General features: G+C 55.0%; 36 protein-coding genes across 36 annotated transcripts; 18 read left to right on the top strand and 18 right to left on the bottom strand.

Annotated features, from left to right (window-relative positions):
• Positions 1-1,271: 1,271 nt before the first annotated feature.
• BZA05DRAFT_184614 (uncharacterized protein) lies at positions 1,272-2,824 on the top strand. The gene has a single exon (XM_051479342.1). The coding sequence runs from the start codon at positions 1,513-1,515 to the stop codon at positions 2,710-2,712; it is 1,200 nt and encodes a 399-aa protein (XP_051335467.1). The 5' UTR covers positions 1,272-1,512; the 3' UTR covers positions 2,713-2,824.
• A 3,500-nt stretch (positions 2,825-6,324) lies between these two features.
• BZA05DRAFT_184584 (uncharacterized protein) lies at positions 6,325-7,044 on the top strand. Its single transcript, XM_051479341.1, has one exon. It carries the CDS (start codon positions 6,466-6,468, stop codon positions 6,973-6,975), a length of 510 nt encoding a protein of 169 aa, XP_051335466.1. The 5' UTR covers positions 6,325-6,465; the 3' UTR covers positions 6,976-7,044.
• A 3,253-nt stretch (positions 7,045-10,297) lies between these two features.
• Positions 10,298-11,825, bottom strand: BZA05DRAFT_422196 (uncharacterized protein; the record flags this gene model as incomplete). Its single annotated transcript, XM_051485779.1, has 5 exons — positions 10,298-10,383; positions 10,921-10,982; positions 11,034-11,074; positions 11,379-11,469; positions 11,773-11,825. 5 exons carry the CDS (start codon positions 11,823-11,825, stop codon positions 10,298-10,300), a joined length of 333 nt encoding a protein of 110 aa, XP_051335465.1.
• Positions 11,793-12,366, bottom strand: BZA05DRAFT_411009 (uncharacterized protein). Its single transcript, XM_051484960.1, has one exon. It carries the CDS (start codon positions 12,039-12,041, stop codon positions 11,868-11,870), a length of 174 nt encoding a protein of 57 aa, XP_051335464.1. The 5' UTR covers positions 12,042-12,366; the 3' UTR covers positions 11,793-11,867.
• A 3,936-nt stretch (positions 12,367-16,302) lies between these two features.
• On the bottom strand, positions 16,303-16,817 carry BZA05DRAFT_411006 (uncharacterized protein). Its single transcript, XM_051484959.1, has one exon. It carries the CDS (start codon positions 16,795-16,797, stop codon positions 16,525-16,527), a length of 273 nt encoding a protein of 90 aa, XP_051335463.1. The 5' UTR covers positions 16,798-16,817; the 3' UTR covers positions 16,303-16,524.
• Positions 16,818-19,868: 3,051 nt separating this feature from the next.
• On the top strand, positions 19,869-20,738 carry BZA05DRAFT_184433 (uncharacterized protein). The gene has a single exon (XM_051479340.1). The coding sequence runs from the start codon at positions 20,011-20,013 to the stop codon at positions 20,596-20,598; it is 588 nt and encodes a 195-aa protein (XP_051335462.1). The 5' UTR covers positions 19,869-20,010; the 3' UTR covers positions 20,599-20,738.
• On the bottom strand, positions 20,642-21,527 carry BZA05DRAFT_411000 (uncharacterized protein). Its single transcript, XM_051484958.1, has one exon. The coding sequence runs from the start codon at positions 21,429-21,431 to the stop codon at positions 20,775-20,777; it is 657 nt and encodes a 218-aa protein (XP_051335461.1). The 5' UTR covers positions 21,432-21,527; the 3' UTR covers positions 20,642-20,774.
• A 5,172-nt stretch (positions 21,528-26,699) lies between these two features.
• BZA05DRAFT_410990 (uncharacterized protein) lies at positions 26,700-27,297 on the bottom strand. Its single transcript, XM_051484956.1, has one exon. It carries the CDS (start codon positions 27,099-27,101, stop codon positions 26,727-26,729), a length of 375 nt encoding a protein of 124 aa, XP_051335460.1. The 5' UTR covers positions 27,102-27,297; the 3' UTR covers positions 26,700-26,726.
• Positions 27,298-27,586: 289 nt separating this feature from the next.
• On the top strand, positions 27,587-28,588 carry BZA05DRAFT_184388 (uncharacterized protein). The gene has a single exon (XM_051479338.1). The coding sequence runs from the start codon at positions 27,728-27,730 to the stop codon at positions 28,244-28,246; it is 519 nt and encodes a 172-aa protein (XP_051335459.1). The 5' UTR covers positions 27,587-27,727; the 3' UTR covers positions 28,247-28,588.
• BZA05DRAFT_410987 (uncharacterized protein) lies at positions 28,194-29,172 on the bottom strand. Its single transcript, XM_051484955.1, has one exon. The coding sequence runs from the start codon at positions 28,876-28,878 to the stop codon at positions 28,645-28,647; it is 234 nt and encodes a 77-aa protein (XP_051335458.1). The 5' UTR covers positions 28,879-29,172; the 3' UTR covers positions 28,194-28,644.
• A 1,403-nt stretch (positions 29,173-30,575) lies between these two features.
• On the top strand, positions 30,576-33,070 carry BZA05DRAFT_184330 (putative phosphatase regulatory subunit-domain-containing protein). Its single transcript, XM_051479337.1, has 2 exons — positions 30,576-32,569; positions 32,631-33,070. Exons 1-2 carry the CDS (start codon positions 30,692-30,694, stop codon positions 32,940-32,942), a joined length of 2,190 nt encoding a protein of 729 aa, XP_051335457.1. The 5' UTR covers positions 30,576-30,691; the 3' UTR covers positions 32,943-33,070.
• A 5,754-nt stretch (positions 33,071-38,824) lies between these two features.
• BZA05DRAFT_410982 (uncharacterized protein) lies at positions 38,825-39,342 on the top strand. The gene has a single exon (XM_051484954.1). The coding sequence runs from the start codon at positions 38,949-38,951 to the stop codon at positions 39,180-39,182; it is 234 nt and encodes a 77-aa protein (XP_051335456.1). The 5' UTR covers positions 38,825-38,948; the 3' UTR covers positions 39,183-39,342.
• Positions 39,343-47,679: 8,337 nt separating this feature from the next.
• BZA05DRAFT_427429 (t-SNARE) lies at positions 47,680-48,875 on the bottom strand (the record flags this gene model as incomplete). Its single annotated transcript, XM_051486058.1, has 4 exons — positions 47,680-47,874; positions 47,924-48,243; positions 48,304-48,788; positions 48,853-48,875. The coding sequence occupies 4 exons, from the start codon at positions 48,873-48,875 to the stop codon at positions 47,680-47,682; spliced, it is 1,023 nt and encodes a 340-aa protein (XP_051335455.1).
• A 152-nt stretch (positions 48,876-49,027) lies between these two features.
• On the top strand, positions 49,028-50,129 carry BZA05DRAFT_184130 (signal recognition particle receptor beta subunit-domain-containing protein). The gene has a single exon (XM_051479336.1). The coding sequence runs from the start codon at positions 49,181-49,183 to the stop codon at positions 50,015-50,017; it is 837 nt and encodes a 278-aa protein (XP_051335454.1). The 5' UTR covers positions 49,028-49,180; the 3' UTR covers positions 50,018-50,129.
• A 5-nt stretch (positions 50,130-50,134) lies between these two features.
• BZA05DRAFT_410964 (uncharacterized protein) lies at positions 50,135-51,996 on the bottom strand. The gene has a single exon (XM_051484953.1). The coding sequence runs from the start codon at positions 51,865-51,867 to the stop codon at positions 50,209-50,211; it is 1,659 nt and encodes a 552-aa protein (XP_051335453.1). The 5' UTR covers positions 51,868-51,996; the 3' UTR covers positions 50,135-50,208.
• A 305-nt stretch (positions 51,997-52,301) lies between these two features.
• On the bottom strand, positions 52,302-54,166 carry BZA05DRAFT_427427 (autophagy protein Apg17-domain-containing protein; the record flags this gene model as incomplete). The annotated part of the gene is made up of 4 exons (XM_051486057.1): positions 52,302-52,492; positions 52,543-53,194; positions 53,275-53,640; positions 53,918-54,166. The coding sequence occupies 4 exons, from the start codon at positions 54,164-54,166 to the stop codon at positions 52,302-52,304; spliced, it is 1,458 nt and encodes a 485-aa protein (XP_051335452.1).
• Positions 54,167-56,163: 1,997 nt separating this feature from the next.
• Positions 56,164-58,881, top strand: BZA05DRAFT_184107 (WD40-repeat-containing domain protein). Its single transcript, XM_051479335.1, has 2 exons — positions 56,164-56,888; positions 56,975-58,881. The coding sequence occupies exons 1-2, from the start codon at positions 56,388-56,390 to the stop codon at positions 58,685-58,687; spliced, it is 2,214 nt and encodes a 737-aa protein (XP_051335451.1). The 5' UTR covers positions 56,164-56,387; the 3' UTR covers positions 58,688-58,881.
• A 1,243-nt stretch (positions 58,882-60,124) lies between these two features.
• Positions 60,125-60,976, bottom strand: BZA05DRAFT_448797 (mitochondrial carrier protein-like protein; the record flags this gene model as incomplete). Its single annotated transcript, XM_051487290.1, has 1 exon — positions 60,125-60,976. One exon carries the CDS (start codon positions 60,974-60,976, stop codon positions 60,125-60,127), a length of 852 nt encoding a protein of 283 aa, XP_051335450.1.
• A 292-nt stretch (positions 60,977-61,268) lies between these two features.
• On the bottom strand, positions 61,269-62,788 carry BZA05DRAFT_410954 (uncharacterized protein). Its single transcript, XM_051484952.1, has one exon. It carries the CDS (start codon positions 62,565-62,567, stop codon positions 61,416-61,418), a length of 1,152 nt encoding a protein of 383 aa, XP_051335449.1. The 5' UTR covers positions 62,568-62,788; the 3' UTR covers positions 61,269-61,415.
• Positions 62,789-63,298: 510 nt separating this feature from the next.
• On the bottom strand, positions 63,299-65,064 carry BZA05DRAFT_343840 (uncharacterized protein; the record flags this gene model as incomplete). The annotated part of the gene is made up of 4 exons (XM_051481097.1): positions 63,299-63,544; positions 63,604-64,273; positions 64,324-64,826; positions 64,888-65,064. Coding segments are annotated over 4 exons (1,596 nt in total), but the record flags the coding sequence as incomplete, so codon positions are not given.
• Positions 65,065-65,892: 828 nt separating this feature from the next.
• Positions 65,893-66,463, top strand: BZA05DRAFT_422188 (uncharacterized protein; the record flags this gene model as incomplete). The annotated part of the gene is made up of 2 exons (XM_051485778.1): positions 65,893-65,901; positions 65,951-66,463. 2 exons carry the CDS (start codon positions 65,893-65,895, stop codon positions 66,461-66,463), a joined length of 522 nt encoding a protein of 173 aa, XP_051335447.1.
• A 201-nt stretch (positions 66,464-66,664) lies between these two features.
• BZA05DRAFT_410950 (uncharacterized protein) lies at positions 66,665-67,528 on the bottom strand. Its single transcript, XM_051484951.1, has 3 exons — positions 67,358-67,528; positions 67,191-67,273; positions 66,665-67,130 (listed from the first exon to the last, which is right to left on the bottom strand). The coding sequence occupies exons 1-3, from the start codon at positions 67,430-67,432 to the stop codon at positions 66,788-66,790; spliced, it is 501 nt and encodes a 166-aa protein (XP_051335446.1). The 5' UTR covers positions 67,433-67,528; the 3' UTR covers positions 66,665-66,787.
• A 22-nt stretch (positions 67,529-67,550) lies between these two features.
• On the top strand, positions 67,551-70,648 carry BZA05DRAFT_410947 (uncharacterized protein). The gene is made up of 5 exons (XM_051484950.1): positions 67,551-68,002; positions 68,067-68,224; positions 68,279-68,404; positions 68,457-70,334; positions 70,395-70,648. The coding sequence occupies exons 1-5, from the start codon at positions 67,727-67,729 to the stop codon at positions 70,459-70,461; spliced, it is 2,505 nt and encodes an 834-aa protein (XP_051335445.1). The 5' UTR covers positions 67,551-67,726; the 3' UTR covers positions 70,462-70,648.
• Positions 70,649-70,791: 143 nt separating this feature from the next.
• Positions 70,792-73,160, top strand: BZA05DRAFT_379412 (LrgB-like family-domain-containing protein). The gene is made up of 4 exons (XM_051481884.1): positions 70,792-71,000; positions 71,053-71,283; positions 71,342-71,453; positions 71,523-73,160. Exons 1-4 carry the CDS (start codon positions 70,938-70,940, stop codon positions 72,743-72,745), a joined length of 1,629 nt encoding a protein of 542 aa, XP_051335444.1. The 5' UTR covers positions 70,792-70,937; the 3' UTR covers positions 72,746-73,160.
• Positions 73,161-74,320: 1,160 nt separating this feature from the next.
• BZA05DRAFT_184027 (G protein-coupled glucose receptor regulating Gpa2-domain-containing protein) lies at positions 74,321-75,825 on the bottom strand. The gene is made up of 3 exons (XM_051479334.1): positions 75,178-75,825; positions 75,056-75,119; positions 74,321-74,978 (listed from the first exon to the last, which is right to left on the bottom strand). Exons 1-3 carry the CDS (start codon positions 75,724-75,726, stop codon positions 74,431-74,433), a joined length of 1,161 nt encoding a protein of 386 aa, XP_051335443.1. The 5' UTR covers positions 75,727-75,825; the 3' UTR covers positions 74,321-74,430.
• Positions 75,826-84,549: 8,724 nt separating this feature from the next.
• On the top strand, positions 84,550-85,214 carry BZA05DRAFT_183960 (uncharacterized protein). Its single transcript, XM_051479333.1, has one exon. It carries the CDS (start codon positions 84,719-84,721, stop codon positions 85,139-85,141), a length of 423 nt encoding a protein of 140 aa, XP_051335442.1. The 5' UTR covers positions 84,550-84,718; the 3' UTR covers positions 85,142-85,214.
• A 626-nt stretch (positions 85,215-85,840) lies between these two features.
• BZA05DRAFT_410926 (putative palmitoyltransferase) lies at positions 85,841-88,304 on the bottom strand. Its single transcript, XM_051484949.1, has 4 exons — positions 87,941-88,304; positions 86,999-87,881; positions 86,663-86,927; positions 85,841-86,615 (listed from the first exon to the last, which is right to left on the bottom strand). Exons 1-4 carry the CDS (start codon positions 88,193-88,195, stop codon positions 85,859-85,861), a joined length of 2,160 nt encoding a protein of 719 aa, XP_051335441.1. The 5' UTR covers positions 88,196-88,304; the 3' UTR covers positions 85,841-85,858.
• A 522-nt stretch (positions 88,305-88,826) lies between these two features.
• Positions 88,827-91,010, bottom strand: BZA05DRAFT_410923 (peptidase M24, structural domain-containing protein). Its single transcript, XM_051484948.1, has 5 exons — positions 90,572-91,010; positions 90,241-90,429; positions 90,003-90,120; positions 89,273-89,937; positions 88,827-89,220 (listed from the first exon to the last, which is right to left on the bottom strand). The coding sequence occupies exons 1-5, from the start codon at positions 90,612-90,614 to the stop codon at positions 89,048-89,050; spliced, it is 1,188 nt and encodes a 395-aa protein (XP_051335440.1). The 5' UTR covers positions 90,615-91,010; the 3' UTR covers positions 88,827-89,047.
• Positions 91,011-91,446: 436 nt separating this feature from the next.
• BZA05DRAFT_448787 (peptidase family M1-domain-containing protein) lies at positions 91,447-93,685 on the top strand (the record flags this gene model as incomplete). Its single annotated transcript, XM_051487289.1, has 8 exons — positions 91,447-91,755; positions 91,811-91,895; positions 91,976-92,525; positions 92,581-92,590; positions 92,644-92,662; positions 92,723-92,973; positions 93,032-93,603; positions 93,655-93,685. 8 exons carry the CDS (start codon positions 91,447-91,449, stop codon positions 93,683-93,685), a joined length of 1,827 nt encoding a protein of 608 aa, XP_051335439.1.
• Positions 93,686-94,660: 975 nt separating this feature from the next.
• Positions 94,661-95,476, top strand: BZA05DRAFT_343883 (uncharacterized protein; the record flags this gene model as incomplete). Its single annotated transcript, XM_051481100.1, has 2 exons — positions 94,661-95,180; positions 95,229-95,476. The coding sequence occupies 2 exons, from the start codon at positions 94,661-94,663 to the stop codon at positions 95,474-95,476; spliced, it is 768 nt and encodes a 255-aa protein (XP_051335438.1).
• Positions 95,477-101,415: 5,939 nt separating this feature from the next.
• Positions 101,416-108,511, top strand: BZA05DRAFT_343911 (uncharacterized protein; the record flags this gene model as incomplete). Its single annotated transcript, XM_051481102.1, has 12 exons — positions 101,416-101,895; positions 101,956-101,980; positions 102,096-102,501; positions 102,573-102,747; positions 102,796-102,868; positions 102,941-102,998; positions 103,160-103,601; positions 103,656-104,354; positions 104,466-105,967; positions 106,166-106,850; positions 106,904-108,190; positions 108,251-108,511. The coding sequence occupies 12 exons, from the start codon at positions 101,416-101,418 to the stop codon at positions 108,509-108,511; spliced, it is 6,093 nt and encodes a 2,030-aa protein (XP_051335437.1).
• A 518-nt stretch (positions 108,512-109,029) lies between these two features.
• On the top strand, positions 109,030-110,507 carry BZA05DRAFT_448784 (uncharacterized protein; the record flags this gene model as incomplete). The annotated part of the gene is made up of 2 exons (XM_051487288.1): positions 109,030-110,161; positions 110,230-110,507. The coding sequence occupies 2 exons, from the start codon at positions 109,030-109,032 to the stop codon at positions 110,505-110,507; spliced, it is 1,410 nt and encodes a 469-aa protein (XP_051335436.1).
• Positions 110,508-110,934: 427 nt separating this feature from the next.
• On the bottom strand, positions 110,935-113,178 carry BZA05DRAFT_431889 (ATP-dependent RNA helicase dbp9). The gene is made up of 4 exons (XM_051486204.1): positions 112,895-113,178; positions 112,752-112,828; positions 112,188-112,675; positions 110,935-112,136 (listed from the first exon to the last, which is right to left on the bottom strand). The coding sequence occupies exons 1-4, from the start codon at positions 113,097-113,099 to the stop codon at positions 111,035-111,037; spliced, it is 1,872 nt and encodes a 623-aa protein (XP_051335435.1). The 5' UTR covers positions 113,100-113,178; the 3' UTR covers positions 110,935-111,034.
• Positions 113,179-116,536: 3,358 nt separating this feature from the next.
• BZA05DRAFT_477224 (uncharacterized protein) lies at positions 116,537-117,167 on the top strand. The gene is made up of 2 exons (XM_051488296.1): positions 116,537-116,576; positions 116,632-117,167. Exon 2 carries the CDS (start codon positions 116,656-116,658, stop codon positions 117,076-117,078), a length of 423 nt encoding a protein of 140 aa, XP_051335434.1. The 5' UTR covers positions 116,537-116,576; positions 116,632-116,655; the 3' UTR covers positions 117,079-117,167.
• Positions 117,168-118,690: 1,523 nt separating this feature from the next.
• Positions 118,691-120,998, bottom strand: BZA05DRAFT_448781 (gamma-glutamyltranspeptidase-domain-containing protein; the record flags this gene model as incomplete). The annotated part of the gene is made up of 4 exons (XM_051487287.1): positions 118,691-120,075; positions 120,130-120,279; positions 120,328-120,462; positions 120,692-120,998. The coding sequence occupies 4 exons, from the start codon at positions 120,996-120,998 to the stop codon at positions 118,691-118,693; spliced, it is 1,977 nt and encodes a 658-aa protein (XP_051335433.1).
• Positions 120,999-123,746: 2,748 nt separating this feature from the next.
• On the top strand, positions 123,747-125,061 carry BZA05DRAFT_461508 (uncharacterized protein; the record flags this gene model as incomplete). Its single annotated transcript, XM_051487681.1, has 3 exons — positions 123,747-124,049; positions 124,135-124,599; positions 124,800-125,061. The coding sequence occupies exons 1-3, from the start codon at positions 123,889-123,891 to the stop codon at positions 125,059-125,061; spliced, it is 888 nt and encodes a 295-aa protein (XP_051335432.1). The 5' UTR covers positions 123,747-123,888.
• Positions 125,062-130,759: the final 5,698 nt, after the last annotated feature.

The following is a 130,759-nucleotide window of genomic DNA, read 5'->3' as shown; positions in this document are numbered from 1 at the left end:
TAGCAATCGAAGTTGGACGCTGCGCTCGACTACCTACTCTAGAGTAGCCAACTATCGCGCTCACGGATCAGCTTAGCCATCCGGCCAGGCCAGGCCGCTTCCGGGCAGGATCGGAGGTGTCTACGGTGCCACTCAGCGAACATCTCGACGCCTCCCACCACAAGTACTTGAGCGAGTATATTGTCAGGGTCCAGATCGTTGTGTTTTTTTTGTGGTTGTGGGCTGCTAACCAACTTATTGTGGGCCGAAGCAAGTTTCCGTTTCCGCTGGCCTCGATACGATCATACAGCCTGAGTTGAGCGAGCTCGAAGCAACTCTGTCTCGAAGCGACGCCGCCGCCGAGTGGTGTCGCACCAGGTGCTGAATCGAAAGATGCACCACATTCTCCCTTCCCTGCTACGTAAGAGTAATGCTGCGACTCCTTGTGGTGGTGGTGATGGTGGCGTGTACAAAAAACGAATTCCTGTCTTACCAGCCCGCCCCCCCTCTCTCTTTCTCTCGCTCTCCCCCCGATTCGGGTTTTTCGAAATTATTATCGCAGTCGAGTTTGACATTTCCCAGTCCATTTGGGAATATTATTGATATTATTGAGTTCATGGCCGACAGACGATCCAGGGTCCGATCGACACAGCCGATCACTCAACTTCCAGGGCTTTTCGAGCTCACACAACACACAACACACACGTTCATCTCACCGCCCTAGATCGGCAGGTTTTGGGGGCGGGACGCTGGTACGTAGGATCGCCTGCTGGTCCGTCGACGATCTCCCAGAGCCAAGGGAATCAGAGTGGCCCGAGTCCGGCTTTTTCTGCGCCGCCATGTCACCGACCGCATCTATGTAAGGGTCGACGTTCAGGGTGTGTGCCGAAGTCGGCGGCGCCGGCTGGAGAGTGGAAAGTCGATCAAGAAAGAAAAAAACAATGCGTGCCAATGGATACCGGCAGACTGGGCTGGAAAGTGCAATGTCCAAGCTGGTGGTCGACGGCGGTGGGCGGTCGGTGGGCGGTGGGCGCGTCATGGCGGTCGTCATGGCTGACTATCGCTATCGGGATCTACGGCAACAGCAGAAAGCTCAGGAATAGAGTATGTATAATACCTATTCCGCATGCATACGGACCTCCGAGGTTTACGCTTTCATGTCTTACAAGAGTGGATCCCGACGACGCCTTCCTTATCCCTCGATTTCTTGCCACGATTTTTTTGACTTTTTTAGGTATGTGCAAAGCCGGTTAGCACGACATCCGCATTGATGCGCACATGGTCATGGAATCTCACTCAAAAATCAGCCGTTTCCCGTCAAGCGTTCCTCCCCGCTGATCTCCCGTTCGTCCTGCGCGATCAACGAGCTCATCTATGAACTAACCTTCAAGCAGGTTTTTGTTCGTTGCACCAGTTCTGACCGGATCTGTCGCTTAACCTCGATCGGGATCGAGTGGCCGTTGAGACTCGACCGTCGCTCCGGCTCGGCGTTGTACGTAAAAAGTGGCTTTACGCTCCTTACCCCGGCCTACGATGGATGTGTTGTCACGCACTGCTGGTCACTCGACGGAGAACGGACACGGACACGAATTGCGGATCGTCACGGAAATCGATTGTACTCCTCCGGAAGCAGTAGCGGACTGTACCGGTTTGGTTTGGTTTGATCCGGTCACGATCGATCTGTCCCTATGGTATCCCGTTCCGTCCACGGACGCCCGTCCTGCGAGCGATAGACGACAGACGACATCGATCTCCTCAAAAGCGGCAATGTTTTTCGATCCCGTCGTCAGGCATGCAAAGGCGGCGGCGAATTGGGCAACGTCCGTAGGAATCGATGCGAACGGAACGGACAATCCGACAAGCATCCCACTCATCCCATCCGTCCATCCATCAATCCATCCAGTTCGGAGTCCACCGCATCACCGCCTCCCACTCGACGCATCACTCCATCCCATCCCCACACGCATGCATACATGCACCCATTCCTTTTCGCTCAGCCCTCCGCGCCTCATTCCGGCCCCCGGCCCGCCCCTTCCCAGCTGTCCAGCCTTCTTCCCTTCACCCCATGTCACCAGTCCGCCAACCCCACCCGTCCCAAAAAAAACACCGATCTTCCCCGTTCCCACCGGAGTCGACCACCGCCAGACCAGGAAAGGAATCCGTGTCCACGATGGCACAAGACGGGGGCTTCTGAGTCGGGGGATTCCGGGCGCAGAACGGCCGAGTGAGTCTCCGTGTGCAGGGTCAGGATATCTTTCCATCATGTCATGTGGGGGAGGGGTGGCGGCGGCGGCATCTATCGGAACGGTCGGAACATATCGGCATGGTGGCGGGTCCGGACCAGGCTGGGCTGGGTTGTGGGTTGTGTGTGGGTGGGCTGATATCCGGCAGCGATTTTCACAGCGATCCTGCTTCTCTCTCAGGAACGTTTTGCGCGAGAGGAAGAGAGAAGAAAGAAACATTTCAAACCGGGCGATGAACCACTGGTATTCTTATAGGCACACCCTCGGTCCCTCCCATTTCAGCTCTATACCCCCTTTCCCTCCGTCCCTCCGTCGCTCCGTCCGCGGGCCCAACGTCATTACAGCCCTCGAAGACCTTTTGAGGGTTTCGGTCCTGGCGAGGGGAATCGAGGATTCCTATAGACATCGCGGGATCGGGGAGAGTGATCGAGTAGATGGCCCACCTCCACCACCCACCACCGTCTTTTTCCCGAGATGTGATGTGATGTGATGAGATGAGCACTGCCTGCTGGCCTCACCGCATAAAATGAAAAGTGATGAAATGAAACGAAACGGCACATGGTGCTGTGCTGTGCCTCCCGGCGCTAGAAGAACACGTGAATTTCCGCTCCGTCCATCGCGAGCGAGCGAGCGAGTATTCATCTCCGTAAAGCTCGAGCCGTTCTCATCGTCAAGCCGAATCGCAAGTACTCTACTCTACTTTACTGCTGCTGTATGACACTCCCATTTGGCTTCAACTTCCACTTCGTTTACCGCCCCATCGACAGAGCGAGATCTTATTTCCCCGCCCCCGTGTCGTATCACATCACATCACATCTCGTCTTTTCGCGGAGCCGGATACTTCTCCACACCCCCAGACATACACCGCCCCAGACATATATCCATACATCCATACAGCCAAACAGCCGTACAGCCATACATCCGCCCTGCCCTATGTTTGGTAGGTAGTGTAAGTACCGTAGTGGATGTATCGGCAATTCACCAGCGATATCACGCAAGCACCTACACGGCAGCTGAGTGGTCAAGCGGGCAAGTGGGCAAGTGGGCCAGTCTCTACTTCATGTATGTATGATACATATATCGGAGTAGTGGGTAGGTCTCAGACTCTCGGTCAGTCAGGAGGAAGGAGGGGCTGCAAACGAAACTGAACGAAATTGAACGGAACGGAAAACGACAACGAAAACGAAAAGGAAAGAAGAAAGCGCAAGAAAGCGGAAGAGAAAAAAAGAGAAAAAAAAAACAGTACGTGCGTACGTATCTGGTGGATGGAGGGATGCGTGGAGGAGGGGATGGGGGAGGGATGCGTGGATGGGGGAAGCATGATACTCTATATCCCTCCCACCTGGGCGGCAGTGCGGTGTGAGCAGAGATAACAGCAAACGACTGGATCTGCTAGATACTAGAGTAGCTACTAGTCATCCATCGCCAGTCATCATTCGCCAGTTACTCCGGGGACGGGGGCGAGCTAAGACCAGCCCCACGGGGAGCCGGAGTGCAGAGTGCGGAGTGCGGAGTGCGGAGGGATGAGCATCGAGTGACTGCAGTGGCGGATGCGGTGGCTGCGTGGTGCTGCTGGTGATGCGAGAACAGATACCGGTATATACCGGTACTCGTGTCGTATGTAAGCTGCAAGCGTGCTGGGGGTGGAATATCTAGTATCTACATACATGGTGGTATGTAGTGGTCTACATAGGTACATCCGTCCGTCCACTTTCTAGACTCTACTGTCTAATGTCACTGGCGCACCACCGCCGCCGAAAATAGTAGTGCGCCCTACATACACATACACACATGCTTCATACACTCACATACACATACACACATACATAACTACATGACTACATACCTACATAAAATTGGTACATAGGTACATACAGAAGTATCTATGCACAGGTCCTCCATATCCTCCATATCCTCCATATCCTCCATATCCTCAACAACAGTAGTTTCAACCCGTAGTTACAAGTTTCACCTGTCAGACTCAGCACTCCGCTCCGGTAGCACCCGAGAATCAAGATAGCGGTGGCGGGCCTAGAGTTACATAGATATCTACATATAGTAGTACTCTACTCAATGTAGAGTATTGTACTCTGTCCGGCCAGCCAGCCGGCCGGTGGTTCTCATTCGCTCTCCCGTTCGCTCGTTCGCGCAACGAAAAGAAAGCAAAGAAAAGAAAACAAGCAAGCACGCCAGCAACGAGTCATCGTCGTCGGCGTCGTCAAAGTATGTAGACTGAGGCTTCGACCCGTAGTGCTCGTCCAAGAATCGCGATAGAGATAGCGCTGCGCTGCCGCGATACGGCGCTGGCGTTTGGTTGGTACTATTTCAACCAGATACGTACTCGCACACGGTGAAAGGGAGGGGACGATTGATTAGCGCAGGGATTCGATTCTGTGCATAGCTGCTAGTACTAATAGTATCTAGTATGTGCATACGGTGAGATGATATCGACAGGTGATCATAAGATATCACCCGCTCGGATCAGGGTCAGGGCTGGGATGCGGTGTCAGCTGTGGTTTGTATGTACAACACGCCGCACGCCGCAGGCGGGTGGGAGGTTGGTTGGGTGGTGGCTGGACGGCGAAGTTCCCTTTCTTTCTCTACACTCCGTTGTGGTGGTGGTGGTGGTGATGCCATGCGCCATTCATGATTCGATTCGATTAATAATACAACCGGTAATACATAAAACAATACCAAGAATTGATGTCGTGATATCGAATGTCGAATATCGGAAGTCTATATTATTATTTTGCGCGTGATCGAATGTGTGTAGATATCGCCCGAAGCGATGATGAGGATGATGATGATGAGCTGAGCAGGTGCGAGCATGCAATGCAATCTACTCTATTCGGCGCAAATCCACTTCCCCCTCTATCTACCATACCCAGGCAGATGCCAGATATTTCGACCGCGCGCGCGATTACATGCCCGCCGCCGCGGCCGAGCGAGCGAGGGAAACGAACGCAACAAATGCAACAAATGCAAGAACGAACGAAGGAAGGAACAACGAACCAATAACGGATATCTCCTCCCTGCTCTATCATAGCAGTTAGAGAGTTAGAGTGTACAGCGCGCCGATAGCAACTTCAAATAAATGATTTCCAGTTTTTTTTTTCCTTCTTTCTTTCTTTCTTTTTGTTTTGTTTTCTTTTCCTTCCGTTCACGGCAGCTTCGCTTTTCTTTTCCTGCGACGGAACGGCGGCGCATCCTTATCATTGGCCCGCTTGTTTCGTTTCGCTGACAGGATCTGGATATTGCGTCCACACCACCACCACCGTCACCACCACCTCCACCTCCATATCCACCATAATCACCGCGCACATGCAAAGAAACCAAACGGAATAAATCCCCAGACGGACGCCATAGATAGATAGATAGATAAGTATATCCATCCAGTCAGTCAGTCAGCCAGCCAGCCAGCCTACTAGGTATAGGTATCGCCATCTGATACGAGTGGCAGGCGATATCATGAAATCATGATGGCCAGACCGGGCCTCCGGGGGGCCTGGGGGATGATGGACACTGCATCCGTGGTTGGTTACCAGAGCCGTCCATCCATCCATCCATCCATCGCGGAGAGACGTGAAGAGCTGCGAGCTGCGTCTTTCGGTTTCCCCGCACTGCTGCTGCTGCTGCACTCCTCACGGTTCTGTGCTGGACCGGGGGTCAGGGGGCGGGGCGGGGGATGGAGATGGTTGACGCACATGTGTACGGTACACTATACATACGCCTCCTTGATAGGTACGTCTACGTCCTCGGACACGAGCAAAACGCATGGCACGGCATGGCATGGCCGGCATGGCATGGCGCTGCAGCATGTACAGTACATGCGTACATACATATGTACGTACGTTTTTTTGCTTTGCGGGGCACGGCGGGGCGGGGGGCGGGTGGAGGGGCCTGCGGGACGCGGTGGGAAGAGAAGAGGTATCGCACTTCCTCCCACACCCACCGTGATGGGTGGATTGGCTGGTTTGAATGGATGAGTGGGTGGATGATGCTTCTGGTCCTCCCTGCAGGACTGGCAGGACTGGCAGGCAGGACTGGCTGTCCACTCATTCATCCCACCCCGTCCTCGTCCCCCTCCCTCTCCTCACTCGTGGTTCGCGAAGCAGGATGCAATATGTACACTGTACTATGTACAGCGCAGCGTAAAATAGTATCTGTAGAAAGGTGAAGATGAATGCTCATCGTCATCGCGCTGCACGCAGTACGCATATAGCACGTCGCTGGCTGGCGAAAGATGAATCCTGATTCCGGGGACGAATCCAGACGTGCGGGAATGATCGAGAAGACTTTTGCCCTGCTGCTAAGCCCAAGCCCAAGCCCAAGCCACCCGCCGACCCCCCGGCCGCGTTGGGAGGGCGAGCTTCCGCTCCCGGTCTCGGTCCTGGTCCTGGTCGTGGTCCTGGTCGTGGTCCTGGTCGTGGTCCTGATCGCTTCGCGCTGCTTCCTGCTTCCTGCCTCTGCCTGCGGTCCCGGCGTGTTCTCAGGGTCGGTCGGCCGATACCTACATACCTATCGCAAACCGGAAACAGCAACGGAAACGGAAATGGAAACATGGAGAAACGGCCGGATCTCGACACACGCCCACTCACACCACACTCACACACCCACACACGCCCACTCACACATATGCAAGCACGCAACTCGCATGCAACACACTCGCAACACACTCGCAACACGTAAGCGCACCCAGGAGCCTGTACGGGGGCCTAGGGGCTGCGGTGGGCGGTGGGCGGTGGAGAGATAGACAATGCCATGTATGCAAGTATGCATGGTACATAATGGATAGCGAAATCAACCCTGTCTCTGCCGCCCAGTCAGCCCCGTCATTCATTCAGTCGCCTATCTTGCTTTCCTCTGCCCGCCCTGCCCTGCCCTGCCCTGCCCTGCCCTGCCCTGCCCTGCTTTGGGGGCGGGGGCGGGGGCGGGGCGGGGCGGGGCGGGCAGAATCCAGATGGACGCTCGGACTCGAGATCTCCCGGGAGTAGCGTCAGGAGACGGGTACCTAGAGCAGAGCTGTCGTCGTGACAGACAGATAGACATATCTTGATTCTTGCCCAAGCGGCATGTACATATCATACACGATGGACATGCAGCCAGCAGCAGTGGTTCCATGCGTGCACGCATCAGTCACCCCTCCTCCCTCGCCAGCCCCCCGCCAGCCCCAGCCGTAGTCAGAGGAACCGCGACGATAAAGCGCCCTCGATGGCGGGGTAAGAATCTGGAGGTGGTGATAATGGTGATGGTGCACCGGGGGGGCATAGTATCTCCGTATTTGCAAAGCGGCGGATAAGGAATGGACCGCTCGGTGTGTATGTACATATGGGATATGTACATACTCCATAGTATGTAACGATTAGCAAGCCAACCAACTAGCGGTGGAGTCGAGTAGAGTACCTACCATACCTACCACTTGGGTACGCGTTCGGCTGTGCTCACCTCTGTTTGCAACTCTGCAGCGGCAGCAGACGCTGTAGATAGATTATCATGTAGATATGTAGTTATCGGGTATCTTGAAACATCCCACCCACCCACCCACCCGCCCACCGTAGAGTAGAGTACGGTACCATTGTCTCGACTTGAGGCCCAATATACCAATATACCAATATACTCAATCTCCCACCCCGGCGGACGGAGTAGGTAGGTAGGTAGGAGGAACCCTCTTCGGCGCCGCCGGCGACAGACAGACGAAGGGTGAGAAACCAGCTGCACGCCATCCATTCATCCCCCAGACCCCGTATGCACGCCATCCATCCATCCATCCATCCATCCCAGCGCAAACAGAACAGAACCGAAACGGAAATGGCAATAGCAATACCTAGCAATAGCAATGACAATGGTGATTCGAGCCTGCCCCGCCGCGTCCAGAACAAAAGTAATAAATCAATTAAAAAAAAACACCGCAAACAGGTAGCGTCCACCAGAAGTTTGAAGTCTGAAGTACCTAGCAAAGTTAGTAAGTAGCAATACTTCCAATGCCACACTGATCTCCTGCAGGGACCAGACCACGACACGAACGGACGGGGGACTTTCCTGATCCACCAGTACCCGCTTTCTTTTGCGCGCGCGCGCGCCCTTCCCTTCCCTCCCTCCCCATCCACCCACCCGCCCGCCCCCCCCAGGGCTCCCAGGGCCCCCAGAACAAGGCCCAGCCCAGCCGTTCCCTTCCCAGAATGCAGATATCGAATGCAGGGAGGATTAGACGAGCTGGCAGAGATTTTCACTTTTCCGCCACAGCGCTCCCTAGCAGAGTAGCGAAGCAAGTAGCTAGCTAGCAGCCGTTCCGTTCGTCCCGTTTTCTGACAGCGCCTCTTCGCAGTGCAGTCCGGGGGGGCGTTTTTTTGTGGTCTGTTTGGTGGTTAGCACAGAATTAAGCGAGTGATCTCCGGTGAACTCACATGTCAGGTCATGTCTCCACCACCACCACCACCACCACCACTATCACCATCCCGGCACCACCAGTTCGCACCAGTTCGCAGTTCGCAGTTCGCACGCACACCCCTTATCGTAGAGTACATGCAGCGCGCTAGGTATTCCACAGATCTAGAGTACATATTATATGTACATACATACTCTACAGAGGTGTCAAATCTCCACCCCCCATCCCTCCCTCCCTCGCAACCGCTCCGCCTCGCCCCACCGGTTGCCGGTCAGAACGGGGGAGATGAATATATTGCACCCGTAATGTACTCTCTTCCTTAGGTAGAGTAGAGTAGGTAAGGCCGAGCCCCACTCCGAATTCCCGTTTCGTTCGTGCCTGCATCCGAGGAGGAGGAGGAGGGGAGCGCCGTCCGCATTATTGTTTAATTATCTCTGTATTCATGTAGGTACCTACCGCAACAAAAGCTGGCGCGGGCGCCGAGAGGGGGTGGGGGGGGAGCGGAGTGAGAAAAAATATTTTTGTTGATATCTTTTGTGGCGTTTGTAATGATAGCGAGGAAAAACATCGAAAAAAAACATGTGATTGTGTTTCGTTTCGGATAGGGGACGGGATCTTTTGCGGGGAACGGGAAGATGAAGAGGAGAGAGAAATCGCAGAGTGCAGAGATTCGAGAGAGAAACGAGAAACGAATGGGAAGCTGTGGGGCTGCATCCGGGCGAACCATGGCCACTCATCAGCGTATGTAGGTGTGTATGTAGAGTACGGATGGTAAATCCGTTCCTTTGTGCGTCCAGACTCCAGGGTCACCTACATACCAACCACGGCGCGCCCGCGGTCGTATTGGTACCTTCTTATATGCAGAGAACTCTAAGATGCGAAACCTATCATAGGCAAATCCCATGACACGAGCGAGCGACCATCCGTGCATACAGATGATGGATGTGCACCTCGGAACCATCCAAGCCCCCCAGCCTCCAGCCCCATCCCAGCCCTGTCTCTCGCAGCACAGACCACGATGACAGTGGCGCACGGACGTGGAGAGGGCAAATCGTGACATCACTGTATCACAACGCAACATCATGCTCTGTGCACGTGCCCGCCAGCCATACCGTAACTCTCCGCATCACCACCAGCCCCATGTTCCGGGGACTTTTTTCCTTTCTTTCCTTTTTTGCGTGTTGGGTACGTGATGGGTTGTTTGCACGAACGTACGAACGCTCAGACCTTCCCCCATCACCAAACCCACCCCCCTCCCTTCCCTGTCCTGTCCTGCTGCTTGCCGAAACCCAGATCTGAAGACGACTCGACCATGGCCACGAAAATGAGACATGTTGCACGCATCTGAGACCTCACCAACCCGTATCCCCCTCCCACGCCCCCAGGTGCTCCCCCACATGCGCTCGACGCGGCAATGGCGGTGGAGGTGGGGGAGGGGGTGAGGGGGTGAGGGGAGGGGGCCTGCTTCGTCGTCACCTGACCCGTACCTGGAAGTGAACGCTGGTACGGTACATGGTGAGGTACGTCGAGTGGCACAAGGCGCAAGACGGAGGAGATCACCATGCTGCCGCATGCTGCCCCTGCCCCGTCTTCTTCATTCTGTTCGGTTCCTCCACTAAGAGCAGACTCTCAAGAGGCTTGGGTGGGTTCCGATTCACCGCTCTCGCGCGCGGGGTCGACTGGTCACTGGTCAGTTGCGGATCTCGAATTCGAACTTCTGCGCGTTCCTGGCGACAAAGCAAAAGCTCCCCTCACCCCTCTCATCCTTGTGTGTAACTGCGGAGGGTAATAAAAAAATAAAAAAAAAATAACCCATATCCCCGAGCTGAAAAAAGGAAAGAAAATGTAAGCGTCAGTGACCCTTTTTGTTTTTTCGCTTCGCACGGGGATGAGGGGAGAGACGAACAAACGAAACGAAACGAAACGAAATGCCAATGGATTCGGATGACTGCGGTGCGATACTAGAGCACGGCGGGGTATAGCCTAGGAATGCGATGGATGAAGAAGATGGGCACGCGGCCCATGACCAGTGTCCATCGCACTCCCGCCGCGGGGGCGGAAAAAGAAGCAGCGCCGGAGGAGAAATAGCGATGGGATCAAGTGAAGGGGGGCACGCGAGAGGTACAGGAATGGGAAAAGACGTCTCCCATTCCTACGCCGCGGCCACTACCACCGCCAAAAGCAAAGAGCTGCGAATCCGTGTGTAACTGAAAACCCCACACTTCACTGCTGGTGCCTTGCTCCCCTTCCCCTTCAGGTGATCTCAGCTCCGCGGTGACGATGCTCCATGAAGTTGGTACGTACTGTACGTACCGCCCCGCGGGGCCGGCGACTGCTGACTGCTGAACTGCTGACTTCCGCTGCTGCTGCTCGCCCTGTGGAGATTTTAGTGGAAAGGATGCAAGTTAGAAGGAGCAAGTACGTACGTACCGAATTTCCGATGACCGAAACCCCACGGCGTATGAAACTGTGTGGGATGTCCACGTCCGTCTAAGGCCTGGCCCAACAAAAAAAGATGGCCCCCGACTGATAGGCAACATCAGCTCCTCAACATCAACGTCTCGACGTCCCGTTCGTTCGTGTTCGAGATGGTTCGGACAGCCGGGCGGACAGACAGAAAGACAGACAGATGGACAGACAGCCAGACGTCGGTAGAAGGAGAAAAGGTGCCGGTTGAGGGATTGTGCAGGACCGGCAAGTTTAATGTGTTGCAAACAGAGCCCAGAAGCACCAAAAGGGCAGTCCTACGGTGGAAGCACAGGCCCACGTACGTACGGCGGGCACAGCATGTAGAGTGGGCACATGTGGACGACGAGCACACACCACGTCTCCGCGTCCGGTGTCGGGGGCCGCATCCATCCACTCAGCACACCTAGGTAGCTCACCCCGCGCTGTCGTGTACGGTGGGACGGGGGGGACGTAGATAGTGGGCAGGTACTAGCATGTACCTGCCTGCCGAACATCCCATGACATCCTCATCCCACATCTCGTCGCCGGCCAACCAGGTATCAGCAACACAGCAGCAGCAGTAGCAGGAGTACCGGCAGCAGCAGCAGCAGTAGGGATTCTGGGAACGAAGAAGCAAAAAAAAATCCCCATCACCAGGCCGCCACGCCGCCGCCACGCCTCCCTCCCTTCGTTCGTTCCTTCCTCTTCTTCTTTAACCTCATCATCATCATCAACATCAGCAGCAGCAGCAGCAGCAGCAGCAGCAGCATCACCGTTCGTAGTCGCAGCCGGGTCGGGAAGTATATTGAGCTTTAGCGCAGGACGTTCACGACCAGTCGCATCGCCGAAAAGGAGAGCAAGCAACCAGGCAAGCAAGCAACCAAGCAACCAAGCAACCAAAAAAAAAATAGCAAACCCACGCTCAAGAGCTCGCAGAAAAGAAGGAAGGAAGAAAAAAAAACAGCAACCCAGTCCTCAACAACCATCTTTACAAGTATCCCATACCTGATACCTGTTCGCCGCCGGACGCGCCCAATGAAAAATACCTAAGATACCACACACACACACACACATCCCCCCCGGCCCGCACTGCGCAGCAGCAGCAGTCGGTCGGTCGCCCCAAACGTCTTACGTCTGTCGACACGGGAATAGTTAACTAAATCCTCTAACTAAGTACTCCTCTCTGTCGGTCTTGCATGTCGGCGCTTTTTTTTCTTTCTTTCTCTCTCTACAAAGGGTAGCTGGGACAGACGGGGGGCCGAGGGGGCAGGACAAAAAAGAAAGAAAGAAAGAAGGGAGCGGAGGTATCTGGAGTACCGACCTGGGTACTCCATACCGTATCATGCATACCATAAGAAGTAAGGACGTAGGTATACTTACGTGACCCATGAGGCGCAACAAAGTTTATCCTGCAGATTCATGTTTGCTTTTCGGGGTCGTTGCCATCCGTACCGCACCGTACGGCCCCGTACCATGCCATACCATACGATGCCATACCGTTCCGTCCGGGGAGTACAGTAGGTATCGTATCTACCATACCGTACCATACTGCTTCGTCCGTACCGTACCATACAGTCCGTATCATGCCATACAATGCCATTCCGTACCATACCGTCTCTACCGTCCGTCCCCATACGTAGAGTAGAGTACGACTGCGCAGCGCATCGCCCGGGTTTCGGCGAGGATCGAGTACATACAGTACTTTACCTACATGCACGCATAGTTACCAGGGGGGCAGCGTTTCGACCGCCTCAAAGACGCGGGCAGAAAACAGGAGCAGGAACTGCGAACGTCAAGGACGTATCTTCCCCCTACTCTACTGATTGAATTAGGTGGGAGATAACCTTCCCTAGTCGTTTCGAACAAAAGAAAAGAACATTTTATCTTGGCCCTCGCTCGCCGAGATATCTCTCTCTCTGGCGACATGAGGAGCTCGCATATGGATATAGGAGGAGTAGCTCGGATGGACCCTGCCGCATGTACTCATACCTATACCTAGCATAGGTGTATAGCGTATGATACCGTCCGGGACTTCAGGTACCGGTACCTGAATGTAAATTAAACAAGCCAAAGAGCCGTTCGGACGTGAGTATACTGTGGTTAGTACTGTGTTTATGTACCGTACATAGGGACGGCCTCATTACCGCTGCGCCAACTTCCGTACCGAAACAAGTCGGGTCTCCACTTCATTTTACTCGGCATTACTTTCAGTTGTAGTACTGTAGGTAGTAGTACTGTAGTTTTACTGTAGTGTGTAGCGAAGAAGAGCCATTTTCTCGTCTCGGTTTTGTACCATAGGTATGCCCCCTGGCCTCCTTGCCCCCGAGCAAATCAGTATGGCTGGGTGGCTGGCTATCCTGCATCAGTCTGCAATTCGATTGCTTCGGGTTCGAACTTCGTTGTCCATCAGTATCAGTGCATACATACGGTATCTTGAATTGCAGAAGTACTCTATAGGCATGGCCACAGTATACCTACGCTCACCCGCTCGTTCGGTTGCAGTGACAGCGCCGCAGCGGCTGTGGATGAGCTGAGCTGAGGAAATTCCAGGAAAAAGAAGCAAAAACCCTCCTACCTTCCCACCCTGCAGTATCTACATACGGTAGGAATAATTTCCAGACTTCCAGCCCAAACCTCCTTCAGGCTTCAGTTCGCGCGGCGTGAGAGTCGGACAGTCCTCCAGCTTCCAGCAGGCTCCGAGCAGAGTAATCATGCATCCCCACCACCACCAAGCAGGCAGGCAGGCAGGCAGGCAGGCAGGCAGGCAGGCAGGCAGGCAGGCAGGCAGGCAGGCAGGCAGGCAGGCAGCAGCAAGATCCATATCTGTGGGGAAAAGCAAAGCAAAGCAAAGCAACAAGTCCCTTGAACCCTCCCGTCGAGTCGGCCATTGGCGCAAGAGATTGTGGAGTGTGGAGTGCATTAGAGTACCCAGAGCACTACATACAGACCCCCCATCGGATACAGATACAGATACAGATATCTAGGAATATCTAGGAATCTATGCATTCGCCATCACTCGTGACTAGTTGCTTATGTAAGCATCTATCTCACCGAACTCGGCACTCGCTGCCGCGCGCTGTCCAGTGGCCAGTAGCCAGTGATCACAAAGACTAGACCATGTAGATATATCGACCCCCCTGCCCGCACTGCGCGCCCGGTTGGGTGGGTGGGTGGGCTCGCTCCCACCCAGCGGGGCTGTGGCCGAACGAACGAACGGAACGAACGCAATCCCAAACGCCAATCGCGAATCCCAATGCCATAGGGCGGCGCGGCGTGGCCCCATCTCGACCTCCCGCGCTGAAACGTTTTCGCATCGCACAGCCCGAAGCGGATACGCACCACCACCACCACCACCACCACCACCACGGTGATGCACACGCCATGAACTTGAGCATTGAGGATCAGTCATAACACAACAGCCCGTCGGGACTCAGAGCGGGATAAAAAAAACCGTTGAATCATTGAAATTTGAATGGGCTGCGGACACTGGACTACTGTGGTCAGCGCTTAATAATAGGTTATGTACTCACACGCAGTATGTAGGTAAATTGGTACTCGGGTACTGGGGCGCGGGCGGTCCGTATGTACGCGGACGAGGACGGGGATTCGCTATCGTTTCGTTTCGGATGGCTTCCTGTATCGAGATGGCGTTGCAGGAATTTTCTCTCTCTCGTCTGTGGTTTTGGTTTGGTTTGTGTGTGTTGAAAGCGAGAGCGCACTCTCGGTAGAGCTCTTAGTGCTAGCAGCTAACGAAAACTAGTAGCCTTTAGAGGATTTTCTTCGCGGACCGAACGAAGACAAGCCTTTCTGCGCTGCGTTATGTATGCCCAGTAGTTACACCCCGGCCCCCGGCCCCCGAGGCTGGCTGGGGGTGCGATGGTTGGAGTATCTTTCTAGGTAGAGCAGATATGTAGAGTCGATATCTTTGAGCAACTCGAGGAGAAGCGTGAACGGGGGGTGCGCCTCCCTCCCAGCTGGGCTCCCACCCTGTGCCCTGCCACCGGCCGTTATCAGTGGAGTGGGAGTGGCGGTTACCTGCCGCGGCGGGGTGGCAGTGTGCAGCATGACTTACTTACTTACGTGAAGCCGAGCGAGCGCACCGCTTCGATACCCCCCTTCCCTTTTTTTTCTTTCTTACAGATGATGTGGCTTGACGAGACAGGCAGCAGCACCAGCAGCAGCGGTGCCCGGACGTTCACCTACATACCTAGACGGAATACGGAATACGGAAGTGATGATCGTCAGTCAGTGTGGGGTCCGAGGGATAGAGTGGGTACTCTACATATGGTGGTTATGCGTGTACCCACATAGCATAGCCAGAGCATGCATAGCATAGCCAGAGCATGCATAGCATAGCCAGAGAGTATTAAAAATCCGGGGTATCTACATATGGAGGAGGAGGAGGAAGGCACTCGCAAGTGCGTGCGTGCCAGCGAGCGAGCGAGCGAGAGAAGGGATAGGGATAGGGATAGGGATCGGGCATTACGCAGTAACTCCCGGGGGATCCCCCCGGTCTACGTATTTATTCGGCGTCGTGGACCATGACCCTCGCCGCGCCGGCGCCGGATTGCAATGCCGCCCGCACAGCGCCGCACGGAATCTGCATGGGCCGCGCCGCGCACAGCACCATGGCGTGTGTGAACGCTCACTGCATACTCTACATATCACACATACGGTATTCTCGCGAGCCGCGAGAGAGAGAGGAGTGTTTCGGCTTTTGGGAAGGGGGGTCCTCGAGTCGCCGGTGGCGGAGACGAGACGAGGGGATGGGAGACGAGGGGATGTGATGTGATGCGCGGAGAAAGAAGACATGCAATGGAGGGCGATCCGTCGCGTTAGCTACATGTCTAGCTCGACTTGCTTCCGTCGTTGGGTGCCAGAGTAGCCACAGTAGGTGGTGCGTACTCTACACAGACGACTTTGCAATTCGGAATCGACGCCGCGGGCTGCGCTGCGAGGCGTGCCTGATTCTCGCTGCGTGGCTCGCTCGCTCGCGCGTGTCTCCGTGGGTGGAAGGTGGATGGATGTGAGGGGTGGCAGTGGCAGTGGCAGTGGTGGTGGTGGTGGTGGTGGTGGTGGTGGTGGTGGTGGTGGTGGTGGCCGATGCGATGGGCATTGGGGCGTCACCGTGTCGCCGTGTCACCTTGCGTAGAGTACCGGCACCGTGCTCTACCGTGCTCCATGTAATGTAGGCACTAGATACCTGTGATGATGCGTGCAGCGTACAGATGCTGAAACGAAACGAGACGAGACGAGAACGAGCCATCACAATCACAATCACCGTGCTCTACAGGTACTCTACAGGTACGGGTACAGGTAACTACGGGTACCGAGTTTCCCAGCCAGCCAGTCGACCAGCCCGCCAGCGAGCGTTTCGTTTCCTGCGTGCTCACTGTCTACTTCCTTCCATCTCAAATACCGTATGATGGTTAACGAACGCCATCATCGCGGGCTTGTCTGTCCGTCTGTTCAGTTAATGGTACCAACCTCGCACCTAGTAGCGTATCGAGCACCGCAGCAACCAACCGGAGTGCAACTTCGCCGAACAACAATGTAGGTAACATACGGCCTTGGCCGCCGCCGAGAGCCCACTGCCCAATAGCCACTGAGTCTGCACCTCCCATGGCCCTCTCTTTTGCTCTTTGCTTTTTCCCTCTCGAGCTCGAGAGAAAAAAAACGCCAGAACGTCACCTCGCACCTCGCACCACATGGGCTGAGCAATGAGCAAAGAGCAATGAGCATGACTGTTACATGCACACAAACTTATGCAATTGCAGCCCCATTCCCCCCCCCCCCCCCCGGCCCCTCCCGGTATCCAATCTCACGCTGTTGTGAGGCCGTGGCTGGCTGGCAGGCTGGCGGGAATCAGACCTCGAACGGGAACGTTCAACGAGATGATGTAGTACCGTAGCACCGTACCGGTAGTACCTTGTATGATAGTAGAAGAGGAGGAAGAAAAAGAAGAAAGAAGCAAATACCAAACACACTCCCACGCAAGCTGTTACATACAATGTTACCTTGTTACCTTGTTACCACATCGCTCGTACGCTCGTACGTACTCGAGGCCGGCGGGATTTGTGGGCTTTACGGGCTTGGTAGGCTTTACGGGCTTTGTAGGCTTTGTATGTAGGCTCAGTAGGCGAGGGCCGGGGGGCGAACAGTGGATAGTGGACAGTGAACAGTCATGCGATTGAGCAGCCTTGGGCGGACAGGACACTGGGGGCTAGACAGGACAGGACAGGCCGCACGGCGTCTTCAGACTTCAAAGTTACTTCTCGGCGGAAGCTTCTCGGCGGAAGATTCCAGAGTTCAAGTCTGCGTCTATGTAGAATTCCAGTCCGAGTTCGACTCCAGTGTCCAGAGTCCAGACCCGGCCAGCAGACTCGGCAGAGCGGCAGAGCGGCAGAGCGGCAATCCTCATTCCTGAGCCTCAATCCTGCTCCTGATCCTGCTCCTGATCCTGAAGCCGGCTGGCCGACCTAACCGACCGATGCACGAGGTTTCCAGCGAGATCGAGACCCGCTGCACCGCTGCACCGCTGCACCGTGCCCGGCCCTGTTTCTGTCTTGTCTCTGTCTGCGCAGTTTCCACGCCAACCCTCCATGCCAACCATATTCTACCGTACTCTACATGCCGAAACCTCCCATTCGTTCAACGTTGAGCCGGGGGGGGAGGGCCGGGGACCCAATGATTCGGCCAACCCCGCGAAGCCTCCGCCCTCCATCGTCGCCCTCCATCACTCCGCCATCGCGCATGCACACAGCACCCCACAGCCCACAACCCAACCCACAATCGTCTGCTATGCTCGATGCTCGATGTTGGATGTTGGTCCGGATCTGTATTCTCCACCACCACCACCATTCTGCTCCACCACCACCACCATTCTGCTCCACCACCGCTGCACTCCACTCTGCGCCCCTTCTCCGGGATCGGGCACGGACTGGGCAAGGATCGGGTACGGAGCGAGACGAATCCCCCTCATCCCCCAATTTATCCATCCCCTCCTCATCCATACATCGGCGTGACGAGATCGTGTGCTCATAGAATACTAGAGTAGAGTACGTCGTGGAATGAACGGGCAGTTGGTTCGCTTGGCTGGCCAGTTATCGGTGAGCAGTCATCGGTGGTGAAAACATGTGCACGGGTACGAGTATCTACAAGGCTGCGAGGTGATGTAGGTATGTAGGTTTGGTAGGTATGGTACTTGGAATCTGCACTCCGCTTCCATGTAATGCCATGTACAGTACTCTACCTAGTGTACATTACCCACATACAGTACTATTTACATACATGTGCGCACTGCGAGTCTGCGAGCTCTACATACTTCCAGAAAATCCGGGGAAAGGCAAAAATAACTAAGCTCCAATGGCAACCACGGTCCAACACATATCAGAACCGGCGACGGCGACGGCGACCACACACATTTATCCAATCCAAGCATCATTGTCGTCGTCGTCGTCAGGGTCATGCCCTTCAAGTTCGTATGTAGTCAAGTATGAACCCAGACCCTTAGTCCCAGTCCCAAGCACTCCTCGAGTCCGAGACTCGAGTTGCTCCATCCCCCCAGAACATTCAATTCACCACAGCACCAGCAGTAGCAGTAGCAGTAGCAGCAATACAGCCCCATTTCCATTTCCATTCCCCCATCCTCATCCCCATTTCCCCAGGCAATAGTTCATAGTTCATAGCCCGTAAACCAAAAAAGCAAGCAAAGCGCGACACGAATCGAATCGGCAGGCGCACCTCACGCATCTCCGATGGCCAGGCAAATCCCCGATGAACCAGGTGTGTACGGTGTACTCCCTATGGGAGCCGGAGATTTCGCCCAGCGCGCCCCAGACCGGCCATGCGGGCCATGCGGGCCATGCGGGCCATTCGGTCGCCGCGGAGTCTTGGACCTGGACTCTTGAGGTTGGACTCTTGGGGTTGGGTTGAATTGAGTAACTTGGGTTGCAAACTTGAAATCGCCACTGCAGCCCTGCGCAAAGAGCGGTTGTCCCCCGTCCAATCCACCCCCCTCCCCTACCCTCCCGCATGCCGCGGCGCCAGGAATATGAGGGAAACCATCTAGAGTAGTAGTATACTAGCATAGTCGAAACATCGAAACATCGAGAAACAGAAACAGAAGCAATAACAATAGCGGACCGATGGATAGATACCTAGGCAGGTAGTGTAGATAGGAGATGGAAGGTGGGAGTGCGGTCCCAAAGAAGGAAGATTGTGGATGTGGAAATCCCCCACAGCGACAGACACCAGCAAGCGATTCTCGCGATCCCAGCAGTAATTCTCGATCAGGAACGCAACCGCCTGGATGATTCGGGCATTGGGGGAGAGGGGTGGTGTTGCTTGTTTCCTGCGCGTCGCATGCTGTGTTCTGGACAATAATCCATCCATAACGTTCTGACGTGCGGCTAATTCCAGTCGCCATCACCAAAAGGAAGGAAGGACCAATGCTATATAGTAATTATACGTAAGAGCTTATTGATTGATTGCAAGGCTTCCTGCCCTCTCTGCTGCGGAGGATCCAGAGGAGGAGGTGGTGATGATGATGGAGGAGGTGGTAGTGATGGTGGTGGTGGTGAAAGTTAGAGGGAGGGGGCGGTCTACTGGCGGGCGTTACAGATACCGAGGGAAAATGGTCTCGCCGCAGTCGCCACATACATGCAATCATGGCGTTTCCGACCGGCTACGGGTGTCCACGGTGGAGCTTCTTCTTCTCCTCCTCATTATATCCGTCCCGTCCAGCCGTGGAAGGCTATGCCAGCCGGATTTGCCGATCCCTCTGATAGGCCGCCTTGCCACCCTCCCCCGCGATCATGTGTTTGAGCCGGATAGAAAGGATACTTCTTATCAGTTCCCTTCGTTCGGCCTCGTCGAAGCCAGGGCCGGCGGAGGGTGAGGGGTGTCTCTGTGCGACTGTCTCTGTGTGTGTGCGCAAGAGTGTGGTGACAGGACATGTGTGTGTATCCATGTATATGCATCTCGAACTCGAAGCACTCCACTTTTGCTGCTGCAGCAAATTGTATGGCCGGCCCAAAACCTCGAATTCCCTTGATGATACACACACCCATCTGCCCGAACCACGCACACCCTTCCCACCCACCACACACACTACAGACAACCAGCCCCTTCTTTCCTTCCTTCCAAGGTTGTGGAGATATATCTTTGACCTGTGTACCTAGATGTAGAGCGCGGTATGTTGGTGTTGATCATCCATCCATCCATTCCGAAAGGAGCACTGGCAGCAGCAGGAGCAGCAGTGGAGGACGGATGGTAAAACAGAACGGTACCCATCTTTTCTGCGGGCCGTACATAAAACGGATGGGATGGTGTGAGATGAAGCAGCAGCCAGCCAGCTTCGGGGCCCCCCTTCCCACGCCTTTGGCCAAGGCAAACGTTTGCCGCTCCTTTGCCATGCCCAACCCACCACCACCACCACCACCACTTCCACAACCCTTCCGCACAACAGAAAGGAGGGAGGGCAAAGTGCAATTTGTCGACCGGACACAGCATTTCCCATCATGCCATGCCATGCCAGGATGAGGCGTGCCGCCCAGAATTGTCGGGCTTTCACTGTGGGGGATGGGTGGGTGGGCTGGACTGGGCTGGGGAGGGTACGGGGGGCGTGGTGGGTGGTGATGGGAGGAGGAGGCAGGATGGATGGATGGATGGAGGGATAGGATAGGATAAGCTGTAAGATTTAGACATCGGACGGTGTGTCAACCGGATAGCTGGGGGAGGGGAGTGGCACCGCTGGATGGGTATGGCTCGAAGCGGTGTGTCGTGACACACAAAGGCATAACATACTCTATGCGCGGCCTAAATGGATTTTCTTGAGGCGTCTTGCATAAAAAATTTCTTCTTTTTTTTTCTTTCCCTTTCTTTCTTTCTTTTTTCGGCCACACCCTGTGTATGCGTGGGAAATGAAGAAGCAAAAAGGGCAGATATGAGGAGGGAGGCTGCGATAGAGAACGAGTGTAGATATCGAGAACTCGAAGATGGTCCCGGAAGCGAGAGGTTAGGGGGGTGCGCGCTTCCTTTCGATAAGGAAAGTTTAGAAACGGGCCGCCGAGTATTCTCGTGTGATTTGTATCCGGCGGCGTATGCGGGCGCCTGGGGGAACGGTAAGGTATAGCTGAGCGGATCCGAGCAGAGCATGGTGAGCTTCTTCTTGATCCGGACGGAGCAGCCGAGCGAGGAAGGAACCAGAGGCGGAGGAGGAACAGAAGGAGGAGGAGGAAGAGGAGGAGGAAGAGGGGGATCGGAAGGGGGAGAGGGGAGTGGAGGGTTACTTTACGGTTTGAAACAGATTGCGGGAGGGTAGAGTTCGACGGGGGGCGGCAAGGAGGAGAGATACATACAAGAGTGGTACGCATACGCGGATTAGATATAACGATTTTCAGGTGAAGATGTTATTTTTACCGTGGGATCGGAAGGGAAGGGAAGGGAAGGGATTCAAGGGAAGGGGGGACGGGGGGGGGCAATTCGTTAGACAAGTGTAGTGGCTTCGGTTCCAGAATTATGGATCATCGGTGGGTGTGCGACACTGCGACGGACAGGGAACCGAAATAGCAGTTTGTGCTGATTCGGACGTTCGCGGATTTTCCCCATACATACCGTAGATATCGCTCATCGAAGTCTGAATGCTACATATCGTATCTCAATGCTGTCCGACCGAGCCCGTTTGGAGTAATCCGTTCGGGTCTCAGATGAGCAGGCATGTGTGTAGTGGGGCTGAGGCACCACGACGAGGCGTCCAACGCACGATGCTCGATGTGGCCCCGGCGCGATACTCTAGAGGAGATTGTGGCGCGCGTTCGTCCGTGCTGAGGCCGTCTAAGCCTCAGAGTCGGCTGGGAGGGGGGGAACGGCGATCGGGCATTCTTCAGCTCGGAGATTTCCGAGGTTGGACCGCAAAACAACAACAACACAGCCTCGAACTCCAACTCCAACACGCCGACGCCATTGACCCCTACCATCCGATCCCATTCAGTGTGATGTCGGCCGTGGTGGCCCCGCTTTCCCCCCCCCCTTTGCCCCAGAGAAGTGCAAATAGTTCTGCGGGGAGAACAGAACGCTCCGATTCGTTCGAGGCGGGCATGTACGGGGGAGAAGGGGACGCGGTCTGTGTGCTTGCGTCTGTGTGGGGGAGAGAGCAGGATGGGATGCATCCGCCGTGATGATTATGCAGGCAGGCAAGGGACTGCACTTTGCTCGCTGTCGCCCTCACCTCATATCACCTCACCTCACCTCCCTCCACCCCCCTTCACCTCGCCTCACTTCCCGTCCACCTCTGGGCTGTCTCGGTGATCCTCAGGGAAGCGGGGATTGTCAGATCGATCGGACTCGAACGCGGGCGCGGACGCGCAAGTAGAGTAGAGTAGAGTGCTTGGCCATCACCCTGTGGATAGTACTCTACCTGCTCTAGTACTATGGTACTCTATCCAGTAACTACGAGAGGGAGAGACAGACTGGCACCGCTTCCGGGGGGCCCTGCGGGGGATCTGCTATGTATGCTCGTGTCGTCTGCTGTCGCTCGCTCGCTCGCATCGATATCCACACGTCTCGAAGGTATGTAGATTGCATTATTGGATTCGCGTTGCCGCAGCGAGCCGGGCGATTCGAAGTCATCGATTATCGTGGTGGTGGTGGCGTTAGCCTGCTGCCAATCATAGTCGGTCGATCACTGCTGTTAGCACCGTAGCTCTACCAGGTATGGTGGTTAGCTCGCTAAGTACCGTAGGGTCGCGACTCGCGCATACATACGCTCGGAGAACGGCGGCGGCGGCCGTCGAACCATCGCAGAAACGAGGCGACTGTGCCGGCGGTCGAAAGTCGAAACCATCGCAGAAACGAGGTGACTGCGCCGACGGCCAATCGCAGCCATACGACTCAGCATCCACGATCGCTCGACGCTCGCATCGCTGTCCACTGTCCACCCCCTCACCGGAGCCCGGCGCGGAGCCATGGCGGGCCGTGGAGCAGAGCTAGCGAGCATCGCCACACACGTTTCTCCGAAGCGTGCGATGCGGCTGAGGCACCCTAGGGTATATGATGATGTGCCATGTAAGTAAGCACTTCCTTCTCACCTATGTACATATGCGGTCGATTCGATTCCCTATCTCGTGTATGTACGTGATGTATGTGTGTGATGTGTGTGAAGTGTGCGTTTCACCAACGCTCGCCGCTAACCCCCTCCGAGCGCTAGGTACTAGGTAGCAGTTAGTTCGATCCGCCAGGCGACAGCCCACTCCCACTCGCACACGCACATGCGGTGCGGCGTGCGGCGTGCGCATCGTCACCTCTCACTACGCCCACGCCCTTCTCCTCACCTCTTTGGGGAATCACGAATGGAAGCCGTAAAGAATGCGCTCTACTCTATTTTACCTTTCCGCTTCCCCTCGGCCTCTACACTAGGTTTGTACATTACCGTATGTACTCTACACATCGCCCAGTGCCCACAATCAATCAATCAATCAATCAATCAATCAATCAATCAATCAATCCCAATCCAATCCACGGGGGAGGGGGAGGGGGGAAACGAAACTTTGCTCCTCCTCCCCCTTCCCCCCGTCTGCGCCCGGTGTTGGTCGACGTGTCGTGCGCACCCCGGTAGGTGATAGTTGCTACGCATTAGCACTTACATAGCATCAATCGGCCACGGCACGAACCTCACGATCGATTCCGTCATCGTCATACACACATACACACATACATATTCCTAGAGTATTACGATGACGTCGATCCTTTTCGTTCGTGCGGCGGCGCCGCGTTTCCCCTCTCCTCCCCGCGCCGCGCCGCCCAAACAACGTCACAGGGAGCGGAGCTGCCATGTATGTCGTATGTAGATGTGGTATGTACTACATCGTACATTTCGCAGTCAGATTCGCGATAGAGTACATTCGCTGGGAATTGAGGCGTGCGGCGCGCGCCTTTGTAGTTTTGCGCGTACAGGACAAGACACGAGATACGGTACATACAAGACGCACCCCCTCATTGACAACTGTGCTGTGCTGTTGGCTATCCTCTACATACATCTTAGGTACATAGAGTACTTAGAGTACATTGATGAATCGAAAGATAGGCAGATGAGATTCTGGACCGTCCTTTACATGCCTATCGCTGAGGGGGAGATCGTAATCGACTTCGACTTCGACCTCGACTCTCCGCCGCGCCGCGCCGAGCCGCAGAGTCGCAGCCTTCTCCTAGCGAGCGGCGAAACCAACCGAAGCGTGAGCAGATCGCGATTTCGAAACGGTTTCTCGGAGCCTGAGTGTCTGGGTGGAGGAAAAGGAGTGGCCTAGTGGGTCTAGTGGTCTAGTGGTTTACCCAGTACCCAGTACCCAGTCACGGTAGTTAGTTGCCCAGTCACGGTTTTTATCTAGTACCCAGCAACCAGCACCGAGCACCGGCACCAGCGTCCAGCATCCAGCATCCAGCATCCAGCATCCAGCATCTAGTACTGGGAATATGTATGTAGAACAGAGGGCTCTTCTCTTCTTCTCTTCTCTTCCACTCCAGCATCTAGGACCAAGACAACTACAACAACGACAAGGGGAGAAGGGACAAGGGAAGATGGGACGAAGGCTGTCCCAGTACCTAGCAGTATCTACAACACGGTACTGTAGATTCTCAAGATTACCATGCAGCCGAGCGAGCGGCAGGTTATTAGTCAAGTACCGCCGAGTACGTACTCCCCGTGCTCTCTCCAAGTAAGCCGCGCTGCCTCGCTTCCCACGAAAATACGAAAGAAACAGCGAGAAAAAAACCCCAGCCTACCTGGACAGCCTAGTTAAAAAGTAGAGCAGATAGAGTAATTAGTCGCCTACCTAGCCGTCAATCAACCGCTTACCGGAAGGGAGGGAGCGAAGGAGCAAGATTCAGAGTGGCTGCTGGCTGGCTGTCCTTGCAAGTCCTTGCAAGTCCCAAGCGGGAATAGGGATGGGCATGTCAGCAGTGAGCACTCCCGGGTCGGGTGGGTTTTTGTTTTCGTTTTATCTCCATCTTTATCTCCCTCTTCAAGAGTTCAAAGTTTCACGCTTCACGCTTCACGCTCGGGATCCGGAACGGAAGCTACCATACGTAGTACTCTGCGGAATGGAGCATAGTTTCCGGAATACAAGCGAAGGGCGAAAAGCCTACTCTACAAACTACTACTCCATACTAGTAAACTCTGCACGCAGTGGCAGTGGCAGTGCGCACATGTTCCCATCCATCCATCTACGGGCTTCAAGGGCACAGCTACATACCCATCCTATCCGACCCAAGCGATGCGATACGCAACCCACGCAACCCGGCGCCGCGCAGAACAAAATACTACTCAACCCTTTTTTTTTTGACTTTGGGGAAGCCGGAACGGAAGGGTGGAAGGAAGGAAGGGTGGAAGGGTGGAAGGTACATAACCGCCAGCGAACGGACGAGTGTGGCGGACCAATCGGCCAAGCAACCTGGCTGGCTGGTTGGCCAGTTGGCTGGCCGCTGGCGGGGTGGCGTAACTCCATACCATGGCGTTCGATACTGTGATAGGTAGAGTAGAAGACTCAGTTTTCGTCGAGGCAATGCATGCACCGTCGCACACGACTCAACGCCTCAGCGAACGAACAGCATGTGGAAAAACATGCGGCGGACGGGGCGGCGGCTTGGGTTTGTACAGTACGGTATCTACATGGACTCATGGAGGTGATGAGGGATAGAGTAGAGGAGAGCAGAGTAGAGCACAGTAGAGGAGATCGCAGTAGAATAGACAAGAGCTGGTCAGGATAGGCAATACGACTTCCGCATCGAACGAGCGCAGCGAACCGGTTCGGGGACGGGAGGTGCTGGATGGGGAAGAGGTGGGCGGGTATGGCATGGTAGGTACCGTATGCGATACGGGGGGGAGGGGGAGTGCTCGTGCTGCGGAGTTTGTAGGCGGCGGGTTCAATCAGTCCTCGGATTAGGGAGAGGAGGAGGTAGGAGAAGGAGGAAGAGGATAGCTGAGGGATGGCGAGGAGCAGAGGAGCAGAGGATGGGGGAAGTGCGGCGGCGGTGGTGGATGTGGATGTGGTGGTGGATGTGGTGGTGGTGGTAGGTGGTGTTGGTGGTGGTGCTACAAGGGTTCATTCCCTTCTGAGCGCATCGACTTTCTGCATTGCAATAATGCCAAAGAACAATAATTTGGGTATGTGGCATGTATGTACAGTACGGTATGCTATGTATGCGAGGCCACCAGCAAGACGCGCTGGATCCAGATGAAGGTGCTGTCGAGACGAGTCGAGGCAGAGCATGAGTGAGTGAGTGTCAGTCAGTCAGGGCCAAGCCCCGGTGGTGCTTCGTCTCTGCTTGCTTGCCTTCTTGCCTGCCTGCCAATCTGAAGACACAGCAAGGTGTGAGAGAGAGAAAAAAAAGGAAAGAAAAAGGAAAGAAAGAATGAGAAGAAAAAAAGACAGAGAGAGACACAGAGAGAGGTGCAGAACGGGTTTGACAGGGGGGTGCGGCAACCTTGTACTCTAGGCGAGGGAGGAGTGAGAAGTGGGGTGAGGAATCGCTGCTGGGGTATTTTAGTTCGGTTGTGTATCGAGTCGAGTCGTCGCGAGTGGGTGGATGGGTTGGGTGGGTTTGGGTGTGTGTGTGGCAGCGGTGCTGATGGTAGTGGTGTGGTGTGGGTACGATTATCATTATCATTATCATTATTATTTCCTGTCGTTACAAAGTATTATATTATATTTTTCTTTTCTTTTCCCTTCTTCTTCTTTTCGCTTTTTCCTTGTTCGAACCACCACCACCGCAACGCAAGCACGCCCGGCCGGCCGGTGTGGTGGTGGTGTGTATGGATGATGGATGGATACTCTACATATAGTAGGTACAAAGTAGGGCATGTTGTGTTGAGCAACGGGTTTGGCGAGAGTTGCGAGTTGCGTGGCAGCCAGCCAGAACAGAGCAGGTACATGGCCAGCTACAAATGGCATCCGGGGCCCTGGCTGGCCTGCTGGTCGATACATACCATACATACACGAGCCAGGCAGGCAGGCAGGTACTCTAAAAAATCCAAACACAGCCAGCCCCATACGCGGAAGCGAAGCTGGAAGGTGGTGGGTGGGTGCTGGGTAAGTTGGTGGGTGTGCGGTGAATGGCGAATGACGGATAGGAAGAGTAGATGCGATTGCGGATTGTGCGTGCGGGCGGGATTGATTGATGACAGGTTCAAGACGGACAGGACAGGACAGGAAGGGGAACAAAAAAGGAAAAAGGAAAAAAGAAAAAGAAAAGAAACGCAAGAAAAAAGAAAAGAAAGAAAGAAAAAAACCGGAGTCAGAAAGAAACCCATCGGCACGGCGGCGGAGGAGGGCGGAGAGCGGAGAGCGGAGAGCGGGCAGAAGAACGAGGGAAGAGAATGTGGTGGAAAAAGGGATCTTCGGCGAAAGAAAGAAGAAGAAGAAGAAGAAGAAGAAGAAGAAGCAGAAGAAGAAGGAAAAATAAACGGTGGATGGTGGCTGGTGGATGGTGCACACATTCCGCTCTATGTATGAACTGTACATACACATACGTGTGCGTGCGTGTAGACCGGTGGATGTCTACTACCGAGAACTACTACTGCTACTGCTACTGAGAACTACTACTACTACCCAAACGGTATGCTGATGAGCCCCCGAGCTGAGCTGAGCTGCGAGCCGATTTGCTTGATATCCCACCCATGCCTGTCTGGCCCCTTCTCGCTGGGCCTGCTTTCTTGCTTGCGGGCCGTCGGATGGCGAAGTTGACGACTACGACTACGACTACCACGGCGGCGGCGGCGGGCGGTACATACTATACATACATGTGCCTTTGTCCGCTGGTCATCCATCTCGTCCATGTCCAAGACAGGTACAGTACATCCAGTACATCCAGCCAGCGATTGCAGCAGGGACAAGACCGGTTCCGATTGAGATTTTTTTTGGAATTTTCCGCGCATCTCACTTTTTTCTTTCTTTCTTTCTTCAGCTTCCAATCCTTCCTTCCTTTCGTTCCTTCTTTCCAACTGGCCACTGCTGTTCTTCCCACTGCTGCTGCTGCTCTACTCCTCATCGAGGTACGGACCGAAGAAAGTTTGCTGGGGGCGGCGAGGGGGGCTGGGATGAGGTGTGCCAGTTCATTGTCGAGCGATTGCTTTCAAGGTCGGTCAAGGAGCGGTGAGGGCAATGACTGGGCGGCGAGGGCAATGCCAGGGCGGTGAACGGGTAGGAATCAGCAAGAGAGGAAGCGATGGGGGGGGATGGGCGGAATCCGGTGTCCACGGCGAGGTGGTGGAGTCAGCGGCCGCCATGATTCTTGGAACCGCGGGTGCCTCTGACTTGTATTTCTCAGGGTAGGTACGTGTAGATGTGTCCAAAGACGTGCGTGGAGGTGTCGGTGGCGGCGGCATGGCCACAGACAGGATGGAGTTCTCGGCCAGATAGCTAGGTGGCTACGGTATGTCCAGTATGTATGTAGGTTCTCGGACACGATGATGATGATCTGTGCACGGCACCCGTTGGGCCACTCGCACGACCGTGGCCATTCCACTGAACGGTAGTAGTTACATACAACCTGTAACCATTCGACTCCGCTAACGATGTACCTCCCTAGGCCGCCTCACTGAGTCCCAACGAGAGTGAGTGCGTGCTCGTGGCCGCTCCACTCGTGTCGTTCTGTAGACTGTCCGTCCACGATATCGGGATCAGCTAAGTGCACAGGAGCCACTACCCGCCGGACGTGTACCGCGACTACTGCAGCAGCAACAGCAGCAGCAGCAGTAGGTAGCAGTACATAGCAGCAGGAGCATCGTCCGTTCGTATGTATCATGTGTAGCAGAAGCCACAAGTGCATGTCAAGTCAAGTCAGTCGAGCCAAGCCGCAGGACGAGTATGAGTGGTATTCGGTAGTGCGGGCGGCGGCGGGTTTGGATTAGGTCAGGTAAGTAGGCGACGGACGGCGGTGGTGGTAGCCATGCCCTCCTCGTGGAGACCGATTGTGGGAACTACGTTTTTTTTTGGTGATACATGAGCATTCGTCCTCCTCCTGGTCTGATTGATAAGTTCGGCTCTAGCGTTGAATGTAACAATAGAAAAGCAGGGGGGCAATGTAGGGGTTGAGGAGCACAGGGGGGGAGGCGAAGGCGGGGGGCATTGTGAAGATGATGGCATGGCATGGGGGGTGGGACGAGCGAGGATCAGGACGACAAGGGCAGTCAAGGAACGAAGCTGTGGGATAGACAGGCAAGCAGGCAAGCAACAAGCAGGCAGGCAGGCAGTAGGCGGGCAAGCAGGCATTTTAGAGTAGGTAGCAGAGCAAGCCGGACAGCCAGACGAACGGAACGGGGGAGGGAGGGAACGAACGGGATGGGAGCGAGGAGGAGGGAAGGAGTGGATGGCGAACGGACAGATAGACACAGCATCGTTCGTGTGTGCCGCGCACTTCCACTCCGCACTGTATACTTTGCGTGTTGATTTGTGTTGATGATGATGATGATGATGATGCTGCTGGTGCTGCTACTGCTGCTGGTTCTGCTTGGTTTAGTCTGAATGAGTACCCGCCTGCTTGGTGCTGCGGAGCTTTGCTATGGTAAGAAGCAGAAGCAGCAGCAGCAGCAGCAGCAGCAGCAGCAAGCAGCAGCGGAGAAAGCAGCGCACCCACCACCACCACCGACTCTTCAAAGATTGCACTCTGCAGCAAGCTGCTGCACTGCTGCATCCACACTCACATCCTCACACACACCACGTCCACATCCCCATCCACAATTCACACCTCCCCCAAAATAATAATAATACCATTCCATCCATACATCCAACCTGCACTAGTACCTCTCAACCTCGCCTTCCACCCCCCCCCCCCCCCCCCCCCCCAAAATTCATCCTCCTCCTCCACCCCCCCACCCCTGTAAATCCCGTTTCTCTTTTCTCTCCTCCCACCCCCCCATCGGCCTTTTTGTTCTCCCCGTCAATCCATACAAGATACTCCTCTCCTCCAAACATCTTCCTCCTCCTCCCTCCATCAACAACCCTTCCCCTCCCGCCACCCCACAGAAGGCCTTAGTCCGCCTCTCCCTCCACCCCCCGTCAATCCTTTGGGTACTCTCTTCCCTCTGCGATATAACTACCCTCGACCACCCACCCCCGACTCCAACCTTCTCTCCTCCCCACAGGCACGAGCACCTCGAAGAAAAGGTCTCGCCAAACATCACCAAAGGAGTCTACGCCATCCACAGCTCCTCCAACGACTACCTCCCCCCACACACTACCCACCACACTCCAATCCGACCTCAAGGGATTCGGTTCTTCTGTACGCCTCTTTTTTCCTCGATATAGTTTTCAAGCGCCATAGTAGGCTCTTAGAAATCTAGCGAGAAGAAATCAGTGCTCGAGGATTTCGGCTTCGGATTACTATAATCGACCACCGCTTACGTAGTTGGTACGTGCACGCGCGAGAGAACGAGAGAAAAAAATTACTCGAAAAACCCTCGGACCTTCCCACGGAAATTGGCGGCTGATAACGTTGTTCGCTCCGATTTAGATTTCTTGTTTCGAGTCTACGTACCACAACAGAACTCAGCCCGGAAAAGAAGGAAAGAAAAAAAGAAAAAAACACCAGCACCTCGAAAGAAAAAACCCACTCGCCCCGGAACCCCCCGACAATCGAGCGAATGCCATACACACCCCCCGTCCAGACCCCTAGTGCGTCTCCGTGTTCGAGCCGGTCCTCCTCCTTCTCCAACCATGACCCACAAAGCCGCTCGACCTTAAACTTCCTCCAATCCTCAAACCCTCCCCGTTCCGCCACATATCTTCACAAGCAACGCAGGTCATCGTCCGGCTCGCTACCCATCCCACTACTCTCCACCCCCCAGTCCCCATCGACGAAGGAACAGCAGCCGTCTACAGATCCCCGAATGAGCGGCAGCGTGCACCAGTCGCCACCTCCCGTCGACAACGGTCTGTCGGTTATGCCCGCAGGCGCGATTATGTCGCCACCCGACTCGACCCAGAATTCGAGCGACGAGGAGGATGGTGGTTTGAGGCGTGGCAGGGATTTGGGCAAGCTAGAAGACGAGCTGAAGGAAGCCATCATGAGGATCCCCCAGCGACGATTCCCTTCGCCTGAACGGACAGCAGCTTCGGTCGAGATCGCAGCAGCCACCGCAGCAGCAGCCGCCGCAGCTCTCTCTCCCCGGGCACGCAACCAGCATTCGCACCACTACCGATCACGATCGGATACCTCCTCCATGCTCATCGATATCGCCGCAACCCGTCCCCGGAGCGGCTCCAACAGCGGAAGCGTCAGTGACTTTGAGGACGACTACCGGATAGCACCGCCCATGGTCCGCAAGAAGAGCGGTGAGGTCGTCAAGTCATCCTTGAAGTCCCCCAGCCGTTCGCGACCTTGCAGTGTCCCGGCCACTCCTACCTTCCCCAAGAACGTCCACTTTGACGCCCGCATCGAGCACGTCCGCCACTTCCTCCATTCCGAGAAGCCTTCGGCCGTCAGTGTCGGATCGTCCCCGGTCGAGGGTGTCTACGACGGCGAATCCGAGTACCCGTTCGGCTACGATGACGACGAACCCCAGTGGGAGATCGGCCTGCCCAACTTCCCCAAGGATCACGAGTCGAGGAAGGCCCTTCCCGTTCGGTTGGAGAAGCTGTGCCTGTCGACGGACAAGAAGAACCTGATCGGCACCGTCGCCGTCTCGAACCTGTCCTTCCAGAAGCACGTTGTGGCTCGCTTCACTTTCGACTACTGGCAGACGGTATCGGAGGTCAGCGCTGACTACAGCAGCGATGTCAGGCGTCGGGAACGGGAGGACGGCATCGACCGCTTCATCTTCAAGATCAAGCTGGCCGAGCAGGCTAACCTGGAGAAGAAGATCCTCTTCTTCTGCATCCGATACGTTGCGAACGGTCAGGAGCACTGGGACAACAACGGCGGCGTCAACTTCCAGGTCGACTTCAAGAAGGCCTTCCCCACTCGCCCCCACGCTGGCCACCAAGCCTCAGCCCTGCCCCGGTCGTCGAAGCCATCCACCCCGTCGTCACGTCCTCGGACCATCCCTCACATGGATGACTTCGAGCTCCTGGATGACGCATTCTTCGCCAAGGTCAACAAGCTCGATCGCCCTCGGTCGAAGAAGTCTAAGCCCGTGACCGTCGACCAGGAGACCGAGCTGCCCAGTCGTCGAGCGAATCCGACCGGCAACGCTTTCGGAAACCGATACGACTTCCGGGCCTCGTTGAACCAGACGATCAAGATGACCAGCTCCGCGTCGGCACCCGGCTTGGTGCGCACCGACAAGGTTTCCTTCGCCGAAGCCGATACCACTCCTCCCCGGATGGACAACTCGTACTTCAACCTCCCCATGCAGAGGCTCTCCAGCGAGCTTCCGTCCACCACCACCCCGTTGGACAGTCCGTCCATCAGTGGTGCTGGCCCTCCGGAGATCTTCAACACCGATAACTTTTGGACGCACGAGGATAAGCCCTCGATCGAGTCTCCATCTTATCGGGAGCTCCTCGACAACTACTGTTTCGTAAGTTTGATCTCGTCTCCAAACCCGTCCTACTCATCCGATTACTAACGGTCGTCTACAGTTTGGCTCCGCTAAGGCAACTAAATTGCCTCTGAGCAAGCCCGAGCCTCCGAAGAAGTCTGAGTCGAAACCTAAGGAGTCGGTTCAGATTGTTCTCCCAACCGGTGAGAAGCGGTCCGTCAGCCCACCCCAGTACATGGCGAGCCCTCTCAACGGTACGAGCATCACGCCTCCTTCGCTCTCGGTCGCTCAACAGAAGTCGACTGGGAATGCGTCGCCTATCCCTGCCAACTACGCCGGCTATCATCACCGCCGACGTGGATCAGGGGCTTTTAGGTTCGACACTTCGACGCAGACACCAGCCATCTGCTAGATTGTCTCTTGGAATTTTCTGAGGAGAGGGGGAGAGGGTCTTGTTTGGTTCCAACGACGAAACGACGGAAACGGTCAACTTCAACGTTGGAGGTGTACAGTCAGACAGACATCTCAACGGGTCTGTTGATGCCTGTCACCTTCCTGGTCGTCCCACCTTACCATTCAAGTGTCACATATTGGGACGTTTGTACACATGCGAGGCGCACCTTTGCTCGGGCCCTGGCCGTTCGTGTTCTGTCGGTTTTCCCTATCCTGCTTACGGCTGTCTATCGATTCGATTCTTGCATTGTTTTTTTATACTTGGGACTTTTTTTTCCATCCTCGATATGCACATGCAGTTTGCACCTTGCGATGTGGCGTCTATTCTCTTACTTTCTTCTTCTTGTATCTGCTTTATCTAGGCGATTCTTTGTGCTTGGGTTATTGTTTCTGCTTTTCTGTCTTGCGTTGCTCTTGTTTCCTTGCGGGTATCGGGTTGGGCTTTTTTTCCTTTTCTTTGGACTGTTTTTTGACGCATCTCATCTGCTTGCATTTGTTTACATCTTACTTTTCTTTGACTGCTATCAACACTGGGGAGTTATCGTTCCGGGGACATCCGAGAGGGAATATGGAGGTGGGAGGACGGCAAGGATGGGCATGGCACGGCAGGAATGGTACGAGGAAGGGTGGAAGGAAAGGAACACTGGTTTGGGACTGACGGCACCTTTGGCTGCGGGGCGAGCGCACAGTGAAGGAGGGTATGGGGCTTGGGCTGGATTACGGGGGATGTTGGGAGGCCAAATTCGGGAATGGACAAAAAAAAAAGCTAACGGATTCTCTTCAATTCCTTGTTACAAAAGGCAGGGATTATCTTCTCTTTTGGGTTTCTTTTCTTTCCTTTCTTCACGCATTACGGGTTCACGGATGGTTTCTTCTCTTCTTTTCTATGTTTTTCCTTTCGCGTTGTCTTTTCGTTCTCTCCTCTTTTGCGCAATTGCTGGAAGCGATCAAATGATGGATGGTTTAGGGAATCGGGGCGGGTAGGATAGGATATTGGGGAACTCTTGGGAGGGTGGATGGTTTCTTCGCACTCAATAAACGGGTTCAATGAGGCAACTTTTGGGGTGTTTTTTTATTTTTATGATACATGATGCTGTGCAGTTCATGAATATGTTCGAATCTCGTTTCATTTTTGGTTGCCTCCCGTCACTTTGGTCTTTTTTTTTGCTTCCTGTCGTGACTTTTTTATTTGTTTTTAGCGATCGAGCGAGCGTGGGGTGTGCGATAATATTGTATCAGTCACTATGTGAATGAGGTTTTTATTTTCTCTTCCTTCTCTTTCCTTTCCTTTTCTTTTTTCCGCCTCATTCCTTCTTCCTGTTTCTGTTTGTCTACCTACTCTATCTTCCCTCTGTGTCGGATGAAAAAAAGCGTTTTTATTATCTTTGTACTTCATGTATTACTATAGAAGTACTCTAGTTTTCTCTTCAAATATTCGCAGTTGTGCAGTCAGTCAGTCGGTCGGTCAGTCTCACCTCACTCTCTGTGCTGTGCTGTACCTACTGTGCGTTGCGTTGGTGGATATTATTGATTAATTGAGCGATTGCGGGCTTGCAGATCTATCTATCATGTAGAGGATCCCTATCTTTCCCGTCTATCTATGTAGGGTAGAGGTGGGTAAGGTATGGTGGGTAAGGTATGGTGGGTAAGGTATGGTGGGTAAGGTATGGTGGGTATGGTGTATAGGTGTATCTTTAGTTGGTGGATGGGCTGACTGGCTTGCTGGACTTGCTGGGCTGACTGATCGACTCCAAGCACTTGCTTGCTTACTCTACCTTCCACAGGAGGACAGCTTTGAGCTTTGAACTTCGGGCCGTTTATTATTCTTTTATCCTTTATCTTTTTTCTTTCGCTTTTTATCCCTTCCTTTCTCCCCCCTTCCCCTTCTCTCACATCATGGATAGATAGAGTACCAGGTACCTACCTAGATCCTCGTGCTGCTCGTGCTGCTGCTCATGCTACCACTCGGTCGCACTGGGAATCCGCACCCGTGAGCGGCCGTTCTGGACTCCTGGCACTCTTGGACTTCGGACTCCTAGACTTGGGTACATACTGGTTCTGGTTCTGGGGTGCAGAGCTCTGCGCATTGAATGTAGGCTGTGGGTCCGTGCGGCCAGCGGGCCAGTGATGCGGTGCCACAGCGAGGACTGGCTGACTGGCTGACTGGCGGTTGAGGGGAGAGGAGGGATTGAGGAGGGATTGAAGGGGAGGGATTGAAGGAGGGGAGGGATTGAGGAGGGGAGGGATTGAGCGAAGGAAGGGGAGGGATTGAGCGAAGGAAGGGGAGGGTGCGCGATCTCCGATTCCGATTCCGAGGGACCGTACTCTACATAACTCTTGTACCTGTGTGTATGCTAGCGGATGTAGCTATGTAGGTGGGTAGTTATGTATGTAGGTGGGCATGTTTAGTGTACGCACGTACGCACGCACGTTGGTTGGAACTTGGGGCGCCGGCCTGCCGGGGGGTGAATGGGTTGGGTTGAATGGGTTTGGTTGGGCTACGTACTCTACATACATACACTACGTGTTGTCTCGCCACTGAGGGTGGTTGTGGTATGGTATGGCATGGTACATATGGGATGCTATGGGTATGCATAACGGTCTCCTCGAGGGGAGGGGAGGGGAGGGGAGGGGGCGGGGTGATCCCTCGTGAGTGAGGGAGTGAGTGACACTCCACTCCGCCGCCGTGCGCTCGACGGTTCCGGCACCGAAGTGTCGAAGTGCCGACGGAGGGGAAAGGGAAAACAGGTACCGGAGGGTCTGTAGGTATTCCCAGTCTTCTTCTTGTTGTTGTTCTTCCCTGCTTCTTCTTCTTCTTCCCTTCTCTTCTCTTCTTCTCCAGCTTCTTCTCCAATCCCACCATACCTTACCAACCAACCAAGCCACCCACCAAGCCACCAACCAACTCCAGAGTGCGCGCGCTCGTGACGGGTGTGTGGCAAGGCCCCGACATGATTGGCCGGCCGGCTACCTACCCAGCTATGTACCTTTCTAGCTAACCTCGTAAGCAGCCGAAGCGTTTCGTCGTTGGCCGTTGACTCTAGTTAGTTACTCCACTAGAGTAGTTAGCAGATATGTAGTGCGAGCTTCGCTGGTAACTGATCTAACGTATTCGTAAAAGAAACAAAGAAGAAAAGAAAGGAAAATAACGGGAGAACAAAGCTTCGGAAAAACCTCCTCCAGGATGACGGGATCGCTCTGAAGTCTGGACAGGGCTGGCTTGTGAATCGCATTTTCATGGCATTGCCGTTTCCATTGGCATTGGCATTGGACCGGTAGTTTGGAAGTTGGGACGGCCGCCGCCGCCGCTATAACGACCTACCTAGTGCCTTGTACCTAGCTTGCGGGAGGCAATTGGCGAATGATCGATCGGTGCTGCAATATCTAGGTAATCTAGAGTGCTCTGGGAAGGAAGGATGGATGGATGGGCGGAAAGCTCATCCTATGAGGCTATGATACCTATGATACATTGATACCTATGGAACCTGCCTATGGACCCTATGAACCTATGGAGTAGAGCATGTATTCCTTCCCTCCCCTCCATGTTATGTTACGGCAACTCTCTCTAGCGGGCTTTTCTGTCCGTACATATGTAGTATTTTGCCTGAAGAACTGTACCGGTATGTAGGAGGTATGTATGTAGGTACACCTCAGAGCTCGGAGCTGTCATGTCATGTCATGGAACATGATCACGAGCGAGTGATAGCTACCTGAACTAGTACTGCGCGTCCACTGCTGCACGCAGGCAGGCACGAGGTCACGATCTCCCCCCTCCCCCGCCAACTGCCAATGTCCTGCCAAACAGCCAACCAACGAGCCAACGAGCCAACGAGCTAGCATTCCTGTCCTGTCGGACCATTCGAACCCCGGATTCCATTGCGGCGGATTGAACCAGGCGGATTGAACCAGGAGGATTGGACCAGGCCAAGTGGATGGGAGCGGTTGGCGGTTGGGCAACCGACATTTGGGATTGTAGGGAGACGCTGACATGGACACTGACATGCAGTGGGAGACATGGGGGACCGGGGAGCCGTAGATAGTTCAGACGGAAAGACGGACAGACACACAGACGGACAGACATCTGCCGAGTCTCTGAGCGGAAGCTCTGAGGGAGGGAGCCTGGAGGGAGGGCAGAGTTTTTCCGAGGTGAGCGCTTAATTCTATCTGTCTGTCTGTCTGTATGTATGTATGTGTTTTTCTTCTTCTCGCAGGCAGGCATTGGCTACTTTACTACATAGAGTACCAGTAGTAGGTAGTTGTGTATGGGCAGGGCAGAGACAGCCAGCCAGAACATACAGAGCAGACAGCCCACTGGCACAGGGCGGACGTATGTACCCCGGAGTGGAGCGGAGCGGCGGCGGCGGTGTGCGGGAAGTTAGGTATGCCGCAGGCATACCTGCATCGTGAGCTGTGAGATATGTGCAGTGTGGGGCAAGCTAGCTACGGTATTCTGTGGAGTACGATAGCTAGGTGTAGCTGTCGTGGTGGCCTGTAGCTGTGGCCTGTGGTCTGTGGGGTGATGTCGTTTGTACAGTACAGTAAGTACAGGAAGTACATGTCTCTGGTTGTTGGGACGAGTGTAGCCATGTCCGGTCGGCTGGTTGGCTGACTGGCTGCTTGATTTCCTGTGAGTTGTTGTCGTTGTTTTTGTCGTTATTGATATCACCTTTTCCCGCACAGCGCACCTCCCCGGCTTGCGGCGGTGGCATCGGCCATCACTCGGCGGGCGGGCCGGACTGTGGTTGGCTATAGGTAGTAGAGTAGCAGAGTACGTACTCGGACCCGGACCCGACCACGACCCCGTAGGTATTCCACTATACCTGCGGAGCTATAGAAGCCTGTTCTAATGCTCTGTATGTATGTGTGTATGGCCTATGTATGTATGGCGATAGTAGAGCACATAGCAGTAGTAGCAGTAGTAGCAGTAGTGTTACCGAGCCCGATGGCGGACGGCAACTATTGGTTTCAGACATTCAGTCTCGGTGGCTTGGGTGGCGAGCGAGAGGGAGCGAGAGGGAGAGGGGGAGCTGACACTGAAACCGTTGGAACCGAGTAACCGAACGAACGAACGAACGCGCGGGGGAGGGACGGGGACGGGGGACGGGATTGGCTTTGCTTTTCTTTTCGTCTACAAACGAAACTAGCCTAGCTGTGGACTCGTGGTATGATAGGTAGGTAGGTAGGCAATGGGCAATGGACATTTGCTCCAGAGTAGTAGCCGGTGGGCGGGCGGGCCGTGTACAAGCGGTATGTAGATATGTACTTGTTTTTTCTTTCCGGCGATCGCCTCCTCCGCTCCGTTCTATGTATGTACATACATACACATCGCCATTCGGAATTCCGGGCTTCCAGCAAGATTAAACTTCAACACACCCGTCCCGTTGCCATGTGAGTTTTCTTTTTTCTTTCTTCCTTTCCTTTTCCTTTCCTTTTCCTTTCGAGTATGTATAGATAGTATCATTGTGTATGTATGCAACAGAAGATTCCTGAATCGCAGCGGGCTGGATGATGACGTGGAAGAGAAAGAGAAAAAACATGATTCTTCTCCAAGCGTGGGCCGTGGTTGGTTGACTGGCTGGATGACTGGCTGGGCTGACTGGGCTGGCTGGTTGGACGGCCGGCAGGTACTATAGTAGAGAAGATGTTTCTTTTCTTTTCTTTTCTTTTCCCGCTTCGCCCCACAGGATGAGGAGGGGGCATGGGGGGGGGGGGGGGGGGGGGGGGGGGGGGGGGGGGGGGGGGGGGGGATTCGGGGTTCGGGGTTTGGAGAGAATCCGATGAAACGAATTGGCTGGATGGATGGGCTGGCTGACTGGATGGCTGGCTGGCTGGCTGGATGGCTGGCTGGCTGGCTGGGGGGGACGGCGGGCGAGTGAGCGAGTAGGCTTTCTGTGGGTGGGATTGGAATGCTTAACCACATATGCCTTTCTAATGGGTGAGCTGCCGCTCTCACTCGCCCGCTTTGATGCCCCTCCGCCCCGTGTGGCATGTCCTCCTGCTGGTGGGTAGTAAGTACCAGACATGTACACTCATAGCCTACCCTCTGCACTATGCTAGAGTAGAGTACTTTGTACGTTGTTATTGTTGTTGTTGCGCGATAGGAGTGGTGGAGCATCATCATTGGCGGGGATCGGGGGAAAAGCAGAGATGCGGATGCCCATCCATCATGGGGAAGAGGGAAGGCAGCATAGTACCGTAGTGGAGCGCTACGATGCGTGGTTTCGAAATATCTTACGCCGTAAGTATGTAGACTACTGTGAGGATTAAAGATTAGGCAAGGGAGTAGATACATTCAGAGTTTTTTGGGGGGATGGAGCCATACACAATCTTCCAATCCAATGCCAATGCACCCTCCCCCCTCCCCCCTCCCCCCTCCCCCCTCCCTCCCCCCTCACCTCCACCATCTTTCGCGCCCGCACAGCGGCCAATGTGCGTAGTGTACCTAAGTCTGTATGTAGTTCGAGGTTGTGCGGTACATATTGCTGGTGTATGTAGATATGTAGGTATGTATGCGCTGCTTGAGATCTCTGATCTACGCACGGCACCGCCATGGCTATCGATCTCGATCGCTTTGGGAAGAGGCATACTCTAAACCTCCATGATCATTGCTGTATCTGGACGGACGGGGCAAGAGCAACGACGAGACAGACGGACAGGACAGCGCTGCTGCTATTTTTTTCTTCACTTTCCCGCCCCCCGTCCCCCGCTCACCGCCCCCCTCCTCCTCCCCAGGGCCCCGCTTTCGACAGGCAGGCAGGCAGGCAGGCAGGCAGGCAGGCGTCGGAGCGCGCCATTCAACGGCATACAGTACGGTGTGGATATGTATGTATGTAGGTATTTAGGTAGGTATGTACATAGGCAGTCGGCCTCATGCTCCCAACACTAAGGCGGTAATATATTCAGCCACGTCTGTGCGCAGAAACACGAAGGCAGCTACTCTACTCACCGATTTTTAATTTTCCATTTTTTTTTCCCCTTTCACATTGCAGGAATGGCTGGCTGGATGGCCGACTTGGTTGGTTGGCGATATTTCAGTGTGGGCCGGCCGATGCATTGCTGATGAAGAAGATGATGGGTTGCGGTGGTAGTGGTGGTGGGTGGTGGTGGGGTGGTGGGTAATTCCGATGGATGGAGGGAGCATTCCCCTTCGTGGATGGTGGAACGGCTTCGACAGCGGCGACTGCCTACTTTACCTGCCGGCCGCGCCGGACGGCGGAAACATCTTGATGTAACGGTCGTGATAGGGCGTTGACACATGTTCCTTCCGGCCACCACCCTTGATATAGAGTACATACAGCCATCCATACACACTTACATACTTCTTACATACAGTAGTCTAGGTACATACCCCTCTTTTCTTTTTTCCCCTCGCAACTCAACTGCTCAGATCATGGGCTTTCTTGCTTTTTTTTCTTTTCTTGTCTTGTAATCGAGCCCTAACTGATGGAGGCAGACTACGGCACCAACTTACCAAGTATGTACTCTACGTACTCGTACTACCTAAGCCGTAAACTAGTCTGTAGCATCCGTCGCCGCCGCAGCGAGTGGTCTGGGCTAGTCAACGGAAAGTCGCCTCTTGAAGTTCTCCCCTGGCTCACCCATCCATCCATCCTTCCCTCCATCCATCCCTCCCTCCATCCATCCTATGATGGTCCCCTTTCGAGGGCCCAAGCTGTTACGTAGCAGCCTACTCTATTTCGCTCGCCAACGACGCGTGAGTACGTGTACTCTTCTGCCATACATAGCATACATAGACACCTGTGACCACACGCTTATGCACGAGCTCTCGAGCGCCGCAGAGAACGGATTCGAACCCACTGCGGGCAGTGGACCATGGTCATTCGGCGGCGGAGCACGGTATCTAACTACATCGCCCCGTCAGAAGCCGAGCAAAACGCTCGAGGAAGAAGACGAAACTGCGGGAAGAGAGGGGAATTCGCTCGACTGCCCGCCCGCCGCCTTGGCTAACTAATGCACGCCGGGTTCTTTTCCCATCGATAGCTTCCGGTTGGGCGGGCCTAGGCAGGACAGCGGCGCGAGGGAAGGGAAGGATGGGAGGGAGCCAGGGAGGGATGGAATAATAATAGTGAGGCTGACGTTCGGTTCTTCGCTGTCGAAACTCTGCGCTAGATCTGCAGCTGCTGATTTGGCGGCGGCATATTAAACGCCATGCGAAACATCTATCTATGTAACTAGCAACTAGTTAGCATGCGTATGGCCGGCCAACGGCAGGCAGGCAAGTGCGTGCCCCGCTCAGATAAGGAAGGGGATCAACTGGCTACCTGCTCCAGGGAAAAGCCAGGTTCACGAACCGCTGCCCCGGAACCGAATGCTGACATTGCTGACTGCGTGAGTGATGGTCCGTGACGGATACATAACGGTTCCGCGGCGCCGCCGTGATCCGATAGGTAAAGAAGCCGTGCTGAGCTGTGAGGGAATTGGCGATCGCCCCCAAGGTTGTTGGTGCGGCGGAAGCGGCGGACTGACTAGGTACAACGCCACATAGTTACATTACCTATCCCCTCAGCGATTGCCATATTGTTTTGTTTGTCTATCGATCGCGAATTCCGGCACACGAAATCTGTTGAGCTCATTCATTCCTTCCACGTACTATCACAGAGTAAAGCGGAGCCGAGTGGAGTGGAGTGAAGTCGGTGGTGGAGTGGTGAAGCGGGAGTGGAGACGACTGCGTTGTCCAGGCCAGCCAGCTCTTCCATCTGTCCCATCTCCCCCGACGCAACGAAAACGTAATGGAATGGATGGAACACCGTCTGCCTGTCTGAAACAGTCGCACCGTGAATAGCCATCCCCACCCCGCCTACGTGTGTATGTGTGTGAGTGTGAGTGAGGGAGAGCGACCTCCGTTTCGACCGCCGATTCCAGAATCCAGACCGCCCCCAAAAGCCCAAGGCACCATTGCACCAACACTCCCGCCCGCGTCCGCGTCCCTACTGACCATCCTTATGTCTGAGATCGGAGATCTGCTGCTGCTGCTCGCTACGGACGCACGATCGTCCCAGACGTGCGGCCGCAGAGGTTAAGCGGCAGGCCGTCAGGCGGGATATATGATGTGTATCTAAGTAGGCATTCTGGGTATGTATGTACCTGTATCCTGTATGTATGTCAGTATGGATAATGTAACTATGGCGACGCGTGTGTAGATAGGAGTGCCAGGGAGATACCTATGATCTATCTGCGTTGACAGCGGGGGGATGGAGGGGGGCTGGTGGCAAGCAGCATCTCGACCGCCTCTAGATGTATGTACCGTATGTACCGTATGTACTCCATACATACCGATGCTATCCTGCGGGTTGACGTTGACGGTATTATGCTTTCCCAGCACCAACCAAACACAACGAAACAAAGTTCATCCCCCTCCGAGACATCGTCCAGTGATAGCGCGCCTGGATTCTGCGCGCGGCATGCCTACATTTGCATCCTCCACGCGCAAAAAAGAAACGTCAAGCCACGTCTGGGACCCGATCGCCGCCGTAGATTGCGATCGCGATCGCGCGCCCGGCCGCAGGCCGCAAGGGCTCCCGCATGGATGTTTACTTGTGTGGAGCGGCCATTGGTGGGGTTGGGGGGGGGGGAGTGAGCGTCGACATCGCGATCGCGAACGAGCGGTTTTCTTGAGGGAGGCATGCGTTGGAGATGGCCGTCACCGCCCGGGCCAATCGCAGAGGCGGGCGTTGCTCTAATACCGCATGTACGGCCCAACATCAACCCCGCCGAGCCCCCCCCGTCCCCCCCGTCCCCCGTCCGGCCAACACGAGTGCGGGGAATTGAAATAACCTTTTTTTGTCTTTTTTACTCCACCACAGTGCACACACGCACAGCCCCCCCACTGAGATCATGGGGCAGAAATTCTGCAGGCGCTCGGCCACTGGGCCCGTCGTCATCATCGTCATCATCATCGACGTGGTCGTGGTCGTCGCGGCTCCGTTCCGGGCTTTGCATGTTGTTTGAAAAGATCTCGACTTCGAGATGGGCCCCCCGGAGGAGCACACGTGCAGCGAGTGAGAGCTAGCTAAATGGTCAGTAGGGTCAGCTCGAGCTTGCTGCTTCAGCCCTGTAGCATACATAGGCTGTCGGAAGGCCCATAGGCCGTGGCCCGTGGGCCGTTTCACCTCGACCCACAAATAGAAAGATCCTCGAGCTCGGCGTGGAGGGATCAGTCCTTTTTCTCTCGCTTGTTCCCGGCCATTGACAGTTTCATTGCGACGTCATAGGCAGTTAGAGTAGGTAGATGATAGTTAGCACTCGTTTGGCCGGTAAGCTCCGGTCGATCGGACAATTCAATTCAATTCGGGATCACTATATGGCTTCATCAACTTCACGGCGAACTGAACTCACGGCGCTGCGGTAGGTAATGGCTGCAATGTTGCATGGCGTAGGTAGGTAGGTCGATACGTATGCCCCCCGATCCCAACGTTAACTAACGTTAACGTGGAGCTCCGCCACACGTCTGAGCTCGGATACCTACCTAAGGTAGAGCCCCCGGGTGAGTGGGGTTCAACCAGAGGTAGGTACCGCATTCGTTGAATCGTTGAAGCTGCAGATTCCAGAATCGCAGCGGTTTGCTGTATGTCTGTATCTACCTAGGTAGTCATCGGATTGAACCACTGTTGGCCGCCGGCCGCCGTACATACATACGCATTCAGCAATAATTCGTCGCCATCAACAACATTCCAACGTCCCTGCGTGATCGATGGCCGGCGGAAAGCCGTTAAGAGTTAACTAACTAGCAGGCGCCACGAAAGGAAATCCCGATTCGTTTCTGTCACTTCGGCGCATCCGACATGTCGGGAATACTAGTACCTACACCGAATCGGCCAGGTGTCCAACTCCAACTCAAAGATGGAGCCCCCCACGTCAACGATTAGGTAGACAGTCGCCGCTCTGGAAGTCCGTCATCGCTCATGAGTCGGTTGGTCCTGTAGCCTACGCCTCGCACAGTCGCGCAGTCGCACAGTCGCACAGTCGCACTCTCGTCCACTTCACCTTCGGCCTGTGTCTCCTTCTGATTCATCGCTGCTTCTCTCGAAGTTGTTGCTTCTTCCAGCGGTGGGGAGAGTAGATCTCCGCGGCAACCATAACGCAGCTGCCAACGGCCCAACGGGGCGAGACCGCAGTCGGAGTGGAAGGCCTGCCTATCGTGCTTCTGACCATGCTAGGTATGTACAGGCCGCGAACTCTGGATGGTAAATGCCGTTTTTCCAAGCTCGGATGACCACGCCGGGGGCAGGTACCGGAATGCTATAAAAGCGGGACTCCGACGGCGGTCCGGTGGATGGGGTAAGCCGTAGGATAATCCCGCCATCTTCCTTTCTTTCTTTCGAGTTCTTCCAACATCCTGTTGGCCGTTCCCAACGTTCTATCTCTTTGTGAGTTGGCACTGGTATTGTCACTTGTTCCGTCTTTGTTTGACTCCAGTCAGTCTCCACCCCCCGGCGATGTTTCGCAACATGTACCTGTATGGGTTGGAACTTGGAACTTGGGGCAGTCCGGTACCGGCATCGGCGCTCGGCTCGGTCGGTCGTGCTACTCCGCCACTCCGTCACTCCGCCAGCCCCGCAAAGACGCAAAGCCCTTATTCATACTTCTTTCCTTGCCTGCCTGATTGCTGGCCTGCTGTTATCTTGCGTTAGTCGAGTGGTGAAATGGCCATGCGTCGTAGGTGCTTGTCGAGTGAGCGCACTAGCATGCAATGCAACCTTAGTTATCCTCGAGTCCTGCCCGAAGGCCGAGCTTTCATATCCTGCATATCCTACCTAAGTAGTTCCTATGTCGCGCCGCTTTTGTCGGGCTCGCCGCCTCCGATCTGTCTTTCCCCTACCTAGTTTGGCTGCTCTGTGAATCCGATCATTCCCGCTGTGCGTTGAATGTACCAGGAGCTGCCAATAAGTGGTGCCTCACCACCATTATGAATTATAAGAATTAGTCTATATTAGGAGCACACTAAGCCAGATACAATGAAATGAGTGAGTGGTTGTGACTAAGCTAAGGCAGCACTTACCTTACACCCGAGTACATACATAGGTAGAGGGTTTAGTTGCTGGTTCGTGGATGGTCCCGATTCTTGGTAGCCAACGGTATCATTGGTAGGTAGATAGTTCGACTCTCGGGAGCGTTAAACCGTGACTGCTAGGTAGGTAACTACTCGCTGCGACAGTGGAGACCCCCCGAGAGGTCGTCCCGGCAGTCTTGAGCAAGTAGGTATTCCCCGCCGGACCGAAAGGGCCGCTGGTAGAACCGTTGAATGTCGAGAAGCAGTAGAAGCCTTCCTCGACAGTGATGGGAATAGGTAGTCCGGCTACCCACCCACCCACCGTTCATCTGTCCTGGATCTCCCGTATTGCTATCTTGCGCCCACTTCCCCCAGTCCTAGTCCGTGATCGTCGTGCTTGGGAACGGCCCGTGAAACGACAAAGACCCTGTGAAGCTGTAACCAAGTAGTCCTAGAAGTCACGGCGCAAAGAAATGACCGATTTTATGTACCTGTGTACTTATGTAGGTATGTACCATCCGGTCCTCCGGTGTAGATAAACAAGGCGGAACATGGACGGGACGGGGCGGGGAAGGTGGATTGTGGATGGTCATTCCTATAAATCAGAATCATCATCAGAATCAGGGCCGGGCTGGGTCGGGATATTCATGATGTGATGTGACCGACCGCCTCCGATGCGGCGACTGGAAAGTTGATCCCCATATCAGTGACCCGGGATTTATCATTTGTCCCGAACTACGCCGAGTTGTTCCGTGGCCTTGCGGGCCGTTGCCTCAACCAACTGGTAACTGGAGCGGCATGCGGTAGTCAGTTGCCACGAAACGAAACCGTAACGAAGTCCCCTATTGCCGTCGTCGTCGCGGTAAACATATTCAATAATGCAACAATGCAACAATGCAACATGCTGGAAGCAGTATTCTCTCCGTCACGAACGGACACACATAATCACTCGGTTTCAAGGTCCGGGAGGCAGAGGCGCGGCACGGAGGTGAGGCGAATGAGCGGTAGGAGTGTAAGTTACGCCTACCAGAATTTGTGTCAGGCCACACACGATTGATCCCGCCGACAGCAGGCAGGGTGATATTTCATGTCCGAGACCACTATGCATCACGGCAGATCACTCGAGCAGCCTTGTCAAGTTGTCGTTCAGTTCAGGAAGCCATTGACTCTGGGCGCCCCATCGTGCTGGCTGGTAACAGGGTTTCAACTCCCGGCTGGACAGAGTGGGCAGGAAAGGAGTGCGACGCTTCGCCATAGTCTAGATAGGCTGCATGCGAAATAAACTGAAGATCTCTCTCTCTTTGCCATTGACTCTGAGTAGTCGCCAAAGTCTAGTAAGGCCGTATGCAACAACTCAAATTGATGTTCTCTCTCGCCATTGACTCTGAGAGCTCTTGTCTGCGCTGTGGATATGTGTCGAGCCTTGTCGGATGACGCCGTGAATGAGCTTTGACAGCTGTACTCTATCTTTCCTTGGAATAGTTAGAACGGAGGATTTGCACTTTGCCGTGATTGGTCCAGCGGGAATCACAAACTCCAATTCACCCTTCCTCAGAGGTGGGTACTGCATGGTGATTCTAAGACGGTCACAAGTTGACCGCTGCGTATCCCCCAGGCTGCTGCCTCCGGCCCACACCCGCGTAACCGTTTGTCTGCTCAAGCACGCCGGACTCTCCAGGCTCCAACCTCTACATACCAGAATTTGGGCTTTGGCTTCACTGCACTCATCGCACTCGAACGTTCCCAGATTTTCCAGACTTTCCAGACTTTCCCGTACTAGGTAGCAAGCTCTAGCAAGCTCTAGCAAGCTCTATACCCACTATACCTACCTCATTCCTGTCTCCTCACAGATCCGCCCAGCTTCCCTCCGATCCCCAGCGGTGCAGAACGCACCTCACAGTCACGAAGTGATCAGCCCCACGCGAGCGAGCTCGAGTGATGCCATCCGTACTACATCCATAATCCCCCCAAAAGGCTTACTGGTTTCTCTACGCCGTACACCATACCCAATGGATACAGCCAGACACAGCCAGCCAGCCAGCCAGCCAGACACCCTCATTAACCTTTTACATATTTCCTTTTTTTCTTCGTTCACTCCGCGACCACTCACAGCTTCCAGTCCCAGTTTTAACTTCAGTCTGCATATGCACCCCGCAGCCCGCTACGCAACGCACCCCGTATTCCATACGGCACACCACATCCAGCCGGCACATCACAACCACATCCACACCCACCCGGCACATAAACATCCACAACGGTAATTTCTTGCTCTTACTCACAGTCTCTGACCTCGGACTTCGAGTGGTCTAATGGTGGATACGAAGTGCAGGAGCTGAACAGCGATCTCTCGCGTTGCCGTTACATAAGACCAAACCTTCTTCTTCTCTTCCCTCGATCTTGATCTTGATTTTACGATGGACTGCCTTTGGACTGCCTTTAGTTGGGGAGACATGTGTATGGTCATTGCTCGAGTGTGCACTAGAAGCATCTCGCTGGCCCACCCATTCACATCGCATTGTCCCCCCCCCCCCCCCCCCCCCCCCCCCCAACGCCCGCCGTCCAATCCAAGAAGATGCCAGCCACAAGAACACAGACAAAAAGTAAAGCACAATAAACGAAAAGAACAGAAAGTAACTATCATACAACCGCAGGCCAAGCCCACTCTCCGCGTCACCACATCACCACATCACCACACAGCTTTCCTGCCGCGTATATATACCAGGGGCAGATCCTTCTGTGGCGCCACAGGAGCTGGCGCTGGCGCGGCAGGCGGTGAAGACTTCTTCGGCTTGATGACCAGGAGGATGACTAGGCCGAGGATGATCAGGAACAGGAGGAACATGATTTTTCGTTTTGTCGTTTTGCGTTGGTAGCCGCTTGCCTATCCACCCAATTAACCGTTGTTACCCACCCAGGTAGATGATACTTACCACAGTCATCTCCTTATCCGCCTCCTTGACGTTGACATTCAGCATCTCGACATTGTAGTCGATGCGATCGAGCATAGTCCCCTGATCGATAACCATGCTCTGAAGCTCCTTGAATATGTCCGCCAGCTCGATGATCCCCTTCGCAATGTCGGTGATCTCCCGCTCCCGCTGCATTATCGCCGCATCGTTGGATGTCAATTGTGCGCTGCGCTGCAGTGCCGACTGCGAGTACGATACGTCGGCCGCGGGATCTTCCATTGCTGGATTGTAGAGGCCGGGACTGCTGGAGCGCTCGGTCATCGTCGAGATCCCACGGAGTTCTACATTCACCAGTCAGCGAAAATCACCCGGAGAGGGGTGGGGGTGTTGGGAGGACGGACTCCGAAGATAAGCACTCTGCTTTTTCCTAAACAGCGTCGAGCTCTCCTGGACCCTAGCAGCGAGGGACATCTGTAGATTCCTGCCCATGACGTCCTCAGCACTGGTCGCGCCTTGCAGCATAGCCTTGACACTCGAAATCTTCCTCTGGCAGGCATGGAAATCACCGGTGATCTCTGCAGTCAGGCGTTCGATCTCGCCTTCATCGCGGCACGAATCATCGAAGCCGGGGAGGACGTGCTTGTTGTGGAGGCGCTCGAGCAGCGTAGATTTGCGCGCGATTCCCGTCAGCAGCTCGTTGACTTCGTCGGTGACGTCGGCCCACCGCGGCGGGAGAAGGTCCATTTCGATTATTGCGTCGTCGGAGTGCCGCGACGACGGCGAGAGCAGCCCGCGCCGGTCATCGTCGCCGAAGGTCGAGGGTGTGTCGATGAACCGTGGACGCTTCGCCGGATGGTGGCTGTAGGATTGCCGGTAGGAAATGTAGCTGTGTCCAGGAGTGTGGTGTTAGCTAGAGCTTGTTTGCAGCAGCGTGAGAAGTCGTGTAGTACAGGTTTGTACGGTCCCGCCACATGGCGGCGAGGTGTGGGGTGGCGACAACAGCTTCGGAGAGCTTGAGGGGCGTTGAAGGCGGTGGGTGATAGCGCGGTGGCGGTGGTATTTCGTTGGGAGCTGAGGTTGCAGAGCTGAGATTCGTTCGGGAGTGCACGGCACTAGGTGCTGGTGTCGTAGGCGAATGAAGGCGGGTGTGACACGACTTGGCGCCGCGGCTCCGTCATCCAGAACGTGTCCTTTGTTCCCTCTTTTCCGAACACAAAACCCCCCAACCAACCTCAAGCCATCATCACCACAACCAACCATCATCCAAACACCCTTACAATGGCCGCCGCGGCCCCCACCTCCCCCTCGCTGCTGGAATTCCTCCTCAGCCCCACACCCACCACCATCCTAATCAGCCTCCTCGTCGTGTTTTTGACGCCTCTTATCCTACACACACTCATCTTCCGCACGCGGGCATCGACGACCCTTCCCACATTCGTTCTTCTCGGCCCTTCCTCCTCCGGTAAAACCACACTGATGACGACCTTCGTGTCATCACCGGCCGAAACCCGCGTTTCCCAAGCGCCATTGAGTCTCGAATGCGACATACCCGCGAACATCACCGCCTCCACCAAGTACCGCGCCGAAGCGGACCCGTCGCGCACAGGGACCACGCGCTTCCTGCTGCAAGACACTCCGGGCCACGGCAAGCTGCGGCCGCGCGCCACTGAGCTCGTCGTGGCGGACACGACCAAGGGCGTGGTGTTTGTGGTCGACTCGAGCGCGCAGGAGTGGCGCGACGCCGGCGAGTACCTCTACTCCGCTCTCCTGCGCATCCAGAAGCTGCAGGAGGCGCGTGGCACGAAGGCCAAGGCGTCGTTCCCGGTCCTCGTCGCGTGCAACAAGAGTGATTTGTTCACCGCGCTGCCGGCGGCGAGGATCAGACGGTTGCTGGAGGAGGAGATGGGTCGCGTGAGGGAGGCCAGGAGTAGGGGCATTGTGGGCGTCGGCGATGAGGATAAGGAGGATGATGAGTGGCTTGGTGAGGGTGGCAGTGCGCCGTTTACTTTTGAGGCGCTGGAGGACGCCGGCATCCAGGTGGAGTTTGCGGGCGGGAGCACGTTGGCCGATGGCTGGAGGCAGCCGCTGGGGAAGTGGGTCGGCAGCTGTCTGTAGATGGGACAACCTAATGCGGTGGTTATTATACGGTGGTTACGACACGATTGTAAAACTTAATGAATGAAGGGAACGGCGTTTGGATGGTGAAGGATATATCTCATGGCATCGTGAATTCATCCCCATCGTGAGTCCGGTCGTTACAAATATTACAAAAGTCATCATGAAGTACAGTACAGCACCGTGTCCGTTTACCTACCCCAGCGGCCCACAAACTCGCCCTTCCTCCCCTCCCTGCCCACATCGCCGCGCTGACCCTCAATCTCATCTACCATACCAATCAGCCGTCCCATAACACTCGACAACTCCTTAACGCCATTCTCAACAGCCTTCCCACCATCACGAATCTCCTGTCTCACAACAACTACCGAGCCTTCCCCCTCCTTAGGCGCAACCTCGTACTCATTGCCCGCCCACAAGCCCTCCCGAAGGAGCCTGGCCACATCCGCGGCCTGTGCTCTCGCCGCTTCCCACGAGTCGGTCGGAAACTCAGATACGCTCTCGACCTTTGCAGCGGCGGCGGCAATCTGCGCGGCGAGGAAGGAGTCTGTGATGACGGGCGGCGTGGACGCGATACGGGACGGAGACCCGGGCGGCAGCGAGATCCCCAAGTGGCTGAGCAGCGCCAGCTCCGGATATGCGTCCTTGCTGAAGTCGACGCTCTTACCCCTCCGGCGTGCGGGGGTCAGGTACGGTATTCGCCCGAGCTTGCTTGCCGCATCGTTAAACTTCACCGGGGAGCCGAGACGGCGCGGTGGTTGGGGCTTCGCGGTCGGAGTGCTGGGGCGCTCGTTGTGAGAAGCGATAACCGTCGCCCCCGCCTCCCGCTCGATCGTCGCGATCAATGTCATCACCGCCCCGTCCCGATCATGACAGCTGCTGAGGAAACTCGTCATCGCGGCCAAGCGGTTCCGCAAATGCCGCAGGACCTGGCAGATATACTCCCCGCCGAGCGCCCAATTCTCGCCTCGATCCTTCGTCGCCGCGGCAATCGTGACCATCAGCGGGGCTAGAAACTGGTTATACGCGGCCCCCTGCGCAACCGTTGGGATCTCCGCGTACAGCGAATCGATCTCCTTCTGCAACTCCACCTCCTCGGGCCCTCTCTCGGCACCCTCCCCCGCCGACACCTTCTCGCGAAAGACCCGTTCAAGCCTCTTCCTGACCGCCCTCGTCTCCACCGCCGCCAGCCTGGCAATAAGGCCCTGCATCCTCTCGACCACCTCCTCCTGCGTATCCTCCTCCTGGGCGACCACTAGCCCAGCGGCCAACTTCTCCAGCCGCAAGAGCACCCTATCATCACCGAGCAGCACACGCTCCACCTCCTCCGCCTCCTTCTCATTATCCCCCAGCGAATCCCTCAAATCCGCGACCTCCTCCCTCAGAATCCCCACAAGATCATCCCTCGCCGCGAGCAACTCCTCCCTCTCAGCAACCCACTTCATCCTCCTCACCGCGTCCGCCCTCTTCCTCCTTTCCCCCTCGGCCCTGCGCCTACTCCGCACGCCCGCCAGCGTCTCGCCTGCAGCCCGCACCTCCTTCGCCCTCTCCCTTAGCACCCTACTCCGCTCGCGTAGATCCTCGGCCTGCAGCGCGATCTCGCGCTCCGATAGCGGCGGCCCGCCGCTGCTGGCGAGACGTCGCCATTGCCCTGTCTTCTCGAGGTGCACGCGCACCGCGGACTCCTCGAGGCTGAGAACGCACGACGGGAGAAGGTACGTGCTTATGTACTCCGATACCGGCACCGACGACTTGGCGTGCGCGAACGCCCAGCTGATGTCCGCGCTGCCGAGGGAGGAGGCGTGGGAGCTGAGGACCGAGAGGAGGTGGGATTCGGGGTCGGGGTTCATCGTGAGGTTGTGAGGTGGATGGCAAGGTGAAATTGTGAGGTTGTGGGGTTGAGGTTGTATGATGGCAAGGCTAATTGTAGTAGTGGTAGTGGGGAACACGTGGAAGACGTGGAAGACGTGGAAGACGTGGAAGACGTGGAAGACGTGAATGGAGCGGCATGCACCTGAGCTTCAGGGGTTCGGCGGGCTTGGCTGCCCTACGTGTTTGCCCTAGGAGCATGGGTGAGCTCTCCAATACCCATTCACCCCGCCTACATACATTACATAAATTCCCACGCTCCCACGCTCCGCCTGATCCAAAAGAAAGAATAAGTAGTACAGCAAAGTAGAGTAGAGTTATCCGCAACCCATCATGACGATACACCGATGCACCTCGCAATCCCATGCCATGCAACATATTCCCATGCAACACATTACCATGCACCATATCCACCCTAAGGTACCGGCGTCCTCCTCCGCAGCGCACGTTCAATCACGTCCTTCCCCAGCTTTGGCAGCTCAGTGCCGCCCTGCAGATCCTTCTCTATGACCCAGCGTGCAGGCGGATCCCGAAAGCCGGGCCACAGATCTACAGGCAGCCATTGACCGTACTCCTCCGTGAAGATTTCGCGGTCTTGCATGTCCTCTGGCATGGTGTTAGCATGGTAAATGGCCCCGGGGGTAAGGGCGACAAACCATCGTACAGAGCCCGCAGCTTCTTCTGGGCCTCTTTAACGACGGCCTCCATCCTGACAGCAAGGCCCTTTCGCCTGCCGACTTCGACGACCATCGCATCATACGCGCCCACGAAGCCCTCATAGAACTCGCCCAGCTCCCAGAGCTCGGACAGTCTACTCTGCATATCCAACTTCAGCTCTGCTTGGCGCATTTCGAACTCCCTGAGGCCGTCCATGCAAATGGCGAGTTCTGTCTGGAACTCTTCGAACGCGGCAAACACGGCGACGGTGTCGCGCTCGAGGCGGCGCAGCTCCTCGATGCTCGACGAGATGCTGTAGTAGATCGTTTCCATCTCCGCCAGCCGCTCCTTGAGCTCGTGCACGACGTCGTCGACCTCCGCCGCGTCCCGTGAAAGGACTAGCATCAGGTCCGGATCGACGGAAGTGCCTGACTCGGTTGCTTTCAGCGCCTGCGAACACCGGTCGTAGTGTTGCGTTAGACTCTCGAGAAGCGACGCCATCGCCTCGGTGTGCTCTTCGAGCGCGTGGAGTGGGGGGTGCAGAGGCTCCGTGTGCGGGGTGGGGTCGGCGAGCGAGGAGAGCGAGCTGCTCAGTGACTGCAGGGATTCGTCGAACATGCCGATGGACGAGCTTAGGGCGTCATGGGATTCCTGATCACATTATTGTCAGGTTGGCTGGCTGGATGGATGATAAGACCAGACCGCTGGCGGCGCCCAATGAACTCACTCACCTGCACGTAGTCTATAGAGTGTCGCAGCCGCGTCTTGAGATTCTCTATACCCCCGTCCTCGACGAAATCATGTAGCGTGCGCATCCTAGCGGTAGCGATACTACTCTCACTGCCGCCGCCATAATCGCTCTCGCCCTGCTCCTTCTTGTCCCCGTCCCCATCCCCATCCTGCTCCTGCTCCTCCTGCTCCTCCTGCTCCGTCTCCTCCCTATCCCGCCGCTTCACCTTCCGTTGTTGGGGCTGTGCCTGTGCCTGTGCATTCGACGACCCAGAAACGGTAAAAGCGGGGTCGACGACCGAATTCCGCAGGAGCTCGAGCGTCTGGTTGAGCCGGATATCGGCGTTGTCGAGATCCGTCAGTGTTTTCTGGAGCCGAGCACGCAAGATGTGTTAGCATTTATACCATCGCCCCTCCCCCCACCCTCTCGCTCGTCCCTCCCTCCCACCATTTCCATCCAACCCTCTCAACCCACTCCACTCCACTCCACTCCGTCCGCCACGCCAGATATAGAACAAGGCATAGAGATATACGAAATTGCGCCGCAGCCAATGATACGAGGCATTAATATCCCCGTGTCTCCCACCCCCCCTCCTTGCGGGAACACTCGGAGCACCAGAACCACAACGTGTGAGCAAAGCGTACCTCAAACTCCTCCCTCGCGCCATCCTTCGTAGTATGTACCATACGATTGATCTGATCAGCGATGGTAAGCTGCTCCTGCAGCGCGGTGCGGAGGAAGCCGCAGCGCGACGCGACAATCGACGCCTCCTGCAGCGCGGCGCGCGCTGAGTCCACCAGTACGTGAGCGCGCGTGCACAGCGATACTGAGTTCAGCGAGCGCTTGGCGTCCAGGAACCAGGTTGTCAATGAGTCGGGTGGTGGGGGGGTCATCGCCGTAGCTGGGAGCTGGGAGCTGTGCGGCGTTTGTGGTTGAGCTGAGGCGGCGAGATATATTGGGGGCACGGTGGTCGTGGTGGACGAGTGCGTTAGAAGCTCGAGGGCGAGGACATCCGTAGGTATGCGTATGGGCGGTGCAGCTCGCAGTGGTATGGGAGGCAAGATGATATGGTGCAGTGGAGATAGCTATATCTTGTAGATACCGCGAGCTCTCGTTGACAGTTGTGGTTGTAGTCACAGCATAGCTCCAGCGCGGTTACATTTGCTCTATCTAGATACGTAGCGCTGGGCAGGGGTCAGGTCAGATCAGATCATCGGCAGCGAACGAACGAGGTCACTGGACGAGGTCACTGGACGAGCCGAGGCGGAACGGTTATGTGGAAAAAGAAGCGGGTTCGGCTGGAACTCGGCGCATTGGCTGCTTGTGAGAGAGATAGAGAGAGAGATTATCTGGGAGAGAAGATAAAGAGCTCATCGATATCTCCATCTCGCAGAAACAGCTCTGCATGATGTGAACCCATGGGCGTTGAACATTGGACACGGCCAATTCAAGGCAGCAAGGCAATGGGTCTGCTTCTGGAAGAACGGCCGGCACGGGTGGAGATAGATACCAAATCCGCACGATCTGAAACGTGTCTGACAACCTGGATGCGGACGGGTGTGTGGAGAGAATTTGCGTTTGAATCTGGAGGTCGTTTTTGTGGTGGTGGTTGTGGTGGGGGGAGGGTTTTAGGTTTTTTTTGGCTTTTTTTAGGGGCGTTTTTTTTTGCGAGTCGTGGTGATGTCGCAATTCGCCTCAGAATGGTGAATTGACGGTAAGGCCGCGAGCCAGACCACCACTCACAGAGGAGCAAAGCACTGGAGGTTTCTACGTACATATCATGTGAATTGGAAACTACAGGCGGGGAGATCCGCGGGATGGCGTTCCTTCCTGGGCCGGGAATTCGAAGTTGCCGGAGCTGGAGCACATCATCCAGAAGGCCGAGCAATGGTGCCTAAGAAAGTTGCATCGAACATAGGGCCGAAGCTCGGTGGTGTCGTCGTCGGGGTTGAAGATGACGGAAGCAGAAGCGAGGTCGGCCGGCTTACGACGGCATGGATTAGATCTAGCGCGATCGTCGTTCTGCTCCGCGTTCCATGCTCTGGAAACCTTCCGCATGCACATTATTGATGATTGCAATGTGATTATATGATACCGATGAGTGCAATCATATTATCCTTATGATACCAAGAGTACGGTAGTAATATGGCTGCTATCCAAGTGCCGTACTCACTTACAACTTCTTACTCAGTGGATGTCACCATACCCCATCGATCCTGTCGACATCGAATATCCTCCGCCCCCGAGATCACCTAAAGTGCCCCGACATGGTTGTAGCGTTCCAGCTCCGCCCGACCGCCGACTCTGCTCCATAGTATTTATACCGGTCAGTCCAGAGCCAGCCCGCCAGCCAGTCCAGCCCGTCCATCGATCTCAGCTCTCCAAACTCAATCCAGCAAATTCCCCACCTCCCCGAGCGTGCATCACCATACACCACACACCTCACACGGCACTCCACACACCATCTGCCTGAAGACTTCTGGATCCAGCAAGCCCACCAGCTCGCATTCATTTCTGGATCTAACCGCACCACTGCTGCCGCCCGTGCAGCACAGCAGCATCTGCAGTTCCCACACCTGTTTCTGCCGCCCTCGATACCTGCCTTTCGCCGCCTCTGTCCCTCTCTACCCGAAGAGGATCTACTCCTGGCGTAGGTACCGTCCATAGAGCGACACCGGGACCGAATACAAGATCTACCTTCTACCCACCTCAGCCTATTTCTGCAACATATCTACCGTTCTCCTCGTCCTCCCTCCCTCCCCTACACTCCCTGTCCTCCCATCATCTCGGCACTCTACCTCCCTCCTCCTCGAACTCCCCATACTCGACTTGGCTATACAACAGAATACAACCAACCCCAGATCGACTCCCCCGGACACATGTTGTGGCCTGCCTCGTGTCTATAACAATCGCCGAAAAGAAGAATTATTTTTTTTTACTCTTCTGCAAAGTATCCGGATCTCTTCGTCGTCCTTTGTTTCCCCGGTCAATAACCTTCGCTCGGAGTGTTTTCGGAATTGCTTTTTCGAGAAGAAAAGCAACTCTCCGGCAAAGCCAGCCAGCTCGCACCCCATCCCGTCCTCCCCTCGCGTGACGTCCAACCATCCCTCACCAATGGCGCGAAAGAACGCAATGACAAATGACACCACTGCTGCACCAGAAGTAGCTGCAGCAGCAGAAGCTCTTCCTCGCCGACGCTCGATGCGCCACAAATCCACCGTCGCTACGGCTACTACTACTACTACCACTACTACCACTACTACCCCTCTCACCGCCCCCCCATCCTCTTCAAATACCACCTGCGACCCCCGACCGAAAAAACGGAAGAGATCTTCGATATTTACCGACGCCGCGACGTCCACCACCAAGACGATGGATACCGACGAGCCGCAATTGTTTGCCGCCGCCATCTCGACCGACACCACCGAGTCGGTCAAGAAAGACGTCGGCCCTTTTCTGTCAAAGCATATCCCGCAGCAGTACGCGCCCCATGGGAAGCCGGAGACGCACAGTCACGAAGCGGGGGAGGGGAATACGAGATATTGCTATCGGCATCGGCCCGACATCAAGTGTCGGCGGCCGGCGGATGAGCCGACGATGGAGCAGCTTCAGAGTGTGGGTTTTCCCCTCAGCCGACGGTGCGGCTAAATTTTCGATGGCGGGGGCGGGGGTGTGTTTGCTGATGCGGTTTGCGATCGCAGAGTATGGATAGTCTACCGGATGCCGATCGTCAGGCCATCACTCACGTGTGGTCGTTGTTTTCCGCCGCTCCGGGCCAGATGCGAAAGATGATGCTTCAAGGCATATTACAACAGTGCTGCTTCCCGCAACTATCCTACCTATCCGGTGCGATCCGCGATCTGATACGCATCGACTTCCTGAGCACGCTGCCGCCCGAGATATCCTTCCGAATCCTATCCTACCTCGACACGGCATCGCTGTGCAAAGCGGCGCAGGTATCGCGGACGTGGAGGATGCTGGCGGATGACGATGTGGTGTGGCACAAGATGTGCGAGCAGCACATTGACCGGAAATGCGACAAGTGTGGATGGGGGCTGCCTCTGCTCGAGCGAAAACGATTACGAGCGTCGAAGCGGCAGATGGAGCTGCGAGCCAAGGAGCCTCAGATTTTCACGCATACGCACGACATCACCAATGGCGCCAGCCGCCTCAATATCCACGGCAAGCGGCCCGACAACCCCACCGACGTCGAGGCGGCGTACATGCGACCGTCATCGTCCGCCGGTACCTGCTCCCCTTCCGCGTCGAAACGGACGTGCCAGCGCGACACCGAAGCGGCGACCGAGAGCAGCAGTCCGCGCACGCAACCTTGGAAGACGGTGTTCTCGGAGCGCTACAAGGTCGAGGCCAATTGGCGGCGGGGGCGTTGCACGAAGACGGTGTTCAAGGGTCACACCGATGGCATCATGTGCCTACAATTCGACGACAAAATCCTGGCGACGGGCTCGTACGACTCGACGATAAAGATCTGGGACATTGAGACCGGGGAGGAGATTCGCACGCTGGTCGGGCACACATCGGGCGTGCGAGCGCTGCAGTTCGACGACACGAAGCTCATTTCCGGCTCGATGGACAAGTCGTTAAAGATATGGAATTACCGCACGGGAAGATGCCTGTCGACCCTTCCCGGTCACACCGACGGCGTGGTGTGTCTCCACTTCGACTCGACGCTTCTCGTTTCCGGCTCGGTCGACAAGACCATCAAAGTGTGGAACTTTGCGGACAAATCCTGCTTCGCGCTCAAGGGGCACACGGATTGGGTCAACAGCGTCCGCATCGATTCCGACTCACGCACCATCTTTTCCGCCTCGGACGACCAGACCGTCAAGATGTGGGACCTGGACACGCGCTCGTGCATCCGCACGTTCGAAGGCCACGTCGGCCACGTCCAGCAAGTAATCCCGCTCTCCCTCCCCGACTACACTCCTCCACCCTTCGACGCCGAGCACGCCTCACCACCCCTATCCCCTTCCCCGTGGTCCTACCGCGAGCCCTCGAAAAAGACTGACCGCAAGCCACCGCCGGGAATGCTCATCACCGCCGCGCTCGACAGCACGGTCAAGTTCTGGGACGTTGCATCGGGGCGCTGCTTCAAGACGCTCTTCGGCCACGTCGAGGGGGTCTGGGCCCTCGCGGCGGACACCCTCCGCGTCGTCAGTGGCGCCCAGGACTCCATGGTCAAGGTGTGGGATGTCAACACGGGGAAATCGTTGCGCACCGTCACGGGCCACGCGGGCCCCGTCACCTGCGTCGGCCTTAGCGATAGCAGAATGGTCACCGCCGGCGAGGACTGTGTCGCCCGCATGTACTGCTTCAAGAGTACCGCGGCTAGTGAGCCCGAGGAGTGTGTCGGCGTCGTGACGGAGGGGATGGTCGAGTATGAGTCGCCGTAGTGATTTTTTGGGTGCGGGTTGGGTGCAGGGGCCGTTTCAGGTGCGGGTGCTGGGTATATCGGTGTTTTTGATATTTTGATTTTGAAATTTTTGAAATTGGGCATGGGTGTAATGTACTTATCGGTGGGCGTGTGGTGTTTTTTCTTTTTTATCTTCTTCTTACCTTACCTTACTATACGGAGGGATTCATGAGATTGATGGGATGCGTGGGATGCATGGGGAGTATGCTGGGTGTATCATATCCTTTGCTGTTGTCCAGGGCTAGGCTATAAATTGGGATTGAACTGCACTGCATTGCGATAGTTGCATTGGATCAGTGTAAGATATGCTGTAGCTTACAGCTGGACATGAGATGCTACCAGTCAGCGGCGTATATCATAGTTGCATTCACTTGTCATAGGCCACGCACATTGGGTCACTCCACTGGAATTTATACACGACAAGCTGTAAGGTTGTAACAAACCCACATCTCCACTCTACGGCTAGAGAAAGTACTGCACACAGAGGGGGAAGAGGAGGAAAAGCTACAACCTTAGTGGCGGTCACTCGTATGGGCCATTTGTAGAGCCAGAACATCAACCGGCCAGTTCCGCATCATCCGCATCACTCCGCTTGCGAGTGAGATATCACGGTGGTCATCTTCGTACCGACGTATGATACCCGAACTCTAACCCACACTTTGTAGAGCCAGAAAATCGACCGGCCAATTCCGCAACATCCGCATCACTCCGGTTGCGAGTGATATCCCAGGGAGCTCACCTTCGTATCGACGTACCTACCCAACCTCTTAGTCACTCCTCCTGGATGACGGGTTCATACCTCTCCTTAAATCCAGCATGGTTGATTCTCTAGAGGAAGTAAAGGGGTTTCAAAGATGTGGGGAACCTTTCTGCGCTCAGGAGAAATATGGAAATCCGAGACAGCACTGTACCGTACTCTATTCTATTCCACATTACTCCGCCGTCCAGTATAGTCTAAGTAGTCTAGGTAGTCTACATATCGTACATTTCTCCATCTATATAATACCGTATATATCACTGCATCTAAACTTATAAAGTGAACCCGTTGTAGAGCCATCTGTAGAGCCATCTGTAGAGCCAGAACATCAACCGGCCAATTCCGCATCATCCACATCACTCCGCGTGCGAGTGAGATACTACGGAGGTCATCTTCGTATCGACGTAGCCAACCTCTGAGTCACTCCTCCTCGATGACGGGTTCATTACTCTACGATAATCCAGCTTGGTTGATTCTCAAGAGGAAATCAAGGGGTTCCTTTCTGCGCTCAGGAGAATGAGTGATCGTTCTATATCTGAAGACCCGAGACAGCACTGTACCGTACTCTATTCTATCATACATTACTCCACCGTCCGGTCTAGTCTAAGATCTAGTCTACACATTGTACATTTCTCCATCATACCGTATATCTCCCCGCATCTAAATCCTCACCTGCTCCTCCTTCCCCCTCCTCCTCTCCTCCAACCACACCTTACTCCCCTCATACACGCCCAGATACAGCCCACTGCCCAGCATGGTCCACGCAGCTCTAATCCCCGCGCCCCTCCAGAGGCCCCTCACGCCCTCCTCCCTAAGGATATCAGCGACCACGCCCCTAATCTTCGTTCCGCCGCCCGCCTCCCCAGCAGCGAGCATAATCCTCGTCTTGACGACATCGACCGGCGTCGTGACCCACGCGGCGCCGACTCCCGCACTACCAGCCGCCACCCCACTCCACACGGCGGTCTCTAGCCCCCCCGCATCCTTCGGACACCAGCGAGCCTTCAACCACTCGAACGCGGGGAACTGCAGCGCCACGTACGGCAGATTCCTAGCCACGAGGGCGACATAGCCCGTCCACAGATCCCTCGTGCGTCGTATCCCCCTAAACGCCTGCAGCACCGCGCCCACCTCCTTCCCCACCCCCTTCCCCGCCCCCGCCCCCGCCCCAGCACCCTTCTGCACAACCTGCGCATTCTGCTTCACGACCTCCGCAGGAGTCACAACCGCGCAAGCGGCGATCTCGGCGACAGACGAGGCGAGCATGTTGCTGGCGACGCGGTCGGGCGGCAGGTGCGAGCGCACGAACTCGTATGTCGTGAAGAAGACGGCGGAGCTGGGGAGCGTCGCCAGGATGACGGGGCCAAGGCCTTGGTATAAACCGCCGAATAAGGGAAGGTGCCGATGCGCCGGGGATTGGAGGCGGGTCTTGATCGTGTCCAGTGGGTAGACGAGGAGGTCGACCGTGAACGCCGCGAACGCGCCGGAGAGGAGGATGTCTGTGTGTGTCATCGTGTAGTTGGGGTGGTGTAGAAGAGGAATTGGCGGGGTTGCGATATATACGAAGGAGCGGCGTTGGGGATCACCGTGATCTATGACGTCGGGGTTGACGTCATGTAGTCGTGCATTGGGCATCACTCGCTACGGGCCCTGCAGAACACTAGAGTAGTTACAGGCTCATACGCTCCGCAGAGTTCGATTGACCTGAGGCGGATAAAACGGAACTCCAAACAGCAATTGCAATTAGTACGCTAGGTATAAACACTAATAATACTGTAGCACTCGCAATGTTAACTCCTCGGCGATCGACCTCAACTAAGTACATTGTAGACCATCAACAGCCTTGGTCAAATCCAACAATTGAAAAAATAAATCTATCAGCCGTATCTTCTATGCAAAACAAAATCAAATCATTAAAAGGCCACAAGAAATCTCTAGCTCGGCAACCCATCTACCCACCCATCACTCCCGTACGCAACCAAACAACACTATCCGGATCCTCCACCCAATTATCCCTCATCCTGCGGCCCTCTCTCGCCACCATCCACTCCTCCATGCCACCAAACCCTATATCCTCAACCCAGTCACAGCCCTCCGTGGACCTAAGCCCGAACACCGCGACGGCCAGGTTCTTCTCCCTCGCATCGTCGAGGTAATCCTGCAGCGTGAGGCCAGCATAGTGCACCTGCTCGCCGCACCACTCGGCGTACCATCCATCTTGGGGGCCCGCTCCCAACTCCCAGGGGCTATACACGATCTCCAGCTTCGAGTAGACAGCGTTCAGGACCTCGTACATGGTGAGCGGGAATAGGCGCGAGGGGATGCCCGGCAGGAAATGCGACGAGCACAGCGTCGTCTGGCGGCCGCTGGTCTCCCGCAGAGAGATCGCACTGCGGAGGTTCGAAGGCGGCACGGCCATTGCCGACCACGAGAACAGCGGGTGGAAGTGGATGGCGCCCGACTGCGAGCCGTTGACGCACGGGATGCGGAGCAGCAGCAGCGGCGCAAGAGGCGACTCGGTGCACTTGTTGGGTGTGTACACCAGCTTGAAGGTGGAGTTTGAGGTGGTCTCCTCCTCGTCGTCGGGGTCGGATTCGGAGCTGGGCCAGTCGCTCTCCGATGGGATGACGCTCGACGACGAGATGATGATCGGCGACTGGAGGCCGGTCTCGAATTCGACGTTCTCGAACTCGACGTCGCTGGAGCCTTCGGGGTCGGAGATGTTCGCCGAGACGGGGTCCGACAGCTCGGAGCTGCCGCTGGCCACGAGCGGGGGCATCTCGTCGTCGCTGTCATCGGTGATAGCGTCGTCGTCGATGCTGTCGTAGCTGCCGCCCAAGGCTAGGGCCGTCGAGCTGAGCTTGCTAAGATTGCTGGGATCGACGGTGCCGGAAACGCCGGCGAATGCGCCGAAGCCGTCGGTCTCTAGTCTGATCTCTACGGGATAGGGTATATCGTCCATGTCTGGACTGTCAATCTTGACAGTTAGGGTTAACATGCTACTTGGGGAGAAGTCGTCGGTGTCGTTGTCCGAGCTAGGCGGTGTAAGCGGAGGCTTATTGGAGCTGCTCATGCCTGCATCGGTAACTTTGGAGGGAGGCATTTCGTGATGGTAAGGAATGTTTGTTGGGTGGTGATGGTGGTTGGGGAAACAGGTAGTTGTGGTAGAGCGAGGGTGTCTGGTTGATGGGAGAGTGCGGGTGGTCGAAAAGGGTAGGGAAGGAAGGTACAGACTTGTTTGAAGAGAGGCTTGCAGCCCAACTCAGCTACATCACTCGCTCGGTGTAGGTTTGGCTCAACCTTTATCATCTCTTTTGAGATACCTGCAGATCTACGAGATCCCTTTGTTTCACAATCGAGTGAGGGCACGACATATCACTCGAGACATGTCATTCTTCGTGAACCAGAAGTCGGAGCAGTAGGCTACCCGGCCCCTTCGAGGGAGAGACCGGATCACCATTTCTGGGTATATCCTTGGTACACTCTACCTCGCATTGCCCAGGCGGTGAGCAGAAGAAGTGGGCCGCTGCGAACCGGCCGGTTGTCCAGACGGCAGACAGGATACTCGGACAGTACGTCTCGCCATTGTCTGGATAGTAATGAAGAGAAACAAGAAAATAATCTATTATCTCCCACTTTAACCCCCACCAACCCCTCCTGATCCGACAAAAGAGAATGCTTTTTCCCCCAGAAAGTAAAATACAGGAAGGAAACACCTAAGTACAAACAACAGTCGCTTTCGCTCTCACTCGTCAACTCCCCCAGCACCATCTACAGCGTCGTGTCCACGGGCTTTATGAGCCCGCCACTATCTACTAGAGCTCTTGGGTTCGTTTACGACTCGGCGGCGGTCTCCTCCTTCGGTTCCTCCTCAGACACGGCTTCGGTGGAAGTAGGAGGGGCCTCCTCCTTGTCCTCCTTCTCTTCGTTCTCCCCCTTCACCTCCTTCTCTTCTTTCACCTCTTCCTCCGCCTTCTCCTCTTCGACGGCAGGAGAGGCGGCGACGGGGGAGGCCTCAGCTTCGGCGGACTCGTCGGCCCCCTCAAGCTTGTCGATCTCCTTCTGGGCCTTGGCGATGTTCTATCGTATCACTTCGTCAGCTAACCATTTCATGATTTGTAGGTTTTCGGAGTACTAACCGCCTGGGTGACCTTGTCCTGGTTTTCTTTGTAGTACTGAAGCTTTTCCCTCAGCTTCGCGAGCACGTGGGGCAGTTCATCAGCACTAGCGGGTGTCGGCACATCAACCTTGGCCAGCTCCTCGAGCAGTCCAACGTTAAGGTTGATCTTTGTAGGCGCGGCGGGGGCAGCAGCCTCGGAGGTCTCATCGGCGGGAGCACGGGTCTTCTTGCCCTTCTTCTTCTTTCCTCCGGTGCCGACGAAGTAATCCTCCTGCACCTTGACAAGCTCCTTGCCCTGCTTTCCCTCAAAGGGCTTAACATCATGGACAGCCTTCGCCGCGAGCTCACGGGGAGCAGCCACATTCTTGGCCTTCCGGGCAGCCTCAGCAGAGCTAGGGTCAAAGAAGATGATGAGATTTTCGCAAGCGATGATCTCCTCAGCGTAAGCGGGAATCGAGGCTTTCTCGAGCTTCGCGGCCGCGACGGCACGCTTCTTCTGGAGATGGTACTCGGCTTGCTCCTTGGCTCGGCGCTCGTCGCGGATCTTGCGCGCTTCCCGTTCGTAGTTCCGGTATGCGTTACGGCTTCGGATGAAATCCCCATGGATCTGCTTGAGCGCTTGCGACTTCTCCTGGCGGATGGCCTGGAGCCGGTCACGTTCGCTCTGGAGGGCGCTGAGGTTCTCGTAGCTGGTGGATGTTAGCCCGGGAGTGCGAAAAGTGGCTGGGTGGTTATTTACGCAGAGTTCTGCTCGGCCTTGATCGCCTTGAACTCCTTGTCCAAAGCGTCGTACCTCTCGTTGAGCTCCTTCAGGACGGGATCCTGCTTCTGGTCCTTCAACTCCTTCAGTCTGGCACGGTCGGCATCGATGCTCTTCTGTGCAGTGTCCATCTCGCCAAAGGTCTTCTTCTGTCTGCTCAGGTTGTTGATCTCCTGGATTGCCTTCTTTTCATCGACAATCTTCATCATTCCGCTCTCAACATCCTTATCGAGCTTGAAGACGGCCGCCTCGAGATCGGCGAGGGTGCGGTAAGGCAGCCTATTCTTCTTCGCATTGAGCTCCTTGACGCGGGCATTGATGCTGTCCTGAAGCGTCGAGATCTGCTCCTCAGTCTTGGAGCGAGAACCCTTCTTGTCGGCAACCTGAGACCGAATGTCGGCAAGTTCGACCTTGAGCTCCTGCTGCCGCGGGTTTCTGGAGTTTCCGGATTTCGCCAGGTCGATCTTTGCCCGGACCTCGTCCTGCACCCCCCCTTTCGTCAGCTGTGTTGGGTGGATGCGATGGTGTGATGTAGGTATATACCAGCTTCGCTTGTACTTCCTCGACCGCCTTCTTGGCTACAGCCTCGGCCGCGTGGTACGCATCCTCGTCGGGGCGCTCGGGCTTGATGACGGCCTTCTTGTCGGCGGCGGCAGCACCGGCGGCGGGGGTGGAGACGGGAGAAGCGGCGGCCATGGTGAGTGACAACGTGGACTTTTGCAAAGTTAGCGAGAGCTTTGGCCGTATTATTTCGGTAGTCCGCTGAGGTTCTTAGAAGCTCACCTGGCTGGCGGGGAAGGAGATGGATGACAGACGGGGTGGCCTTGGAGAGGTGTGAGGACAGGTAAGTGTTCTAGGCAAGTGTTCTAGGTGTGCTCAAGTGCTCAACGTTGTTCCTTTCTCCACACTCAATCAGCCGAAATTTTTTGGAAGCGCCGAAAACGATTGGTCTCCTACCCGATGCGGGTTTGTGTGGGGTGTTCTGGTCCTGATTCGGTTCGGTGAAGTGACTTGGCGATTTACCGTCACCTCTGAATGGGTTTCTGAATAATGCGTGGTTCAGACTTGAGAGAATATTCCTCTTATGTAAACCTTTCCATTCATACGAAAAGTTTGTTTGTTCTCAATGCCTTGGAAATGCAGAGATAACTCTATTTCTAAGAGGCTCTAGGTACTCTAAATAGGCATGTCTGAGTGTGCTCCACCTGGGTACCTATTCTACTTCGCCTTCAAGATTGCAGAGGTGACTCGTAAGAAATTTGGTTCATGGTCTCGAGAACAATTCCCCTCGGTCAATAACAAGCTTACCTCAATGTCCACCTCGGGCAATTCCTCATGTCGAAGTGTAGTGAAGGGTTCTCGGAGTCCGGGTGTCTGCGGCTCAAACCACCAGTAACTAGCGGCGTTCATACTGGCCACATATTTGTTGCTCCCTTAGTGCAGGGTCGGCGAGACCAATGACGGAGACAGATGGTGTACTTGACCATCCATCTCCTGTTCAACTTCCGACAACCATCTCCACAACTACCACCACAACCATCCACAATCATGGCAAATGTACGCTTACCCATCCCACTCATCCTAATAGATAACTAACACCGTCCAGAAAGCCTCTAAATCCCTGGCGCGCACCAACACGCTCACCCTGCGTCGAACACACATGATCACGGCAGCGCTGCACGCGGTCTTCATCATCTACCGGCTCATCTACCTGCGCGGCTCGCTCACCAAATACCTCCTCCTCTCGGCGCCGTCGTTGCTCACGGAGTACTACCTCGACAAGCTTGGACGGCCGCGCTTCGCCGCCAACGGCGAGCTGTTTAACCCCGGCGAGGACATGGCCGCCAAGGGCGTGACCGAGTACCTGTGGGATATCGTGCACGTCACGTGGATTTGCCTGGGATTGGTCGGTGTCCTCGGAGAGTGGGCGTGGTGGGTCGGACTGGTCGTGCCCGCGTATGCCGGTTATCTCGCCTGGGGCTTGTATAAAGGCTTTGCGGGAGGGTCTGTGCCGGGGATGCCGCAGATGTCGCAGCCGCAGGAGGAGCAACAGGCGGGCGCAAGTAAGCGGCAGGCGAAGATGGAGGCGCGCGGAGGGCAGAAGGTTAGGTATCGCTAGAACATGCAGATGCTATAGAGGATTCTGTCATGATTGGAAGGGAGAGCTGGTTTACGTGTATGTACGGTATTAGATGTGTTTGTGCTAAGACGTATAATATCTTCTCACAGTTACTAGTCGGTGAAATCTGGCATGGTGAACTCACGAGCTTGAGATACTTCGAATTTCATGATTGTGTCACGATTGCCGGGTAAACCAGGTAGAAGAAAGGCTCATCACCAACAGAAGTGCCAGAACAAAAGTCCTCGCAAATGGCAGCAGCATTCAAGTAAGTACAAATACACGCTCCTCGTCGCATCAGTTCCCAACAAGTCGAGCAAGAACCTAATTCTTCCCTGCAATTCTCTGCTCTCGGCCGCCGTAGCCTCCACGGCCCGGATCATAGTCCTCACGGTAGTAATCTCTAACCTGGCCTCCGGTCGGACCACGACCGTACTGCCGTCCTTCCTTGAATCCAGGATCAAGGTCGGTACGGATGATACGTTCGTCGAGCTTGGTGCCGCCAACGTATTTCATCGCGTCCAGCGCATCCGTGTGCGTGTAGTACTCGACAAAACAGAAGCCGCAGGGAGTCTTGTTGAAGCGGTCCAGTCCCATCACCAGACGCTTGATCTCGCCGCATTTGCTGAAGAGCTCGTGTATTTGCTCTTCGGTTGTGTAGAAGGAGCTGTGCGTGTGGTTGTTAGTGAAAGTAGGCGGTGGAAGGGGGTCGAGACGGAGGAGGTACAGATTGCCAACATAGAGAGTCGCCGCGTCCTTGAGAGGGTCTTCGCGTGCGGCGGGAGCGTCGCCGGTACGCTGGCGTTTGGTCTGTGCGGACAGGAGTGCGTCAGTCGCTGTAATTGCTCATGTGAAGACAAAGAATTAATGCGACAAAGGAAGCACAGCACGAACCTCTCGCTTCTCAAAATAGCTGGACGGCGCATCCAAGTTCTGAACGGTGTTAATCTTCCTGGGAATGGTGGCCATAGCTGTGTGGGGATGTGTTGAGTGGTGAGTGAGTGAGTGTGTGGTGTTGGTTGGTTGTCGGAGAACACGCTGGTGAGAAAGAATGGTCTGTGAGATTTGGAACCAGAAACCCAACTTCCCTCACACGCGTCACCTTACCTCTAATATTCCCAAGACTTTGCCGACAACTAGCCTATAACACGACAACGACACGACTTCCCCACCACCACCACCGTCACCATCTCAACACTCGCAGTCCAATTACTACACGCAAAAAAACCGGTCGCACAACTAGTCCCGAACAAAAAACACGCGATGGCGAAGGTTGTGGAGGAACAACTTTCCTGGCTAAGCAAGCCCTCGACGGGGTACGATTTGTTTAGCACGCCCTCAACATTCACACCCTCGACCCCCTCCGATTCTACCTCCGGTGTGTCTCCAAAACGATTGATCGCGACTCGAGGCTCGGAGATCTTTGTTGGCCGCGGAAACAAGGTGCGATGTGCAGACCTTCAGGATCTCAAGGCGAGGCACCCGGGTCTCGATGTGGTCGCAGAGGAGGCGAAGAAGGTGGGACACAGGGAATACAAGGTTCGTCACGGTGAGAATGCGGGGACTGCTGTCGCTACTGCTGCTGGTATTGACCACTATCCAGGCTTTGAATATCCCGCAGATCGACTTCGAGATTAGACAACTCGAGATCAGCCAAGATGATTTGTACCTGGCGATCGTCGGAGAGAAGGAGGTGGCCGTCTGTGTGCTTCCTGGAGAGGGGTTCCTTAAACGGGATGCAGCCAGACCGGTGGTGCCACAGTGGGTTGCCTGTGTGGGAGTGCTGCGTGTAGAGCAACCGGCTGATCGATTTAGCTTCCATCGGATCGGCAGAGGCCACCACAATGTCGATACCGGCGCGAGGATAGTGCGAGTTCTGTGGCATCCTCTGAGCGTCGAGGGCGCTTCCTTGATCGTTCTGACGGCGGATGGTTATGTCCGGTATGATCCGCATCCCCGGTGATGAGCTGCACGGCTGATGATTCGGACACAGAACCTACGACTTCCTCATCGGCAACGACCTATCGTTCGAGGTACCTGACCAGTCTCTAGATCTGTACGCGCTGGGCGGCCGAAAGCGCCATGTCGGTGGTTTCGCAGCAGATTCGGACGAGATGGAGCCGGCGGCGTGTTGCTTCGGCTCGGGCGAACAGAGCTGGCGGCCACTCACGCTCTACATATTGATGCGAAGTGGTGACATGTACTCGCTCAGTCCGATTGTTCCGAGTCGCTGGGATGCTCCACAGGGTTACATTCAGAGATTATCACTCGAGATCACCGCCGAACAATCTTTCGATGAGCAGACTACGCCGGAAGCGAAAGTTACGAATCGGCATCAGACCAAGTGGATCAATGATGTCCTGAATCAGCGGCAGAATATTGTCAATGCGCAAACCTCGTTTGATACGCCGAAAGGACTCACCCCGACGTGCTTGATGAGGCCAACGGTGGTTGGGCCAACTCCAGTTCTGCAAGGCCCGTTCCTGTTCGAACCTGCACCTCCGGAACCGATGGGTGATGACCTTCCTGCTGCCTGCGACATTTTCCATCTGGAGGTGGGGCCAATCGGTGTTATTGGAATCATCTACTCGAATGGGAAGCTTGACATTTGTCTGGAAGAAGAACCGATCACGGCCAAGTGGATTGGCAAGAAGGGGATGAAGTCACTGGAGACTCAGAATCTCCCCATGATCTCACACTACGAAACCGTAAACCTCCCATTCAACGCCGGCGAGGGATCGAAACACAGCAGTTGGCCGACTTTCACGAGGGACCCGCACTCGGCGCAGATGTTGTTCGTCAATAGTATTATTGGCGTAACCCTCTTCTCGATGAAGGGCTGGCTGAGCAAGCTCGAGGCTGTTCTCGACGACCAAGAAGACGATGACTTCCTCGTGAAGACACTTCAGAAAGCACCGCGTACGCAGATTCAGGAAATCTGCGCGACTCCAGGCTTTCCGGTGGAGGGCTGCACCGTGCTCTACGAAGCCTACATCGGCTACATTATCATCGCCAAACTTCCCGACGGCTTCTCAAGCAAGGCATTCGATGAACCGGACTCCTTCTTGCCGTTCGAAGACTCGAATGATACCATTACACTACAGCCTTCCTCCCGCCGGTTCGCCGAGTACACCGAGACCTCTTTCAACTCCTCACGCTTCGGCCAATCAGAATCTTCCTTCTCGATGAGCACAAAGTCTCAGTCACAAAGGAAGTCGGCACCCCCAATTCCCGTACCACAACCACTCAATATCCTGCAGCCACCCTATAAGCCCAGCCCCAAATTCACCAAGCCTTCGAATCTTCCCGGGTTCCTCCACAGCATATCCAGAGATGCCAAAAAGCCAATCGTCTTCACAGCCGAAACCCTCAGGCACCTCGAAAACGCCCGCGACACACTCTCAACCGAGTTTTCGGCCCTCATGACCGGCGCCCAGGAGATGTACGACCGCGCAGCCGCTCAGCGACTGGAATACAGCAAGCAGCTTGAGGCGCTGCACAACATCCACGCGCGGCTATCTACCATCAAGACCCGCAACGTCAGCGAGCGAGTCGAGGCCTTCATCACCCGGCAGGAGGAGATGCAGAAGCGCGCGGACGCACTGCTGAAACGGCTCATCACCGAGAGCGAGGTCGGCTTGTCCGACGCGGAGAAGAAGTGGGCGAAGGAGGTCGACCGCATCTCGGAGCGTGTGGCGGGCGGCGATGGGCTCGGCGCTCTCGGCAGTCGTACCCTGCGCGTGGGCGACTTGGTGGAGGATTTGGTCGTCGCAGCGGATGAGGCTGTGGACAGTGAGAGTGTGCATGATCCTGTGCCCGCGGAGATCCGCGAGGGGAAGCTGGGCATGTTGATGGGTTTGCTGGAGAGAGAGTACGTATTCATTCCGTTCCGATAATCACTGATCACTACTGACTGACTGGCTGTGCGTAGGGGAGTATTGGTCGAGTCGACCAGAAAGAAACTTGAGGCACTCATTATTGAGTGCGATAGGCCGTGATTTGTATTTAGCTAATGGATATGCGTGATGGAATTTCACGTTGATGAATTGAGACGATGCACTCGTTCAGGGCATCTTATTGCCGATGGCTGGGAAGATGTATAGTAGCGTAACTTGATGCTTGATGCTCGGAGAGAGAGCATCATTTATTTTTGCATTGGCATGTCTAAACTATGGGGACCTCAAACTTAACCTTTCCGCTTGATGCTCAGTGGCACATGTCTTGACGAGGCATATTCCATGACGAACCAGGGACTGACAGGGATCATTGCCTCTTGGCTCTCGGATAACCCTTAAGCAGCCGTCGCCTCTGTCAATCTCCAGCGCTAACACATGGCCAGCGACACCCTGCGTCTGCGTCATACATCCAGACATTCCATGCGTCATCCACAACTCCCTCTCACTCGCGCACGCGACTCCTCCCACCCGCCTCGCGAACCATAAAGCAGCAGCTATACGTTCAGAGTGCCCTCACGATGTCGCAACTCATACGGCCCGACAGCGCACTAGTCGGCGACCTTGCTGCCGCGATGTCCATAGTCCGTCCCCTCCTCTCCTCCAATCTCCAGACACTGACCCCGCCGCATCCAGACGATAAAGCAGCAACTCTTCCGGCTCTGCCGGGCCTGGCTTCTCGTCCCTTTAGGGACCGTACTGACCCTCGTGGCGCTATGGGGCCTCGACAGCGTGATCCGGCTTTCGGGCGTCGCCTTCCCCGCGAGTGTGGCGGCAATGCTGCTACTCTTTCTCGGGCTGATCGCGCTCGAGCCGGTGGTGGGCGGGAGGAGGGTTAAGGCCGTGGTTGCGGTGGTGGATGTGCCCGTAAGTGACGTGCCCTCTTGAGAGTCCGGGCGACGGGAGCTGATGCGGGGGAGAATAGGCGGCGTTCGCCCTCAAGTATATCAACCTCTTCTTCGTGCCGTCGTTTGTGCTCCTCCCACTGTCGCCGAGCGTGGGCGCCGCGGAGGTGGGGAAGATTGTGGGGGTTTTCTGTAAGTTCCTTCGAGCTGGGGGATGGGTTGGGATGGTGGGATGGTGGGATGGGGGGCTGATGCGGACAGTGGTCGGCTTTGTCGTGGCTACCGCGGCGACGGTCTACATCGTCCGCGGCCTGCAAATGGTCCTGCCGAAGGCGCGGAGGGCCAGGGATGAGGATGAGGATGATGGGGGAATACAGCTCGCGGAGATGCCGGAATCGCAGACGGCGTTGCTGCCGTCGAGTACGGTGTCTATGCCGCCGGCACCACAGCCGACGGCGGAGACGCAGCGGCTGCGCGGGGTGGGACCGTTGTGCACACGATTGCCGGAGCGGCTCATCCACGGGCGGCATGTTCCTTCGCGAACGCCGTCTCCGGCACCGGCACTGGGGGTTGCAACCCCACCGCGGAGCCCACCGCCGTCGCGCGCGCAGAGGATGGCGGCGGTGGGGACTACATATTTCGACGAGATTACGTATGGGGCACTGTTTTTGGGCTCGCTGCCGGTGCTGTACAGCACCGGCTACGTCATGCCCGCGCACCTGAGCCTTACCACGCTATTCTTCCTGCTGGCGCGGCGGGTGCCTCCACAGTACCAGCGCATGCTCCACCCGGTACTCACCTGCGCCGCGCTGACGATCCTGGGCGTCTACTTGCTCTCCGCCAGCACACACACACCGTTCAAGCACGCCCTAAAGACCTACAAGACCCCGAGCACATACCTATCGCTCTTCCGCTCCACCCCCTCCCTCGCCCCCCCAGGCGCAGGCAACATCTTCGCCGCGCTCCTAGACGTCTCGATCGTCGCGCTGGCCTTGCCAATGTACAGCCACCGCAGCGCGCTGCTCTCACACCTGCCTTTGATCGTGCTGCCCACGCTCCTCCTCTCCGTCGGCAGCCTAACCCTCTACCCCCTTCTCTGCTCCACGCTCGGCATCGCGCCCGCCCGCGCGCTCGCCTTCTCCGCCCGCAGCCTGACCCTGGCACTCGCCCAGCCCGCTGTCGCAAACTTAGGCGGGGACACGCAGTTCCTCGCGGTACTGTGCATCACCTCGGGGATCTTTGGCGTGCTCGTGGGACCGCGAATATTGCGGCTGCTGGGAGTAGGGGAGGGCGAGTATGTAGTCCGAGGTGTCGCACTGGGCGCTAATGGCAGTGCTGTGGCGACCGCGTGGTTGCTACAAAGGGGAGAGCCCAGGGCCGCCGCGATGGGGAGTCTGGCTATGGTTGCGTTGGGAGTCGCGGTTGTGGTAGCTTGCGCGGTCGGGAGTGTAAGGGACGGGATCGCGGGGTTGGCGGGTGTGTAGTGGGATGTTGGGTATATAGGTGGTTGAAGCCAAGTGCTGCAGGAGGTGGGCGTAAATGACCGGTCGGTAACTACTGCATCCGCTGGTCCGGTGGCGCTCGGGGGGGGCGGGGGGGGGGGGCAAGGAAGATCTACTGCCGAGTATCATAAATAGAAGGGGATCCCGATAGAAGCAATGGAATACCGCTACCGTCATGGTTTGAAGTTTGGTTCACTAGCATAGGGCTGCACAAATAGCGGGGTGCACAAGTATATAGCGGGCTCGTGGCGGGCTTGGAGGGCTTGGAAGTTGGAGGCGCACGCCGTCACTGCACGGTATTAGTGGTGGCGGTGGATCTGCACTTGTGATGGCCGATGGCCTGTGGTTCTAATTACAATTGCGGGGAAAGACGGCGCCAAAATTCGCTTCACGACCGAGTGGTGGACTGTGGAGGTATGGGACGAAACAATCACTATCCGTCACCATCCCCTTCCGTCACGACTCCCTATCCACGACCGTACCCTGCGTTGGTTATGTCCCGTAGTACACCATATCGTACCTTACCGCAGCGTACCATGATACCGGTAGTTCCACGGCAAGCCGTCCGTCCGTCCGTTCGGCGTTGGCCTCCTTCGGCACTGGCAGCTGGCCCCCATGGGTGATAAACTATGACACCGCTCCCGATCCCGATCCGAGACACCCAGCGCTCCACCAGTTCATTTGACTTGACATCCTCACTGGTAATCACTTGACATCCTGTACGTAACCCCATCCCCACCCCCACCTCCCCCAGCCCGCTCCTCCGCGCATCTTCCCCACCCCCATACGCATCAATGGGGTGAACGAGACTACTCATCCGATCTGAGGACCAGTGGATGTCCATGTACAGAGTACCCCGCAATTCCCGCATCTCGACCAGCGTGTTTTCCCATCCCAATGGTCCCACAACTACTCCACCTATTCACCTGCCTTCCTACCTGCTCAGCTCTGCTTTGCTCTGCTTTGCTTTGATTTGCAATCCTGCTCTGCATTCAGTGATCCCATCTATTGCCGTTCGATCATGCTCTATATCCACCTACCCATCCACCTAAGGACCTGCCTATCCAGTCCAGTAACAACGACGGCGAGGCAGCGGCGGAGTATATCCGCTCCACCGAGCTCAACTTCAGGGATCACCACCAACCAACTGTCTATTAACAACTCCCGCGGTCGGCATAAAGTATGTAAGCACATATGTAAGCGCACTCAATCGCGGTATTATGTATTATTTTATCCAAATGATTCGCCTCGCCTGATCCTGTTGATTACACAACCTACATACACAACCTACATACTACCTACCTCATGTACATCTTTATTTCCAGCAAAGCATACTTACAGCCATGGCCCCCCCTCCCTTCTCCTCCCCCTATTCCGAACGAAGCGAGTGGAGCAGAGCAAGCCAATAGATAGAACAAAAGAAAAGAGACCGTATCTAAGAAGATGAAAAAAGATGAAAGGGCATCTAAAGGAAAAAAAGAAAAAGAGAAAAAAAGAAAAAGAGAAAAAAAGACAAAAAGAAAAAAAGAAAAAAAGAAAACAGTAACAAGGCCAAAAAATCGTGACACATACAACTCCAGATCCGTACCGTACTCCCAATCAATTGCGACCCAAGACAACACAACAGCACAAGTGTACATACATACGCAGACGATACTTGAGCAAAATCACCTCCCAATGGAAACATTGACCGAGTTCCCCATGGGCAGACCCTCTCCGGCGGCCGCCGCCCTCGGGCTCAGGGCGTCCTCAAACAGGACCTGCACCTCCTGCTGCATCTTGACGAAGCCCTCCTGCGAGCTTGCCCGGGAATCACTCTCGCCGTTTCCCGCATTGATGACGGTTCCAGGGCCGTACATGGTCGCGCCCCGCGACAGCTGAATGTCATTCCCCGCTGCTCCGCCCCCTTCGCTCCCCGTGTTGCGGGATACCATCGAGTGTTGCTGTAGACTGACGATGGTGCGCCGCGTCACGAGGTAGAGGAGCACGTCGACCCAGCCGCAGGAGGCCATGCAGGCGCCCGCGAAGAGGAGCACGCTGTCCGGGGGTCGGTTTCGCGAGTGGGAGGCCATGCGGAAGGCGGCGAGGGGGAGCGTCAAGCAGGTGTAAGCTATCGGGTAGACGAGCATCAGTCGCGCCACGCGCTGGATGGTGCGCGTTTGCACGCCCGAGACTTGGGCCAGGGTGGCATTGCGACGCAGGAAGATTGAGATGACTAGGCGAAGGTGTCAGTGAGGGGCACTACACTACTATTGTACTGCTATCGATGAGACGGCGGGTGGGGGGACAAACTAGCGTAGAGGAGCAACTGTCCAAATTCACAGATAAAGATCCAGAGGTAATGGACAAGAAGGCGCTGTGCACGATTAGTTCGTCATTGTACCGTGAAAGTGCAAGTGAAAGTGAAAACGCACCTCGTCATGGTACTTATCCGAGATCCAGCACCACGCACCCGCGCTGACAAAGAGCTGTTCGCCCAAGTGCATTAACGGGCTTACGAGTGAGACGGTCAGACAGAAGGCCCAGATGCCACCGACGCACCAGAGGAAAGTCCTGTACTCGAGCTTCCTCTGGAGCACGATGATGTAGAAGGTCTGGAGGGCGATTGCGAGCGAGAAGAGGCCACTCGACACATCACCAATCTGCACCAGCCAGCCCTGGGCATTGCAGATTCCGGTGGGCGCAAGGATGGCATTGTTCCTAATCCAGTGCAGCGAGAAGGCAAAGGACAGGGCCTGCTGGATGTCGGCGATGAGGAGGTTCAGGATCAGGATGAGGGATTGGTTGTAGCGGAGCGGGGCGGCTTGGTAGCGTTTGCGGTTGAAGAGGCGGTAGACGATGAACGAGGCGGCGGCGACGGTACCGAAGAGGGAGAGGAGGGCGAGAACGGAGATCACGATGAGCCCGGGCCGGAGGTGGGAGGGCAGCGGATCGAGACTGAGTGGATATGGATAATACGCCATGGTTCGACGGACGTGTACTGCTGCTGCTGTCGCTGCTGCATGATCGAACGGACGGGGTCAGGCACTGTCGAAGAGTGAAGGGGAAGAAGAGAAGAGAAGGGAAGAGAAGGGAAGAGGGGGGGAGAAGGGGAGAAGAGGTGGAGGTAATCCCGATAGCTGGGGGGCATGTAGCGGGCTAGGAGTGTGGGAGTGTGGGAGTCTAGGATATAAGATGGGATATGCGATGACGATCACGGAGGGTGAAGGGTGGAGGAGGAGGGAGCACCCACATTGCAGCAGTCCTCTTTCTGCCCGGTACCACAGCGAGCGAGCTGCAGAGGAGGAGGAGGAGGAGGAGGAGGAGGAGGATGAAGAGGAAAAGAAGGGATAGAACAATGCGATTTCGATCGCTTTTCGAGCCCTGCATGGGATTATGAGGAGGGGGGTGGGGGGGCGGAACGGGGGGGGAGGCGAGGGCTGGCACTATATCATTTCGAAACCGTGGAGTCGGGGAGACAACTTGGGTGAGCAGCAGCAGCAGAAGCACGAGCAGCCACTACAGCATAATACACACAGCAATGGACGTGCAGGCTAAGCGGCCGGGCTTAGTAGGCAGAGTACTCTGTCTCTGCGAGGGAGGGGGAGGGAGGAAATTTGAAAGCCGGTATTTCGGTAATATTGCTAGGATCCTTCGCACAAAGTTCAAACAGCTACAATGCCTTTATTTTTTGTGTGCGGTGAATGTGATGAATGGGCTTCTTCTTTGAGGCCGGACAGGGCAGGGCAGAGCAGGGCGTTCTTTGTTCCCGGAGAGCTATGCGGGCGACTACGGTAGATGCCATAATAATTATACCTAGTACTGGGGAACCAGAGTAAGGAAGTGACTATGACGGAGGAGTTACATACCCAGGTAAAAGCACCTAACTAAATGCCTAGTCCCGACGCCAATCCGTCCGGAAAGCGTCTCGTGGCCGAGCAGCAGCAGCAGCGGGGCTTGCATAGCGTCGTTACGACTCGTGCCTCTGCCGCGCTCGCCGTGTCTCTCCGCCGTGCTTCGGTGACTTCCGCGAGCCGCCAGCCAGCGAGTCATCGGACTGACAAGAGGCGTGGGTGGCCGACCGCGCTGGACGGAGGATATCCCACCTGAGGAGGGCTCGGCGTTTCGGTAGTTCGGTGCTCGGTGGCTCGGCGGCTCGGTACTTCGGTGGTTCAATGTTGGCTCGCTCCCTCATTCGGCGTCGTCGTCGTGGGCCTCTTTCTTTCCCTCACTCTCTCTCCCTCCCTCTCGCTCTCCCCCGATGCGATGTCCACGGCTTCCTTCCTTCCACTCCCGATGCTAGTGTGGACTCCCGCCTCGTCGCTGCAGAAACCTTCATCCACCCGTCAACTTTATCCACGACGTTGGTTCTGACGAGAAAAAAGAAATAAAAAACACGCAGCACGCCGGTAGATGCCCATACTAGCACGAATCTACACACTAACTACCGTATAGCAATAGCACCTGTCCATCTGTCTGTCGCATGCGGGGAGAGGGCGCTGTGGGCACGAGCAGTTTCCCTGCGTGCGTGCGTATCTATGATCTATCCCTTTCACGCTTCCATGCTTTTATGCTTTTATGCTTTCTTTTGTCGGTTTCGAAACCGAGCCGATGATTGCACATGTCGTCGTCGTTGTCGTCGTCGAGCACCGGTATGTGGTGCAATAAATATCCTCGCGTGGCCATCACATCCGAGCGGTAAGACACCGATGTGCATGTCGTGCCCACCTATATGTCGCCATCATATGGAGTGCAGTTATGATATGGAGTTGGCCCCTCTCCTCCTCTTGTTCGTCCAGATATTCACTGCGACTGTTCGTGGAAGTCCCCCAGCCAATCCCCCAGCCAATCCCACATTCCACTAGCTGGCCAAACAAGCCTTCTCGCCTTCTTCAACCCTCAGCTCCTGTTCGTCCGCTTCCCTCTCTGCCAATCCCACTATGATAGCTACCTGGTAGCCGAACAAGCCTTCCCCCCACCCTCGGAGGGAGCCATCCCTCGGAGCCAGCCCCTAAATTATCAGCCAAAGCAAGCTAAACTAGCCCCTCCGTCCCCACAAAACACCAGCACCAGTACCAGCACCAGGACCAGCAGCAGCGCCAGCACTAGTTAGCAGCAGCAGCAGCAGCATCCCCGTCCGCCGGTTAAACCCCCCTCCCCCTCCCCATTGAGTGCTGCATCCAACGCCGCAGTCGCGTGCGGAGTCCGGACAAGTGCTTACTTACGTCTGCTGTTTCTCTCTCTCTGTCCTCTCTCTCTCTCACCGTTTTGCGATTTAAATTCTCTTGCACGCAGCTCCCGCCGCACTCCTGAGTAGAGTTCCAGCCCCCCCCACAGATCCTGGAATCGGGGCCCGAAAAACCGGCCTGCCCACTACTCCCACTACTACTAGGTAGTAGTACTAGTACGCCTCCCGAGGAGCGAGGGCAGGAGGGATGGAGCGTGACTTGACCTGCGCGGCCGCCTCCAAGTCTCAGCGTCTCAGCGTCTCAAAACCTCGGACGAAAGCGAAGAGCGAAAAGCGAAACACTTGGGGGCCGGCGAGTACCTACTTTGCTCTAGTATGTACCAGTTAGTACTGGCATGTACAAACTGGACACCGCGAAGGGAAAGGCAAACCGTGACCTCGCCCTCCCCCGACAGCTGTCACGGCTGTCACGGCGGTCTCAAGCGTCTCAAGCGTCGCAGCGGTTTCAAGCGCCGCGCCGCTCGATCCTGGGTCCCTGCATTTTGTAGAGTAACTACTAGCAACTATTAGTTAGTTAGTAGTGTGCTCGGAACCGTCGGGACGCGGTTGCCATTTGGGCCAGTTGGGGGTGCGAAGTCATCACTCGCTCGCGGTGCGTGTGCGGTGCGTGTAGATATAGTAAGGTGCGTGTGGGGTGAAACCGGGAGGAGGGGGGGGAGGGGGGCGGCCTGCGGGTGCGGCGGATGACTGTACTGTACCATAGGCAGGTACGAGTAGAGTACACATCAGGTACATAACTATACCTACCCGGTAACTGAGTACTCTGTGGTAAGTGGGTGTGCCCCTATTCTCGACAGACAGCGGATCTGCTCGCGTTCGCTATCGCTTCGGCAGGTCCTAGGAGCAGGCAGCAGGAGCAAGAGCATTCGGGTACTATATACGGTAGTAGAGTCAGCAAGATGCTCACAAGTACGAGTTATACTAGGAAAAGAAAAAGAAAAACTGTCCTGAATTAGTGAGCACTGGGCTGGGCCAGTTCTCCGAAAGTGCTCTCGAGGCTCGGAACCGAACTTGCGAGGTTTGGTGGTGGTGGCGGTGTTGGCGGCGGCAACTGCCACGGACTCTACCGCCATCGACTGCGAATCTGCGATGTTGTCTTGCTCTCCGTCGACTGTACCGCAGTGCAGTCTCGGCCTCGACTCCTCGGGCTTCCGCCTGAAGACTGGACTCCTCCCGCCTTGATTGCATTGATTGTTTTGGCCCCTTCCGCCTTCCGCTTGTTGACTTGCGAATCGGTTTGGCTGCCTCATGTACTGGGTAGTACACTATGTACTCTTCCTTCCGCGCAGACCCTAGATTGTCAATTCGCAGCATGGATGAATGGATGGGATGGGATGTAATGGATTGGAAATAGCCGTTTCGCTCACACCGGTCCATTCGGACGTATCCTTATCTCCAATAGCATCTGCAACAGCATCCAGCTCCCCTCCAGATGGCTCTAGATGGCTCCAGATGGCTGGTAGATGCGTCCCATTCCAACCCTCCGTACCCGAGTACCAAGTAGAGTAGATACTATAAACGTGGCCACGATATAGTGCTCATGAGTAAGTACATAGAGCAGAGTAGGTAGGGTACGCATGTGGGAGTGGTGTATACGCATGTGGAAGTGGGGCGGGGGGGAGGGGAGCGTGCCTGCATATCATCACTGGCCTCTGGGAGATCTCCCATCTCTGCCCGCCTGGAATCCTAGAATCCTGTAATCCTGGATAGGTAGTGGAGCACTGGGGGACGAGATGACCCTCAGACAACTTTGATTAAAGATAGAAGACCAATTGTATTTGACTAGAGAGAGAAACGATAATGGAAGAAAAATAGCTACCTGTGTTCTTCAGGTGATGAACCTCAAGTACCGGTACCCCCGCAAGTTGAATGGCAAGATGAGGAGATGATGATGGACAGATGAGAAAACCAAACAACCGGTCAACAAAATAAGCCAGAGCCCTCCGAACGTTTGGCCCGCCGTATCTGGTCTAGCCAAGGACGTCGGCGAAATTTCCCCGCTCGTGCATCTCCCATGCCCGCTCCCAGCTTCGACAGAGCCCGCTCTCAAATCGAACGACAACAACCCTCTCCGCTGGCCTTCGGTCACACCCCCGACCGAGCTGGTCTCAACGAGCCCCAGTCGGTTCACAACTTCTTGGCCATCGGTCTCTGCCGTGTTCGCAGCTCCGGGTTGAAACAGACGCGCCAAGGAATCGTTTCCGCTGCGTCCCACAGTAGATACCGTATCTGGCTGATCCGCAACGTCGAGCCGTGGGCCGGCGGCGAGCGCGTGATATTGAGAGATCTAAGACCCTCGACAGATAGTTACGAACAACTGGTGAACGTGGTTCGATGAAGAAACAAAGTAGGTATCATAATAAGAAAGAAAACAGGCCAATGACTTTTGGAAATAGGCATCTGTGGTAGTGAACAACAGAGCGACCACTACCAGCAATAATATACCTATCAGAAAAGCAATAACAGGAAGCAGTTCAACTTTCAACGTTCAAAAGACCGCATAGGGTCTATGTTTTGTACGTAACAAACATCACACCTTGGAATCACCTTGGCATCACCTCCGATGCCCTTCGCATCACCTCCAGGCTCCATAACAGTTGGTCTCACCAGGTCCCTGCCCGGTCTCACCCCCCAACTACAAAGCCCCAGTCGTGTCTCGATCGGACATCCTCCCTACGGCATTCTCCGGTTTCGTCAGCCTGCCATACCTGTAAATCCCGCATGTGTGCTTTTCCAAGATTTATCATTTCCCTTCGGATTGGGATCGTAGTACATAGGCGCGATTGGCGCTGGCCTGACCTGTCCTGAGCTGTCGTGCGGTGTACTATTCCAGACTTCCAATCTCGGTGAACGTGGTAACTGGTGATGTCGGCAATCACACTTTCCACTCTGCACTTACACTCACTTTGCATGTTGCACTCTAACCACCCGAGTGGACGGGATGAACTCTGCGCGAGTTTGTCGGCTGCCTTTCGAGTTTTGAGTCTCGACAGCTTCCGGTCACATCCACGGTACGGTACGTACTCAATCCCTCCTGGATCCGCTGGCCCTATCATAGAGTATCACCATCGCCATGGACCATGGCCGATCCCCTTCCGGAATTCTGAATGCATTGTTCCCACGCCCACCGCAACGTACCGGTATGTGTACCACCGGCAGTCTGTAATCTACTCTCTCACGCACACTCCTCCTCCTCCTCCTCCTCCCCATGTGCTACTTACGTAAGTCCTCCTCCAATCCCCCCCTCCCCCCCATCACCGATGCCCCGATCCCTCGATCCCAACCCCCCATAACTCAGGGTTTCATTCACTATCCAACCATACAACCATGCAACCATGCACTGCGACCCTGGCTATGGAGTAGGTAGAGTAGAGTATGGCGGACAGCGGACGGCGGACGGCGGCCGGTCGCGGGCGTCACGGTCAATGCCCCCTTTCCGTTTCTCTTGCTCTTGCTCTTCTCTTTTCCACGTGAAGCCGGTGGTTAGCGGTTAGCGGTTGGAGGTTGGAGGTTGGCGCTTGTGCGTTTATCTGCTGGAGGTCGGGGGATGTTGCGGGCTACCTGCTCTGGAGCTGGACTGGACTGTAGCTAGACTGGACTGGACTGGACTGGAGCTGGGCTGGGCTGGGCTGGGGCTGGAGCTGGACTGTATCAGAGACGGGTTACAGGGCCAGTTCCCGGAGCACCGATTGCTTGCTTGCGATAGGGATCGCCGCGAACGATTGCCGAATCACGTGTTTCGTCTTTAGTTGTTTTTTTTTCTCTTTGTTTATTTCATTCATTCTTTTTTCATTCATTCTTTTTTCTTTGCTTCTTTCTTCGTTCCTCTATTTTCTTTGTTTTTCGCGATCGATCAGCAGGATCAGCCATCTGCCATCTGTAGAGCATCTCTGTGCTGAAAAATGTAATCTACCGAGATCGAGCCCCCCTCGAGCCCCCTCCCGACCCCCGACCGTCTCGTGGCCGACTCGTGGCCACCTCGTGCCCGCCCGCCACCTCCCGGTCCTGTCCTTGTCCTTGTCCTTGTCCGGTCACGTTGCGTTACGCAGACGCTCCCTGAAGATCCCCGAGCAATGAGCGCGGTGGCCGCGTGGAAAATACTAGTACGCACTCTGTGATACTGCATGGCGAGAGGCCTCGGCGAGCACGCGGTTGCACGGCCGAGTAGAGTGCCGTAGAGTAGAACAAGTAATAGACCACCGTGGGCCGCACGGCGATCGGATAGTATGTAGATTCATTTTCCACGCAATACACTGCCGTTCCGGTACCGGTATGATCCCACGGTGGATTACAGCTCTTCCTCCCTGCGTCGTCGTTCACGGTTATAAAGTATGTAGATACCAGTGGTGTGGTTTTTTGGAACCGGGAGAAGACCGTTCGTGAGATCTGTATGGCTCCCGTCGAGGAACGAGGTGGCTGCTTTGTGCTAAGCTTGGGTGGTTGGTTTCGTTGCTTCGTGGCTTCACGGCTTCGCGGCTGAGGGGCTTCGTGGGTGGCGGTTTGATGTATACGACGATACGGAGTATACTAGCAGTATAGTACAATCTACCCCACAGATTGCCTGTGAGGAATATTTACTAGTACCGTGCCCATAGGCTGTTCCACTCTAGGAGTCTCGGTATCTTGAAGCATCAAACGCCACCTGTGTCACGTAGGTATCTAAACTTTACTCTCGTTTTTTCCCCCAGGCGAGACTCGAAGGCTGAAGCCACTGCAGTAGCCGGCAGTAGTTGATTGGCATGGTCGTATTTGATTTTCGACACTATGCACTCTACCCCACTCTATCTACTCTGCCGGTATTCCAGGCACTCTACCCATACTCTAACCAGTAGATCCCCCAGCCCAACCGCCTGCTGCGGCCTCGATGCCCGCCAATTCGCACGTAGAGTATAGTAGAGTACCGAATGTATGTATAAAGTAGTAGATAGTAGTAGATGCTTCGCAGCCCGGTAGATGTCGAGATTCGTTACTTGGCGAGAAGGATTCAGTGTTTGTTGGCGTTCAACTATGGTTAATAGTTAGCATGTATGCACTCCATGCTGATTCCTAGCCGAGCAAAGCAGGTTTGCAGAACGTTCGCTAGAGTACTCGAGTAGTTACTGCGGTAGCACTGGTAGGTACTACAGCACTGTGCAGGCCCGGGGCAGAGAGCAGCGGGTACTCTCCATACATACAAACAGCAATCAACTACCACCCACCCCCACTGCTAATCTCAGGCACGTCCGCGCCGAGCACCTGGCCGTGTTGTCTACCTGTGCCTCCCGTTCCCCGATGACGGCGTGCGGGCCGCGGCCTTCGTCGTCGGCGGCGCTAGTCGTGCTGGTCAGTTGACGCCGTTCACGCCATCTTCGGGTCGTCAATGGTCATGCCTTCCTCGTCGGTGTCGCTGCTCTGAAGTACCCACCTATCTACCTGACAAGACCGCTGAGGGGCACTGGTTGACGGTGTTCACCGAACGACAGACCGACAGACGGCTTTGGAAGGATTCGTCTTCGTCGTCCGTCGCCCGGCCATCCGAGTTACATCGCGATACCTCGTGTCTAGACTCCACATGGCGACCTCGTTTTGGCGCAACCCCCCCTCTGGCTGGAAGCGAGAGCGAGAACGTCCGGTTAACAATATTGACATTGCGGGGAGTAGCTCCAGCCCTGCAGTGATCCGCCTAGTTACTAGTACCCGCACTTACCCCATACTAGAGTAGTTACCGGCTGTCTGGTGCGCGTTCCGGAGCGCTGGTGGCGCCTTCGTCCAATACCCAGGTGTTCACCTACGAGTGAGCATCTGGAGACTGGTATGCATGACGGCGCTGCCCCGGTGACGGCTGGATAGGTAGGCTGGATACCGTAGGTATCTCCTGCATGCCGCTTTGCGGCTGTTGTAGGGGTCTACATACGGTACTTGGAAGTTGGGTGCTTGCTTGGGATATATATGCCGGAGCATGATAATCTAGATTCTATGGGTCCTCAAAGGCTCAAACCCTCCGAGACCCGGGTGGAATGAATGGGGATCTTAGCGTACGAAACTCTGGGTGCTGATTGGATATCTCTGATTGGTATCTATGGGGTAAGTAACTACTCTGGATGTTGGTCGGGCAATAGGCTACGGTTGGAGTATCTATGCATACGCTTGCAAACATCACCACCACCAGCAGCAACGGCAGCAACGGCAGCAGCATGAGAATGCGGAAGAAACCGAGCGGGCGTACACTACTCTACTACCGCGGCGGGAAAAACACTTCTCCTGAATGAAATGGAATGGCAGGATTGCGGCAGCGACGGTCTTGAAGAGTCCGACACGATCTTTGCCCGTGGAAAGAAGAATCATACGAACTTTCCACCATAGACCTTCCAATTCACCCAGCAGTTCACCCACCATGCCACTGGGTGGGGGGAACTCAAGCTACTCCATACGAACGGGCTCACGAAACCATTTCCATTTTCCTCTTCCACCGAGGTAGAAAAGCAACGGCACTTGGAGTACCTATCCGTACATTATCGGTGCATACATACGACCAGCCGCCCGTCCGCGACTCCGTACAAGTACCGCATGTATTGTACGCAAGCATACCGACATCCCAGCCATCTATGATCTCGATTCTCGTGCGCCATCCAAGCCATCAATGATCAACTTGAGCCATCCATTTCCACGGTGGTCTCCTTTCCTCTCCCTCTCCTTCTTCGTCCACCAGGTATGCAGCCGGCAAGCAGACTGCGTGGGGGCGGGGGCGAATGCCGTTCCTCCAGTGGCCAGTCATCCACACGGGAGAGTCTGAGACATCGTGTTCGCCTCGGTTCCTCCTCTTCTTCTTTTTGTTCTTCTTCTTCTGCTTCTTCTTCTTCCCCGCCTCCGTCCAGCACCCCACTCGTTTACTCTACACTGTAGGCACCGTACCCAGCAAGCCACGCATAGGAGGAGTGGGGGTGGATCATCTTCAAGTTTGTGTGTGCATATATGTGGGCGTGTGTGTGTTTGTGTGCGTGTGGCGGTTATTCGCCTCCCCCGCATCCCCCGAGACATCGCGGAGCTTGTGTACATCATCTCAAGCGCCCCGAGCACAAAGCTGCCCATCAGGGCTTGATCAGGGCTTGTTCATGTTGCATCTCCAATCCCTGAGCGGGCCTCGGTTTCGCGAGTACGCTATGCACAATTAGTCTGTGGTAACTACCGTACCTAGGACTTGACGCCCGATCCACGGGGGGTGGGGATGGAGTAAGTGATGCTCCGACCACCCGAGTGTCTCGCTCTGCCCGGGGATCAAATCTCGGGCTGGGCCGATCGGCTGCGCGTGTACTCTACGTTATCCGATCTGCTGGCGGCGATGCGAGTGTCCCCATCCGTGGCCGGTCGGCGGTTGGCGTGGGGTGATTGTTGGGTGCTGTCGGCGACTCGGCGGTCGGCACGAGCGGACCCACTCACTCACCCCCCTCCCACCCCCCGGAAGATCGGGAAGGGGAGTGGATCCCACGTCGGAGGTAACTAAGGTATCTAACGATTCACGGGTTCTCGGCAACACGAACATGCACACCTCCACCTCCACCAGTGATCGGCGCCATCTAGAGTACTCAGCTAGCGGGTCATCCTGCCCGATCCGGTCATGAAATCTCCCTCGTCCCTCGTCCTCAGCTTTCAACTTCTTCCTTCGATCAGGTACATACTTCGCACGCAACGCACGCACGCAATTAAGCAGAGCATTGGAATACACGCAACACGAAACCGCACGAAAAACTGCACTTCTATCGGCCAAACACTCAAAGCAAAAGCAAAAAAGCAAAGCAAAAAGCGGACACTAGACCATCATATAGTAGAGCACACTCCACATCGCCGCCCTCCCCTAGCTGCCAACCCCCCCCTCCGATCTCTTCTCCCGCCTACACCTCACCCTCACCAACCCACCTGCCACCTCTCAAGCGCGGCGCCTCATAGATGTTCGCGTAATTGATCCTTCTCCCCGCGAGCTCTCCCTCGGCGCTTAGCCCGCCCTCGAGTGGCGGCCTCCACGCGGGCGCCGCGCCGCCCCAAAAGTCCTTGCAATTCCTGACGATGCCAGCTGAGAACGGGTTCTTCTCGCTGTGTGTCTGCTGCCCGCCTCCGGCGGTCCGCCAGAACACATCGACGCCCAACAGCTGCTTGGTTTTCCGCCACCAGCCCTCGTCCATGCGGCTCGAGATGGATGCGGCGGGGTCCGGGCCGCGCGCGGACGGATCGAGTGCGGCGCCGCTCGTCGAGGTCGACCCCGTCGTGATCGCTGTAGCGAGTGCGGTGGTGATCTTGTCGCGGCTGCCGTGGTGGTGGTGCCCGTGGTGCTTGGATGAGGTCATGCTCTCGTAGGTGGTCTGCGCTTTGGCGATCTGGATGAGTTGCACGCAGAGGAGCATGGTAACCCACGTGGCTTGTAGCGAGCCCCAGATGCTGATGTAGAAGGTGAACGGGTCTTGCCAGAGAGGTGCGCAGAATACTTCCGAGAGGAGTGCACAGATTGGCGGGGTATCGGGGGGTGGGAGGAGCTGCGCGTGAAGGAGCACCAGCCGCACCAGGAAAAAGATGCCAATTTCCAGACTGAAGATGTAGAGAAAGAATTGGCGGTGGTTGGCGATGCCTATGCAGTTGAAGACCCAAGGGCAATGACTGTAGGGGTTAGCAACGGAGTGACAGATGGTGACGGGAGTGCTCACTGGTCGTGTTTGGCGACACAACGGTTACAGCGCTTGCAGTGTTTACTTCTGAGCGGCATCCGCAGCATGCACTGGACGCAAAAGTTCTGATCGTCGTATTTCCAGAGGCCCAGCAGTTCTTCTATGACCTGCTTTTGCTCATTGAGACCCGATGGTTTCGCCACGAATCCCGGGTCATAGGCCATGCAGATGGCATGGAAGTAGAGACAGCCACCGAAGAAGATAAAGAAGAAGAGATTGCTGAATGGTGCGCTCCAGAATGTATCTGTTTGGAAAAAATCCCCGCTGTTAGGGCTCTTGTATTGACTAACCACGAGGATAAAAAGACAGACACACTTGGTAATATTGCCCACATCCACCGAATTCCAATCCAAAACGCCGTGCCCGTGAATATCCCGGCCAGATATGGAGTCCTATGTATCGCTTTCTGTCCTGGCGGTGCCCACTGTAGTGCGCGCGTCGCCACCCAGTGCATCCCACCCGCCACCACGATCGCCGAGGGGACCGCAATGAACCACTCAAAGCAGACACAACACTGCACGAATAAAAACACCTGTAAAAACGGCCACAGAAAAAAGAATCTTTTCAGCGCCGCCTCCCGGTCCTGCACGTGGATCCCAAACAGCGTATTTGGCTTATGCAGTGGGTGTCCGTTGCGGTCGAATCCGCACTCCTCGAGCGCATCCCACCACGCCTTCTCGGTCTTGAGCTCCCCCGCCACAACACTCGGTGTCTTCCCCTCGTTGTTCGGTGCAAACCTGTCAACCCCGTACTCCAGCAGCTTCTCGATGCACGTGTAGTTCCCCCGTACCAGCGCCCAATGTAGCGCTGTGAAGCCCTGCTCGTCAACCGCGCGGATATCCGCACCCCACCTCAGAAACATATCCACACACGCCGGATAGCCCTTATAAGCTGCCCACATCAAACTTGTATGACCCTGGGGATCCAGCGAGTCCACCGGTATTCCCTGATGCAGCAGTAGTACCAGCAGCAGCACATTCCCGTCGAAGGTGGCTAGGTGCAACAAGTTATAGCCGGAATCGTCCACCATCGATGTGTCGGCACCGCGCGAGAGGAGTAGGTGTACAATGTAGTGGTGTCCGCGCTGCGCGGCCCACATCGCCGCCGTCGCATCGCTATCCCCGCCGTGAGCGTTCGGGTCCGCGCCCTCGTCGAGCAACAACCTGACGGCGGCGTAGCGGTTATTAATCGCGGCCCACTGTGCCCACATCAGTACGCATCCACCGACGCATCCCTCGCACATGAAAGGTGGCGCACATGTAGCGGTGTAATCCCGTCGGCATCTCTAAAATCCGCCGAGACGCCGGAGTCCAGCAGCGCGCGTAGCCCAAACTCGTCGCCGTGCATGGCCAGCTTCATGATATCGTCCTTGAGTGCCAGTTCGGGCGGCGGGCCGGCCGCGATCATGTCTCGGAGCTCGACCTGCTCCATGTCGACCGACGCCGGCGCCGCACTCGACTTCTGCGAGACAAACATCGGCGGCTTCGATGAGCTTCCGGGGTTGGGTGCCATCGCGATCGGGGGTGCAGCTTTGAAGTTTGGGTGACGTGGATGGTCCGTGGGGAGTGCGTTTCTTTCTTCGAATCCCGGAGGGTGATGGGAGGTCCGAACGTGAGATGAGCGGATCCACGGTACGATACGGTAGCTTGCGCGTTCGTGTAACCTCGAGCTAGGCAGCCAAGATTACAGTTGGGCACCAGGTAAAGGAAGCAGGGTCCTCGACACCCGCCACCGCCACCGCCACATGGGCTTGAAGATTCGTGCGGCGGCCGTATTCCAGGTACATGTTGCCTGGAAGATTACTTTACAACAGGCACAGGTTATGGAAACCTCGTCGTCAAGTGGTAAGTGATGGCCATTCTGGATCGAAGATTACTTCACCTGGGGTCACTCGCTATTTCGATAGTTCAGGGCACCTATCGATTCTACACTGACAACAATCCCCCAAGTTCCCAGTCATCTCTCCCATTCAGTTCAGTCCACGTAGCCCCGTCAGCTCCGCTCCAAGCGATATCCTCTCCTTTCGAATTCGGGGTCGTCTTCCCCTAAAGACTTATCCGACAGTTGCAATCAATCCATCGGTATGTGGGTCAAGAGAAGGCAACAGTGCAGCGGAAGTGAATCATTCGGGACTTGAGAAAAGTAACCGCAAAACTTCACCGAGAAGTCGGCTCATATGTTTGGTGGAGAACTACGAGTACACAAAGCACACTACTCATGATCCATCAAAATCTCAAAATACAGACGTAGTTAGAAGAAGCAAATTTTCATGCCCATCTAGCTAATCTCTGACCAGACTGCAAATGTTTATTAAGATTTTATCGCTAATGCGACGTAGGTAGATGCTCTGATGCACATACAGGCTTACTCGCTGGTTTCCTTCTTGGCCGCCTTCTTCTTCTTCTTCTTGTCGGCCTTAAGAGGGAGTGCGAGGAGCTTGAGGAGCTCCTCGTCTTCGATCTTGTGCTCGCTCGTGATTTTCTCCAGGTCGATCGGCGGGGGGGTCGCGATCTTAGTGATTCCGGTCTTGAGGATGGCTATGAAGAAAGTGTCAGCGGATGCGCTCAACTTATCTCAACTCAAACTTACCAATAGTGACGTAGATCCTGCTGACCAGCGCACCGTCCTTGTCTCCCAGAACCTCGTATTGCCGGAGGATGTTGCTTCTCTGGCACTCAACGACACCCATCTTGGCGGTCCTCTCATCCGAGAGCTGTCTCAGACCGAAGGGGAAAGTGCCGAATTTCTTCTGGATCTCGTTGTAGGTCTTCCTAGCCGAATCGCGCTTGAGCGAAGTCTTGGTATCGGTCTTCTTGAAGAGAGTTGCGCGCTTTCCGGCAATCTCCTTGACCTTTCCGGAGCCCTTCGACAGCCACATCTCGACACCCCAGACGTCACCGACCTCAGGTGCGCCCTCGGACTTGGCCATGTTCTCGCCAGGCGACAACACGAGCTTCTTCTTTCCCTCGATCTCGTTGCGCTCGATCTGGAACGATGTGGTCGACTCGACGATCTTGCATCCGTACACCTCGGCGATCTTCTGGATGGTCTGAGTGATCGCGTGCGACGTGGGGGGCTTGTAGGGCTTCTCCTCGGTGTTGGAGGGGTGCACTTCGGCGGGGAGCATCAATCGGAGCAGAGCTTCAGTAGCATGGTGTGTGGCCACGAGAAGATCGCTCTGCTCAGCATTGGGGGTTCCGACAACGATAGTGTCCGACACGATTCCGGGGAAACCGTCGATGTGAGCACCAAGCCTGCGTTGTTGCGTCATCAGCAAATGTGCGTCGAATATAATGATCCGTTCCGCATGAGCACTGACTGGATCTTGAGGATATCACCCTCCTTCACGGCGACGGCAGCCTCGGCGATGTCGCTAGCAATGGGGGTGTAGGGAGTAAGGATCTCGTTGGGCGATACAGTGGTGGGGAACGCAATTCCTATCGTACCACACACGGCCACATTAGACACACAGTTTCATCCGTCTCTACCATGCCATACCGCGACTCGCCACTCGAGCCGCAAGTATATTATTGGAAGTTGGAGGAGAAGGTCCGAACCCTTGGAGATCTTCTTTCCCTTGAAGATCTTTGCGGTCTCGGCCTCCAACAACTCATCACCCTTCTGGCACAAGCTCAGGATGGTAGCTCCAGGCACGGCAGCCTTGGTAACCTCAGTGAGAACCCTCAGTGCGATGGCAGCGGCACTGTTGTACTTGGTGAGGGTGTCAGGGTTGTTGAGGGAGTAGTCTTTTCCGATGGAGGATATGTCAGCCTGCAGTTCAATTTGGTGGGGCAGTCTTCAGCAGCCGCAGCAGCTACCCCGCAGCAGCAGCAGCCAGCCATTGGCGTGGAAGAGCGGCGGCAGAAAATCCACGGTAGAACAACATACCAACTTCCTGGGTTGTCTTTGGCTTCTCTTCGGTGTCGGACATGATGAAGTTTTGTTTTGTCGGGGTAGTGGTGTGATTAGGGCGAGAAGTGAAGTATCGCGTTTTGGGTTGGAGCCAGTTTGGTCGATGGAGGTGGGGCACAGAAGAGAGTTCGAGTTCACTGGGGAACGAGTTGATTGAAGCGGGGTTTTTCAAAGTGCCAAGATATATAAAATGTATTTTTCAAGGAGATTTTGACTTTTTTTCTTTCTTCTTTGGCTTGTTGTTTTCCCCATGATGAGTCGATGTAGGGCTCAACATGGCTGGGGGGAGGGGGTCGATGTTGCCGCGTTTGGCCTACCGTCCTACATCATCCAAAGTCGGGCGAAGTCCGGCGAATGCTGGTGTGTGTGGACTGTGCGTGTGTGCGGTCTGTTTTGTGTGGGTGACGTCTTGGACGGACAGACAGGGCACGGTTAGGTAACGAGGTGGTCCAAGTAAGCGACGGCGCCGAATTTAGGTTACTCTTCTCCGGATCGTGGCTGGTGGCCTGGCTGGACGGACCGACGCAGACGAGCCCTGAGCTTGGTATTCGGCAGCACCCGTCGCTTCTCACAACTCGTTATCCCGCTCGCATGTCATGATGAATTCGTTGTCGTTTGCCCTTCGCCGTCAGCCAGTGATCAAATCTCGCTCCGTCCCGATCCCGGGCTCGCTCACTCGACGATTGTCCAGGCCGATCTGCACTAGTCCAGCCACGACCACAGCCACACGAGCAGCCGCCGCTTCCACTAACCAACGCCGACCACGCAATTCCCGCAACGATCCCCGCATCATTGGCACTCTCCAGAGCTGGAACATCGGTCGCTCTTTCTTCTCCACGATTACGACACCAATGGCTCCCATTACCGACCCGAATACGCTGGCCAACCACCATTCCGTGGTCACCGAGTACACCACGATCGATGTAGCTTTGGACTTCAAAGCTTCGTCGGTGTCCGGTGATGCGACGCTGAAGCTCAAGGTGCTGAAGGACGGCGTCGGAGAGGTGGTGCTGGACACTAGCTACCTTGACATCAAGTGTGTGGCGATTGACGGCAAAGAGACGACATGGAAACTCGACGACCGAAAGGAACCATACGGAAGTGCTCTCAGAATAACCTTGACGAACAAGCCAAAGGCTGGAGACTCGATAGATGTCATGGTGCGCACAGCTGATGGGATGAATCCTCTAGTCAACAGATCGCTGATGGCCACAGATTTCGTACAGTACCACCGAGAAATGCACTGCGCTTCAGTGGATGACTCCAGACCAGACCTCCAACAAGAAGCATCCCTACATGTGTACAGCTCCAATTGTTCTCAGATGATGTAGTTAAACTCCGCAGGCATATGTACCTACTTACACCAGGGTGTCAACACAGTCTCACAATGCCAGGCGATCCACGCCCGTTCGCTCTACCCATGTCAGGATACTCCGGCCGTCAAGTCTCCCTTTACGATCTCGATCCGGTCACCTCTCCCCGTAGTCGCCTCCGGACTCTCGACCGGCTCGAAGAAGTTCCAAGCTGGGACACCGGGCACCCTGGTCTACACTTTCCAACAGGATATTCCGATCCCTTCATACCTCTTTGCCGTCGCTTCGGGGGACATCGCGTCCGCATCGATTGGTCCACGATCGATGGTGTACGCAGGACCGGAGGAGCTCCTCAAGTGCAAGACTGAACTTGAGGGCGATACCGAGAAGTTCATCCAGATTGCGGAGAAGTTGGTGTATCCGTATCCGTGGACGACATACAGTGTTCTGATCTTGCCGCCATCATTCCCGTACGGTGGAATGGAGAATCCGAACATCACCTTCGCCACTCCGACGATTATTAGCGGCGATAAATCAAATGTCGATGTCATTGCCCACGAATTGGCGCACAGCTGGAGTGGGAATCTGGTGTCGAACGGATCCTGGGAGCATTTCTGGTAAGATTCCTACCACTAGGTCGACAGGCTGCATGCTGACATTCCCGTGTGTCAGGCTCAATGAGGTAAGACGAACTTTTTGACTATGGATCTCCTGATACAGTGCTGACATCCGCAGGGTTGGACCGTCTACATAGGTAAGTGATCTCAGCTGCCGATTCCTTTTTCTGGTTGGCGCTAAGGTCTCCGAACTCCAGAGCGAAGGATACAGGCTGCCCTCCACGGTCCGCAGTACTTTGACTTTTCGTCTATCATTGGCTGGAAAGCTTTCAGAGAGAGTGTAGAGCTGTTCGGTGCCGATCACGAGTTCACCAAGCTCATCGTCGACCTGAAGGACAAGGACCCGGATGATGCGTTCTCCAGTATTCCGTATGAGAAGGGATTCAACTTCCTGTACTACTTGGATCGCCTGGTTGGACGGGAGAAGTGGGACAAGTTCATTCCGCACGTGGGTGAAAGGACTCTTCAGAGAATCAGATGGCCGACTGACAGGAGAATGAATATAGTACTTCAAGAAGTTCCACCAGAAGTCGCTAACTTCATTCGACTTTAAGGACACACTACTGGAGTACTTCTCATCCGATGCCGAGGCTGCAGCTGCACTGAAGACTGTGGACTGGGAAGAGAAGTTCTATGGTCCCGGCCTGCCTCCCAAGCCGGACTTCGACACCACACTCGTGGATGTGTGCTACCTCCTCGCAGATTGCTGGAAGTCGATAGAGACTACTCAATTCGAGCCCAAGCCATCTGATATTGCAGACTGGGGCTCCGGACAGCTAGTAGTCTTTCTGGAGGCGATCACAGACTTCGAGAAACCACTCACGCCGGCGGTGGTCGAGAAGATGAAGGATGCTTACAAGTTCCTAGACTCGGAGAATGCTGAGATCTTGAGCAGATTCTTGACTGTTGCGCTCAAGGCGAAGGATGAGAAGCTGTACGCTCGCACGGCGGAGGCGTTGGGACAGTGGGGCAGGATGAAGTTTGTCAGGCCACTGTTTAGATTGCTCAATGACTGTGATCGGGAGCTGGCAGTGGCGACGTTCAAGAAGAATGATAACTTCTATCACCCGATTTGCAGGTATGTTTACCCCATGCACCCTGCCCGCGATGGATGCTGACTGTAGTGAAGGGAGGCTGTTCGGAAGGATCTGAAATTGTGATCCGGTTGCGAAATATTCCGACTACGCAGAAAATGCGCATATGGATCGCAAAAATTTGTGTATTTTGTTCATTTACCTTTAGGACTGTACTGTTGTGTTGTAACGTTGTTGTTTCTTGTGTGGCTGCATGGTTGTTGTGGGGACGCCCTTGTTATTGCACTACTGATGTGGTCTAAGTTAAGGTGCGTCTCGGTTGACCTAAACGTCAAACACGAAACCATCAACCCAACAAGGTAGTCCGCTGATCAACATCATCGCACCTCCCCCACCACAATACCCAGCCTGACCCATCACCACCCTCGTTCGTTACCACACCCACTCCGAGACGCCCTCTCTCGCTTCCGTTCCTCCAGTTCCCGAATTGATTCGTGACCCGTACGCGTATCTCATATTCACCTAAAACACACGCGCGGCACAATGGACAACGTCACCGAGCATCCCGCATTCGAGGCTGAGGAGACTCCGGTCGACGGTATGGACGGCCTCGATATGGTCGAATCGATTGCACAAGAGTTGGATCAGGGTCTTGCTGCTGCTGAGGGCAACGACGCCGAGAATGCCGACTCGACTCAACCCCCGACCCAGGAAGCCACCGCTGCGGAGGAACAGGATAGATGGGTTGAGCCGATGGAGGTGGAGAAGAGAATGACGTACATTGAGTGAGTTAGTTGCCTTTTCTTTCGCTGCAATTCAGTTCTGGATGTGTTGTGGGTGGTCGCGGCGTCGGTAGAGCTGGCGTCGGTAGAGCTGGCGTCGGTAGAGCTGGCGTCGGTAGAGCTAGTGTCGTGTAAAACATGTGCTCCGGCTTTGTTGGTTGACTTCACAACCCACACCACGACTACCTCTACCACTACCTTCGCTACCACTACCTTCAAAACCGACGAGTCACGACCCACCACCCCTCAACTTCGATTCTATATGGACACCGCAGATTCCACACAGCCGCCAATCCCCAAAACCCCAAACATGGCTGACATGAATAGCTACCTCAAGTCGCCCGTGATCCATATCATGGTTGGACAGTCGCCACGCGAAACCATACTCTCCGCACACCTTGCGCTCCTCCAGAAGTCACAGTGGTTTGCCGAAGCCTGCTCTAGTTACAGCAATTCTACGCCTCACGACGAACGCATCGTGAAGCTCCCCGACGAGGACCTAGGAGCTGTCGGTTCCTTCCTCGAATACCTGTACGTTGGCGAGTACACACCCCGTTTGCTGCCAGGAGCCTCGGGCAAGGCAGAAGACCAGGTTCTCGAACACACCGACGACTCCCAAGTCGATGAGGCCGGCGACAACCTTCTCAGACACGCCAAGGTGTACACCCTCGCCGAGAAGCTACAGCTTCCGGAACTCAAGCACCTCGCTCACTCGAAGATCCACCGCATAAACTCCACCGCCAAGGGCGAACTACGCTATGCTAAGTTTGTCTACGAGAACACCAGCAAAGACGACGAGACGATCCGCCAGCCCATTGCCAGCTTCTGGGCCCACCGCAGTAAGTTTAACGCACCTACCACAGCCACATCAATCTAACTTTCGACAGGTCACGTTCTCCGCCACGAGGCCGAAGCGGAATTCAAGGCTATGATTCTTGAGTTCCCCCACTTCGCTTTCGACATTCTGTCGATTGTCCTTGACCAGAAGGAGAAGGGCCGGGAGAAGGATAAGGACCACCATTCCAAGAGCGCGAAGGCTACAGCCGGCGGTCCTGCGGACGACGGCGATGGTCCAATCACCGCCACCAAGACCCCCAGGACCAGCAGAAAGAGACTCAGGATGAGCGTAGTGTAGCGCGGAAACATGTATGAGTCTCTGTATGGAACGGGGGCTATAGGATATGCTTTATTTTCTTTTTCCTTCCCCCGTGTCAACAAGACGACTTTTTTATTTCATCTTTTCTGCTTTTCTCCCGTCTGCGTTTCCGGTAGATGTAGGTGGTGTTGGTCGGGTGGTGTCGGTCGGGTCGCGTGGTCGGCGTTTGTTTGTGTGTGTACTACGCTGGATAACCCTGTTAGGTTCAACTGGTTTTACTTTGCGTTTTCGGATTCAATTTTACCTTTTTTTGCTTCTTACATTCATCGTACATGCCCGGAATCTGGCAGGTTGGAGGAGAAGAGATGATAGTGGAGGTCGGATGTGCAGGGGCTCTGCTCATCGGTGATTGACGATCGACGCTCCGTTCGAGTGCGAACTTGTGATTTCTTGATTTTATGCCCTGTCACCGTGATCAACAGCATGGGCACTCTCAGGGTCTAGATGTACGGATCTACGCCGAGCTACGGGGGTATGGATCGGTGGTGGGGCCGTATGTCGAGAGTCGAGACAGCGGAGGGGAGGGGTAGGATCGGTGGATGGATTGCCTTATGGTAGAACCGGCGGGTCCCAAGTTTTGAGATCACGGCACAACATCACGGTTATCGCCAGCTTCTATCGCGGTGCCACCCACAGGCCAGCATCCGCAGCATTACTGCGAATCCGACTTCCACCAACAGTCAAAATCCAACCCTCTACCTACCTAGGCGGCTTTTCAGGGCGCAACGGGAAGACGCAGCATGCAGATCGCAGCCGCCAGGTGCCGCCGTACCAGACCGGTGAAACGGCCATTGACAGCCGTTGACAGCCGTTGAGTCTTGACAGGTGTCAGGCGGGGAAATAGCTAGCTAGCCATGCTGATGTCCATTGCCCAGTTGGGTCTTGACCCGTGGACTCTGGACTCTGCAGGAGGAGGATTACGTCACTTGGGCGTCGCTTGAGCGGCAATCCAGCGGCAATCTGGCCGTTTGGCCACGTGGTTTCTCGCTGCAGAGTTCACACCGCACCGGTGACCGCTCGAGGAAGTAAGTGTGAAGTGTGAAGTGTGGACGTGGATACAGTACGATACAGTACGGCCGGGACGTAGCTTGCGGGCGGAGGTTTGTGGCCGAGTCATGTGTAGAGTACCGGTACTTGTACGGTACCTGTAGGTACGGTGCCATGCGAGTGCTCAGCATACCTACCGTAGACGAAAGACGAGAGATGATCTACCGATACGCCCCGATACCGTTCGTTTCTATATAGATATGGGAGCTGGATCCAACTTCCAATTGCAGGCCCTCTACACACGGTACGGGAACCCACAGCGATAGGTGCCAGTACCGATCCACCGGATAGCGATCCGATCTACCATGCCCGCGGGAGCGAGCAAACGGGCAATTTGAGCAGTACCTACCAGTCTGAAAGCCGATAAAGTCCCCGAACCGCCGCTGGCTGTCGCTCATTCGATCTCGCTCATTCGATCCACTTGGCAACGCCATCTACGGTAGGCAAGGCCTAGCGACCCGCTGCTGCGGGATTCCGTGGCCCAGTGACTTGTCCACGGCCGTACTCACCACGGTAGTCTACGAGTAGTTACAACAACCGTAAGGCTGGCGTGGCGTCGACAGTCGACTCCCGGTTTCAAAGTTCAACGAACGAGCGGGATGGACAAAACGTACGCGGCGTCGGAAGTTCGGAACCCGTGGTGGAGCACCTTTCCGCTGCGGTGCTCCCCACCATCGCCGCTTCCGCAGAGCGGATTTTACCTCCCGGCTCCCGCACACTCGGCCGCCGAGTGACACCCCATGCACCTGCTTAGCCAAGCACTCGCTCGTCGGGAGTCGCAAAGCTGAAACACGCATTCCAATTTGAACATGTCAGAACTCTACGCGGCCGCCCCCCGTCCCCGTCCCCCCCCCCTGCAACTGCGATAGCCTACCACAAGCGGTAAAGCGGGTAAGCCGCAACGCCAACGCCAACCAACGCCAGTCAACCAACGCCATCCAACGACAGCCAACGGAGCACAAACTAACGGAGCCCCAACCGATCCATGCACGATGGATGTGTAGATATGATAGGTACCCAGGTGGGTGTCTATCGATCCGATCCGGTTGCTCCCCGAGGCTTGGGTCCGGCTTGGGTCCGGCGGGGGGTTCGGGATGCCGAGGAACTGACCGCGGCCGACACGGACAGCCTACAGGCGTGCATCGCTCTTGGACTCTGAAGAAGTATTCTGCAGGCTGGTTTCGACTTGAGTACTGTGTGGAATGTAGGTACTTATGCACATGGGAGGTACTCTACGGTATGCACATTGCACGCACGCATGCATGCACGGGGATTGGGGAGGGGGAGATGGGGACGGGGGGGGAGGTGGACGGGAGAGGTGGACGAGAGAAAGGCACGGGCATTTTTTCGGTGCGTGTGCGGTGCGTGTGTGCGTTTGCTTTTTTTTTTCCGACGAAAGAAAAAAGTGAGCAGTGAGCAGTGCGAAGGAGGGGAGGGGGGGATGACGTCAACGCGGGGATGGGAGGGGATGAATGCGATGGGTGGGATGGGAGTGTGGTCCGGTATCCGGAGGCACGATTCTGCTTCGGGAACTGCTAGGGCGGACGGGCTGAGAGGGAGAGAGAGAGAAGGTCGATGCAGATGCCGACGGCAGAGAACTGAGGGTTTCGTACCGTCGATTGGACGGGATACATGGTAGACCCATCACGTGCTCGGGGGTTGTCGGATGCTCTGGGTACGGCATCGTACCGGGGAGTACTTACCTGGTAGAGAGGAGATGCCTCTACATATCGGTAGGCCACAACATTAGAGTTCGGTGCGGTGTGAATCGTCAAGCAGTAATCACCTGCTCGGAAACTATCGTCGGGACCTGCCGACCGCCAGCTCCAACGCGACACGCATCCGATATATATTCCATCGCATTGTTTAAGCGCGGGAGTGGATGACTGCAAAGTGCAAACCTGCCCGTTTCCACTCTCACGGGGAATGTGTGTTTTACGATCCAATCATGGTTGCGGACCACTCTTCCGTCCCCGCCAAAGGAGGGTTGCGAACTTGGGGGGACCACGAGCGCACGGACGGAGAGGCAAGCCTTTACCGCCTGCTGCAGCTAGACTCTAGCTGGACCGAATGCTCCCCTCTAACTACTCTAACCACTCCCGTTCAGACCGCGATAGCCAGCTCTCCTCTACGACGAGCTACATGCGGTAACAAACCAACTCCACACCTCCTACTCTAATTCGCACGTAAGACGCTTTACCAACACGCATAGGTAGCACACGACGATTGGCAACCGCAATCCCCTCTACCACCACCATTACCACCACCACCATTACCACCACCACCATTACCACCACCACCACTACATACCACCACCGCCATCATCATCAGGCACCGGCATCATAACCGTGGCTTGTTCCCCTCGCATTCTTTCACCGCATATCGCTGTTGCCATCCCCGCCCCTCCCCCTCTCCGCATATCCCTTGTCTGTCGGCGGTTTGAGGCTTCCCTTCCCGCCCGCCTTCTGCAACCCGTAACCTCGAACACACGGCCTTCCTCTTACCCTGCTTCGGCACATCAATCCGCTCCGCTTTGTTTGTCTGTTCTGTCCCTCTCTCCGCCCCCCGCCTCCCTCCCCCCAGTCTTGCCAGTCTTCACACTCCGCGCGGCCGCGCATCCCAATCCTACTCGAAGGAGGTATACACCCACACTGCCTACCCAAAGTATCCATCACCACGCGGTCCACTTCACTTCGCCTCCGAAAAGAAAGAAAACCCAAAAAGACAATAACTTCTGTCCCCACAATCCCCACAAAATCCTAATTATCGTTTCATCCTGCCACACACATATCATCGCATCATCACATCATCACATCCACCAAAAGTTTTTCTTCCGCTGCAGGGCCTACATACGAGTCTTCGACTGGAGGAAGGAAAAAAGGAACAGGGGACACACACATACACAACAACCCCCTTGCGCACACATATTCCCGTCCACGTTCGTTCTATTCTTGGGAACTCTCTCACGGACGAGTACGTAGCACTGCTTCTTCTACCCGTGCGGACTGGACTGTCTGTCTGCCCACTTGTTACCACTGCTCCATCCCCTACAACAGAAAAGAAGCCGGGTGGGAGTTTGTATATCCAACAGAAGAAGAAGAAAAAGACGAAGAAGAAGAAGAGTCTCGAACTACCGCAGACTAGACGGAGATACTCTAGCTCCACCGTCACGTGCTACTGACTGGGATTGTTGTGATATCGAGAAGCGGGAATGAGAGCGAGCTCCGAGACACCACACCCCTAACGATCCAAGAAGCAAAACAAGTGGCTTGACTCTTCGATCTATCTACTCTACTCTCTCTCTACCCTGCCCGCTATCTCTCTCTATCGAAATATCTTGTCACCGAATACTTCACTTGCATTCCTACCACCACCACCACCACCCAACACCTCCCTCCCCGTGTAGGTCCCGAAGCGGCTGCCCCCGGCTATCCGCCTTCCACTCGACTGCTCCCTCCCCGTGCCCGCACTATCGCCCAGTTCCCACCCCTAGCAAGCACACCCACCGTGCTCGATACCATACCCCCCCCCACCCTAAACCCCCCAACCCGCCCACCATTCAGTCTTCACCCCCGCAACCAGATCTAGAGAGGCCCGGCAGAAGAGGAAGCACCAGTGCTAGCAGTAGCAGTAGCAGTAGCAGTAGCAGCACCCCAGAGCCCACGGAACGATGCAAAGATAGTGCCCAGGACCATCAACTTCAGCCTTCTCCGAACCGAAGACGACGAAGACGGCGCCAGAACACCCCCCCTCCCACTTCACAATCACTCTCGCTCTTGTCCCCTCCCCCTCCTCCTCAACTCCCACAACCCCCACCCACATCCATACTCCCTTGTCTCTTTCAAGGGACACCCTTCGCAACCACGCATTCGGAGCATCGTCACAAACGGCGGCGTACTGCTGATACACCGCCACCGCCCCCCCATCCTTCAGGTCGCCGAGGACAGATGTCCGCCGGGCCCGTTTCATCGGTCGGTTCCAGCGCCCCCTCGCAACCACAGTCGCAACAGCAACAGCAACAACAACAGCCTTATCCGCCACCACAGGTCTCCTCCCCGCCCATACCATCGCCAAGAACTAGTCGCATCCTGAGTGGTCATCAGTTCTCGTCCGCATCATCGCCGGCCTCCTCCAACGCTACTCCGATACCCGTTCTCGTGAGCGGGTCGGTGAACGCAGCAACATCCCTCGTGGGTCAACTACTGAGCGTGGCCGGGAATGCGGGGTCGGGAGGGGCAACGCCGTATGGAATGATAGTGTCTGCCGGCACCGCCGCGGCGGTCCCTCCACCGCCGGAAGGTCCCACTGAGGACACTGCCCCGCCTGGTGCTGAGGTGGGGAGTATCCAGGTTTTCGGGGAAGAACAATCGGAAGTCCCATCGCAACCGTCACCCGAGTTACGGCGAATGGATAGCACGAGCTCGGTGCCCTTGGCCGAGAAACCGACGGCAATAGATGCCACCACCCCGATGCAACCACTCGAAATCAAGATTCCAGAGGTGACCGGATACACCGATCTAACGCCCGTGTATTCGCTCAATCGCATCCATGTATATCGCGCAAAGTCCTCTACCACCGGGAAAGCGGTCATGCTCAAACTGTGCACCGTCAACCACCTGGACACGCTGGCGCGCCTCCGGTTGGAATGGAAGATGCTCTCGGAGACCCCAACCCCGGGTTCCAAGGTGGCCTTTGCCAACACGCCCACGTCGGAACAGTACAGTACCGGATCCGCCACTAGTAACGGCTCCACTACCAGTACCTTCTCGGCCGCGAAGTTAGCCAGCATGCCGAATGTGGTGCGGCCTTACGCGTGGGACTACCTGCAGGACGGCGGGCTCACACTGATATACTCGGACGAACCCACCAATATGACCGTAAGGGAAGCTTTCCTGCCGGACCGAGATGGCAAACCGCATATTCTGGGTACATCACCAGCTCTTTCTCCCGGAGGAGGCCCCGCAACGCCGGCACCGCCGGCCCCAAAGCCTCGCACGCAGTCTGACCTGATCAAGATCCTAACCGCGTTTTCGTCGGTCGTCGGAGTGCTGGATTGTGCGCACAGAGCTGGGGTCACTCACAACAACATCAACACCTTCTCCGTCATGGTGGCGCGAGCATCGAACAGTACTGGTATCCAGGGGAAACTGGGAGGATGGCATCTGGCGTCGAGGCTGGAGCGTCAAGAGTTGGGTAGGAGTGCCAACGGTGCGATGTTGAGGGGCGAGAATCCTGCGCCGCTGCAGTACATTGCTCCGGAGTGTACCGGAAGGATGAACAGATCAGTAGACTATCGGGCGGACTTTTATTCCCTTGGTGTTGCGCTCTACGAACTTGTCGTAGGATTCTTGGTAGACCCCTAGTCACATGTTTATTTTTATTTATGCCTGCTAACTTTTGGGGTGCCGCAGCCGTTTCGGTCTGCTGAACCGTTAGGTACGTCATCAACGATCCCTGGCCCCCGTCTTGACGTTCTTGATTTTCCCCCAAAAGGCAAAGGCCCCCCCACCTCAAAGATAAGGCTGATGATAGATCCGTTTTCTAAAAAAAGAATTAATACACATGCACATCGCCCAACTTCCAAGACCCCCATCCGAAGTCAATGCTTCGATCCCGACAGCTATCTCTGACGTTGTGATGAAGCTCCTACAGAAGAACGCCGAAGACAGATATCAGACAGCGTCGGGCCTCAAGGCGGATCTCGATCTTATTTGTCAGTTGCTCTCTGAGGGCAAGTCACTGAAAGGGGTCAATATCGGTCAGCTGGATACGACGTCGCAGTTCGTGATTACGGAGAAGCTATACGGGCGGGAAGAGGCAGTTGCGGAACTCCACTCGGCGTACAAAGATTGTGTGAGACATGGCGGATGCGTTTTGGTGACGGTGCAGGGTGGTTCCGGTGTCGGAAAGAGCAGATTGGTGAATGAGATTCAGCGGCCGGTGGTGGAGAATAAAGGGTTCGTTGTGGCTGGTGCTTTCCCCGCTTGGCCGGCCGTGATATGGGACTGAGTAATTGTCTTTGGGGCAGATTCTTCACAACGTCGAAGTTTGAACCGGACCAGAAAGGAATCAGCTTGTTCACCTTAATTCAGACACTGCAGGACTTGATACGCCAGGTGTTGTCGGAGCCACCACAGAGCCTTGCACGATGGCGGACAGAAACGATCAGAGCGTTCGATGGCGACGCGGCGGTACTCATCGACGTGATCCCCGAGCTTAAGTTGCTTCTTGGGCCGGATTTCAAGGTGGAGCCGTTGGCGAGCCTCGGGCCTGTCGAGCGGGAGAGTCGGTTTCGGGATGCTTTTGGGAGGCTGCTCGCCATATGTAAGCTAGGGATTCTCGGGTCATCTGGTGCTGGTTGCGGCCTACTGACGACCTGGTGTGTGTGTGCTACAGTTGGCCGCAAGGGCGTGGTCATGTTCTTGGACGATTTGCAATGGTGTTCGCAAAGCGAGTTCATGCTGATCGCTAACATCGCCGAGGAGGCAAACAGAAAGATGCGCGAGTGGGATGGGTCATCTGTGGATACTCCGACAGGCGAACCCAATTCGGCGGATGGGCCTCCTCGTAACGGCATGAGACAGAGTAATGGCCCATGGGATCGGGGTTGGCAAGCCGTTCCTCTTGTTCATCTATAATCATGCCTACCACTTTCTATCTGGCGGGTATACGCGATAACGCTAACCATGGTGTGTGTGTCCCGGTTCTAGGTATCTTCATATTGGCGGCGTTTAGGGATTCGGAAGTGACGGAGGACCATCCGCTACTGGGAATGCTGCAGTACATTCGTGAGATTTCGGTGAAGGTGGTTGATCTTCGACTCGAACCGCTGAGCCAGGAGTCGGTGCGCCGCATCATTGGGGACACGCTATTCCGGGATCCGTGTTCGAAGCGCGTAAGGGAGGACTCGGAAATGCAGACTCTGGTGGAATTGGTGTACGCAAAGACCCAGGGAAATCCATTCTTTGTTGTTCAGTTATTGAAGAGTTTGCACCGAGGAGGCCATATCGTGTTTGATTTCCGTGAGAACGAGTGGAGATTCGATCTCACGACCCTTGTAGGTTTCGGGTTTCGGCGGTCAAGGTGTGCGGCACTGCTGACGAATCTTCAGGAACCAGACGACCTGCCGCCGACCGTGGTGGATTTGCTGGTCAAACAGATGCTTAAGCTCAGCGATGACACACGGACAGCGATGATGCTGGCGTCTTGCATCGGAACCGAACGGATATCTCTGCGCACGCTGGCTACAGCCGCGGGCAAACGAATTGAGGAGACGGCAAACGACCTCTGGGGTGCTCTGGATGCTGGTCTGATCCTCCCGACGGGAGGAAACTACAAGATTCACCTGGCCCTGGAAGGAGCGAGGCCCGGGAAGCTGGACGGTGGCGGAGCATATCCGGACCCGGACGAGAATGGGCGGAGGCATAACGAATTAGCTGGAATCCCGAATCCGGATGAGGAGGATGCGACGTACAAGTTCCTGCATGACCGGGTTCGTCAGGCAGCTTACAGCCTCATCCCCCCCGGAGAGCAAGCTGGGCTTCATCGCATGGTGGGCATGCGAATGCTGGAGAGAGCGACGGAGGAGGATCTGGATAGTAGCACGGTTTTCGAGGTTGTCAATCAGCTCAACCACTACCTGACACCCTTGGGACCCTCGGAACGGAGAGTGCTTATGGAGCTTAATCTGAAAGCCGGGAAAAGGGCGCTACTGACCCCAGCGTTTGCTACCGCGCTCAGCTACTTTCAGATTGCCAAGCGAGTTCTCGGCGATGCGGAGATGGAGGACGACGCTTGCCGGCATAATCCCGTGAAGCGGCTGTCGTTTGGTTTCAACAATACGGTGTCGTTTGGTCAGAATAACCTTCTGACGCTGAAGCCCCGCCCGGATAACCGCACCCTGGATGAACTTGGCACCGAGATTAACATTTCCCTCATGGAGGCATACTTTGCTGACGTCAAATACGCCGAGTCCATAAAACTGGCCGAGGATATCCTACCGACATGCAGCCAGAGTAAGGACAAGGTCCGGTGCCTCATCAACAAGATGAACTGTCTACTTATTCAGGGCAAACTCAATGAGGCTATCGAAGCAGGATTGACTGGACTTAGTATTCTCTCCCGGGAGGTTCCGCTGGACGATGAGGAGGCGAGGAAGCACGCGCAGATGATGAGACCACGGATCCTCCTAGATGTCAAGCAGATTAGAAATATTGCGAAGATGCACGAGATGAAGGACGAGAATCTGCTCCTGCTTCAGGAGATCATTTCGACGCTGCTACTGCCGATCAACATGAGTCGTCCTTCGCTTCTTCCTGCGGTCTGCTTCACCAGTGTGGCCATCACGTTAGAATACGGTATATCCCTGGCTGGAGCGTACCCCGTGCTGATGACTGGTGTCATTCTGGGATCTGAGGCCACGCAGGATAATCTTGCTCGCAGTCACGCCTACGGACAACTCGCTATAAAACTCATCGAGCACAGTCGTACGCGCCACCCGCTGTCTCCCGCGATCTATCAGGTTTATGCTGGCCACATTGGCGTATTCCACCAGCCCATGAGCGATGTTATACGATGCCTCAAGCAGGCGGTACAGACGGGTTTACAGGTGTTCAACGTCGATTACACTACGTTTGCCATGGTGGAACTGACTTCGTTCGGAATGCTGAGTGGGGAGAACCTAAATACGGTTCATTCTAAGATGTCAGCCGCGAGGCCCAACATCCGACGGTTCAAACAGGAGACGGGAATGTGGTGGCTGAATCTGCCACTCCAGTTTTTGCTCAACCTCAAGGGCACCGGGAATCCGGATCCGTTGTGCTTTGAGGGTGAAGCTCTCGGGAACGCGAAGGATCTGGCGAGACTCACGGGATCTGAGAGTCTTAGCCACATCTACATGTACCACATGTTCCGCTTGATCATTGCTGCGATCTACGGACACTGGGATCTTACCGCTACATTGGCGGTTCAGTACTGCCAGCCGCTGTCTGTCTCCATGACGGGAACGTTTTACGTTGGTCTTACGGCGTTCTACTCTTCCGTTGCGTTTTTGAGTTTACACGATGAACTGTCGGAAGAGCAGCGGGAGATCTTGGACCAGAATATCGTCTGCATCAAGGAATGGGGTATCCGGGCGAAGGCTACGTGGCTGCATAAGAGTGTGCTCTTGGAGGCCGAGGTGATGCGGATATCCGATTGCACGCAGCAGTTGCAGATCCTGGATTGCTACGATCGTGCGATTTCCCTTGCGAACAAGAGCGAGTTCGTCCACGACGCAGCTCTGATCAATGAGCGCTGCGGTAGCTGGTTGCATGACATCTCGAAGAGGCGTGCCGCGCCGTACCTCCAGGAGTCGTATCGCTGCTACAACGCCTGGGGCGCCACGCATAAGGCCAATGAGCTGAGGAAGCAGTTCTCGGAAGAGTTCACGAACCTCAGGGAATCGAGGCCGGCGATTTTTAGGAATCCGAGCGAAAACACTATCCGGGATACGCTCGTTGCGCAGTCGCCGAAGCAGAGTCCGAGGGTTTCGAGGATCACTGTCGAGGCGAAGGATTATGGATTCGAGCCGTACTTACCGCAGGGCCCGTTGTCGTCTGGTGGCGGGACTGGTGGTATGAGAGATATCTTCTCGGCGTCGGATCAGCACGATGATGAGGCGGCGTCGCACTGCTCCTCGATACGGAATAATGATTCGTCCCTGGGGTCGGAACTGGACTTCCGGACGGTGTTGAAAGCGAGTTTGGTCATCTCCGAGGGCATCCATCTCGAGGAGGTTATTGTGAGCCTCATGAAGAGTGTGCTGCAGACGGCCGGTGCGGATTATGGCGTTTTGATCTTGCAAGAGGATGGGCAGATCTTGCAGGAGGATGGGCAGCTCTTCGTCGAGACGGTTGGATTACTCGACGAGGTGAGTATTCTCGAGCACGAACCACTACATAGTCGCCCGGATCTGGTCCCGATTTCGGTCATCAACATCGTTGCCAGCCTGGGAAAGCAGATCCTGCGCAGCGGCGACGACTCGAAGTTCGAGCTGACGTACGGGAGGGATATCTACTTCCGTGGCAAGAACCCGAAGAGTGTGCTCGCCATGCCAATCCAGAATCAGCTCAAGACCATGGGCGTGCTGTACCTGGAAAATAAAGTGCTCGGGTCGGCGTTTACTCGCCAGCGGCAGGAGCTGCTGAATCTGCTCTGCACCCAGGCGGCCGTGACGATCGATAAGGCTAGGCTGTACCGCCAGATGGAACTTGCGAAGAAGGCGGCTGAGGAGGCGACGGAGGAGAAGTCGACTTTCTTGGCGAATGTGAGTTTCTTTCTGAGTGGGTAGTAGTGAGATGTGCTGATTGGGTGGTGTAGATGTCTCATGAGATTAGAACTCCGTTCAACGCCTTGCTGTCGTGCTCGATCTTCCTGATGGATACTGCCCTTACGGACCAGCAGAAGGAGTACGTCGAGACGATTCGAAACTCGGCGGTTCTCACCCTGCAAATCATCGATGGTATTCTGGATATCTCCAAGATCGAGTATGGAGCGATCGACCTGCAGAAGTCCCCATTCTCGCTGCGAGACTGCGTCGAAGGAGCTTTGCTGCTGGTTGCGGAACCGGCGGCCACGAAGGATCTGGAACTGGCGTACCGGAATAAATGCTCCAACATTGAGTTTATTGTCGGCGACATCACCCGCTTCCGGCAGTGCATCATCAATCTCATCGGTAACGCGGTCAAGTTCACCCAGGCCGGATACATCGTCGTCACTTCTCAAGCGCAGCAGCTGCCTAACGACAGTCGGTGGAGGATCAGTGTCTCGGTCAAGGACACGGGTATTGGTATCCCAGAGAGTGCGTTCAGCAGACTTTTCAGGGCATTTTCGCAGGTTGATACCTCGACGAGAAGGACGTATGGTGGAACCGGTCTTGGACTTGCCATCTCGAAGAAACTGGCGCTGATGATGGGCGGCGATATTTGGTTCGAGAGCGAAGAGGGTAAAGGCACCACTTTCCACTTCGCAATCGTCGCCGAAGTCATGCAGAAGGTCTGGCATACGGATCCGAGGCTCGAGGGACGGAAGGCGATCGTTGCCGATGCGCACAAGATCTCGTCGCATATCCTGGCAGATGAACTGGAGGTTGAGGGGTTGAAGGTCACCAGGACCAGCACCTATGAATCAACACTGGAAGCACTGCACAGCAATGGGAAGGGATTCTTCGATGTGGCACTGGTGGACCTGTCGGTCGACAATACCTACAACATCTTTGAGAAGTTCCACACCTTCGATCCCAACATCAAAGTCATCCTCATGTCTCGCTTCGGTGCCACGATTCCTGCGCACGTCCTCGACAACCAGTGCTCGGTATCATTCGTGCGCCCCGCACCGCGGAAGCGCTACGTCTCAGCTGTCCATGACGCGCTGAACCCACAGGCGAAGAAGCTAGAGATGAATACCAAGAAGCCGGAGCTGGAGCTGCTGAAGACGTTGTCGACTAGACACCCACTTAATATTCTCCTCGCCGAGGATAATCCGTTGAATACGAGGGTTGCATTGCAGCATCTGAAGAGGATGGGGTATTCCGCGCAGCATGCCAAGGATGGGATCGAGGTGCTTGAGCTGTGCGAGGCTGCTGCAGCGAAGGATGAGATGTTTGATGTCAGTCCACCCTCTCTCTGTCCAACCACGAGTGTAACTATTCCTGACTGATAACTGTAGGTCATCCTGATGGACATCCAAATGCCGCGCGCAGATGGCATTGAGACGTCCATAGAGCTCGGCCGACGCTACGCTGACCACGAACGGCCCACCATAATCGCACTGACGGCCAACGCCACCGCCAGCGACCGCGAGAAATGTCACGACGCCGGAATGCGAATGCACATCGCCAAGCCGATCCTACCCAACGATCTGGCGACGGCACTCATGAGCGTTACGCCGCTGAACCGGCCACAGCAGCTTGTTACTGTTGCCGCTTGATTTTCTTCTTTCTCACTCGGTCTTTCCAATGAGATTTATTTTTGTTTGTTTTGTGGCTGGGTGGGGGTGTCCCTGCTTTGTGTACCTATGTTGCTGCATCTGCGTGGGAGTTACTTCAGTTATAGTAGTTCGTGTGATTTTGATTTTGTTGTGATCTTGTTTTTGATTTTTTTTTCATTCGATCAGATTCGACTGGATACGGAGGGAGGAGGGAGGTGGCCGTGAGATTTTACAAAGGGGGGTGATGGGATATCTGGACGCGATAAGAGAGAGAGAGGTGGGTATGCTTAGAATTGAGTGAGTCGTGGTGATGAGGGGGAACGAACAGTAACCCATGGTGCCGGGTAAACTTACATTGCACAACTGATTGTATGATGCAATAAAAGGCTAGCCCAATGCCCACTCGCTTGCTCCACCATCCCTGGATCCATCCCACCTCATTTCTCCTACCTTCATTCAACCCCTCCATTCAAATTCACCTTGACCAAACGAAACCAAACCAACAACACAAGCAAGCAATGTCCACCACAAGTCCAATCCCACAACCCGGCCCCGTCGGTCCGCCCGGCGCCTTACCCACCGCCCCCGTCGCCCCAATACCCCCGTCAACAATCCGCATCAAGCGTGCGCGCGAAGACACCCCGGTAACCGCGTTGTACGTCAACCCAACACTCTCGCTCCCCAGCACCTCGTCGTCCAAGCGTCCCAAGCTCTCCACGCCCGGCACTCCCACCAGCGCCACCTCCACCTCCACCGGCACCGCAGGACCATCATATATCTTCCGGCTGGCGCATACATTGCCGTTCCAACCTTCCTCCTCCCCCTCCCCCTTCACCTCCTCGCAAATTCCGGCGGTACTCGACGACACGGGCAAAGCGGTAGACGATGCGGGCAAACCGGGCAGGAAACGCGCGGGAACAGAGGTGGGCGAGGAGGGCGGGCTCCCAGAGGTTAGTGCTGATAAGAGACGGAAGATTGCGCCCGTGCGCAGGTATCAGCTTACTAGGAAGAGGGGGAGGGCACATCCCTACGGTGCTCTTGGGGCGGGGGCCGGGTCGAGGGGGGCGGTTTTTGTTCAACTGAGGGATGAAGAGGGTGCGGGTGGGGGGATGGTGGGGGGGGAGGGGGAGGGGGAAAAGAAAGTGGAGGGGGAGAGGGAGGGGGAAAAGGTGCAGAAGGAGCGCAAGCGCCCGCGAACGCATCCGAAAGAGAAGGAACTTTTCCGCGAGGAGCGGGAGAAGGCTGTAGTCGTTGAGCAACTGGCGGATGGGGACGCGCTCAGCCGGGAGATGGAGAAGCTGATCCTCGAGTACCTCGACCCTTCCACCAACGAGGGGATCCGGAATCTTCCGCCTACGACTACTCCCGCAGTCAAGGATCGGGTCGGCGGCGGTGTTGGCGGCGGGACGTGGGCGGAGAATAAAGATAAAGACGTCAATATGACCGATGACGACGAGGACGAGGACGGGTTCGTCTACGACGTGTATATCCGTGAGGAGGTACCTGCGGGCACAGTGGCTATGGAGACCACCGAGGACTATGGAGTCATCGTGTTCGCCGAGAGCGAGGATGAGGCGTGGTGGTACGAGGGCGCCGAGGAGGAGGATAATCTGAGCGACGTGTACGGGTCCGACGACGAGGACTCTAATGGTAAGCCCATCCATGCATCGTCCACACCACCCCACAATCCTTACACGCAGCTAACCCCCCACCTACAGCGGAGGACTTCCACACCAACGACTACCCGGACGAGCCCGCGGGCGGCGAAGACGAGGAGGATGAGTACGGCGGCGGGCACAACGACGACGAAGGCAGCGACGAGGACGAGGATGACTACGACGACAGCGAGAATGAAAACGGCGGTGTGGCGAGTAAGTGGCGCCCCTGGCGTTCAAGGACCGCACCTGGCGACGAGGAGTATGATTTCGACGATAGCGAGGAGGATGAGGAGCCTACGCTAAGGAAGCTGGTTAGGGGCGCTTGGAGCTTGGATTAGCTAGGTGCTGGGGGATAGATTGGCAGAGAGTGTGTGTGTGTGTGGGTTTGCGTTTTAATTGCACAGCGGGCGGGCGGGTTTGGTTTTTTTTGTTTATAATGTACTCGTTGATTGAAAGCGACATAAATATCTGGTTCATGGCAATGCACACACTCCGTTTCTGTATCCACTGTCCAATCCAACTTTCGAACCGGTCTGATGTGGCTTCAATTGCCCTTCGCTCTGATCTTTACAGTGGGCTTGGAAATTATCATTAAGGTGCTGGTTGACAAGTAGCGAGTGATCAGTCAAGATAGGCACCACTTTGTGCGTCATTTTGGGACGGTGCTTGCCATTATTACTGAGATCTTCGCTTCTCAAGAGGGCATCTTCCATTAAATTCACGGATCGAACTTCCTAGTGGCAAGTGATCACTGCACAACAGAACGTTTTATTATGATCGCCTACTTTGCCCGCAACACCGTAACAATGTCAATACTCCTCATGTGCTATAGATACAACTGCTTGTGCGGATTACCATTTTCCATTTACTTCTTACCCTTTCCTCCTTTGAACATCTTCAACGGATCCCTGCCCTTCCCTCTCGTCGCCGCATTCTTCCGCACCCTCTTATTCCTCTCTCTCGCCTTCCTGATCCTATTCTCGCCGCTCTTTTTCAGGCCCACACCGCTGATATCCGGGCCGGACGTTAACGCCGCAGTTCCGTCCTTCGGCAGCAGATATTCCGGCACGTGTTTCAGATGCGGCTGGATGCGTGCCGCGCGCAGCTCTCCGTCGTGTCGCAAATGCTTCAGGTCCTCGGGGTTCTCCTCGAAATGGCGCTTCAGCTTCTCACTCGCCAGCAGCTCCTGTCGCAGCTCGCGGGTCCGCGCCTCGCGGATGGCGGTCCGTGTTACCGCACGCAGCGCGTCGTCCATGCGGTACCGGAAGCTCTGCACTTGCTCCATGTCGAAGATGTACGGCTTCACCTGCTTGCCCTTCTTTGCCTGCTGGGCGGTGATCTTTGCGAGCAGCTTTTCGTCGTTCGCCGTGGTGGGGATGGTCGTCGGCTTGTGTTTTCCGTGCAGCTTCTCGGGCACCACGAAGGTCATGGCCATGCCGGTTTTTCCGGCGCGCGCGGTCCGGCCTATCCGGTGGGTGTACGATTTTGCGGAGGTGGGGAGGTCGAAGTTGAGGACGCACGCGACGTTTTGGAAGTCGATGCCGCGCGACACGCCGTATTCTTTGTCAAGGCGCGGCTTCTTGCGCTTCTTCTTCTTTTGTGTTGTGGCTTCGGCGACTGCTGCTTCTGCGTCTGCGTCTGCGTCGGGCATCTCGACGTCGGCCGGGGTAGAGTTCTTCTTCTTCTTCTTCTCCGGCAACTCGTCCTCCTCGTCGCCTACTACTTCGTTCTCGTCCGTCGCGATGATGATGTCGTACACGCCCTTGTTGAACTCCTCGACGATGTGCAGGCGGGAGTTGACGGGGAGCTCGGAGTTGAGCACGCAAGATCGGATGCCGAATTGCTCAAGGAAGAGTTTGAGACGGTAGCAGCGGTCGATCTCGCCCACAAAGACAATGCATTTGCCCTTTATTAGTTTAAGCTTGAAAATTACGTAAATGAGCAGGAATTTCTCGTCCTCGGCACACCTATTCGTGGTCAGTGATGGGGTATAAGGCACATTGGAGGTGGAGACCCACTTCACAACGTATTGGCTAACGCCTTCACCCTCTACGTCCTCCTCGTCCTCATGCAGTCGCAGAATCACTGGACTCCGGCAAAACAAGGATTTCAGCGTCTCGACTTCCTTCGTCAAGGTGGCACTCATCAAGAATGTCTGCAGTCCTTTCGGCAGCGCTTTCGCGATCGCCTGCAGGTCATCATCATAACCGTATGACAGCACCAGATCCGCCTCATCAATGACCATCTGCGAAACATTGGCGACCAGAGCTTGGCCGGAGAGGTTGATGTGTAACAGCGCTCTTGAGGGTGTGGAGATGACAATATCGGGGTTCTCGGCGAGCAGCGATCTCTGCACCTGTTCCGACACGTTCTGCGCAATGTTGACGGCGCGGACCGCCTTTCCGCAGAACTGCGCAAGCTTCTCGGTCATCTTGAGGACCTGCTCCGCCAGCTCTTTCGTGGGCACGAGGATGAATGCGCGCGTCGCCTTTTCGTTTGGTGATTCCTGCAGCCACAATTCCCCACGTTTAGTCACCCACCACTCACCGCCCCTCCCGCAAGCACACAGGACTCGATCTCACCTCTTTCGTTTTTAATATGCTGTGCAGAATCGGCAGCAGGTACGCCGCCGTCTTTCCCGAGCCAGTCTTCGCCCTCGCTATACCACCCATCGATCAGCACCGCGCGCCAGCACTCCTCCCCACCATCCGTACAGAAGCCATACCGAGAATATCCTTCCCCTCCAGCGCCAACGGAATCGCCTTCGCCTGCACTAACGTAGGATTCGCGAACCCAAGGGTCGCAACACCCTGCAGCAGCCGAGCATCAAGACCGAGGGATGCGAATGTAGTCTCTGCATCCTCCACCGCCGTTGCCGTCACCAGTGCCGCCGCTGTAGGCGTATCGTCGGAAATCTGTTTTCGCTTCATGGCGTTTCGTGTGTGTTCGTGTGGGGTGGACGTGGATTTTGGGTTGAAGCGTTTCAAAAGTTTTTTTTGCTGTGAAGATGCAGGTTAGCGTGGCAGGGTAAAGGTGTCACGCTAATTATCGGGAAGTTCCGTACCATGGCGTGTCACTCGATGTCGCGTTTGAAGATTGCCGCGTTTGAAGATTGCCGCGTGTAAATTTACACGGCGCGCTGGCGGACCTGCGAGTGACAGAGTTGATGGAGGTGTGAGGAAGAAGGCCGAAATCATTGCGCACAGTGAGCTCCCCTTGGTGGACTTCATTACTACTAGTGAAGCTCGTTCGTGCTTAGGAGGCGCGCGTGGAACCAGGACGCCACACCAAGCCATTCATTTGAACTGTGGACAGGAACGGAAAAAAGGTACGCTGCAATAGTCTAGAGTAAAATAGGCAGGCTAAATGCGCGTATGACAAGCAAGCGTGTGATTCGCGCTTGCCACCACCCAGCTACCTAGGTCACAATGTGATGGAACGTAGGATACGTTATGTACAGTACTTGGAATACCGGTAACATACGAAAGAATACAGAGACGAAAAAATAAGGCAATGGAAACGGAATGCTTGGTGGTGCTACCCACAGTTTTTTAGGCTTGCACAGTCGCCACGGCAGTGGACCAGCCAAAACCGTTGCGGTAAGAGGTCCGGCGGTACACACACCTCCGACAACCACACCAACCTTCCAAAAATGCCAAGACTATGCGTTGGCACACCAAATGCCCCGCTCACTTTGGCTTCAGGATTCATGTGGCGTGTGTGTCCACTCTTTCCGACCGCGGATTGAGTGCCCCGACCGACGAATTTGACGACGATGAGTATGAAGCGATAGAGATCAATCGAGCCTCGGTCCCTGGCCGGAGAACTGCACCACCACGGGTGCTACGTCCGAACCTCTAAAGAAGTCTCACCATCGCTTCCCCGCACATCATCATCCATTTTATCACTCTAGGAGAGCCTGTTTAGCAGGCGATACGGCCACGGCGGGGAGGAGAGTGAACTCCAGGCGGAGAGCTCAGGGCTTGGCCCAGGACAACGTCGACCATGACAACCGGCATTTTGCCAGTCCCGCCTTCGATCCAAATATCTTCGCTGCTATTCATCGGGCCCCGGCCTTGACAGCTACGCAAACCCCGAGACGACGATTCCTTTCGAGCACCGTGCCGTGTGCGCTAGACTGGTTATGTTGAGGGTAGTACCGAGTGGAGGTATCTTTTGGAGAAGAGGAGGGCTACGAAGCGCCGCTACAGCGCAAAACCGACAACCCGAGCCTCTTCGGAGGCTCACTTTCAGAATATTGCGAGACGAAGGGATTTGGCTTGTCGTTTCTGTATGGATTTGGTGGTGGAATTTCTTTGTCGAAATGTTGTATTGTAGATATCTGTATCGACCATAACCTTCGGGTTCCATGCTGTATGAACAATCAATCGATCAATCAATCAAGAGGTCCGGCGGTATGGTGCACATGAACGAGGCAATCGGACACCGAACGCCAAAAACGTATCAGTTGAAGTCTATTCAGCAAAAAGTTGTAACGAGTCCGAGAAAACCATGCGTACTAACATCACTTCTCTCCAACAGATCAACCATCTCAATGGTGCTAAGTATTTCAGGACCGGCTACTCATGGCATTGTTGAAGGTGTTGCTGTTTGTCCATGCAAACTTGGTGCAGTCAATTCTTGTAAGCTCCCAAGTGGGCCCAGCTCTCGCTTGTGGTAGCATTCTCCACATTTTCTGCAATTTATCTGCACACCTCATTGCAACCAATCCAGCAACGCCTTACCCAGCCCCCTCCACCCGAGTAACCTCGGAAACATGCACACACTTGGTAACTGTGGTAGTCAACGATGTCCAATATTCGAGCTCACGGTGAATTACTACTACCTCCTGCGAAAAGAGCGATGTAGTGCAATCGTTCCCATCTCCAAATATCCTAGCCAGTTCCAAGTTTTTACCACCGGTACTACATATCACCGGAAATCACTCGCCCAGGATTCGTTTTCCGTGGGGAACACAACTGGTCCTTTTTGACGAGTAGAAGCACATGCAATGTAACAACGACTTCTGGTTTACTCACCAGCAGTTATTCATGCTCGTCAAACCATACAGCCATCTACGCGGCGGCCAGCCCGAAATAAACCAGGTTCAATCGACCCTTGATGCCTGACGAAAGTCGTATCCTCATATCTAGGAGAATCGGCACTTGAATTCTTTGGAAAGTGAGATAGAGTAAACATTACTTGCTTGCATGATTTTAGGCCGTATCGCGTCCGTCGTTTCGGTCGTGTATTTGGAATGTGTTTCAAACGGCATACGGCGAGCACCTTGCACGTGGTACATACACGCTTGGAACCTAGGTGTATCATCGATCCGGATACACCTCAAGAATCACATGGCTAGTTACTCCAAAGCCCTACTGGTTAGCCGCATTCTGCACTACAGTTTCAATGCCTTTCAACATTAACACATGTCACATAGCACACCCCCGGGGGAAACGAAAGCTGCGTCACGCTCCCGCACTCGAAGGATCGACGCGGGCCGGTATCGCGACGGATTGGAGAATATCCCCGCAAAGGCGCACTCCGTACTACCGGACGTTTTATACGTCGTGGAACAGGACGTGTCGCTTCGGATACGGTAGTGAAAATAACGTTCTGGGTTATTTGATTGACCAAGCCTCGTATTTCTTCACGATTGTGGCACGCTGAGGCGAAGATGGTATCACCATGATTGTTAATGGATATTGCCTAATGGGATGTGATATAAATCTTTCTTCTTCTGAAACTATCCATTACCTAGCTGGTTGGATTGAGACATTGTCTGTACGTGGACGACCTATTTACCTACGCCTACTGGCTATCTTCACCAATGAAACGTACCATCAGTGGTAAATTCAGATGGACAGACGTTTTAAAATTATAGAGTCTGTTAAGGTTTGCGCGGAGACGTTATTCAAATCAATCGCCGGCTGCACATGCATACAGGCCCCCCATAACGGTTTCCGTGATCAACGATGCTCGATTCGTTTACTACTTTTGTTTAGCAAACCCCTTGGAAAAGATTTCCAGCGAAAGTGCAACATGCGATTTGATACCTCAAAGGCTGGCCGCTTCCCGTGATGCAGGGAGCGGTAACGGCTGAACCTGGACCTTGCGGCTGCAGGTCAACATTGTATGAACGATTGATCCCTTAGGTTTTTTATTATGATATGGGAATCTCATATTTCGGCCTATTGTTGCATCTTGAGGTAGATAATCCCAGTTATCACTTTTCAAGGCTTCCGCTGTTTGTATCCGAGTTCCTTCCTTTGTCAGAGTGGATGGCTGAGCTCCTCCACAAGCATGGACCAAAAGACATAAATAGCCCTCCGGTCTCCACCCATGGCTTCCGTCTCAGTCCCCCTCACTACATTATCCTTATCCGCTTACAACTATCTCGATAACAGGTGAAGTTTCCGCCACCGAACCATCAGCCCGGAACTCCATTTCTGACTTCACCAGATAACTCCACCAACCGCCACACCCATGTATTTTACCACTCCGCTCCTTCTACTCACGGCTCTTTCCATGAGCCTCGTATCGTCACACCCATCTCCCGACGCTGCCGCCATCGCCGAAGCCGCCCCGGGCGTCAAGGTCGAGCGTGACGCCGCAGCCGTCCCAGGCGTGAAGCGTGAAAACATCAGCCCAATCCTTGCCCGCGACGACGACGACGGCCACATGCTCCAGAAGCGGGCCTGCAAGAACAACGGTTGCAAATGCCGTCCCGGGACGAAGCAGGGCCAATACTGCTGGGCTTGCAATGCGGTCAGGAGCGCCGGAAATCTAAACGCATATCCCTCTCCCCATACCGGGTGGATCTTTGAGTGCGCGCCCAGCGGGGGTTGCTGCGCGTATGGTCCTAGGGGTAGTTGCGCGGGAGGTAAAGCCAATCCTTGTGGTGCTTGAGGGATAGTGCTTCCACCACCCCCCACCGTGCAATAGTTGATGTGGTGGTTTTATTGAGACTTAGGGGAAGTATTTAGCTTGGATAGGTGGATTGATGGAAATACTGCGCTTGATTGGTGATGTACTTTGGTCATTCTTTGTAGCTGCCTTGCAGCCTCACATCTTCGAATTCGAGTATGCATGATCCTTTATCACGATAATGCAAGCAGCGCCGTACACATTTGGTTGACCTTTCGAGTAGTCCACTTGTTGCTGCTGAGTAAAGGAGCCCCAGCACCTTTCTATACTGGCTGCAGCCAATGACAGCTGACAACTAAACGATTCTAAGAGGGCGATACGATGATGCCTCCAGGCGACAAAATTTCCAGAAAACTTCCCAAAGTTAAGTATTATTCGCAACGGGCCACACCCCGAGGTGGAAATGCCGCTAATAGCTCGATAAGAATTTCTTTTACCTCCAGAACAGTACTAGTGAGTGATGTCGTGTGGTTACAATTTGAGTGATCGCTTGTGATGTGAATATAAGAAATCGTCAAAGGCGTCCCTTCCAAGCTACGATGCTTGTGGCTAGACCCGCAATTGAACCTACCGTATCCGTAACCGAATGGTGTCTTGAAGTCTGCACATCTCTACTACAACACTTCGCTTCTCCTGTACCATGTATCAACTTTATTCAACTTTCCATTCACCGCACAGCTACAGTTGATCCAGACCGTGGCTAATGCACAGCCGTTTTCCATCACAAGATGCCGCAGGTGACTGCCTTGGTCGAGCGATACCATTAGCCGCAAAGTAGAGATAACGAAGGAAGAGATAAAGGGAATCCCAATTCCGCCCGAACCAAATTACCGCCCCCGATCCATGCCAAAGGCACTCAGCACTTCGCTCTCCCTCCTGCCCCCGTCCATATCGGTTGGAGTCAAGCCCCTACTAGAATCCTCCACATACCTATCGTGCCGTTGTCCCCCATCTCTTCACCCTAGCCGCCTCGCTGGCAGTGTCCACCTCCAACACGTTGGGTACTAGGTAAGAGAACGATGTACCGTGTATAATGTATATATAGAGAGAACATCAACTATTCCGCATACGGCATTATTCGATAATGACGACCACAAAATCCGACCTTTCCTGCCAGCTCCTTGGGGTGAGAGAGCGCTCTACCGCCGCGGCTCGACGCTGCACCGCTGCCTACCAAAACAAAGCACCACAAAAACAAAAGCCCACGCTCATTGCCCGCACAATCCATAAACACAGTACCTTGCTGGGCACTACTAGTGACACTTCATGCAGCAACGCGCACCGATTGGCTGGCGTGAAGCGAATGATCTGACATGACGGCTCCAGTCACCATTGCGCTAGCAAGTACGTTCGAAAACAACGTGAAGTGCCTTACAGGGCACACAGGTAAACAGTACTTTGGATAAATATAATCATTGATATCATTAAACGTCAACGCCTTACATCATATATACCAACAGAAAAACAGTTACAGAACAACGCGGCAAAACATTCTAGTCCAAACAGTTCTAGACTCTAGCTGTTATTACAGCCCAATTGCTCGACAATGCGTATGTACCCGATCCCCCGCTGTGACCTGAATATCCTCTCCAAATCAGTATCCTCTCGCCTTCCCACCCTTCCTCCACCAATCCGCAACACCTTCCATCATCCCGGTCTCCGGGTCCCTCCAAGCGCCCTGCATAACACTGCCACCAGCGGCTTCTCCCCGCCGCTTCCGGCTGACAACGTGCCCCTTGCTCTCGAGCTCCACAAGGATCCGATCTTCGACGGCCTCCTCGCAGTACACAACCTCGGGGATGAGCTGATGGTGAAGTCTTGGAGATCTGATCGTATCGAGCAAGCTATATCCCCACACAACCTTCTTGATGATAGCCTCAAAGACCCCCGTGACGATCCGGCTTCCGCCAGATGCGCCGATAACCATCATGGCGTGGCCATTCTCGTCAACGATGATCGTAGGTGCGGTGGAGGATAGCGGGCGCTTGAACGGCTGGATGTAATTGTACACACTCGGCTCGAGATGGTAGGCATTGGAGCGCCCCGGGATCGAAAAGTCGTCCATCTCGGAGTTCAGCACAACACCAGTCACAAGGTCATGGAGTTTCGCGCCCCAGTACAGGTTGACCGTGGTAGTGAGGGCCACGGCGTTGCCGTCCTTGTCGATGACCGAGAGGTGAGAGGTACCTTTAGGGTCATTGGGTTCATATGCAGGGTTATAGTGCTCCCAGGAGTACGTTCGCTCTGAGGAGATATTAGCGCGGACAGACTCGGCGTATTCTTTAGTGTTGAGTTCGGCGATCCGGACTGCATTGTCCGAGACGATCGAGTCGAATGGATCGCCAAGCTCGGTGCGTCCGGCGGATAGCCATTTCATAACCTCGATAAGATAGTGGTGGGAGTTAGGTGCCTTGGGATCGCTCATAGGAAGGCCTTCGGCGATGTTGAGGCCCTCCAGCATGACGGGGCCGGAGCAAGGAGGAGGACATGTGAATACCTCGTTGCCTAAGAAGGTCGTATTGACAGTATCAGATACGACGGTGTAGTACTTCGAGAAGTCGGATTCCGTGACGATCCCATTCGCTGCTTGAATCGCTTGTGTTAATTGCGAGGCAAGCGAGCCGTTATAAAATTCGTGAACGCCATGGTAGACATCTCCAGTGCCGTTTCCGGCGATCGTGGATAAGGTAGCAGCATATTCTGGGCGCTTGACAACATCGCTGGTGACTACCAATGAGCCAGCCTCGGAGAAAAGGAAGGGCCAATCCTTCTTATTGTCGTAAAAGAACTGCTCTTCCTTAAGGATAATACTCTGGAGGGTTGGTGTAACCTGGAACCCTTCGGTATTGAGGTTGATGCTGGGTTCCCAAACATCCTTCCACGGCAGGGCACCAAACATCTGGTGTGCAGCAGCAAAACCGTGGACTTCTCCGGGAACTGCGACAGCAAGACCCCCGACCTGGGCGAGCAAGGCGTTTTCTGTGGACCCACAGTCAGTTTGATTCAGCATTTGGTAGAGTCGTGGTGGCGTACCATTATACATGTCTCGCGAAGCCTTGGCTGGCGCAGCTTCTCTGAAGTTGAAGCTCTTCGATGTACCGTCCGCCATCCTCACGACCATGAAGCCACCCCCACCGACACCACTCGCAAACATATTAATGGTTCCGATGCAGGCCGCGGTAGCTATTTGCATGCATTAGCACTACGCGAGCTGCAAGGCGTTAAGCTTACCGATGGCCGCATCAACGGCATTCCCGCCTTTTTTCATGGTATCGACTCCGATCTGACTGCACACATCGACATCCGAACTGACCACACCATGCCTTGCCGTCACAAGAAGCTCCGGGTCGTCGATAACAGGCTCGGCTATTAATCAATACGTCAGCCCCCGCACCTGAAAGCGACAGACATAAGAAATCGAGATGAGAAATCCATGTCCTGCCTGCAGTGAAATACCAGGAAAACACACATAGCACATGACAGAGCTTTCCATCAATGTTAACCACATGCTGCAGCACGTCGCCTTCGAATTTGAAAATATCCTCAAGCTCCCGCCCAAATCTCTTCACCAGCCCTGAATAAAAAATAGACTCACAACCTCCCTCGTTCTCCCAAACGATCGTCCCAAACCCCACCGACAACACCACCAAGGCGGTGATCAAGACGGCGTTCCCCCAGTTGTCCCGCCACCAGCCACGGTAATTCCGCCGACGTGTTGCCCATCCGACGGGCTTTGGTAAAAGAGAGGCTTTGACATCGTCCGACTCGGAGCCGGAGCTGCTGCCGTGACCGTTGAAGTAAGAACTGCGGTCTGGCGAGATTTCGCGTGACGATATCGCGGGCGAGAACCGTATACGTGGGGGCTTTGGGCGCGAAGCTTCCGAAGAGCTAACCTCGGTCATGATTGCAGAGTTTCGAGGTCAGCGCGGAGTAGGTGTGCGGATTGCCGTCGAGATGCGAGTGAGAGACGTCGTCGGAGCTTATGAGCTGAAGGAAAGCGAGAGTGGACCTTCGAGGTCGCGTGGCCGCGGAGTCGCTGGTGTTGGGTGCAAAGCTTTGGGAGCGGGAAAGCGGGCTCCGCAGGTCTTGTGATAGGGGTGTTCGCAGGATAGGGACGGGACAGGGATTCAAAGAGCAGGACCGGCTGGTGTGGGGAATGATAAGCCTTATGCTAAGGGTTAGGGTGAAGTGCGGGAGACACAACGAGAAGCTGCAGGCGTCCGAGTATTCGTCTGGACGGCTTTCGTCGGATGTAAGGCGGGGTGTTGGACAGATGACTTGACTGCTGGAAGCTCACATTCAAATACAACCAGCCTGCGACTTATAGATTGTTGGCTATGAGTAGCATATGATCATACAAACAGCACGTATAGGACGTAGACCGGCCTCACGACGTATTTTATAGGTTCCGTGAGTCGTGTACTCTTCGCAAGCTGGAATCGACATCTGCTTCGACAATGGCGTGCTCAGAGTCTCAGAGCGCGCATCGATGTGTTGACTGTTGAAAGGATGAGAAGATTATGTGAACAAGGGCCACTTGGGGCTTGAGCATCATGGTAATGGCTCGAAGGAAAGATATGATAAGATAAGAGCTGGTGCGACGCCCGCCCGGGCGAGGAAGCGAGAGCGGACAGTTGGCCGAATGGTGACTAAGGACGAGGCTGGCGGTGTGGTCCAGTAGGGTTAGCGCGAAGGAAGATTTGGGTTGAGAGCTACAGGAGGAGCTTCTCACGCTGTATAGTAGCTGAAGCATCAACCTTTTCTCACCCCACATCTTTAGGTTACGATTTCGCCGTATATCACAACGCTTTATACCCCAAGGTTTTGTCAGAACAGCCTTTATGGCGTCTTCGATGGATCTCCGGAACCAAGCGCAAGACCAATTGGTGACCCCCCTCATTGCGGACCGTGATCGATACTGCACCACTTTGTCTAAACGGTGATCAGTTGGGCATCAAAGAATCTGCTTCGTTCATCCACGCCAAAGCTAACCGTGGACTAGGGAAATGATCCCGCAAGTGGGCGTTCCTCACCTCGAGTTCGAGAGCGACAATTGCGATCGTCTCTCAGAAGTTCGTCGATAGGTCTGCACGGCTGCAGTAGTTGAGAGACATGCTCGATCTATGCGACGGTGCCAGGTGTTGTCAGAGCCCATGACGATGGCCGTGGTCCCCAATGTTCACTGCATCGCCTGAGGTGATGATGCACCACGGGTGGATTTCTGGCAGCCCGGGTGGTGATGTGGGCTAGGTTTGGCGGTTCCTAGGAGATATTCGGTCTTCATTCCTGAGCTGAGCCAGCAACCAAAATGAATCAGCTTCATCCTGCTCTGTCAACGGGACTTTGCCGATATTGAACGTCTTTCTTCACCTCCACTTTTACAACGTTGAGGCTAACGGAAGCCTGATCGACGAAGAGGCAAGGAATTCCCTGTCGTCGCCAAAGCAGACAAGGTGCGGCCAAAGCTGTAGTTGAACTAACAATCCGGCTTATAGCTGTCTACATACAGATTACCGTGTCAGATATGGTGGAGAGCAGCATTGATGGTACTGTCAATACAATGTTCATGAAGTAGCAGATTTTCTCGATATACAGCGGATGCTCCAAAGCCGCGGAGCTCCAATCCATGATTCGGCCGTATGTACTCCGGTAGTAGGAGTACGTCCTCCAATACCTCGTATCGTCCTCTCCATCCTTCATCTCTGGACTCCTAACTCTGAGATCTCCCAATGCAACGGGCTCAGGATCACCCAACCCACTAGAAGCCAACTCCGAAGATTGATTCGGATACAGACATGGGACAATCACTCGATTATGAATGGCAACGCAAATATCAGTCAATTTCAAAACCCTCATGTGGCCAGTGATTGGTTTGATGCCTAATATCGCATTCACCGAAACTAGGCTCAGGTTCAAGAAAGTGCAATTCCGCTGCAACAACCGAACACTAAGCCGCTGCCACCCAACGTTCTAATAGCTCCGGATGCATAATCACTATTACTGGAGGTGACATCTTATAGTGAGCTTGGCAGCTGCCATTGATCGCATTCTTCAAAGTGGAAGCAGAATGTATCGGCGCATCAAATGCCGCCAAGGAAGCGATACGAATCCGGTCCTCACACGCTCGGGTACTGTACGGTGAGTGACCATAAGAATTTAGAATACTGCTCCTACTACTTGTTCTCAAACGATGGCTCCCTGGCCATTGAACTCCAGCAGCTGTGTGTCGACAACCAAGGTGCCATCCATCTTGCTAGGAATCCGACGTTCCACGAGCGCAGTACGCACATTGGCACTCGATAATAAGTAGCCCGGAATGCTTTCCACTGCAACGTCATTTATACGATCCATCAACCGACATCGGACGAAAACGAACCTCTGGAGAGGTATTGGAAGCATGTGGAGGGCAATGATTCGTACGCTGGGAATCCGAGCCCTGTCCAGTCCAGTGTTCTCCATAGTCTGGACTCGACGGACTGCCAAGATCCATTCCCGTCCGTGCCTCATAGAGGACGGGATAAAAGTAGTCCGTCCTGTCCGCCAATTTGCTGGACGGGGTTGAACTGCAGTCGACTGCAGTCCGGTAGTGAAAGAAAGTGCCACTCTTTTCGACAATATTTCCTATTATCGTGTGTTCAATTTCGTCCAGTATCAGCAAAGCTGCGCCACAATCGTCGTCCAGTACCAGCAACGCCGCGGGGTCATCTTCAGCCCGTGCGCATACTACACTCATACTTCTATCAGCCACTACCACCACCGATAATATGCGTGGAACCTTTTCTCTTGTAATTCATGTCGCCTTATGATTTTTGTCGGTCTTGGAAGTCGACTGCAATCCGTCCCGTCCGACCTTACCGGTTGACCAGTCCGTCCGACAGACACCTCCGGACAGAGTGGATGATGTATGTAGTCCAGTCCCGTCCATGGGTCCAGACGGACTGGACTGGAATATGGTGAACACTTGTCCAGTCCCGCCCCAGCCCGAACGATGGTGTCCAGTCCGGATGGACGGCTAACTTCTTTGCTCGTCACCGTTAGGTTCCCAACACAGTGGGCCTCCGCGATCGCCGATGCTTGGAGGAAATATTCTCGCCTTGGTGGTAACGCATTTGCCGTGGTCGATTCCGGACGAATCCTCATCGTATGCGGAGATAAGAGCACCGCAACAATGCGCATCCCCATTCCGACACGAGCATCAAAGCGACGACATGGACAAAAATTGGACAACATTCGCTATCCAGTCCTCCTTACGCGAGGTATCGACAAGCGAGGCCAGACCATGAAGTACCCGCCAAAATCTCCCGATGCTTGCTCCACAAGCGCAGAAGTGACCGGAATACAGCCACTGCTCTCCATCGTCCGGTCCGACCGTCCTGGGGCTCGGACGAGGACGGATGGCGGGCCTCCCGTCCGAGGCTGGGACGTGACTGCCAAGGTTTTTTCAGCAAACGGACAGGACGGACGGCCCAGGACGGCCGTCGACGGCCGTCCGCCAAGGCTTGGGTAACAACCTGATTTCGGGCGTGGACCTTGGTGGCCGAGTGAGATTTGGTGTCTAGAGCGCTGTGATAGTGGCCGGGCACCGCACCTCAGGCGTCCGAGTCAGAATACTGCCACTTTTCACAGCTTGTGGAGCGGTGAGGGATGACTGACGCGGTGGTGCGTGCATATCGGTGCTAAGAAATCATCAATTAGCCGAATAGTATTCACGTGACTTGGACGGTCGTCCTCCACCGTTGGACGAGGACCGACCCGTCCGTCCGAGGCTCGGGCCCGCCGGACAAATTTTGCAACCGTCCATCCCAGGCTCGGGCCGTCTGGCATTTTGACCCTCTGGACTGGGCGATGGAGAACACTGAATACAGCTCTCCCCATCCGGTTCCAAATACCGGTACGCCCGACATCCGCCGCGATAATCGCGTCAGCCTCGAGGTTGTCGCACTTGCCACAGTTGAACCCGACTGAATCGCCATCTATTCATGAATGGTGCCATCACTACTCTGAAACACTGCAAGCTAATGTATACCTATATCGAAATTGTCGTCGAAGGAACTTGCTGTGTGGAGGACATAATGGGGGCACAATGTTGATTCAGAGAGACAGAGAACATGAATTTATTTTCGCATGCGGCCATTACGAGACTATGGCGCCCACCAACTTCCCGACCTTTCCTGCCAGCTCCGCGGGTAGAGAGAAAGCTCTGGCGCCTCGGCTCGGTGCTGCGCCGCTACGTACAAAACAAAAACACCTCCACGCTCATTGTCCGCCTACTCCGCTATCTAGTTCAGCCTTGGTTTAGGGAGAGAGAGAACATCAATTTATTGTCACATGCGGCCTTTACTAGACGATGGCGACTATTAGCCTCGATTCCTCACGGCAGTATGTGGTGGTTGGTATTGCAACCGAGTGATACATATGGCATCGCGATCAATTTATGACATACTCTCCATACGCTATGGAAATGTCGGATTTCGAGTAGACGTAATGAAGGGTCACGATCAATCCCCGGAAAGTCAAACATGGGCACGTCAAGAGCTGACGATCCGCGGCTGTGACACAGTATGCTGCCTTACCTTCAAATCACTCGTTACCACTAAAGAGTGTGACGAACCCACCAATCGCGCTGTCCCCCTTGGAAAAGCCGACGACCAGAATCAAAAACCCCTTTGAGAGCCAACTGATCGCCGTTATATGCGGTTGTATGGTCTAAGACTTCATTGGCGGTTGTGTGGCTCCTTCTGGCGGCGCGAGGGGTTCTTGGTAGATTGCTGTCTTCCGCTATTGCTTTTGTCTAATCATCATAGCATTTGACCTTGTTAGATCATGGCCGAGTACACACTCTGTTACTCCCTACTACTAATCCCCACGTGAGCGTGGGGTGAGACGCAGGTTGCCTTTGCCCTTCGCAGAACCTGTCCTAGAGAATGAGAATGTACAGGAGAAAGGCGAGAGTAGAAAAGAAAAAAAGAAAGGAAAGAAGAAAGAAGCGTCGACAACTGCATTCTATAGTATTCTGGTTTCTCCGCCCGTCCTCGGATTTCCTTGGGTGGTCTCCCAAACGCCGCCGGCCATGGTTTTAGCAATGTCTCGCCCCACCCTTTCCCTAACTCCTCGTCTACGGGCGTCGTTGCCGGGCATAACGGAGAGGGAGAAAGAGCAGGATCTCTCTTCCCTTAATCGCTCTGTCCTGTAGGTAGTGTATTGCACGCCTTGCCGCTTCTATACTTCCTCTCGCTTTGTCTGGACTGACCGGGTATATTTGATCTTCTAGTGATGTTTCTGAGGTTCGCCTGCTCAGGGTTTTTCGTCTGGTTACAACGCCGAACGGGTGGACCTAGCAGCCCACATCTATAAAGTCGTGGAACTGTAGGAGAGGTTTGCTATTCCTCTGACATGGGAAGAGATCGCTGATCTTCATTCTCTCCTAGCCTCGTCCTGTTCTCTCCTAACCGGCGTCCAAGGGAATTTTCCCTGATTTCTCTATCGCGGGCAATTTCTGAACAGATGTTCCCCGGTTTTGGTTTTATACCGGTACCTACCCGCACTTCGCTGTCGATGAGCTCTTGATCTGGGCTAGATACTAGCCGGTGGGGACAGGTCCTGACTTCAGCCCTTAGTTTCGGGTTGCCGATTTCTTGCGGGATCCTGTGATTGCCGAGTCCGCCCCTGCTCTCCTTAGGGATGGAAGGGCGGAACTTGACTCTTGCGGTTCCATCTGCCGCTCATTTCCAGGCTTCCTACCAGTTCGTTTCTGGCGCCTCTCTCTTCAGCGACAGGCCTGGGAATAGAGGGGTTTTGCAGTCGAGTTGGGTATGTCAGTTGGGAAAGATATTAGTGCGATTACCCGTGTTGAACCCCAACTCCTGAAGACGAGGTTTTGCAAATTCAGAGGTGGGGATGGGAAATAGTGTGCCGCTAATGCAGGACTAATTGAGTTGAATGTTTCCACAATCCTGATTATACCCGCACTCTCCTGTTCAAACTGGTCAACTCACATCATGACCGTACTTAGCACTGTTCAACGGCAGAGTTTCATGATCATCTACAGCCAATTGGCAGCTATGATGACTGCGAGATGGTACTTCATACACTTGTCCCAACGAGAGGAGAATGTCAAGGCCGAGTGACCCGCTATGCAGCATCCCTATCGTTATCACCCGTCGCTTCAATCACTGGATTGACCATAGTTCAGTCTCCATGAATGACATGAAACCTACTGTGTGGAGTTTTTGCGGTAACAATCCTTATCCTCAACCTATAAGAATATGACATCTGTTTACTGATATCAGTTTACACACCTTGAAACCTGTCAAATGATAGAGCACCTTGCTCTTGAACATATGGTTGGGGACTCCTAGAGCTGATGGTAGGGAACATTCCTTTGGAAAAATCAATTACTTATTTAATTCCCAAAGCAGTAAATTAATTGTATTTATTTTTGGTGTGATTTTGTTTTTGCGGTGCTCGGTGGGGCGGTGGGCGCTAGAGGTCCTCAAACTTTGCCGGGTGATCTGGCCGGCCGGAAACCCATCAAGACAGATTGACCAATAACGATGTCTAGCCATGAAATTCGGGTTTGAGGACCTTGCCCTGCCGGGCTGGCCAGGTAAGTAGCTCCGAGTACATTCAGGGTACATCCCTGACTTCTGAGCCCTTTTTACGCCACCCAGTCCTCCTACGCACTGCCTGGAGTCAATCCTGCTCGGTGACTAGAGTCATTACTTTAATGACTCTAACTGTGCGAGTTGATTGACTCTTGCAATGCTTCCTGCGTAACTGCCAATCGTCTAAGGCCAATGGTATCTGTACCGCTACTAATGTACTCCTATGTATATGAGGTATAGCGCCAGCTTGCTAGGTGTAACACTCCGTCGCTACATCCTCTTCGCCATAATCGGGTTCGAAAATGGAGTCGACTATCATTTGCACGTGGATGTAGGAGTCGAGCAACTTGAGCACAAATTTTCTTGTAGATACAGTCTAGTTCTTGATCCCGGAAACTACTCACAACCCACCTACCCATTTCGGCGAACTAAAGGCGAGCTAGAGACGAGCTAGAGTTCCTGAAGTCACCCAGACAACTTTTTCTGAACTGGAGGAAGTAGCAGTGCCGGGAAACCTGGAAGACCATCAAACCAATAGAAACACCTAATCAGCTAGCCGGTCAGGTCACCCAGCAAGGTTTCAGGACCTCTACTGGACAGCATACGCCACCGGGCGAGCGCCGGGCGCGCGGCGCAACAATACCAGCTATCTCACAGCCAGCTATCTCACCGCGAGCCATCTCGCAATCGGCCATCGTCTCGCAGTCAGCCATCTCGCAACCAGTTACCTCACACCCACCACCAGCTTCCAGTCAACAACCCACTCGCTCTCTCGTTCGCTCGTCCGGTGGTCCGCTCGTTCCCATTCCGGCACGGCCGAAAAAAAAACCCGTTTTCTACGTCCCCACGCTGGTTCTGTCTGTCCTGGGTACGTGGGGGGGGTCCATCCTTTTCTCTGAATACTGACTAACAACAACTCCCAGTTCATAGCCATCTTGCTCAACCAATATTGGCCCGGGCCATACCAAAAAGGGTCCGTTTTTACCGCGTCGACACGCTTGTTCTAACCGCCGCACGCACGCCTGAACCATTGCACACACGCCGTCATCCGTTACCGACACCGTAGCTGCCTCCCAGCATGCCTATTACTGGAAAGCAACAAGAACATATGAGAAAGGCTCGAAAGGAAAAAAAGGCCCGAGAGGAAAGAGAGGCCTGTCAAAACAGCGGAGGAGATTTAGAAGCACCTGTGAGTTTCTTAAGTGGTACCACAACGCTGTTGAAAGCGGTCCCCGGAGCAGTACACTGGAAAGGGTTGTCAGATGGGGAGGAGGAGGATGAATGTGAATTCACGGAAGGGGAGGAGGATGCAAAGCGAGGCTGGGAGGATGTACTTGCGCATCTGATGGCTACAGCCGAAGAGTTGGGGAACTCTCTCTATGATAATACCACATTTCATTATCAGCGAGTTGCAGAAATGAGCAGACAACACAAGAGAAGGAAACAGAAGGCACAGCCAGAGTTGAGACTGGCAGCTGTAGGATCACGGCCATTGGATGGTGGGTTTCTCACTGTGCGCTCGACAGTCATGGACCCGGGCGTTGGAACTTCAGCGTCCGGTATCAGCCGGCCCACACAGCAGAATGAAGAGAAATCGCTACAGCGATCTCAAGCCATGGACCTGCTGGAAAAGCAGTTGAGATCCAAAAAGATAGTGGATATGCTCCCTCAGAACCTCATTCGACATCAGGCTGTTTTGTACTTCTGTAAGGTGCAGAGCTGTAGGAAGGCAAAGGAGACTCGAGAGGGAATGGCACAGCTGGTAGCCAGATGTTTTGGAAAGAAGTTATACTTTGCGCAAAAGGTGGTTACGTGGGAGTTACAGTGGATCCGGGAAGGAAAAATTGAAGAAGGAAGGCGGGGGTATTTTGTAATGACTCGCTCCTGGTTTAATGATGAAGGGGTACAAATGGCAGTTCGGGACTGGGTGGCTGGCATGGGCGACAGTACGTTCCCAACCTGTTTATGTGGCAGATAAAATACTGACATGACAGCGGGGTAGAAATCACCGGACAAGGTCTAGCTGGCGCAGTTGGTGAATACTTGGATTCTGCATGGGCGAAAGAAACGATACATCACTGCTTAGAAATTGCGACTACAATTTATGATGGTGGTAGTAGTGCTGGACCAACTGGTGGACCCAGTCATCTTATCCGTGCCCGTACAGCTCGTCGTTGGCTCAATAAGATGGGATTTCACTGCGGTGTTGTTCACAAAGGAGTTTACGTGGATGAGCACTGACGAGAAGATGTGGTGGACTATCGCATGAATGTTCATTCCCCAATGGAAAGATTTGCAGCGAATGATGATCATCTGCAATGAAGATGGTATTTGGGAGGTATCGCCAGGTAGTATACCAGTCATTTTATTTTAGTAAATACTATTGTATGATACTGACATTCAAATGGGGCTACTTGAAGGGGAGAAACCTCTGGTACTTGTCACTCACAATGAGTCCACTTTCAATGCCAAAGACGGAAAACGGCGGATATGGATGGAAAAGGGCAAGCAGCCATCACAGCCTAAAAACAAGGGTTGGGGTCCCATGGTGTCTGCGTTCCTGACTCCTGGAGGTCTGCTTCGGGTTCCAGATGACATTCTTGATGCTCAACTACTACACAATCCCATATGGCCGAAGAAGGGTGCGGTTGCCGTCCGTGATGCCTTCGAGTACTTGGAATAAACTAATCGCAATTACTGGACTGGAGAGCGTATAATCGAGCATGCCAAATCGACTGCGCTTCCAATTTTCAAATATGCATTCCCCCCGTTGTGAGGGTCTATGTGAGACTGGAACAAGTTTGCGTCGTCAAAGTCTATGGTAGTATCAAGTGTAGAATAAAAGTCAGGAATTTCGATAATTCAAAACGGAATAATCTTAAAGGTGTTTCTTCGATGGTTTGTTTGGTGCGATGATTGTAGTTTGGTTCGGTTGCCCGCTCGGTTCGACTTATAGTCGTTCCGATCCTCAGCACGTGATTTCTCTAGAGTGCGTAGCTCCGTCGCTTCCTTTGCATCGGAGTTCCGCGGCCTAGCCTTGAGTCGTCGTCAGCTCTCTC

The sequence above is a fragment of the Tricharina praecox genome, assembly GCF_024521635.1.
Source record: "Tricharina praecox strain CBS 144465 chromosome Unknown BZA05scaffold_34, whole genome shotgun sequence".
In the NCBI taxonomy this organism is placed as follows: domain Eukaryota; kingdom Fungi; phylum Ascomycota; class Pezizomycetes; order Pezizales; family Pyronemataceae; genus Tricharina; species Tricharina praecox.
This window is presented reverse-complemented; position numbering and strand designations above follow the sequence as displayed.

What these genes read in the sequence shown, in the direction of transcription:
- BZA05DRAFT_184614 (XM_051479342.1), top strand. Translation starts at nt 1,513, where the DNA reads ATGGATGTGTTGTCACGCACTGCTGGTCACTCGACGGAGAACGGACAC.
- BZA05DRAFT_184584 (XM_051479341.1), top strand. Translation starts at nt 6,466, where the DNA reads ATGAATCCTGATTCCGGGGACGAATCCAGACGTGCGGGAATGATCGAG.
- BZA05DRAFT_411009 (XM_051484960.1), bottom strand. Translation starts at nt 12,041, where the DNA reads ATGGTTGTTGAGGACTGGGTTGCTGTTTTTTTTTCTTCCTTCCTTCTT.
- BZA05DRAFT_411006 (XM_051484959.1), bottom strand. Translation starts at nt 16,797, where the DNA reads ATGCTCATTGCTCTTTGCTCATTGCTCAGCCCATGTGGTGCGAGGTGC.
- BZA05DRAFT_184433 (XM_051479340.1), top strand. Translation starts at nt 20,011, where the DNA reads ATGTGTGTGTATCCATGTATATGCATCTCGAACTCGAAGCACTCCACT.
- BZA05DRAFT_411000 (XM_051484958.1), bottom strand. Translation starts at nt 21,431, where the DNA reads ATGCGTACCACTCTTGTATGTATCTCTCCTCCTTGCCGCCCCCCGTCG.
- BZA05DRAFT_410990 (XM_051484956.1), bottom strand. Translation starts at nt 27,101, where the DNA reads ATGGGGCTGGCTGTGTTTGGATTTTTTAGAGTACCTGCCTGCCTGCCT.
- BZA05DRAFT_184388 (XM_051479338.1), top strand. Translation starts at nt 27,728, where the DNA reads ATGCCTGTCTGGCCCCTTCTCGCTGGGCCTGCTTTCTTGCTTGCGGGC.
- BZA05DRAFT_410987 (XM_051484955.1), bottom strand. Translation starts at nt 28,878, where the DNA reads ATGCACTTGTGGCTTCTGCTACACATGATACATACGAACGGACGATGC.
- BZA05DRAFT_184330 (XM_051479337.1), top strand. Translation starts at nt 30,692, where the DNA reads ATGCCATACACACCCCCCGTCCAGACCCCTAGTGCGTCTCCGTGTTCG. An exon ending in TCCTCGACAACTACTGTTTC is followed by an intron (nt 32,570 to 32,630) that starts GTAAGTTTGATC and finishes GGTCGTCTACAG; the next exon opens with TTTGGCTCCGCTAAGGCAAC.
- BZA05DRAFT_410982 (XM_051484954.1), top strand. Translation starts at nt 38,949, where the DNA reads ATGCCCCTCCGCCCCGTGTGGCATGTCCTCCTGCTGGTGGGTAGTAAG.
- BZA05DRAFT_184130 (XM_051479336.1), top strand. Translation starts at nt 49,181, where the DNA reads ATGGCCGCCGCGGCCCCCACCTCCCCCTCGCTGCTGGAATTCCTCCTC.
- BZA05DRAFT_410964 (XM_051484953.1), bottom strand. Translation starts at nt 51,867, where the DNA reads ATGAACCCCGACCCCGAATCCCACCTCCTCTCGGTCCTCAGCTCCCAC.
- BZA05DRAFT_184107 (XM_051479335.1), top strand. Translation starts at nt 56,388, where the DNA reads ATGGCGCGAAAGAACGCAATGACAAATGACACCACTGCTGCACCAGAA. An exon ending in CGATGGAGCAGCTTCAGAGT is followed by an intron (nt 56,889 to 56,974) that starts GTGGGTTTTCCC and finishes TTGCGATCGCAG; the next exon opens with AGTATGGATAGTCTACCGGA.
- BZA05DRAFT_410954 (XM_051484952.1), bottom strand. Translation starts at nt 62,567, where the DNA reads ATGCCTCCCTCCAAAGTTACCGATGCAGGCATGAGCAGCTCCAATAAG.
- BZA05DRAFT_410950 (XM_051484951.1), bottom strand. Translation starts at nt 67,432, where the DNA reads ATGGCCACCATTCCCAGGAAGATTAACACCGTTCAGAACTTGGATGCG. An exon ending in GCTATTTTGAGAAGCGAGAG is followed by an intron (nt 67,274 to 67,357) that starts GTTCGTGCTGTG and finishes CTGTCCGCACAG; the next exon opens with ACCAAACGCCAGCGTACCGG. An exon ending in ACTCTCTATGTTGGCAATCT is followed by an intron (nt 67,131 to 67,190) that starts GTACCTCCTCCG and finishes CCACACGCACAG; the next exon opens with CTCCTTCTACACAACCGAAG.
- BZA05DRAFT_410947 (XM_051484950.1), top strand. Translation starts at nt 67,727, where the DNA reads ATGGCGAAGGTTGTGGAGGAACAACTTTCCTGGCTAAGCAAGCCCTCG. An exon ending in GCCAGACCGGTGGTGCCACA is followed by an intron (nt 68,225 to 68,278) that starts GTGGGTTGCCTG and finishes TGATCGATTTAG; the next exon opens with CTTCCATCGGATCGGCAGAG. An exon ending in ACGGCGGATGGTTATGTCCG is followed by an intron (nt 68,405 to 68,456) that starts GTATGATCCGCA and finishes ATTCGGACACAG; the next exon opens with AACCTACGACTTCCTCATCG.
- BZA05DRAFT_379412 (XM_051481884.1), top strand. Translation starts at nt 70,938, where the DNA reads ATGTCGCAACTCATACGGCCCGACAGCGCACTAGTCGGCGACCTTGCT. An exon ending in TTGCGGTGGTGGATGTGCCC is followed by an intron (nt 71,284 to 71,341) that starts GTAAGTGACGTG and finishes GGGGGAGAATAG; the next exon opens with GCGGCGTTCGCCCTCAAGTA. An exon ending in GAAGATTGTGGGGGTTTTCT is followed by an intron (nt 71,454 to 71,522) that starts GTAAGTTCCTTC and finishes TGATGCGGACAG; the next exon opens with TGGTCGGCTTTGTCGTGGCT.
- BZA05DRAFT_184027 (XM_051479334.1), bottom strand. Translation starts at nt 75,726, where the DNA reads ATGGCGTATTATCCATATCCACTCAGTCTCGATCCGCTGCCCTCCCAC. An exon ending in CGGATAAGTACCATGACGAG is followed by an intron (nt 75,120 to 75,177) that starts GTGCGTTTTCAC and finishes AATCGTGCACAG; the next exon opens with CGCCTTCTTGTCCATTACCT. An exon ending in ACAGTTGCTCCTCTACGCTA is followed by an intron (nt 74,979 to 75,055) that starts GTTTGTCCCCCC and finishes ACCTTCGCCTAG; the next exon opens with TCATCTCAATCTTCCTGCGT.
- BZA05DRAFT_183960 (XM_051479333.1), top strand. Translation starts at nt 84,719, where the DNA reads ATGCCGTTCCTCCAGTGGCCAGTCATCCACACGGGAGAGTCTGAGACA.
- BZA05DRAFT_410926 (XM_051484949.1), bottom strand. Translation starts at nt 88,195, where the DNA reads ATGGCACCCAACCCCGGAAGCTCATCGAAGCCGCCGATGTTTGTCTCG. An exon ending in GATGTGGGCAATATTACCAA is followed by an intron (nt 86,928 to 86,998) that starts GTGTGTCTGTCT and finishes TTTTCCAAACAG; the next exon opens with ATACATTCTGGAGCGCACCA. An exon ending in TGTGTCGCCAAACACGACCA is followed by an intron (nt 86,616 to 86,662) that starts GTGAGCACTCCC and finishes TAACCCCTACAG; the next exon opens with TCATTGCCCTTGGGTCTTCA.
- BZA05DRAFT_410923 (XM_051484948.1), bottom strand. Translation starts at nt 90,614, where the DNA reads ATGTCCGACACCGAAGAGAAGCCAAAGACAACCCAGGAAGTTG. An exon ending in AAAGACAACCCAGGAAGTTG is followed by an intron (nt 90,430 to 90,571) that starts GTATGTTGTTCT and finishes CCATCGGAAAAG; the next exon opens with ACTACTCCCTCAACAACCCT. An exon ending in CAGGATCTACGTCACTATTG is followed by an intron (nt 89,221 to 89,272) that starts GTAAGTTTGAGT and finishes CTTTCTTCATAG; the next exon opens with CCATCCTCAAGACCGGAATC.
- BZA05DRAFT_431889 (XM_051486204.1), bottom strand. Translation starts at nt 113,099, where the DNA reads ATGAAGCGAAAACAGATTTCCGACGATACGCCTACAGCGGCGGCACTG. An exon ending in GCATATTAAAAACGAAAGAG is followed by an intron (nt 112,676 to 112,751) that starts GTGAGATCGAGT and finishes TTGTGGCTGCAG; the next exon opens with GAATCACCAAACGAAAAGGC. An exon ending in GTTAGCCAATACGTTGTGAA is followed by an intron (nt 112,137 to 112,187) that starts GTGGGTCTCCAC and finishes GACCACGAATAG; the next exon opens with GTGTGCCGAGGACGAGAAAT.
- BZA05DRAFT_477224 (XM_051488296.1), top strand. Translation starts at nt 116,656, where the DNA reads ATGTATTTTACCACTCCGCTCCTTCTACTCACGGCTCTTTCCATGAGC.